Source organism: Carcharhinus amblyrhynchos, unplaced genomic scaffold (assembly GCF_965287045.1).
Source record: "Carcharhinus amblyrhynchos unplaced genomic scaffold, sCarAmb.v2.hapA scaffold_37, whole genome shotgun sequence".
NCBI classification, from domain to species: Eukaryota; Metazoa; Chordata; class Chondrichthyes; order Carcharhiniformes; family Carcharhinidae; genus Carcharhinus; species Carcharhinus amblyrhynchos.
Window position 1 is genome coordinate 2,905,307 of NW_027649778.1, and position 102,268 is coordinate 3,007,574.

The 102,268-nt window shown below is 49.7% G+C and overlaps 3 protein-coding genes and 1 pseudogene across 4 annotated transcripts; 2 read left to right on the forward strand and 2 right to left on the reverse strand.

Moving 5' to 3' along the window:
* Positions 1–2,536: 2,536 nt before the first annotated feature.
* LOC145362243 (uncharacterized) lies at positions 2,537–9,127 on the reverse strand. The gene has a single exon (XM_080218314.1). It carries the CDS (start codon positions 9,117–9,119, stop codon positions 7,095–7,097), a length of 2,025 nt encoding a protein of 674 aa, XP_080074440.1. The 5' UTR covers positions 9,120–9,127; the 3' UTR covers positions 2,537–7,094.
* Positions 9,128–10,028: 901 nt separating this feature from the next.
* nop53 (NOP53 ribosome biogenesis factor) lies at positions 10,029–35,952 on the forward strand. Its single transcript, XM_080218315.1, has 13 exons — positions 10,029–10,239; positions 12,904–12,968; positions 14,029–14,113; positions 16,512–16,699; positions 17,855–17,925; positions 21,018–21,113; positions 22,409–22,513; positions 23,635–23,811; positions 25,468–25,643; positions 29,001–29,067; positions 31,532–31,608; positions 32,463–32,519; positions 35,868–35,952. Exons 1-13 carry the CDS (start codon positions 10,046–10,048, stop codon positions 35,872–35,874), a joined length of 1,365 nt encoding a protein of 454 aa, XP_080074441.1. The 5' UTR covers positions 10,029–10,045; the 3' UTR covers positions 35,875–35,952.
* Positions 35,953–43,545: 7,593 nt separating this feature from the next.
* LOC145362108 (hypoxia-inducible factor 1-alpha-like) lies at positions 43,546–75,860 on the reverse strand. Of its 2 annotated transcripts, none has more exons than XM_080218148.1 (14): positions 75,572–75,860; positions 72,426–72,574; positions 72,122–72,206; positions 68,433–68,542; positions 67,524–67,726; positions 61,793–61,899; positions 57,561–57,708; positions 55,579–55,748; positions 54,726–54,982; positions 53,686–53,778; positions 50,255–50,889; positions 47,503–47,611; positions 46,787–46,910; positions 43,546–45,994 (listed from the first exon to the last, which is right to left on the reverse strand). In XM_080218148.1, the coding sequence occupies exons 1-14, from the start codon at positions 75,789–75,791 to the stop codon at positions 45,849–45,851; spliced, it is 2,556 nt and encodes an 851-aa protein (XP_080074274.1). In that variant the 5' UTR covers positions 75,792–75,860; the 3' UTR covers positions 43,546–45,848. The 2 variants fall into 2 exon arrangements, with proteins under 2 accessions (XP_080074274.1, XP_080074273.1); XM_080218147.1 differs by having other exon boundaries at positions 68,433–68,545.
* A 24,920-nt stretch (positions 75,861–100,780) lies between these two features.
* Positions 100,781–101,985, forward strand: LOC145362249 (homeobox protein six1a pseudogene; annotated as a pseudogene).
* Positions 101,986–102,268: the final 283 nt, after the last annotated feature.

Sequence of the window (102,268 nt, forward strand, 5' to 3'; positions counted from 1 at the left end):
AATGCAAGTCTTTACAGCTAATCAAGTCTTAAAGGTACAGACAATGTGAGTGGAGAGAACATTAAGCACAGGTTAGAGATGTATATTGTCTCCAGACAGGACAGTTAGTGAGGTTTTGCAAGTCTAGGCAAGTTGTGGGGATTAGAGGTAGTGTGACATGAGCCCAAGATCCCGGTTGAGGCCATTCTCATGTATGTGGAACTTGGCTATCAGTCTCTGCTCAGCGACTCTGCGCTGTTGTGTGTTGTGAAGGCCGCTTACCCGAAGATCAGAGGCCGAATGCCCGTGGCCGTGGTTCATGTCACACTATCTGCAACCCCCGCAACTTGCTTGGACTTGCAAAATCTCACTAGCTGTCCTGTCTGGAGACAATACACATCTCTTTAACCTGTGCTTAACCCTCTCTCCACTCACATTGTCTGTACCTTTAAGACTTGATTAGCTGTAAAGACTCGCATTCCAATCATTATTTTGGGAATTGAGTTTGTGTCTTTATATGCCCTGTTGGTGAACAGATCTCCCACTCACCTGACGAAGGAGCAGCGCTCCGAAAGCTAGTGGTGTTTGCTCCCAAATAAACATGTTGGACTTTAACCTGATGTTGTGAGGCTTCTTATCAGGAAAAGCAGAAAGCATAATCAAGAACCCCATGCTCTCTTTCACCTTCTTCCGCCTGGAAAAAGATACAAAAGTCTGAGGTCACGTACCAACCGACTCAAGAACAGCTTCTTCCCTGCTGCTGTCAGACTTTTGAATGGACCTACCTTGCATTAAGTTGATCTTTCTCTACACCCTAGCTATGACTGTAACACTACATTCTGCACCCTCTCTTTTCCTTCTCTACAAACGGTATGCTTTGTCTCTACAGCGTGCAATAAGCAATACTTTTCACTGTATGTTAGAAAATGTGACAATAATAAATCAGATCAAATCAAAGAAGGTGCAAAGATCATTTCTGATTTTAACACAATTCAGCATGGAACAAGGGGTTAACAAAAGGCAATTAAATCCAGGAGGGGAGGATTACAGAAATATTGAAAAAAACAGAGATATAAAAGCTACACGTCAGTGTGAGGAGGGGAGAGGTAGAGAGAGCAGAATCTGCACACGATGGCTATTCAAAGTTTCCTTAAATATTTTTGTTCCAACTCTCAAAATTTTGACAAAGCAAATAAAGGCCAGCTTCATCCACTCCCTTCCATTACACACATTTTCCAAAGTAACTTCCTGAGATTGGCACAGACAGTAATTTGGAATGGTCAGACGGTTTAACTGACTCACAGTCTGACTCACAGCAGCTAAACTCCGCAATAGCACCCCCCCACCCCCAACCCTCGTCAGAATCCGTAACTTTACAGAGAAAAACCACCCCCCACGCAGGCCCGTGCCTCCGAGGCCCGGATCGCTGTTCCAAATGCTGGCAGGCACTTGGTGTACACGTTGCATCAGTAAAGAGGAATTGTACTGTGGAACATAGACTGCAGCTACTGCTGCCCTCCATCGAGCACTGGGACAAGTCAATTGCTTCAGCTGAGACATGTCTTTGGAATTCCATCGCATTTGCAACGGGAAAACCACGGGGCAGAGAAACTCCAAATGTTGCAACACCAATCGTCGCCTCCAGTGGAAATAAGCTAATTTACCCCTCACCCTAACACTCTGATATACCCCACACCCCCTCACTGTAACACTCTGATATACCCCACACCCCTCACTGTAACACTCTGATATACCCCACACCCCCTCACTGTAACACTCTGATATACCCCACACCCCTCACTGTAACACTCTGATATACCCCACACCCCTCACTGTAACAATCTGATATATCCCACACCCCTCACTGTAACACTCTGATATACCCCACACCCCTCACTGTAACACTCTGATATATCCCACACCCCTCACAGTAACAATCTGATATACCCCACACCCATCACTGTAACACTCTGATATATCCGACACCCCTCACTGTAACACTCTGATATACCCCACACCCCTCACTGTAACACTCTGATATACCCCACACCTCTCACTGTAGCACTCTGATATACCCCACACCCCTCACTGTAGCACTCTGATATATCCCACACCCCTCACTGTAACACTCTGATATACCCCACACCCCTCACTGTAACACTCTGATATATCCGACACCCCTCACTGTAACACTCTGATATACCCCACACCCCTCACTGTAACACTCTGATATACCCCACACCCCTCACTGTAACACTCTGATCTTTTGCAAACCTGTCTTTGTTCTTAGGCAGTACTTTTGGATTGAGGATGATTTGCCTTGACCCCGGTCCATTGGGTTGTGAAATTGCCAATGCGGGGTCCGCAGTCTCTGTGACAGGGTGGGGAAGGGTTAAGTAGATGGGATGGTGGGTGGCATGTGTGCGTTCCCTCCTATGCAAGTTCCCGGCAAAGTCTCGTGATGTGTTCTGTGTCTCCTGGAATCCTTCTCCATTTTGGTGAGTTAGAATCCAGGCTCTCCCACCTGTGAGAGGGGACGCTTGACCTCTGTTGTCCTCCAATGTGCACACAGCAAGATTCCACAAACAACAATCTGATCAATGAGATTGGCAGCTTTTGCCTTCAGTGCGTTGATTGACACCAGGTCCGCAACAACCTGCATTTATACTTAACACAACAGAATATCCCCAAATGCCTTGCAGGAGTGACACCAAACACAATCTAACCTCCAATCACATAGCTGAAAGGGCAACTAAAGTCTCCACAAGATAGGATTGGAGAGGCGAGGTGGAGGCATTTACGGAGGAGATTTCAGAACTCGGGACCCAGGCTGCTGAGTGATGATGGAAGCATGACAGAATGAGATGAGTGCTGCTACTTCGGGGGATTGTGGGGCTGGGAGACATTACAGAGGTCGGGAGGGTTCTGGTCATGGTGAGATCTGAGAACAAGGGTGACGATTTTAAAATCGAGATGCTAACTTGACGGGGCGCCAGTGGAGGTCAACGAGCACAGGAGGAAAGTCGAATGTTTGAAACATAGAAGATCGGACCAGGAGGAGGCCATTCGGCCCTTCGAGCCTGCTCCATCATTCATCACCATTGTGGCTGATCATCCAACTCAATAGCCTCATCCTGCTTTCTCCCCATAACCTTTTATCCCATTCGCCCCAAGTGCTACATCCATCTGCCTCTTGAATACTTTCAATGTTTTGCCATCAACCACTTCCTGTGGTAATGAATTCCACAGGCTCACCACTCTCTGGATGAAGAAATGTCTCCTCATCTCCGTCCTGAATGGTCTACCCCGAATCATCAGACTGTGACCCCTGGTTTTGGACTCCCCCCAATATCGGGATCATCCTTCCTGCATCTACCCTGTCTAGTCCAGTTGAATCTTATAAGTCTCCATGAGATTCCCCCCCGCCTCATTTGTCTGGACTCCAGTGAAAACAATCCTAACCTAGTCAATCTCTCCTCATACATCAGTCCCGCCATCCCCGGAATCAGCCTGGTAAACCTTTGCTGCTCTCCCTCGGGAGCAAGAACATCCATCCTCAGAAAAGGAGACTAAAACTGCCCACAATATTCTAGGTGTAGTATAATTGCAACAACACATCCCTGCTCCTGTACTCGAAACCTCTCGCAATGAAGGCCAACATGCCATTGGTGTGAGTTCGGGCAGCAGCAGGAGAGCTTTCTAAGTCAGGGTTATGGAGGTCATAAACGGGATTGCGACCAGGAATGAGTTGGAATAGTTAAGTCTCGAGGTGGCAAAGGCAGGGATGAGGGTGGCTGTAGCAGATCAGAGGAAAGAAGGACAAAGTCGGCTATTGTTGTGGGGGTGGAACAAAGTGAGGTGCATATCCCTGCTCATCTTCACATAGATGGCCAATCTGCCTAACCTGCAAATCTTTGAAGACATCTTTCCAAAGATATGTCAAATGTATACGCATTTGGAGCGTTGCGACCGTGCTGTGTTGTTCTTTGTTCTTTGGGGTGGACTGGCAAAGCGAAATTGTCCCTTACTGCCCCAAGATCACAGTAGGATCTTCTGTGATCTTCTAAGATCACACTGCAGAGGAGTCCTTTCAGACAATCAAGTCTGCACCATCCACAATCCCTCCCAGGCCCTATCTTACAACATGCATTTACCCTAGCTAGTCCCCCTGACATTAAGGGGTAATCTAGCACAGCCAATCAACTTAACCCGCGTAACTTTTGAGTGTTTGTTTGTTTATTTATTAATGTCAGAAGTAAGGCTTACACTAACACCGCGATGAAGTTACTGTGAAAATCCCCGAGTCACCACACTCTGGCGCCTGTTTGGGTACACTGAGGGAGAATTTAACATGGCCAATCCACCCTAACCAGCACGTCTTTCGGCCTGTGGGAGGAAGCCAGAGCACTCGGAGGAAACCCACGCGGCACAGAGAGAACGTGCAGACTCCACACAATCAGTGACCCAAGCCGGGAATCGAACCCGGGTCCCTGGCACTGTGAGGCAGCAGCGCTAACCGCTGTGCCATCGTAGTTCTATGATTGTATGATAGCTCTGGACAGGAAGGAAGCAGTGCTGTCCACATGGATGGGAACTGGTGATTGGAGGGAAGAGGAACTGATTGGTTTTATTCTCTCTCGAGATCTTCAGCCTCCTATGACATTCCCTCTTCCACCTTCTTCCGTCGGGAAAAAGTCTGAGGTCACGTACCAACCAACTCAAAAACAGCTTCTTCCCTGTTGCCATCAGACTGTTGAATGGACCTACCTTGCATTAAGTTGATCTTTCTCCACACCCTAGCTATGACTGTAACACTACTTTCTGCACCTTCTCCTTTCCTTCTCCATGAACAGTATGCTTTGTCTGTATAGCGCACAAGAAACAATACTTTTCACTCTATGTTAATACATCTGACATTAATAAATCAAATCAAATCTATGAGGGAGTAATTAGCCACATTTCAGAGTGCTCAGCATCACATTCCTTGACTCCTTCACACCTCCCCTACCTCCTCTACCACGACAGCACAGGTATAAATGGCCTTAGGGGATTCCCTCTTGTGAATTAGCTTGGGGATCATCCTCAGTTTAATCTGGAATTTAATTCAGATAACTGCGAGGGCAGGACTTACTCTGTTAATGGAAGGGCGTTGGGCAGAGTTATAGAACAAAGAGATGTACAGGTTCATAACTCCTTGAGAGTAGAGTCACAGGTGGACAGAGCGGTGAAGAAGGCATTCAGCATGCTTGCTTTCATTGGCCAGAAAACTGAATACAGGAGTTGGGACGTCATGTTGAAGTTGTACAAGACATTGGTAAGGCCACACTTGGAATATTGTGTGCAGTTCTGGTCACCCTATTATCGAAAGGATATTATTAAACTAGAAAGAGTGCAGAAAAGATTTACTAGGATGTTACTGGGACTTGATGGATTGAGTTATAAGGAGAGGCTGGATAGACTGGTACTTTTTTCTCTGGAGCGTGGGAGGCTGAGGGGTGATCTTGTAGGGGTCTATAAAATAATGAGGGGCACAGATCAGCTAGATAGTCAATATCTTTTTGCAAAGATAGGGGAGTTTAAAACTAGAGGGCACAGGTTTATGGTGAGAGGGGGGAGATACAAAAAGTGTCCAGCGGGGCAATTTTTTCACACAGAGGGTGGTGAGTGTCCAGAACAAACTGCCAGAGGTAGTAGAGGTGGGTACAATTTTATCTTTTAAAAAGCATTTAGGCAGTTACATGGGTAAAATGGGTATAGAGGGATATGGGCCAAATGCAGGCAATTGGGATTTGCTTAGGGGTTTAAAAAAAGGGCGCCATGGACAAGGTGGGCTGAAGGGCCTGTTTCCATGCCGTAAATCTCTATGATTCTAGTGAGCTCTTCAATGAAATGTAGGCGTGGCTGACTAAAACAAAGACAGCTCAGAGTCACTGAGAGTCAGAGGGCTGGTGGAGCACAGGCCTGTGCTGCAGATGGTCACACATAGTTACCTGGAGTGGCACCAATGAGCAGGGGAGAATGTGGCAGAGTGCCCAAACCTTGAGCAGAGATTGAAGTTTAAAGTTTATTTATTAGTGTCACAAGTCGGCTTACATTAACACTGCGATGAAGTTACTGTGAAAGTCCCCTAGTCGCCACACTCTGGTGCCTGTTCAGGTACACTGAGGGAGAATTTAGCATGGCCAAAACATAACCAGCACATCTTTCAGACTGCGGGAGGGAACCGGAACACCCGGAGGAAACCCACGCAGGTACGGGGAGAACATGCAAACTCTGCACAGACAGTAGCCCAAGCCGGTAATCGAACCTGGGTCTCTCGTGCCGTGAGTGCTAACCACTGTGTCACCGTGCCGCCCGTCAACGATGGAGACCATCCAGATGAGGAGTTCAGTTGCTGCTGAGGCATACGCGAACATGGCTTCCTTCATGGAGAGGTTGGCGACCGTCACGGAGAGTTGGATCCAATCAGTGGATTCCAGGAATGAGCGGGGAATTTCACTGTGGCTGACTGAGAGGCGGCTGGTGTGCCTGTTCCTCCAGATGCCCCTCCGTCTGCAGTAGGCATGAACTGCACTCCAAGACACCTCTCAGGGCACTCCCAGGATGAACAGGAGCTCCCAAGCCCCTCTGATAGTGATCCGAATGCCCCCAGAGGAAGCAGCCACACAGCGGGCGTCTACAGCAGTGTAAAAGTCTCTCGGTTTACTCTGGCCTGTGATCCAGTGATCTCCAGAGAATGGCCACCACAGTCAATACAGGCCACCAGGCATTGAGATCAGCCACCAGGCTCCAACTCAGTCTCAGAGGCTGGGGACACACCTCGACACAGCAAGGAAATGCAATAAAGAGTGCACACCAGGATGGGATAGCTGAACAGAGACCAGATATTGTTGGTTTATGACTAAACTGCATCATCATTCCTCTGTCCTTTCTTCAATTGATGATTCTTCATGAATGGGCCTCAGATCCTCACACACAAGGTGCTGCTGGAATACAGTACGGCTCTGCCTGGGTAATGGAGCGGGGAAAACCCAGAGGGTGGGTTCTGAGGTCAGAATCGTTCCATGAGATGTGGCATTAGTGGGTAGCAAGGCACATTGGAGGACATTCTCCCATCACACGGGTGATGGATCCTGGAAGCAGCTGCGAATCAGGGCTTCACGGGCTTCCAGACCTCTGGCCTCTTCCGAGGATGGGTGTTCCTGCTCGCCCTCCCACTCTGCCTTCTCTCCTCCATTGTCCTCGTCCGAGGACATTTCCGCTTCTCCCTCGTCCGACGAGGAATTTGTTTCCTCGGCCCCCTCTGGGTGCAAGGTCTCGCCCCGCTGCTGCGCCAGGTTGTGTAAGGCGCAGCAGACCACGACAATCTGCGAGACCTTTGTCGGGTTGTACTTCAGAGCGCCCCTCGAGCGGTCCAGGCACCGGAATCGCCTCTTCAGCAAGCCTATCGTCTGCCTGACTGCTGTCCTTGTGGAGCTGTGACTCGAATTGTACCGTCGCTCTGCCTTAGTGCGAGGGTTCCTGATCGGCGTCAGCAGCCAAGTCCGGAGAGGGTAACTCCTGCCACCGAGGATCCAGCCTCCCAGCCGTGGCTGCAGCTGGAACAAGTTCGGTACCTGGGAATTCTGAAGGATAAAAGCATTGTTGGTGCTGCCTGAAAATCGGGCACAGACCTGTAGAATCTGCCTTCTGTGGTCACACACTAGTTGAACGCTGATAGAGTAAAATCCCTCCTTGTTGATGTACGCTGCAGGCTGTTCGGATGGAGCACGGATAGCCACGTGTGTGCAATCAATGACACCCTGAACTCGCGGGAAGCCGGCAATGGCACCAAATCCTGCTGACCTCTCAGCCTGGCTCTCGGGGTCCGTGTGGTACTGGATAAACTCGCCAGCCCTCTTGAACAGTGCGTTGGTCACCTCCTTTATGCAGCGGTGCGCTGCGGCCTGGGATATTCCGCACAGTTCGCCCGTGGACCCTTGGAAGGATCCGGAAGCGTAGAAGTTGAGGGTAGCAGTGAGTTTGAGCGCCACAGGCATGGGGTGGCCACTGAATCCCATCGGACGCAGGTCATCCTGCATCATGGCACACAGCTCGGTGACTGTCTCCCTGGAGAGACGGAGTCTCCTCTGGCACTGCCTCTCTGACATCTGCAGGTAGTTCAGGCGGGTTTTGAAGATCCTGGGTCGCCTCGGTGCCTTCTGTTTGCCTGTCCATTTCTCCTGCCGGTCCACTTGGTCTTGCGGTGGCTCTTGCTTTGTGCCGGCAGGGGCTGGGTCCTGTTGCAATGAGCAGCCTTGCAGTGTTACCTGGTCTTGCGGTGTCCCTTGACGTAGCGATGCTCTCTGGCCTCGTTGAGTCCCTTGACCTTGTGGTGCTCCTGGTGTCCCCTGACTTTGCGGTGCTCCCTGACTTTGCACTGTTCTCTGACCTTGTGGTGCCCCCTGACCTTGTGGCTTTGCATGGTCTTGCAGTGCCCCCTGACCTTGTGGTGTTGTCTGGTCTTGCTGTGCCCCCTGACCTAACGATGCTCTCAGACCTCGTGGTTCCCCCTGACCTAATGATGCTCTCTGACCTTGTGGTGCCCCCTGACCTAATGATGCTCTCTGACCTTGTGGTGCCCCCTGACCTAATGATGCTCTCTGACCTTGCGGCACCCCCTGACCTAACGATGCTCTCTGACCTTGCAGTGCCCCCTGACCTAATGATGCTCTCTGACCTCGCAGCGCCCCTTGACCTAACGATGCTCTCTGACCTCGCGGCGTCCTCTGACCTACTGATGCTCTCTGACCTTGCGGCACCCCCTGACCTAATGATGCTCTCTGGCCTTGCGGTGCTCCCTGACCTCGCAGCGCCCCCTGGCCTAATGATGCTCTCTGACCTCGCGGCACCCCCTGACCTAGCACTGCTCTCTGGCCTCGTGGTGTCCCCTGACCTTGCGGTGTCCTCTGACCCCGTGGTGCCCATGGGTCCTGTGCTGCCCTCCGGTTGGCATCGGCTGGCAGCCTTCCCTGCTGCGGTGGTGCCGCCAGCAGCAGCGGTCCAGCTCCCCGCTGTGGCCCTGCTCCCCGCTGCGGCCGTCCCGTGTACATTTCCTCCACCACCCGTGGGTGCAGCAGCATGGGGTGGATGATGCCCATCCTGGGCAGTGCCCAGCCCAGGACGTCGCAGAGCCCACGCTGCCCCCTCACACACACCCCCCTCCTCAACCAAACCTCCCTTCACCCCCTCAGGCCCGGCCTGCAATGGGATAAACATCAGAGTTTCCACTCCCAGCCGCCTGCTTTCACCGGGAGCCCCTCTGTCAGACAACACAACATCCCCCCATCCAGCGCCTCCCGCCCAATTGAAGCACCCGCCATCTTCCCCGCTCAACCCCGCCCCCGGGGGACGGCGCTGCTTTGGGAGGCTGGAGCCAGGAGGTGGCGCTGCTTTGGGAGGCTGGAGCCGGGGGGGGGGGGCGCTGATTCAGGAGGCTGGTGCCGGGAGGGGGCGCTAGTTTGGGAGACGGGCGGTGGCAGTGGTTTGGGAGGCTGGAGCCGGGTGGGGGCGCTGGTTTGGGAGGCCGGAGCCAGGAGGTGGAGCTGGTTTGGGAAGATGGAGCCGGGAGGTGGCAATGGTTTGGGAGGCTAGAGCCGGGTGGGGGCGTTGGTTTGGGAGGCCGGAGCCGGGAGCCGGCGCTGGTTTGGGAGGCCGGAGCAAGGAGGCGGCTCTGGTTTGGAAGACGGGAGGCGGCACTGCTTTGGGAGGCTGGAGGCCGAGAGATGGCGCTGTATTGGGAGGCTGCAGCCGGGAGGCGGCGCTAGTTTGGGAGGCTGCAGCCGGGAGGCGGCGCTAGTTTGGGAGGCTGCAGCCGGGAGGTGGAGCTGGTTTGGGAGACCCAGGCCGGAGCTGGAAAGTGTGGATCTTAATATTAAGACTCTCCATTGGGGAGTGGGTGGTGGGTTTGAGAAATATCGGGTGTATTTACTGAGTGCGGAGCCGGGGGGAGGGTGTCTGGGCCGTTGCGGGAGCTGCTAGCCGATGTGGTGAATCTGCGGCCCGGGGCCCACGCTGTCTCTCTGTCATGGCGGCCGCTTCGGGCCCGGCTCCGGCTTCGGGCTTTCTGCCGTTCCGAGCCGCCCCGCACCCCCGCCCCGGTCAGCAGCAGCGCCGCCGGCGCCTGAACAAGAACAAGAAGAAAAACTGGATCAAACACAGCGATATCAGTGAGGTGGAGGATTTTCTGGAGGATGTGAGGCTGCAGGAGCGCGCGGTGGGGTGAGTGACAAAGCAGACCCCCCCCCTTCCCACCGCCCCGCAAAACCATCCCCCAACCACCCCCCCCCGCAAAACCATCCCCCAACCACCCCCCCCCCGCAAAACCATCCCCCAACCACCCCCCCCCCGCAAAACCATCCCCCAACCACCCCCCCCCACAAAACCATCCCCCAACCACCCCCCCCGCAAAACCATCCCCCAACCACCCCCCCCCGCAAAACCATCCCCCAACCACCCCCCCCCGCAAAACCATCCCCCAACCACCCCCCCCCGCAAAACCATCCCCCAACCACCCCCCCCCCGCAAAACCATCCCCCAACCCCCCCCGCCGCAAAACCATCCCCCAACCACCCCCCCCCCGCAAAACCATCCCCCCCCGCTACCCCTACCCCCAGCCCCCCGAAAAAACACCCCCACATACCTGCCTCATACCACCCCCACACGCCCTCAAAACAACCCAATCCCCGCACTCCCCATATACCCCCCACACACTAACCCTAAAACAATCACCCATAACTCCAAATCTTTCCCCCATCCCCAATATAACACCACCCCCATATAGCCCCCACGTCCCCAAAATGGCCTCAACACATCCCCAAAATAGCCTCAACACCCCCACTCAATATAACCCTCACACAAACACTAGAATCATAGAATCCCTACAGTGCAGAAAGAGGCCATTCGGCCCATCGAATCTGCACCAACCATGATCCCACCCAGGCCCTACCCCCATATCCTGACTTATTTTAGCCATTAATTCGTCTAACCTACACGTCTCAGAACGCTAAGGGTCAATTTTAGCATGGTTGATCAACCTAACCCACACATCTTTGGTCTGTGGGAGGAAACCAGAGCACCCAGAGGTCCACAGACATGTGGAGAATATGCAGACTCCACAGAAACAGTGACCTGAGCCGGAAATCAAACCCAGTTCTCTGGAGTTGTGAAGCAGCAGTGCTAACCATTGTGCTACCGTGCTGCCCCCCCCCCCCCCCCCAATATAGCACCAACCCCCCCCATACACCCCTTCCCAATATAACTCACTCATACCCCCAAAGCGATCACCCTCCCAAATAAAACACACCTATACCCACTCTCAATCCTCCAGACTATTCCCTTACATCCTAACCCCCAATATAACACCAACCACACACCCTCATATACCTCCACACCCCAATATAACCGCCGCCACACTAACCCTCCTGAAACAATCACCCACACCCTCAAATATACCCCTACCCCAAATATAGCATGTACCTCACACCCCCCAATATAATGCCAACCCTTCCCCCCATATACCCTCCACAGCCCACACACAACCCCCCCAATATAACACCAACATCACCCCCATATCCTCCCTCCCAACCCCCCCACATACTAACCCTCATATACCCCCACATACTAACCCTCATATACCCCCTCCCAACCCCCCACATACGAACCCTCATATACCCCCTCCAAACCCCCCTCATATACCCCCTCCCAACTCCCCACATACTAACCCTCATATACCCCCTCCCAACCCCCCACATGCTAACCCCCACAAAACAATGTAACCCCCCATATAAAACTAACATCACCTCCAAACCCCACCAAAATAATCAACCGATGCCAAATATAACACAGCCCCCCCCCCAAAAAAACCCAACACCTCCAAATAAAACACACACGTATCTCCAACATCCCATATACCCCTCCACACACTAGCTTCCCCAAAACAATTATCCCAATATAACACACTAATACCCCCAAACCCCACAAAAGTAACACAAACCCTGCCACACACAACCCCCCCAAATATAACACACTAATACCCCCTTCTCCAACCCTTCCCAAAAAAAACTAACCCTCCCAAATAAAATGCACCCCCCACACACACACACACACACACACACACACACACACACGTACGTGATGTGGAGATGCTGGTGTTGGATTAGGGTGGGCATAGTAAGAAGTTTCACAATGCTAGGTTAGTACCAAATAAACCTGTAGGACTTTAACCTGCTGCTGTGAGACTTCTTACTATCAGACACACAATTTTTGCACACCACCTCCCCCCTACAGTGCAGAAAGAGGGGGGGAGGGGGGCGGAGGGAGGGGGGCGTGGCAGTGGCACGCTCTGGAGAGTGAATGTTAACGAGTTGATTGTGTGGAGTGTGCGGACTGTTTATTTAGCGTAGCGTCACACGCAGACTCTTTTACTCTGAATGATGGTGGAAGGATTTCCAAACTGATTATTAGCACCTTGATCGCTCCTTCTGTGGCCAACAAGTCCTGGTGTTGGACTTGAGGCAGAGATGCCGGTGTTGGACTGGGTAAACACAGTAAGAAGTCTCTCAACACCAGGTTAAAGGCCAACCAGTTTATTTGATAGTAATCCTACAAGCTTTACTATCAAATAAACTGGTTGGCCTTTAACCTGGTGTTGTGGGACTTCTTACTCTGTTGGACTTGAGCCCAGAGCTTCTGGTCCCGCTGTAGGTGCGCTACCCACTGTGCCACAAGGGCTCCTTGGGTCTATTGATTGGGATTGTCCACAGTAGGGTCTCAGTAACAGTGCGTGAAGTTAATTAAATGAAGAATCTTGCGGCTGTAATGTGGTAAGATTCTTCTGTAACAAACTGGTTGTGATTTGTCTCCTATTTTTGCATTTCTTTTCAGTGGCCTTGTGTCTGAAAAGCTGGATGAAAACCTGTTCTTTGTTGATACTGGCAATGATGAAAAAGGTGAGAAATGTCCACTGGCAGTTGGAAATACCCAGAAATTTTTGAGCTGTTACAGAACCATGTGGCCATGGGTTTTGCTCTGGTTCTTTGTGTAGTTACACTTGTCTCCTGTGCCAGAAAGTTAGGTGGCTTTATACTTTTACTTATTCATTAATTATTGTCATAAGTAGGCTGACATTAACACTGCAGTGAAGTTAATATGAAAATCCCCTAGGCGCCACACTCTGGTGCCTGTTCGGGTACACTGAGGGAGGATTTAGCGCCTACCCAGCACATCTTTCAGACTGTGGGAGGAAACCCACACAGACACGGAGAGAACGTGCGGACTCCACACAGTGACCCAAGCCGGGAATTGAACTCAGGTCCCTGGCGCTGTGAGACAGCAGTGCTAACCATTATGAAACTTTCATTTAATAACACCCTTTTGAAGCCTCTTGGGATGTTTAATTATAGTTTCTGTAATCTTCACTCAGAAACAGCTTTCCTGTCAGATTAGGTTTATTTATTAGTAGGCTTACATTAACACTGCAATGAGGTTACTGTGAGAATTTGCCGCACAGTTTGGTTACACTGAGGGAAATTTACTATGGTCAAAATGCCTAACCAGCATGTCTCTTGGATAGTGGGTGGAAAGCGGAGCAGCAGAAGGAAACCCACACAGACACGGGGAGAATGTGCACTCCACACAGACAGTGACCCGAGTCGGAAATCGAACCCAGATCCCTGGCGCTGTGAAGCAGCAGTTCTAGCCACTGACTTGAGCGTGCAATACAGGCGCAGGACTGAGAGTGAGCTGCCCCGCCAGAGCTATGTGCCCCATCCACCCTCGTGTAGGTGTAAGAAAAGATAGATGGTCACTAGTTAAGAAGAAGTGTGTGAGCGTTCTAGGCAAACTGCGCTGATGTTAGTCCCTCAACGAGCATCATGACAGGTGATGTGCACATGATCACGTGGTGTGTGTGTCGGACCTGGGGGAGGGGAGTGCGCGGTGAGTGCTTTATTGCTGGATTTTTAAATTCTTTACCTGTACAGGGAGATAATTGTTTGATTGCTTTTGTAGATCTGGTCCACAATAAAGGAAAATTGAAGCCATTGAGAATCGACCTGATTCTACAATCTGACTCCAAGGTTCCAGCTCCTATAGAGTAAGTACCAATCTGATATCAGCCTATATTGGATTTTACTAAAATACACGGAAATCTGTCTTTTATAAATAGTGATGTGATACACATAATTGTTACAGAACTGAGGATTTCAGTACGCGTATGGTTATAAATCATACTGGGCACAGAACTGCCAGGGTGCAGGTTGAAAGTTTGGTGGGGATGGGGGGAATGTTACAAAAATGTTACTGTATACCACTGGGGTATAGTACTGGTGGGGACGGGTCTGAGTCTATAATACTGGGGTACGGAATTGGTGGGGATGGATCTGTTGCTATATAACACTGGGATACAGTACTGGTGGGGATGGGTCTGTCACTGTACCACTGGGATACAGTACTGGTGGGGTTGGGTCTGTCACTGTATAACACTGGGGTACAGTACTGGTGGGGATGGATCTGTTGCTATATAACACTGGGATACAGTACTGGTGGGGATGGGTCTGTCACTGTACAACACTGGGGCACAGCACTGTGGGGATGGGTCTGTCACTATACCACTGGGATACAGTACTGGTGGGGTTGGGTCTGTCACTGTATAACACTGGGGTTCAGTACTGGTGGGGACGGGTCGGTTGCTGTATAACACTGGGGTTCAGTACTGGTGGGGACGGGTCTGTTGCTGTATAACACCAGGGTTCAGTACTGGTGGGGTTGGGTCTGTCGCTGTATAACACTGGGGTTCAGTACTGGTGGGGACGGGTCTGTCGCTGTATAACACTGGGGTTCAGTACTGGTGGGGACGGGTCTGTTGCTGTATAACACTGGGGTTCAGTACTGGTGGGGATGGGGTGCATCGTATTACTGATTGTGGCAATATTTGAGTTTGTTTATTAGCATTCCTAAGGAAGGTTTGTAAAGTTTTTTGTCTGTAGATTGTTGTTATCTGTGGATTACATATGTTTAGCACTAACTGCCATTGTACCAGGATACTGACATGTTTAGACCCAGGAAAAATCTGATCTGAGTTATTTTTGTCATATATTGAGATGCAGTGAAAATATTGTTTCTTGCTTGCTTTAGAAACATAGCATACTGTTCATAGAGTACACAGGGGAGAAGGAAAGGAGAGGGTGCAGAGTGCAGTGTTACAGTCATAGCTAGGGCGTAAAGAAAGATCAATTTAGTGGGAGTAGGTCCATTCAAAAGTCTTATGGGAACAGGGAAGAAGGTGTTCTTGAGTCAGTTGGTAAGCGACCTCAGACTTTCCTATCTTTTTCCCGATGGAAGACAGAATGTCCGGGGTGTATGGGTTCCTTAATTATGCTGGCTGCTTTTCTGGGGCAGCGGGAAGTGTAGACAGTGTCAGTGAATGGAAGGCTGGACTGGGCTTTGTTCATGACCTTCTGTAGTTTCTTGTGGTCTTGGGTAGAGCAGGAGCCCATACCAAGTGATTCCCCCGACTTCAGCGTGAGTAAGGCCAGATAAATAGAATTAGAACAAAGAAATGCAGGGGTGGCACAGTGGTTAGTGCTGCTGCTTCACAGCGCCAGGGACCTGGATTTGATTCCCAGCTTGGGTCACTGTCTGTATGGAGTTTGCACATTCTCCCCGTGTCTGCATGGGTTTCCTCCGGGTGCTCCGGTTTCCTCCCACGCCACAAAGATGTGCAGGTTAGGTGCTAAATTCTCCCTCAGTTACCCGACCAGGTGCCGGAATGTGGCGACGGGGGAATTTTCGCAGTAACTTCATTGCAGTGTTAACGTAAGCCTACTTGTGACAATAATAAATAAAGTTAAAAATGTAACACAGGAACAGGTCCTTTGGCCTACCTAGCATGTGTTGATATATGGTTTCTTTCCCCCTGTTTGCCTCTTTTTGATGTGTCTATGAAGATACGTCTTGACCATTCCTAACATGCCTGCTACCACCACCTCCACTGTCAGTGGGTTCCAGGCTCCCATCACCCGCTGATATTGGCCAAACTAAATTGCCCCTTTAACGCCAGGGATTAGCAGGGTGAATATATGGAGTTACGGGAATAGGTGGGATTGTGGTCAGTGCAGACTCGATGGGCTGAATGGCCTCCTTCTGCCATGTAGGGATTCTATTAAAACTTTCCCTGCATGCCTCCCCTAAATCCCTCCCTCACTTTGAACCAGTGCCCTCTTGTAGTTGATCCTTTTACCCTGGGGGAAAAGCTGCTGACTATCCACCCTGTCTACACCTCTCCTAATCTTGTAGACCTATATTGGTCTCCCCTCAACCTCTATCCTTCCAGTGAAAACAATCTCCTCATAGCTAATATGCCCTCCAGAACAGGCAATATCCTTTCAGTTGTTACGAGAATCTTTCCTCATGAGCTGGTATTTTGTTGTAATTGTTACCTAAGTTTCTTTTAAAAGTGAGTAATTTTTATATTTATAACTTGATCCCTCCAGTGTTTTAGCTCATCAAATTCCAAACAGTCGGAAGCTCAGAAGGAAAGCGGAAAGTGAGAAGCGTTTAGGAATTATCCCCCGGAAACAGCGACTGCTCAATGCCAGGCTCCTGAATCCTGTGGCAAAAACAAAACTCATCCCCAACAACAACCCCACCAGGAACTTCTATGACCTGTGGTCAACCGCAAGTAAGAGAGGAGCCTACCCTTTTTTATCCACCTGGAACGCCTACGTTCTGAATTCTCCGTCACCTGTACAGGTGTCCAGTTCCACCCCCACAGTCACTCTCCGAATTGTTCATTGATGTCAAATCTCTCACTGTCAAGAGGGAGTGATTTGTGGTGAGGTGCTGTTCCCACCTAGCCTCAATCTTCCCCAGCCTGTGTTGGTAGAATGAGATTGAGAAAAGGAAACTGCTGGGGAGTCAGTAATTATGGAGAGAAACAGAGTTAACATTTTGGGTCAGTGAACTTTCACCAGATTGATCTGAAACATTAACTGTTGTTTGTCTCACTGCAGACACAGGTGTCTTAGCATCATAAAATTTCTACAGTGCAGAAAGAGGCCATTTGGCCCATTAAGTCTACACCGACCACAATCCCACCCAGACCCTATTCCTGTAACCTCACATATTTACCCTGCTAATGCTCCTGACTAAGGAGCAATTTAGCATGGCCAATTGTAGGCGCGAGTTGGGTTGACTGGCCGTGAGAAATTGCCCCTTAATATTAGGGGGAAATTAGGAGGGTAAATATGTGGGATTATGGGGATAGGACAGGAACTGGGTGGGATTATTGACAGTGCAGGCTGGATGGGCCAAATGACCACCACCTGCGCTGTAGATTATATCAACCTAACCCGCACACCTTTGGAGTGTTGGGAGAAAACTGGAGCACCCAGAGGAAACCTCATGCAGACATGGGGGAGAATGTGCGGAGTTTGCACAGACAGTGATCTGAGACTGGAATTGAACTCGGCTCCCTGGCGCTGAGAGGCAGCTGTGCTAACTACCATGCCACCGTACCACCCCATGGTCTTGCTGAGTGTTTGCAGCAATTTCCGTTTTGATTTCCGATTTCCAGCATCTGCACTATTCTTATTGGGAATCGCTTGGTTCTCTGGTCAGAAGCTGCTGTGGCCCCCTGTATCAGCCCTTGTTCGACTGGCTGCAGAAAGATTAGAGCAGAGTGCATGTGGTCAGTCTGGTTCGCACCTACATTGGTTATTGCTCAGTGACCATTGGGATACCAAGTGAGGCTTAGTGCAAATTGCTATGTTATTGAGAAGTTTCGCTCTGTAATGTACATTTTCGACTCACTATGGTTGTCTGTTGCTATTTCGAGGTCCCCTAGACAAGGATCTGGAAGGCAAAGACCAGTGGTTCCTGGAACAGACGAAGAAGAAACGGCTGAAGGTAGGTGTCTGAGATTTATAAGACTGCTGTAATTGGGTGAGGATTTTATTCTGCGTCGACTGAGTGAGGTAATCTGCAGTAATGAGAGTAATTCAGTATAGCAATACATCATTCTCTCCCTCTGTCACTGCAGCACTCGGATGCTGTGTTACCAGGAGGAGACCATTTAGCATCTTGAACCTGTACCTCCACTCAGTTAGATCATGGCTGGTTTGTTTTCTATCCCCCTTACGGCTGCATAACAGGATAGTGTCATAATGCTATCCTGCACACACCCCTGTACAGAGCACCACTTCTGTTAGAAGTATTTTGTACCAGACCGCAATCATGGGATCATCTGCGGAACTCTATTTTCCAGAAGGTTCTTCTGTCACAGTGGCTTCCCCGGTGTTTCTGACTTGGCTGGAGGGAGTAAAAATATACTTTCTAAATCTGAATGGACAAAGAATTCATTCAGTCCATCACACAAGCCAGCCTCCCATCCATTGACTCTGTCTACACTTTCCACTGCCTCGGGAAAGCAGCCAGCATAATCAAAGACCCCACGCACCCCGGACATTCTCTCTTCCACCTCCTTCCATCGGGAAAAAGATACAAAAGTCTGAGGACACGTACCAGCCAACTCTCAAACAGTTTCTTGCTGCCATCAGATTTTTGAATGGACCTATCTTGCATTAAGTTGATCTTTCTCTACACCCTAGCTGTAACTGTAACACTACGTTCTGCACTCTCTCCTTTCCTTCTCTGTGGACAGTATGGTTTGTCCATATAGCATGTGCAAGAAACAATACTTTTCATTATGTTAATACATGTGACAATAATCAGATTTTAAAAAATGGCAGATGGAATATAATATGCAGAAATATGAACTTGTCTACTTTGACAGGAAGAAAAGAACATATGCAACTTAAATGGGGACTTAAACAGTTCCCACTCTGTGCCCTTAAATGGGATGGCATGGTGGTTAGCACTGCTGCCTCTCAACGCCAGGGACCCCAATTCGATTCCTGGCTTGGGTCACTGTCTGTGTGGAGTTTGCACATTCTCCCCCCCGTGTCTGTGTGGGTTTCCTCCGGGTGCTCTGGTTTCCTCCCGTAGTCCAAAGATGTGTACGTTAGGTGGATTGGCCATGCTAAATTTCCCTTAATGTCAGGGGGACTAGCTAGGATAAATGCATGGGGTTATGGGCATTGGGCCTGGGTAGGATTGTGGTTGGTGCAAACTTGGTGGGCCGAATGACAACCTTAGGGATTAGGAAGGCAAATGGGATGTTGGCCTAATAGCAAGGGGAATTGAATATCAAAGTGGGGAAGTCTTGCTACAACTGCACAGAACATTGGTGAGACCACAAGGAGATTACTGTGTGCAGTTTTGGTCTCCTTACTCGAGGGAGAATATACTTGTGTTGGAATCACTTCAGAGGAACCTGTTTCCTAGAATGAAAGGCTTGACTTATGAGGAATGCTTGGCAGGCTGAGCCTGTATCCAGTGACTGAGGTGCAGAATTAGGCCACTCAGCCCATCAAGTTTGCTTCGCCATTCAGTCATGGCTGATATTTTTCTCTTCCCTGTTCTTCTGCTTTTTTTGCGTAACCCCTGATCCCCTAATTAATCAAGAACCTACGCAGGCAGTCAATGACCTGGCCTTCACAGCCTTCTGCGGCAAAGAGTTCCACAGATTCACCACCGTCTGGCTGAAGAAATTCCTCTTCATCTCTGTTTTAAAGGATTGTCCCTTCACAATCCTTCAGCCTGAGGTGTGCCCTCTGGTTCTAGCTTTCCCTATACTGGAAACGTCCTTTCCACGTCCACTGTATCCAGGCCTCGCAGTATCCTGTAAGTTTCAATAAGATTCACCCTCATCCTTCTAAACTCCAACAAGTACAGATCCAGAGTCCTCAACCATTCTTCATACAACAAGCTCTTCATTTCAGGGATTATTCTTGTGAACCTCCTCTGGATCCTTTCTCAGGCCGATACGTCCTTCCTTAGATACGGGGCCCAAAACTGCTCACGATACTCCAAATGGGGTCTGACCAGAGCCTTATACAGCCTCAGAAGTGCATCCCTGCTCTTGTATTCTAGCCCTCTCGACATGAATGCTAACATTGCATTTGCCTTCCTAACTGCTGACTGAACCTGCACGTTAACCTTAAAAGAATCTTGAGCAAGGATTCCCAAGTCCCTTTGTGTTTCTGATTTCCTAAGCATTTCCCCATTTAGAAATAGTCTATGCCTCCATTCCTCCTCCTAAAGTGCATGACCTCTCACTTCTCCACATTGTATTCTGTCTGTCCCTTTTTTGCCCACTCTCCTAACTTGTCCAAGTCCTTATGCAGCCCCCCCGCTTCCTCAATCCTACTTGTCCCTCTACACATCTTTGTATCATCTGCAAACTTAGCAACAGTGCCTCAGCTCCTCCTTCCAAATCGTTAATGTGTATTGTGAAAAGTTGTGGTCCCAAGGGCACATCACAAGTCACTAGCTGCCATCCTGAAAAAGATCCCTTTATCCCCTCTCTGCCAGTCAGCCAATCCTCTATCCATGCCACGATCTTACACTTAACACCATGGGCTCTTAACTTCTCTAACAGTTTTCTATGCGGCACCTTGTCAAAGGCCTTCTGGAAATCTAAATAAATCAAGTCCACTTGTTCTCCTTTATCTAACTTCCTTGTCGAGGTGATCTTATAGAAACATATAAGATGCTGAGAGGATGTTTTCCCCTTGTGGGAGAGGCTGGAACTAGAGAACACCGTTTTAAAGAAAAGATTCCCCCATTTAAGGAGAAGATGAGTCATTGGTCCATTGAATTTTCTTCCCTGCAGAGCAGTGGAGGCTGGGTCACTGAGTACTGTTCGAGTTGGGTAAGTTCTCAATTAACGGGTGGGGGCGTGAGGGGCAGAGAGGGGAGATGGGAAAATGGAGGTGAGACTACAATTCGATCTTATCAAATGGTGCATCAGGTTCAAAGGGCCAAATGGCCTACTCCGAACTTGTGTGTTCTTCACTCAGGAAGTCAATGTCTGTCTGCACATGGGGACGAAGGATATTGTTGTCTTCAAACTGTTGTTTTTTTAAAATTTTCAACAGCGTCCGCTCAAGCTAAACGAAAAGCCATCCCAGGTAGCGGCGATAGAAGTGATTGCACCTGGCGGATCGTACAATCCCACCTTCGAATCTCATCAGGTACATGGGCTCTCAGAGTCGGCACTCCATTCCCTTCTCATTGCAAATGTATCATCACAGCCTGAGAGAGTGAGTGTCTGCAGAAATGGAACTAGAGAGAGCAGCTGTTGGAAATGAATCATGGGGAGCAGAGGAGGCTATTCAGCCCATCATGTTTATACTGGCTCTTTCAGACAAATGTTACCAGACTCTGTAGCAGTTTCTGCTTTGTGGCTAATAAACCTCAGTGAGAAGAGACTACTCAGCTGCCTTAAATCTTGTGTTAAGAGCCAGATCAGAAACTCCAAGGTATTTTGTAACATTAGCCTAGACCCTAACTTTTACATTTGATTTTGGCATTAGGGTAAGTGGAAGATGTTTCACTCCAGGTATGATTGAAGTGACCCACAAGGAAACTTTTACCAAAACAAACTTTATTTCAGAACATAGTTAGAATATAACCAATATAATATAACTTTTACCAATTAAAATACTTAAATGTGACAAAGTATAATTCTTAACAGCTAGCTATCTCTATTGTTCCAATTTAGCAGTACCCCCATAGATGTAAATCCCTTCTTTAGAACCAATTAGCACAGAAACCAAAGACGTTTACTTAGGTACCAGATTTCCAGCCTTCTGATGCTTGTGGAGAGTGATCCAGACACCTCTCCTCTATTGTTTATACAGCAATTTCTAGAGAAAGCTCCAACCCCAAACAGTAGAATGAATCTCTGAGCAAAAGGCTTATTTCTTGGCAGATTCCAGTCTCCACTTCAGGCAGAGCAAGAGGTACAGAGAAGGTGAGCTCTCTCTAAAAATCCCCAAAAGCAGACTACCCTTGAGTTCTCTGTGAAAGCCCAACTGTACCCAGTCATATGACCTTGCCTGCCAATCCACCCTACTCTGCAATATCCTGGGGGAAACGCAAAATAGCAGAGCACTGTATTAGTTCAGGTTAAAATAAACATTGCATCCTTTAAGATCAATTATGTTGCTGCATTAACAATACGGTGCTTCTGGATCCAGACAACGTGGCTCTGATAAATGGAAGGAACTAGTAAACACGTTTGGCGCAGAAACATGGTGAAACCACATTCCTTGAAGACACAGTATTGTGGGTATTCTGTCTCGAGTAGAGATGGGGTTTTTATTAAAAATCTTTCTCCTGTCAATGATGATTATTCCTTTAACACTTCAAATGAGTTATCAGATGCCAGTGTATTTGCATAATGTTTACTGTTGAACGTCCCATTACGGCTGATGGGAGTTGTATTATTGATGCACACTGACAGATGTTTTAACTCTTGACACAGGCCTTGTTACTGGAAGCTCATGAGGTGGAGGCGAAGAGGCTGAGAGTCGAGGAGAAGATTAATCGGCAAGTGGCCTATCCACCTGCAGAGGAACTGGCTACAAAGGTAGGAGCCATTCACTGCCCTCGCTGAGCGACTGCTGCACTGTCTAAAATGGTGTCTTTCAGATGGGGCGTGAAACCGGGGCCCTGTCTGCCTGCTGGGGAGGCTGTCAAAGATTCCACGTCCACTATTTCCAAGAAGAACCAGGGTGGAGTTCTGCCTGGTGTCCTGGGGCCAATATTTATCCTTCAGTCAACATCGCTGAAAGCACACCATGTGACATTAACCGCGTTGCAGGATCTTGCTGTGTGCTGGGGCAGCACCATAAGATATGGGAGCAGAAATAGGCCACTCAGCCCATCGAGTCTGCTCTGCCATTCAATCATGGCTGATATTTTTCTCACACCCGTTCTCCTGCTTTTTCCCATAACCCCTGATCCCCTTATTAATCAAGAACTTATCTATCTCTGTCTTAAAGACACTCAATGACCTGGCCTCCACAGCCTTCTGTGGCAAAGAGTTCCACAGATTCACCACTCTCTGGCTGAAGAAATTCCTCCTCTTTCTAAAAGATTGTCCCCTTAGCCTGACGTTGTGCCCTCTGGTTCTAGTGGTACAGTGGTTAGCACTGCTGCCTCACAGCACCAGGGACCCGGGTTCAATTCTCAACTTAGATCATTGTCTGTGTGGAGTTTGCATATTCTCCCCATGTCTGCATGGGTTTCCTCCAGGTGCTCCGGTTTCCTCCCACAGCCCAAAGATGCACCAGTTAGGTGCATTGGCCATGCTAAATTCTCCCTCAGTGTACCCGAACAGGTGCCACAGTGTGGCAACTGGGGAATTTTCACAGTAACTTCATTGCATTATTAATGTCAGCCTACTTGTGACTAATAATGAACTTTATTATTTATTAGAGTCGTTGCTGTGTTCCCTACATTGCAACAATTGATGACACTTTGAAAGTGCTTCAATGATTGTAAAGTGTTAGAGGTGTCTAAGTGTTTGGGAACTGTGTTACGCAAATGCACTTTTTGGTATCATTTCCCTCTCTTCCTGGGACACGGTTCCCACGGGCATTGGTTTTTAACTCCCCTGAAACCTGTGACAGATCTGGCTGCTTGCTCCTGGTGCATTCCTGATGCAAGAATCCCCTCCCAGTTCTGACCAGCTGCTTCTCTTTGCAGGAATCGGTGCTCGGGGAACTGTGCGAGGGTCTGCTGGTGGATTCGGAGGATGAAGAGCGAGCGGAACCTGCCAAAGCGGATGGTGAAGTGGCTGAAGATGGCCCCGTCCGGAATGCCGTTCGTCGTAACAAGAAAACAGAAAGGGAACGGAAAAGGCAGAAACTAATTAAAAAGCAGGTGGGTGTGGAACTCTGGAAAAGGCCATTCAGCCGTTTGAGCTTGATTCACTATTTGTTGAACTAAATTAACTCTGTTTATCTGTTGTAGTTCAGGCTGGTGTCCTGGGGCTAATATTTATCCTTCCGTCAACATCACTGAAAGCACACCATCTGATGTTAACTGCGTTGCAGGATCTTGCTCTGTGCTGGGGCAGCACCATAAGATATGGGAGCGGAATTAGGCCACTCAGCCCATTGAGTCTGCTCTGCCATTCAATCATGGCTGATATTTTTCTCACACTCGTTCTCCTGCTTTTTCCCATAACCCCTGATCCCCTTGTTAATCAAGAACCCCCTTGCCTAACAAAAATATGTATTGAAACATCTGTCCTTCAAAGCACAGTTTTCATCCAAAACCTACGCTGCATCTTTTCCTCCCATCATGGTACAGAAAATTCCTCTGCATCCTCCCTATCGCATTGTCTATGAGAGAAACCTCGGGTGATTCCATACATCCTGCAGTTGCAAATCCAAGGTAAGGTGTGACCATTGGAACGTAGCAGCAGGATTAGCCCGTTCAGCCCCTCGAGCCTGCTCCACCATCCAGCAAGGTCATCGGATTGTGTCTTCAACTCCACATTCCCACTTAGCCTGCGATTTCTTTAAACTCCATCGTTAATCTTTATATGTAATGATCCTACCTCCATTACTTTCTGGGGAAGGGAGTTCCAAAGATTCTCAACCCTCTGAGAGAAAGAACATCTTCTCATCACCATCTTATTTGGGAGACCGCCTTGTGTTTAAACTGTGTCCTTTAATTGTAGTCTTTCCCACAAAGGGAAACATCTTCTCTCCCATCCACCTTGTCAAGTTCCTGTACAGGATCTGGTATGTTTCAATAAGATCATCTCTCGTTCTTCTTGGATGGCACAGTGGTTGGCACTGTTGTCTCAGCGCCACAGACCTGGGTTTGATTCCTAGCTTAGGTGACTGTCTGTCTGTCTGTGCGGAGTCTGCACGTCTCCCCCGTGTCTGTGTGGGTTTCCTCCGGATACTCTGGTTTCCTCCCACAGTCTGAAAGACTTTCTGGTTAGGTGCATTGGCCATGCTAAATTTTCCCTCAGTGTACCTGAACAGGTGCCGGAGTGTGGCAGCTAGGGGATTTTCACAGTAACATCATTGCATAGTGTTAATATGAGCCGACGTGTGACACTAAAAAACTAAACCAAACTCCAATGGATACAGGCCCAACCTATTCATCCTTTCCTCAATATAACACACCCATGTCAGTCGAGTGACTCTTTTGTGAAATACTTCTAATACATATATATTCTTTCTTAAATAAGGGGATGATAATAGTACGCACCACTCCAGATGTGGTCTCACCGATGCCCTGTACAACTGCAGCAGTGTATCACTACTTTTATATTCCATTCTGCTTGCAATAAAGGTCACCTTTCCATTTGCCACCCAATGGTTCAGGTGAAGGCAGTTCTCACGGTACAGCTCCGTCTTTCCCCTCCGTTCCGGTGTCATTGCCGTGTGAATAGAAAGCCATTTCTCCCATGCTGATCTTTGAACCTCTGTGCATTTAACTCTTTTATTTACCCGGCTGTGGCTGAGATAGTAATCTGTATGAGACCCATTCTCTCAACGTGCATTCTGTTCCTTTTAGGAGCAAAGGTTGAAGGAACAGAAGGAGGCCCGGCGGAAACAGCAGGATCTGTTCCGGCTTCGATCCATCAAGGGTGAAGTGAAGCAGTTTGAGCTTAAGCTGGCCAAGAGGAAAGCCAAGCGCGTAGAGAAACAGAAAGCAGAGGTCAACAAGACTCGACGCCTGGGCCGGTTGAAGTAAGTCGTCTCAGTGTTGCTTGGGATGGGAAGGAGTCTGGTTAACATGTGACAGGCTGGAGACGGCTATGTGGATGGGGGAGCAGGGCAAAGGGCTGTGGTGCTTTTTGGTCCATTGTTAGGGACCAGGTCAGAAACCCCAAGATACGTTATGAAGCCCGACTAGCTGCTTCACAACGCCAGGGACCCGGGTTCGCTTCCTGGCTTGGGTCACTGTCTGTGCAGAATCTACATGTTCTTCCAGTGTCTGCGTGGGTTTCCTCCGGCTGCTCCAGTTTCCTCCCACAGTCTGAAAGACAATGCTGGTTATGTGCATTGGCCATGCTAAATTCTCCCTCAGTGTACCTGAACGCTGCTGGTGTGTGAGGACCAGGGGATTTTTACAGTAACTTCATTGCAATGTTAATGTTAGCCTACTGTGACTAATAAATGACTTTTAGACCCCGAGAATTTTTAAAATTTTGGCATTAGTGTGAGGATAAGGTATTTAACTCCAAGCAAAATTCTGTGGACACTAGGAAGCTTTAACCAAAACAAACTTTAGTTTAACAATACAGTTTAAATACAACCAATGAATTAGCTGAACTTTTAACAATTGAAAAAGTTAAACATGACCAGATACAATTCCTGACAGAAGTCTACAAAATTGAGAGGCATCGACAGGGTGGATAGTCAGAGGCTTTTCCTCATCGTGGAAGTGTCAGTTACATGGGGGAAGCAAGGTTCAAGATGAAAGGAGGAAATTAGTGGTGGATGCTTAGAACATGCTACCAGAGGAGGTGGTGGAAGCAGGCACATTGACAACATTTAAGAGGCATCTGGATGGGTACATGAATAGGGAGGGAATCGAGGGATATGGACCGAGTAAGGGCAGAAGGTTTTTTTTTAAGTTTAGTTAGGGCAAGCATGATCAGCACAAGCTTAGAGGGCCAAAGGGCCTGTTGCTATGCTGTACTTTTTTTTTAATTGGTAATCTGTCTCTATTTCCAGTTTAAGCAATATTCCTCATAGACTCAAACTCCCTTTCAAACTCTGTTAGCAAAACAACACAGGATTATGTGTGTGTACTTGTTCCTAGTCCTAAAGCCTTTGAACATCTGTTCAAAGAGAGACATCTGTCTTCGGACTCCCAACCAGCAGCCTCCAGAGAGAGAGAAAAGCACTTGCTTCTTGCAGACTCAAACAGAATCTGCCTGCTTGTCTCTGTAAACTTAGCTTCTCCCATTCACATGACTCTCTTGGCAATCAACCTAATTAAATTCTATTCTGAAAACCCAAGAGAAAACAAAAAATAAACAAAAAATATATTAGCTCAGATTAAAACAAGCAGTTCGTTGTCTAGGATTAATTGTACTTCTGAATTCTCAGTATGTGGGCTTTCTGGAGCAGACAAAGCAGCACTGATTAAACATAGCTGAATTTTAAACAAAAAACATGACATAAATATATTTCTTGAAGAAACAGGGTCTTTTGGCAACCAGTGATTGGCACCCATGTTGGTGATCCCCTCTGCGTGGATGTAGGCGTGGATGGGGTGGTTGGTCAAGCAGTGTGCCTGGTGCAGGGAGAGGGTGTTGTGAGCCAGCAGGAGAGGGTCATGTGATTTTGAGCTGGAAATAAATTGGGGAAATAGGTACCATATAACAAATGAGTGCAGAAATAGTAATGCAGATGTAGCGGGAGTGAGGGATAGGCGACTCTATGCCCTGCCCTGTTTCTGTCAGATTTGATACTATCTCATTTGACAGTCATGAGAGCAAGTGTCAGTAATGTTCAGTGTTATTGGTGGCCTCAGCTCATTAAGGGATGGGGAGGGGGCCAGGGCCAGTTGGTAGGTGAGTCCCTGTACACTGGTCGATTCTGTAGCATATTGACAGTTTTGAAGGTACTTAACGACCAATGTAGAAAATTAGAAATGTGGTTAAAGACGTTTCGTCAAAGTTTTTTGTCTTGCACTTATCAGGACAATCGCAAGAATACGAGTGTTGGGAGAGAACAGCAACTTTATACTGTATGAGAAGAGAGTGCTGATTGGTTGGCAAGTGCAGTTGTTACCGTGGAGAATGCACCACTTGATGGTGACTGACAGTTAACTGCCGAGCATTGTTTGAAATTTAAACCAGGCAGCTTTTTTCTGGTCAAGGCATTGCCCTGAGGAACAAACCAGCAAATGGTTGTCACTAATTTTGTTTAGCTGAAACAGGCGCAACGTGTGTACCTGTTCTTTCTGTCTACAAAGTACAAGGCCATGTGTACAAATGTATGTAGCTTCCAGTACACCCATGTGCCACACTGCAAGCCCAAGTGATCATCTTAAATAGTTTGTCAGTGTAATTTTTAGCACACCAAGGATTATTTGTCCAATCATGGAATCACATCTAATGTTGGACATTACAAGGTGGAGAAGGTAATCAAGAAGGCATACACATGTTTGTGTTCATCAGCCAGGGCATTGAGTTTAAAAATTGGCAAGTCATGTTGCAGCTTTATAGAATCTTGGGCCATACTTGGAATAGAGTGTTCAATTCTAGTTGCCATGCTACCAGAAGGATGTGGAGGATTTAAAGAGGGTGCAGAAAAGATTTACCAGGATATTGCCTGGTATGGAGGGCATTAGCTACGAGGAGAGGTTAGAGAAACTTGATTTGTTCTTATCAGAACGACAGAGGTTGAGGGGTGACCTGATGGAAGTCTCCAGAGTTATGAGAGGCATGGACAGAATGGATAGTCAGAAGCTTTTTCCCAGGGTGGAAGAGTCAATTACTAGGGGGCACAGGTTTAAGATGCAAGGGACAAGGCAAGTTTTTTACACAGAGGCTTGGTGAGTGCCTGTAACTCACTGCTACGGAGGGGGTAGTGGCAACAGATACGATAGTGACTTCTAAGGGGTGTCTGGACAAATACATGAATAGGATGGGAATAGAGGGATACAGAGATTGGAAGGCTGGGGGCGGTTTTTGGTTCAGAGGGGCAACACAATCGGTGCAGGTTTGGAGGGCCGAAGAGCCTGTTCCTGTGCTATAATTCTCTTTGTCCTTATTATTGCTTTGCAAGCACGGGGTACAGTCTGTACCTTCCCATTGCAAACAGTGACTGTTTAACACATGCTGTTTAACACAATCCACTGGTTTTTGGGACGTACAGCTTATGCACTGAAATTCATATAACCTGTTACCCACTTGTGATGGGCAGAATGCCTTTTTGGCTGGCCGGTAGAGAGTGCCACTGCATAGCAGCAACAGGAAACAGCTCGCTTCACCTGTGGCAGCTTGTATCATTGTTCTTTCCCAGGACCCTTGTCTGGGTGCTGTTGACGGAGTAACGTGCTGACTGTTGTGTGTTTATTTCCCCCGTTAGGTACGAAGACCCTGACCTTGAGGTGCAGCTCAGTGACGAACTTGGTGGTACGCTCCGAGCTCTAAAGGTCAGTATTGCTGCGGTGTTTATCATACTCTGACTGGATGTTGGTGATTGGCATTATGACAAATCCTCCACCGGCGCGCGCGCACGCACACACACACACACACACACCCCCCCCCGCCTCCCTGTCGGTTTCTGAACATGGTGATGCTGCCCCATTTCTGGGTAATGCAGGTTGAGCGTGCGACGTACAGAATAGGAAGAGATTGTTGGGATCCACCTGATCATTATTCTATCACTTCCATAACTCTTTTCCCTGCCTAGCCCCTCTCCATTTCTCTGTCAGTTCTGCCTCCTCCTGAAGCTTGGAGCTAGCGGTTGTACGATGCCTACCCTGCCCGATGATGAGAGCCATCCTTGCGCACAAAGTATTCCCATCCCTGGATGGGAATGTGAAGATAGCTCAGGGTTTCCGGGGCACTGCCAAGTGGGCTTTGCTCTGGGATCTGAGGGCAGAGAGGGTGCAATTATCTGGAACGTCTTCAACCCACTGGCTGACCCGCCTGGATCTAAGACGATTGGTGGAGGCTCTCGGCCTGGGCTCAGTGTGATCTGTGCACTTCTGTCTCTGTTGTCTCACTCGCTCGTTAATCCTGAACAAATTGATGTTGTTTTGGAAGTGGGTTCAGGAATGGCTGGCTAGTGTTTCGGCATGGGGGGAGGGGGATAGTATTTGGACATGTCAGTGTTTTGAGGGAGTGACTGAGAGTGTACCAGTGTCTGGGGTGGTATGTCTGTGAGTGTGTTACTGTTTTGGGGGAATTAGATTGTGATTTTCCTGCGGGGAGGGGGGAGGAATGGAATTGTTGCTGGAAGCACGCCGGCACATTGGTTAGCACTGCTGCCTCACAGTGCCAGGGATCCAGGTTCAATTCCCGGCCTGGGATTACTGTCTTTGTAGAGTTCGCACATTAAAGTAAAAGGTTTATTTTTTAGTCACAAGTAAGGCTTATGTTAACACTGCAATGAAGTTACTGTGAAATTCCCCTAGTTGCCACACTCCGGCGCCTGTTTGGGTCAACACACCTAACCAGTACGTTTTTCAGACTGGGGGAGGAAACCCATGCAGACATGGGGAGAATGTGCAAACCCCACACAGACAGTGACCCAAGCGGAGAATCGAACCCTGGTGCTGTGAGGCAGCAGTGCTAACCACCATGCTACCATCTCTGTGTCTGCATGGATTTCCTCCGGGTGCTCCGGTTTCCTCCCACACGCCAGAGATGTGCAGGTTAGGTGAATTGGCCATGCTAAATTCCCTTTAGTGTCAGGAGGATTGGCAGGGTAAATATGTGGGGTTACGGAGATAGAACCTGGGTGGGATTGTGGTCAATCAGACTCGATGGGCTGAATGGCCTCCTTCTGCACTGTCAGGATTCTATAATGATAACTTTGATAGCATTCCGAGGTGAAGGGAGTGGTTGGTGGTGTGATTTCAATCCTAGAGGATTCCCAGAGGTTTTTAGTATTTGTTGGGAACATCGGGATAGTTACACAGCACAGGAACAGGCCCTTCAGCCCAACTCCCCCCTGCTGTCTGGATTTCCTAAACTGACCCATTCCCATTTGCCTGTATTTGGTCCATATCCCTCTAAACCTTTCCCATCCGTGTACCTGTTTAAATGTAGCTGAATCCCTCTCCACCACCACTTCATTTCATACATGCATCACCCTCTGTGTGAAAGAGCTGCCCTTCAGGTCCCTTATAAATCTTTCACCTCATCTCTAACCTCTGCCCTCAAGTTTTGGACTCTTCTACCCCAGGGCAAAGACCTTGTTTGTTCACGTTCTCAATGCCCCTGATGATTTTATAAATCTCTATAAGATCACCCCTCATCCTCCTACACTCCAGGGAAAAAAGTCCCAGCCTCTCCTTATAATTCAAACATTCCAGTCCTGGTAACATCCTTCTCAATCTTTCTTTGCCCCCTTTTCAGTTTAATAGCATCCTCCCTATAGCAGGGCGACCAGAGTTGTACACAGTGCTCCAGATGTGGCCATACCAATGTCTTGTACAGTTGTATCATAACGTCCCAATTCCTGTACTCAGTGCTGTGACTGATGAAGGAGAGTGTGCCAAATGCCTTCTTCACCACCCTGTCTACCTGTGATGATTGGGTAAATCACCCATCCTAAGTAAAGACTGAAAAGCAAGAGCTAACTAAGTCGGCAGCCAGGGCATTTTGCACATCATCCAGAATACTCTCCCTGGGTACCTCGGTCATATTTGATCCTATCTCTGATGCTCCCTGCCTCCCTCTCGCCAAAGCAGCTTGGCAGACACCTGACTGCGGAAAGATCTGTGTCATTCCCACCCAGAAGATTATTTTACCCAGGGTTGAATTTGAAACTGGTTTGAGGAGTTCTACTGCTTAAGACTGCGGGATTAATAATTGTTCCTTTTTGAGCTGTGTTGGGAGTGTGTCTCTGTGATTTCTATTTAACATCTTCTATACCGTTTGTTTTAGCCCGAGGGCAACATCCTGGCTGACCGATTTAAGAGCTTTCAGAAGAGAAATTTGATTGAACCCAGGATAAGAGCAAAGTAAGTGGAGTGTGACTTCTGCAGAACTGTTGGCATGAGAACATGTTTTGTTAAGCAGGGCAGAACCTGCTCTGAGCCTGACCTCCATTTAACTCACTTCAGGTGGGGCAGTAAACAGACTCTGACTGTTCGACTCGGACTGGGTAGAGGGATGAAGTCAGTCAGCCCCTCCCACAGCTCCTGATTGGCAGTCCAATGATTTAATTGGAAAGAGCTCATCACATTCGGATGGAATCAGACATGGCAGTGATGCCCTCCGTTGTTCAATAGCTCAGTAACACACATTACCTGGACCTCCTGTATGTTGCTGGGTGGCTGGTTCACGATGCAGAGCGATGCCGACAGGACGAGTTCAATTCCTGTACCAGCTAAGGTTATTCATGAAGGCTCCCCTCCTCAGCTTTGTCCCCTCATCTGAGGTGTGGTGACTCTTGGGTTAAATCACCACCAGTCCCCTTGGGACCATGGCAACTTTATTTTTTACTGTACACCACAAGAACTTGCATTTATATAGCACCGTTTGCTGCTTCAGATGCCCCAATGCACTGTATAGCCAATTGAACGCTTTGGAAGTGTTAACTCGGTTGTAGGGAGTGGGGCAGCTAATTGGTGCACAGAAAGATCCCACAGGCAACAGAGAGACTAATAACACGATGACCTGTTTTTGTAATGATGATGGTTGATGGATAAAATGGCCGTGAAACCAGGGAGAACCCTTCTCCTTTTCGCCTAGTACTACAGAGTGTTTCACATTCTGCGGGGGGAGGGGGGGTGCAGTCCCAGTTTTGCGAGAAGATTGAGTTTTTTTTTCAGTAAAATGTATTGGCCTCAATTTGCTATTTTTCTTCATTTAGATTCAAGAGGAAGCACAAGTTAAAATACGTTGAGAAGAGAGCGTTCAGAGAAGTGACGTAAGTCTCCAGCTTCTACAATCGCACTGCAAGCTAATCTGGTTATTAACTAACCCTGCAGCGGCTAACTGAGACTGCTGCCGCATTGCTGTTCAGTCTGAGATTTAAAGACCTGCGCTGGTCTAAGTGCACCTTCTGGCAATCTTGTCGCATTGGGGATAAGATGGGGAAATAGAGTTGAATCTCTACAGTGCAGAAAGAAGCCATTCGGCCCATTAAGGCTGCACTGACATTCCCACCCAGGCCGTATCCCCATAATCCCATGGATTTACCCTGCTAATCCTCCTGACACTAAGGGGCAATTTAGCACTGCCAATCCACCTAACCTGCAAAAGTGCGGCATGGTGGCGCAGTGGTGAGCACCGCTGCCTCTCAACGCCAGGGACCGGCGTTCGACCTTCGACGTGGGTGACTGCGCGGAGTCTGAACGTTCTCTCTGTGCCTGCAAGGGTTTCCTCCCACAGTCCAAAAGACGTGGAGGTTAGGTGGATTGGCTGTGCTAAATTCTCCCTCTGAGTACCCGAACAAGCGCTGAAGTGTGGTGACTAGGGGATCTTCACAGTAACTTAATTGCATTGAGAAGTTTGGATTCTGTGCTCACGGAGTGACTCTGGAGTGAGGGTGAGCTATAGCTAACGCAGACACACAGTCTCACTCAGAGGAGCAGCGCTTGTGCATAGTGTTGCTGCCTGTTCTTGGCTGGTGGTCACCGGTATCCAGCCCAGACCACAAACTGCATACACTTCCCCCAAACTTTGCAGAAATCTGCTGACATCCCCTTAAGTTGATTCCGATATTTCAGCTTGCGCTGATATTTTGTTTTAGATCAGTATAATCATTCTTTAAAACGTGATCGGCTGAGACACGGAATCTAGAGACAACTTTTTTAAAAAAAATTTGATACTGTAAACATGGGACGGAGGTTCAGGCCTGCATCGCAGACTCAGACTTGCTAGTAACACCAGACTATGAGGGGTATAGAGAGATGGGTAGGGAGCAGCTGGTTGAGGGTCAGTCACGAGGGGCAGAGCATTAGAATGAGGGGGCGGGGATTTGAGAAAAAACTTTTCCACGTAGAGCAGGGTCTCCCACAGGCCACAGCCGGATCGGAGTTTGGAGATTGCTGACCTAAAGGATGGTGGGAATCTGGAATGCGCTGCCTGGGAAGGTACTGGAGGCCGGAAACCTGACAATCGTCAAAGAATATTTGGATGAGCACTTGAAATATCTGAACATTCAAGGATATGGGACAAGTGAAGGAAGATGGGATTAACTCAGCTTTAGTGGTAGTTAGTGTCGGTGTGGACTCGATGGGCCTTTTCTATTATGTTTGACTCTTATTCAAACTTACGGCTTCCACTTTGTGCTGATTTAAGTGTGCCCTCTTTAATTTCTGAATTGAAGCAGGAGACCGAGTGCTGTCCCCTGTTCCGTTCCCCTGTTTATGTGTAGCAGAGTTTTAGCAACAACGTGGCAAACCCAGAACCTTCCCTCAGCGAGGCCCCAACGTCTGGAATAAGCACTGTGCGCATTCTGGAAATGGCTGCTTCACTACCTGGAGTTCCCTCGGCCGGCTCTTTCCCCTATTCCCTGTACTCATATCCTGATTCAGCCCCCACACCCTGAACGTATCCCAGAACTGCATTGCCCTTTGCCCTTGCCTCCCCCCTGCAATGACACTGCTCCCCCTTTTTCCCCCATCCTTTATTACTCTCTAATGCCCATTTGATGATAAGTTGTGCATTCCGCCCTGTCCTTCAGATTTCTGGCCCTCTCCTTGTTCACCCCTCCTCTCTCCCCCTCCCCGATCTCTCTGTCTCCCTCTCTCTCTCTGTCTCCCTCTCTCCCTCTCTCTCCTTCTCCCCGCCCCCACGCTCAATGTCTCCTTTTTAGTCTAGTCTTTGTAAACTATGTTTGGTGCTCCATACATCTTGTTTTAACTTGCAAACTTTTCCTTTCTCATCAATCTTGCAGTTCTGCTCCTTCACCACAGGCTCTGTCATTAAATAATTTGAGGGGGTGTTTGGCCAAATCTACTAATCTCAATATGATTCTGGTACTTCCCATGAAGGGGCGGTCAGATGTTGGAAATGAACACATGAGTCTTCAGTGGGATCCCGGGATTGATCTCAGTTTGGAAGTGAGTCAGATTTAGCTAAGCTACCATGGGCGGCTTTGTACTTCCCCAGATTTCAATGCTGCCTAATGCGGCAAGACGGTGTGGCTTCACACCCAAGATACAGGCTCCCAGGTCTTGAGACTCCAAGTTATTTATCTGCTGCTGTGCTAAGGGAAGGTTTGAGGTTGTGTCTCTGGAATTCAGAAGAATGAGCAGACCTGTACTGTGTACAGTTTTGGTCTCCTTACTTGAGAAAGGATATACTGGCACTGGAGGGGGTGCAGAGGAGATTCACTAGGTTGATTCCAGAGTTGAGAGGGCTGCCTTATGAGGAGAGACTGAGTAGACTGGAGCTATACTCATTGAAATTCAGAAGAATGAGGGGGGCCTTATAGAACCATGTAAGATTATGAAGGAAATGACAAGATAGAAGCAGTTTCCACTGGCAGATGATATTAGAACCAGGGGGCATGGCCTCAAAATAAGGGGGAGCAGATTTAGGACTGAGTTGCAGAGGAACTTCTTCACACAAAGGGTTGTGAATCTGTGGAATTCCCTGCCCAGTGAAGCAGTTGAGGCTATCTCACTGAATGTTATTTTTGAATGGTAAAGGAATTAAGGGTTATGATGAGGGGGCAGGTAAATGGAGCTGAGTCCACAAAAAGATCAGTCATGATTTTATTGAATGGCGGAGCAGGCTCGAGGGGCCAGATGGCCGACTTCTGCTCCTGCTTCTTATGTTGAAAAATGTGTCCAAACTGCAATTGTTAATCTGCCCTGGAGGGCAGGATCTGTCACAGGGTGATAGTATCTTCAGTATTGCCACTGGGCCCGTGAGTGCATTGTTGGGAATACTTCAGGATAACATACCATTTCGCCCACACACTTTTACATGCAATGCACTAATTCCACGATGCCCTTGAAGCCATCCCTCCCAGCTAAACCGTCACCAATACCGAGCCGTAGGGTAAAATATTGCAGATGCTGCAGAGCTGAAATAAAAAGAAAAACACAGCAGCTCTGGCCGTCTCTATGGAGAGAGAATCAGAGTTAATGGTTTGAGTTCGATGTGACACCTCTAAACTGAGCAGTGAGGCACTCACTCCATAATCACCGCAATTGTGCTGTGGGAAATGCTCTTTAAATTCCTGCTGTTGTTGCTTCTCTCTTAATGGAGTCTCCCAGACTATGATATTAAAATGTTATTTTTATGAAATTGTGTTTTTCAGGTTGTAGGAAGAGATTCGAGGGTGAAGTTGATGACTGAAATATTTTTCATGTCTGCCAGTAAAGTATCTGATGCGTTTACTAACACAGATGGTCTTTTCAATAACTGGCTGTATTCAACTTATGGCTGATTTTAAACTTCAGAATTTTATTTATTATTGTCATAAGTAAGTCTTACATTAACACTTCAATGAAGTTTACTGTGAAAATCCCCTAGTTGTCACACTCTGGCGCCTGTTCGTATACACTGAGGGAGAGTTTAGCACCTAACCAGCAAGTCTTTCGGACTGTAGGAGGAAACCCACGTAGACGTGGGGAGAACGTGCAGACTCTGCACAGACAGTGACCCAAGCTGGGAATTGAACCCGGGTCCCTGGTGCTGTGAGGCAGCAGTGCTAATCACTGTGCCACCCACATGGAATGATGCATGTTGTGGTTTTTCTTATTTCTGTTAGGGTGTGTGTCAAGCTGTCACTTCTGGAAATTTATCCAATGACATTATTTGTCAAACATGTCATTCTGTACTTTAACAGCAGCTCCCACCTTTCGCTGCCAGTGGGATCTTCCTGTCATAGAATCCTCCAGTGCAGAAGGAGGCCATTCGGCCCATTGAGTCTGCGCTGACCACAATCCCACCCAGGCCCTATCCACGTATTTACCCTGCTAAAACCCCCTGACACTAAGGGGCAATTCAGCATGGCCAATCTACCTAACTAACATGTCTTTCGGACTGTGGGAGGAAACCGGAGCATCCGGAGAAATCCCACGCGGGCACGGGGAGAACGTGCAGACTCCACACACAGTGATCCAAGCTGGGAATCGAACCCAGTCCCTGGTGCTGTGAGGCAGCCGTGCTAACCGCTGTGCCGCCCTGCAAATCCCACACCGTGTCTTTTTTAAGAGGCTCTTTAAAACCACCATTTGACCATCTATCCAAATGTCTCTGGGTACAACTCCATGTTAAATTCAGTCTGATAATGTTCACATCAATAGTGCTGGAATCTTCGGCTAAGTTAGGACCTATGGAAATGTGGGTTGCTGCAGTTGGTTTGCTTGATGCCACCGACTAAACCACCAGGAGGAGCTATCGAGCTGCTTTCACACTGCCCGAGATTGACCAGATTCCAGACAGATTGTGGGAACGACTCCAGTAAAATCCGTTCTTTAACATTGGACGGAATATATGCCTTAGGGATAGAAAGTTTCAACAGGACCCATTCCCATTGCTCTACTGTACCGCACAGTTCCACAGTGCTTCATCACCCACAGTATAACTCCTACTGCAACCTAACCCACGTCATATTCTATAAATATGTGAAAGGTAAAAGGATAAGAAGAGAAGGGATAGGACCTATAAAAGGTGAGGGGGGAAAGGTTTGTGTGGAACCAGAAGAAATGGCAGAGGTGCTTAACGAGTACTTCGCCTCAGTATTCACAGTGGAAGCTGATCCGGGAGATTTTGTTATGGATTTGCAGCAGATGGAAAAGATTGAATACGTGAATATTAAGGAGGAGGATGTGTTGGAACTTTTGAATTCTATCAAGGTAGATAAGTCGCCTGGACCAGATGGGATGTACCCCAGGATACTGTGGGAGGCGAGGGAAGAGATTGCAGAGCCCCTGGCGATGATCTTTGCGTCGTCAATGGAGACGGGAGAGGTTCCAGAGGATTGGAGGATTGCGGATGTAGTTCCTATTTTCAAGAAAGGGAACAGAGATAGCCCGGGAAATTACCGACCGGTGAGTCTGACCTCAGTGGTTGGTAAGCTGATGGAGAGGCTTCTGAGGGACAAGATTTACGAACATTTGGAGAGGTTTGACATGATCAGGAATAGTCAGCATGGATTTGTCAAGGGCAGGTCGTGCCTTACAAGCCTAGTTGAGTTCTTCGATAATGTGACTGAACACATTGACGAAGGAAGTGCCGTGGACGTAGTGTACATGGACTTCAGCAAGGCGTTTGATAAGGTCCCCCATGCAAGACTTCTTGAGAAGGTGAGAGGGCATGGGATCCAAGGGCCTTTGGCCTTGTGGATCCAGAACTGGCTTGCCTGCAGAAGGCAGAGAGTGGTTGTGGATGGGGCTTTTTCTGAATGGAGGTCAGTCACCAGCGGAGTGCCTCAAGGATCTGTTCTGGGACCCTTGTTTTGTCATTTTCATAAATGACCTGGATGAGGAAGTGGAGGGATGGGTAAGTAAGTTCGCTGATGACACTAAGGTCGGTGGTGTTGTGGATGGTCTGGAAGGATGGCAAAAGTTGCAGCAGGACATAGATAGGATGCAGGACTGGGCGGAGAAGTGGCAGATGGACTTCAACGCGGATAAATGCGTAGTCGTCCATTTTGGCAGAACCAACAGGATGAACGAGTACACTATCAAGGGCAGAAGTCTGAGTAGTGTTGAAGAGCAGAAGGATCTAGGGGTCCGGGTCCACAGGACTCTTAAATCGGCCTCGCAGGTGGAGGAGGTGGTCAAGAAGGCGTATGGTGTACTGGCCTTCATTAATTGAGGGATTGAGTTTAGGAGTCGGGAGGTAATGCTGCAACTTTATAAGACCCTTGTCAGGCCTCATTTAGAGTATTGTGCGCAGTTCTGGTCGCCTCACTATAGGAAAGATGTAGAAGCTATTGAGAGGGTACAGAGGAGATTTACAAGGATGTTGCCTGGACTGGGAGGCATGCCTTATGAAGTTAGGTTGAGGAAGCTGGGACTCTTTTCCCTGGAGAGACGAAGGTTGAGAGGCGACCTGATAGAAGTTTACAAAATGTTGAGAGGAATAGATAGGGTGGACTCTCAGAGGCTATTTCCCCGGGTTGAAATGGTTGCTACGAGAGGACACAGATTTAAGGTACAGGGAGGGAAGTTCAGAAGTGATGTTAGGGGTAAGTTTTTCACTCAGAGGGTGGTGAGTGAATGGAATCGGCTGCCGTCAGTGGTGGTGGAGGCGAACTCGCTGGGGTCTTTTAAAAGACTTCTGGATGAGTATATGGGGTTTAATGAGATTGAGGGTTATAGATAGGTCTGTAGGTTGGTAGGTGTTGATGTGATCGGCGCAACTCGTGGGCCGAAGGGCCTGTTTGTGCTGTAGTGTTCTATGTTCTATAATTCCTGTACCTTATTTCCTGGTCCCTTTCTGACATTCCCTGGGGTAGAATGATTCCGTTTGAGCAATGTCGCCTTCTGCACAGAATCATAGAATTCCTATTGCGCAGAATGAGGCTGTTCAGCCCATCCAGTCTGTACTGGCTCTCTGACAGAGCATCTATCACCCTAACCCTGCACATTGGCCAATCCACCTAAGTATTTACCCTAAAGGGCAGTTTGGCATGGTCAATGCACCTAACCCACACATCTTTGGAGTGTGGGAGGAAACCCACGCAGACATGGGGAGAATGTCTGTGCGGAGTTTGCACAGTGACCGGAGACAGGAATCGAACCTGTGTCCCTGGCATCGTGAGGCAGCAGTGCTGGCCCACAGGACACTGACCGTCTCACATTCTGCTCCCAGCTCCTATGTGTTTGCCTTTGATTACTATCCAGCAACCCCACACTGACAGGTGGGAGAAATCAGCCAGGGTTCTTGCTTCTGATCACTGTCCAGTGACCCCTGGGTTAGAGAGAGAGGGGAAATCAGCCAGGGTTCCTGATCATTGCTGTTTGTGGGAGCTTGCTGTGCATAAATGGGCTGCAGTGTCCCTGATGTTGTGATAATACTCGATTGTTAACTGTTTCAGGGTACCCTGAATTGCTGGAAAGTGAAAATCATAGAACCCTACAGTACAGAAAGAGGCCATTCGGTCCATCGAGTCTGCACCAACCACAATCCCACCCAAGCCCTACCCCCATATCCATACCTATTTTACCCACTAATCCTCTAAGCTATGCATCTGCGGTCAATTTAGCATAGCCAATCAACCTAATCCATACATCTTTGGACTGTGGGAGGAAACTGCAGGACCCAGAGGAAACCCATGCAGACACAAGGAGAATGTGCAAACTCCACATACACAGTGACCCAAGCCGGGAATTGAACCCAGGCCCCTGGAGCTGTGAAGCAGCAGTGCTAACCACTGTGCTACCGGGCCGTGTTTTAGAAGCATGATTTTTTTAATATCCATAGAATCCCTGTAGTGTAGAAGGAGGCCATTCAGCCCATCGAGCCTGCACCAACAATCCCACCCAGGCCCTACTCCTCTAACCCCTCGTTTTAACCCTTCACATCCCTCTGATGCTAAGGGGTAATTTAGCACAGCCAGTCCACCTAATCTTCACATCTTTTGGACTGTGGGAGGAAATTGGAGCACCCAGAGGAAACCCATGCAGACATGGGGAGAATGTGCAGACTCCGCACAGACAGTGACCCAAGCTGGGAATCAAACCCTGGCGCTGCGAGGCAGCAGTGTTGACCACTGTGCTACCATGCCACCTGTACACAAGGCCCCTCAATGATTTCAGTGCAAAATTCATTGTCGTTAAATGTCAAAAAGATGATAGAAAAATGAGCTACTCGAGTCAGTGACAAGACAAACCACTGGGGCGTTAGTAAAGATTCCTTTATTTCTCCCCGGTCCAGAAAATTCTGACGATTACAATTTCAAAAGATATACATTTATTCATAGATATTGTCACCAATCACAGTACAATCCAGGTTTGAACAGGTCTGGTGTCGGAGACATCATTCTCTGGGAATCAGGGAGTCAGGTACGAAATTCCCATTGGCCGGAACCAATGACAGGATGTCCCTGTGAGCAATTATTTCACCCCATGTTCACTCTGGGACAGGAGCTCTGGGCAAAGTTGGGTCATTTTCTGATGATATTTGTTGTATTCGATTGTGGGACACGGACGTCGCTGGCCAGCATTTATTGCCCATCCCTAGTTGCCCTTGTTCAGGGGGCTGTTGAGAGTCAGCCATATTGCTGTGGTTCTAGAATCAAATGGGCATTAGGGAACCAGATGGGGTTTTTCTGACAATCAACAATGGTTTCATGGTCATCAGTAGATTCTTAATTACACTTTTTTTTATTGAACTCAAATTCCACCATCTGCCGTGGCGGGATTCGAACCCGGGTCTCCCAGAACATCGGCTGAGTTTCTGGATTAATCGTCTAGCGATAATACCACGAGGACATCACCTCCCCCTGTGCTGGTTCCTTGGCCGTTGTGGTTCGTCACTGACCTTTGGGGTGAGCTGGTCCCAACTTTTATCGCGTGTCAACTCTGTCATCACTTGACCATTGCTGCCAGTCACCCCCCCCCCCCCCCCCCCCCCCCCGCCCCAACCCCGAGTGTCTCCCAATCATTTGACCGCCCAATGCCCCCCCCCGCCCCCGACGGCCTGGCCCAATTGTAGAGCGCGAGCGGACTGTCCCTTACCTGATTGGTTCATTCTTGGTTGACACCCATTTTCCCAACTTCTAAGTTCCTAAAACTAATGAACAAAAACCTTTGAAGTAAAAACGAGGGAGTAAAACATAACTTTTTTATTATTAATGCCACAGTGATTTATCTCACTAGCTTTGTACGTGCGGACTGTGAATTTGTGAAGAGGTCAGAGTAATCTTGGGAGCGTTGGCTGCCCAAGTCTAGCACCATCGCAGAATTGACAGAAATTGCACCAGTAATATTTCACGCTGCGGGGAGTGATTTTCTGCATTTCAGCATATAAAAATCTGCTGGGGTTTTTTTTTGCTTTTCTGTTCACCACTTGTCAGTGTTTGATGAACGAGTGAGCGGGATGGGGAGAACATGATCCAGGTCTGTCCTGAAGTGAGAGTGAGGATGTTCATCCAGTCAGTATAGAGCTAAGCACTGAGGAGCGTTGGAGCCAAGTAGAAACATAGAAGATAAGAGCAGGAGGAGGCTGTTCAGCCCTTCGAGCCTGCTCCGCCATTCATCACGATCATGGCTGATCGTCCAACTCAATAGCCTGATCCTTTCTCCCAATAACCTTTGATCGGTTCGCCCCAAGTGCTACATCCAGCCGCCTCTTGAATACATTCAATGTTTTGTGGCAAGTGGCACAACTTCCAATCAGTTCCCGTTATGGTAACTGGGATACTGCCATGTTTGTAAATTCTCTCTTCCCCACCCTCCTTGTCCATCTTGGCTGCCGTGTGACGTTCTCTGATTAGACGTCGCTCACCGGGAGGTGAACAAAGTCAAGACTTGTCTCGTTTCCTCATCCTCTCCCACACACAAAATTGCATTTTTTCCCACTGGGTTCTAGCCTCCCCACACCACGCTGGGGATTTGCAACAGCGAATTTCATTTGTAAGTAACACCTTAGAGTAAAAACATCCGCAGTCACTTCACATAAGCGTTTTCACGATTAAAATCTGCCACTGACTCACGTAACGTGAGATTAGCACAAGCGACCAAAAGCCTGGTCGGAGGGGTAAGTTTTTGGGAAAGATCTGAGAGAAGGAGAGAGAGGTTGAGAGAAGGAGAGAGAGGTGGAGAGAAACAGAAAAATAGGAACAGGAGGGGGCCATTCGGCCCTTTGAACCTTCTCCCCCATTCATTTTGATCATGATTGATCATCCAACACAATAGCCTGATTCCACATTCCCCCCCCCCCCCCCCATTAGAATCCTACAGGAGATAAGGAGGCCATTTGGCCCTTCGAGCCTGCTCCCCTCATTCATTCTGATCATGGCTGATCATCCAACTCAATAACTTGATCCTGCATTTTCCCCTCCCGTAGAATCAGAATCCCTACAGGACAGAAGGAGGCCATTGAGCCTGCACTGACAACAAGTCCACCCTGTCCGCCTAACCCCATATATTTACCCTGGCTCATCGTCCCTAAAACTGGGGGCAATTTAGCACGGCCAGTGCACCTAGCCAGCACATCTTTGGAGTGTGGGAGGAAATTGGAGCACCCGGAGGAAACCCACACAGAAACGGGGAGAATGTGCAAACTGCACGCAGGCAGTGACCCAAGCCGGGAATTGAACTTGGCTCCCTGGTGCTGTGAGGTAGCAATGCTAACCACTGTGGACCCCAATCCCCTTCATCCCAAGAGCTATGTCTTAACTGCTTCTTGAAAATGTTCTGTTTTGGCCTCAACTACTTCCTGTGATAACGAATTCCACAGGCTCACTGCTCTCTGGGTGAAGAAATTTCTCTGTCTCAGGCTGTGACCCCCGGTTCTAGACATCCCCACACGAGGAATATCCTTCCTGCATCTACCCTGTCTTATCCTTTATGCTTCTATGAGAAACCTCCTCATTCTTCTGAACTCCAGTGAATACAATCCTAACCAACTCAATCTCTCCACATACATCAGTCCCACCGTCCCAGGAATCAGCCTGGTAAACCTTTGCTGTCCTCCCTCAATGGCAAGACCATTCCTCCTCAGATAAGGAGACCAAAACTGCACACACTACTCCAGGTATGGCATCACCAAGGCCCTGTATAATTGCAGCAATGTGTCCTTGCCCTGTACTCAAATTCTTTCACTGTGAAGGTCAACATACTATTTGCCACCTTTACCACCTGAACGCTTACCTTCAGCGACTGAGATTTTAAGGAGGCAATTCAAGAGTTTAGTGTGTGTGCAGCTGAAGATGCAGTCCCCAGGAGGGACTGGGAGATGGTGTCAGAATGGGAGGCAGCTCCTTACCAACTTGCTTTCCCTCCTTTCAGTCCTGATCTCCCTTCCCCCCCCACCCCCCACTCCGTACACACACTCGAAATGGAGCTATGGAGTTCCTGCCTCTTTGCTCAGACACACAGGGGCAGTCACTGTGACGGCAGGATTCTCTGGACAAAAGGGCTTCTCAGAAAGTGCCACGATCGTAGTCCAGAAGAAAACATTCCCAATGGAAGGGGTACAGGGGATTGTGTACATGAATACAAGCATACCCTATGTCACAATAGCAAGTAAATGCAGTTCTGTTCCACAAGAACCAATGACTCGATTCCACCCTATCAAACTGGTTAGATTCCCCCACACAATCAAAGAGTGGAGTGGGCCATTCGGCCCCTCGAGCCTGGCCTACCTTTTGACAAGATCAGGATGGCAACTCAGATCTGCAGCTTGGATGAAGAATGCAATCTATTCGGTATGAAAACCTCCCGTCTTCAACCGATTATTTAGAGATGGGACTCTCTCTCTCGGTGAACTGTCGGCACAGCTGGGCTCACCTGCAACGTAACGAGGCTTTTCCGCAGAATTGCTTCATGTTCGTGTCTGTTACGACCCTGCAGTGAGGCGCTAAAACTATGCTGGTGTGTACTCCCAGTACAGATCATAAAAATAGCAAGGGGAAAGAGGGAGGGAGGGTGCGAGAGAGGCGCACACACACAGATGGCCAAGCCACAGAGAGGCAGACATTGACAGAGACTGACAAACTGAGCAGCGAGAAAAAGAGACGGAGGCAGAAACCGAGACACAAATATTGACGGAGCAAAACTGACAGAGATTGACAAAGACACCAGAGAGAGAAAGAAAGAAACGGAGGTAGATAGAGGTGGAGAAACAGATAGAGCTATGAGAATGAGATAAAAATTTCCGCAGAGGGCAGTCACTCAGTAATTTACAGATTAAACAGTCACCGTAGAGATTGGCCAGGGGTAGAGGGTGGAAGAGTTGATGAGGTTGCTGAATGTAGAGTCTGGGAATTAAACTCCAGCGCAAATCCTCAATCCAACACTCTTTCTCTTGGTTCGGATGTGCTGAGGAACACGGTGAGTGAAGGAAGATGGAAGCTGATCAGTTGGGTAATATTTTGTTGAATTTCAAAGGTATAAATGTTGGCTTTCAGTGAGTGATAGAAAGCTTCCAGCTCGGGCTGCTTCCCAAACTCAGGATCTCTGGTTTCCTTCCCCCCCAAAAGCAAGATCGGAGGGGGTCAGAGCTAACATTTCGAGTTTGGATGACCCTTTGTCAGAGCCACCCAGGACAACTTTTGCACAACACCTTCCCATCGCTTGCCATTTCAACCCACCTCCCCCTCTCCTGTCCACATGACTGTCCTTGACCTTTTGCAATGTTCTAGAGAACCCCAACACACATTGGAAGAACAGCCTTCTGGACTCAACTTTGAGTTCAACAACTCCAGACTGTGAACTGTCATGGGCGGTGTGGTGGCACAGTGGTTAGCGTTGCTGCCTCACAGCCCCAGAGACCTAGGTTCGATTCTGGCCTCGGGTCACTTGACTGTGAACTCCTTGGTGTCCAAAGATGTGCAGGTTAGATGGATCGGCCATGCTACATTGCCCCTTAGTATCCAAAGATGTGTAGGTTAGGGGTATTAACGGGGTAAATACATGGGGTTTAAGGGGATAGTGCCTGGGTCAGATGCTCTTTTGGAGAGTCGGTGCAGACTTGATGGGCCGAATGGCCCTCCTTCTGCACTGTGGGGAGTCTATGGATTCTTTGTCAGAATGAGTGACAAAGCATGAGGAAAGTGCTCAGTAAGCCAGTGTTCACCAGAATACTGCCCAGGATTACCCTGGAGAACCCCACTCTGTTCGTGACATCTCTTACATTTCCCAGGTTGTCCTTTGACCCACTGCCGACCTTTGCTCTGCCTTTGACACATTCTGATCTCTGCTATCAGCCCCCTTCATCACCATTCACCGTCCCGTTGTCTTCTTTAACTGTGACATCTTTGTCGATCTCTCCCTAGTCAATCGCCAGCCCTTCATCCAGTCCCTACTGCTCTGCTCCCCCTGCCACAGCCTGCAACAGTATAACCCTCATCCTATTTCCAGTTCTCCTGAGCTCTGACTAAGGGTCACCCAGACTCGAAACGTTGGCTCTGTTCCCTCCCCACAGATGCTGTCAGACCTGCTGAGGTTTTTCCAGCATTTTGTGGTTTCAGATTTCCAGTAATTTGCTTTAGTTTTTACTGGGGAGGTGGGGGGCAGGAACGGTGACTGTTTAATCGAGGCGACTGTGACTAGCCCCTGCCCTGGGGATCAGTGCAGAGTCTGTAAGCGTTTCTGACAGCGGTTTGTTCAGAGCAGAGGTCTCATGAGACCTGGTCAAGGGCTTTGAGTACATCGGTCCCCAGGAGCAGGTGATGCCTGTCGGGTAGAGGGGCGTTAACTTCACAGTCGTAACGGGTCAGTTCCGGAGGTCCAGACAGCTCCTTGCCAAGCAATTGCATAGTTAACACTACAGAGAGAGACAGGGCAGAACGTTAGGCACCATTGAACATTCTCAGTCTTTGTAATTCTTTTATTTTGCATTGTAGCAAAATCAGCTCAGAATCAAACTATTCTCACTTCAGGTTCCACCCTAATGGCTTAAGAACAAAATCCAGCCCGTTGAAGTGGTGGAGGCTGCCTCGCTAAATATTTTTAAGACGCGGGTTGATGGGTTTTTGATAGGAGAGGGGATTAAGGGTTATGGGGAGAGGGCGGGAAAGTGGAACTGAGCAGCGACAGATCAGCCATGATCTTATTGAATGGCGGGGCAGGCTCGAAGGGCTGGATGGCCTACTCCTGCTCCTATTTCTTATGTTCTTATGTTCACACGCCCAGTGCAATACTGAGGGAGTGCTGCACTGTCAGAGGGTCAGTGCTGAGGGAGTGCTGCACTGTCAGAGGGTCAGTGCTGAGGGAGCGCCGCGCTGTCAGAGGGTCAGTGCTGAGAGAGCACCGCGCTGTCAGAGGGTCAGTGCTGAGGGAGCGCCGCGCTGTCAGAGGGTCAGTGCTGAGGGAGCGCCGCGCTGTCAGAGGGTCAGTGCTGAGGGAGTGCTGCACTGTCAGAGGGTCAGTGCCGAGGGAGCGCCGCGCTGTCAGAGGGTCAGTGCTGAGGGAGTGCTGCGCTGTCAGAGGGTCAGTGCTGAGGGAGCGCTGCACTGTCAGAGGGTCAGTGCTAAACTACATTAAAAACAGCAAACTGGTAACGTCAGACTGACAATCAGCAAAACTGAAATGAAAGATAGATTGAAAATTAGCTTACTCATCGGTGTTGCTGGTGAAAGGGGATCTGTCTCTGGGCTGGTTTTGTTCTCCACAACCTTCCTCAGGCGTTTTGCTGTAACCTGAACAATTTCCGCTACACTTGAAACATCCAGAACAGAATCCTGTGTGTCCAAGCAAATCAAAGGGTTTAATAACCGATTCAAAATAAATGGCAGTCATTTTAGCAATTGCCCATTTAACCAGGTCCCCAATTAGTTAACTAACTAGCTGATTATCCAGTCAACGAGCCAGCCCACTAACCAAATCACCTCAACAATCAAAGAAGACAACTAAACAATCCAGTTCATTCACCAAACCAGTTCATTATCTAAACCAGTTAGTTAAGCAAACTAGCTAAACCAGTTCATTATCCAAACTTGCCCACTAACCAACCAGCCCATGAATCTCCGAGTAATATTGCCAAAAATCCATTCATTCTACTAATCTGATGGTCACCAGACAATTTGCCAATTTACCAACCCTGCCAACAGCCAATACCTGATCACCCTACTTGCCAATTAGCTAGCAACCAAACCAACCATCATTCGTACACCAAGTAACAAGTCAACCAGCCAACCGCATCTCCTAGCCGGGTGACTAGCTCAACAGTTAACCTGTCACCACCGGATTATGCAATTAGTTATCTAATTAACCAGTTAACGACCCCGTGTGCTGTCCCAGCCTTCAGGATAATTTAAATAATTCTGCTCATACCTGTACATTTTCATTCTGTAGAGAGTGTTTGCGCTTCGGGTTACGAAGGGTCCACAACTGGGGACTGAGTTCCTCCTGGCCTTTCCCAAACGGCCACACGTCCGGTGCCCTGCAGAGTACAAGACGATGAATATGGTTACACACCGGGCAGTAGTGACTTCACTAACCGTCCAGGCAGTGCCACGAGTCGCTTGACTGCTTTCCTCTCAAAGACATTGAGGAATTTTACAATACGTCCAATTTGGAGCAACTTCTGCAATCGTTGGTTTGTGACCAGGAGATTGAGCAGCCAATCAAAGATTCTGAAACATTGGAGACACTCGGTAACGAGGGGCTGTCACGAGGCAGGGAACGTAGGAATTCAGAGCAGGAGGAGGCCATTCAGCCCTTCGAGTCTGCTCCGCCATTCAATCAGATCATGGCTGATCTCTCCCTGGTCTCAAATCCACCTCCCCACCCATTCCCTATATCCCCTTATCCCTTTTTTAAAATCAGAAACATATCTATCCCTTTCTTGAAACCATTCAATGATTCAGACTCCAACACGCTCTGAGGCAGCGAGTTCCACAAATTCACCCCCTCTCTGTGAGAAATAGCTCCTCCTCAGCTCAGTTTTAAATCTCCCGCTTCTCAACCTCTGCCTGTGACCTCTTGTTCCAGATTGCCCCACAAGGGGAAACACTTGGTCTACATTTACTTTATCAATCTTCTTCAGGATTTTATATCCCTCGATCAGATTCCCTCCCCCTCATCCTCCTAAGCTCCAGCGCGTACAAACCCCAAACTGTTCAATCTCTCCCCATACGCCTCCTAGTTACCACAGCCTCTTTGTATATCTTCCAATGAGATCTGCTCTTCAATAACACTGATCCTTCCTGCCTTGCAGGCACTGACCTCCTCTGGGATTCAGTTCCATAGACACTGACCTGTGTGTGGATACTGTTCGTAGAAACATCAAAACATAGAAACTAGAAGCAGGGGGAGGCCATTTGGTCCTTCGAACCTGTTCCAGCATTCATTATGATCATGACTGATCATCAAATTCAAATCCTTATCCCCTCTTCCTTCCATACTCTTGATCCCTTTAGCCCCAAGAGCTATATCCTATTTCTTCTTGAAATCACACAACGTTTTATCCTCAAAAATACATTCTTGGTAGTGAATTCCACACATTCGTCACCCTCTGGTGAAGAAATGTCTTCTCACCTCAGTCACAGAGCAACACAGCACGCAAACAAGCCCTTCAGCCCAACCAGTCCATGCCGACCATGGTGCCCTCCCAGCAAGTCCTAATTGCCCGCATTTGGCCCATATCTCTCTAATCCTTTCCCATCCACTACTTGTCCAAATGCGTTGTAAACATTGCTATTGGACCTGCCTCAACGACTTTCTCTGGCAGCTCGTTCCATACACACACCACCCTCTGTGTGAAGAAGTTGCCCTTCAGGTCCCTTTTAAACCTTTCCCCGCTCACCTTAAGCCTCTGCCCTCTAGTTTTCAATTCTCTTCCCTGGGGAAAAGATGTGTGTTCATCTTATCTATGCCCCTCATGATTTTATACACCTCAGTAAGGTCACCCCTCATTCTTTTACATTCCAAGGAATAAAGTCCTGGCCTGGCCGACCTCTCCCTATAACTCGTCCTGGCAATATCCTCATTAATCTCTGCACTCTTTCCAGATTATCAAAGTCTTTCCTATAACAGGATGACCAAAACTGTACACAATATTCCAAGTGCGGCCTCCCCAATGCCTTATACAACTGTAATATAATATCCCAACTCTTATACTCAGTGCCCTGACTGATGAAGGCCTGTGTGCTAAACTCCTTCTCCACCACTCTGTCTACCTGTGACGCTGCTCTCAACAAACTTTCTACTTGTACTCCGAGGTCTCTCTGTTCCTCAACATTCCCAGGGCCCTACCATTCACTGTATAATTCTGACCCTGGTTTGACTTTCCAAAATGCAGAGTCCAAAGTCTTAAAAGGTTTACGCCTTATCCTCAAACTGTGACCCCTAGTTCTGGACTCCCCTAACATCAGGAACATTCTTCCTGTCTAACCCTGTTAGGGTAAGTTTCTAAGTTCCACAGACACCAACCAATGTTGGTATCCAGTTCCATGGCCACTGATCTGAGACATTTGTTGCCCATCTCTAATTGCCCCTTGAGAAGGTGGTGCTGAGTTACATTCTTGAATCACTGCAGTCCCTGAGGTATAGGTAGACCCAGAGCGCTGTTAGGGAGGGAATTCCAAGATTTTGACCCAGGCTTTGGGAAAAGACAGTTTAGCCCTTCCTGATCATTATTACCTCTCAGCTCTGATATCTCAATAAATATTTTCCTCGCCTGCTCCAGTCATAGAATCATCGAATCCCTACAGAACATAAGGAGGCCAATTGGCCTATTCAGCCTGCACCAACATCAATTCCACCCAGGCCCTAGCTGTGTAACCCTATGTATTTACCCTGCTAATCCCTCTTACACTAAGGGACAATTTAGCATGGCCAATTCACTTATCCTGCATATCTTTGGATACTAAGGGTCAATTTAGCACGGCCAATCCATCTAACCTCCACATCTTCCGTACATCTTTTGGACTGTGGGAGGAAACCAGAACACCCGGAGAAAACCCACGCAGACACAGGGGGAACATGCAAACTCCGCACAGACAGTGACCCAAGCCGTGAATCAAACCCGGGTCTGAACCTGACACTGTTTCTAAGGTGATGTGAAACAAAATGAGAAAGGTACTTTTGTTTGGATGGTGATTGCTGGATGGGTTCCGCTGGCGTCACACTCGCAGTTCCAACCACATCCAGTTGGTCACTCGGTTTGAGCCCGACTCCAGCCTTTAAAGATTCTGCGTCCTGACCGCTGGCTAACTGGTTGGTGTGACTCGCAGTTTCGGAGCCATTGACTGTGCTCTGGGGTTGGAATAATGCCAGCAGCACATTCTCCACCGCCACGGTGAATGCTGGCCCTCCAAAGACCATCTGCCTGTTGCCAGGGCGCAGATCCGGGGTCTCGCTGAGATCGGTCGTGCTGCTGGAACGTTGCATGGTGGCCGGACCCCCGGCCGGCTGGAGGGATTCTCTTGGACCGCCGTCTTGTGGCCACCTCGGAGCGCCGGCAGCCTTGCCGGGCAGGGCGGAGTGCAGACTGCTGGAACGAGGGCGGAGAGGGGCTGTGCCCACTTTCTCCTGGGCAATCGGTGCCCCAGGAGAGATGTCGCTCATGACGGGCTTGTTGCTGGGATCTGTGTCCGGGGGCTCCTTTCCACAGGCCTGGCCATCCTTCTCCTCGGGAGATTCAAAGCTGCTGAGTTGGAAGTCTTCATCCATGGAGATATACGGTGCCAACATCTCCAGGTCCAGCTCTGTAGAAACCTGTCAGCACCAAACCATTAGTCAACCTCCTCCTTAATGAATAATAGATATCCAATCCCCCCTCTTCCCCCACCAATAACCCACCCTCCAGCAACTTCCTCCCCTTCCTCTTTGACTTTCCATATCACACCTGAACCCCAGCAAGCTGCTACGCCACATCTTTAAGTTTGTTTATTAGCGTCACAAGTAAGGTTTACATTAACACTGCAGTGAAGTTACTGTGAAAATCCCCTGGTTGCCACAGTCCGGCACCTGTTCGGGTACACTGAGGGAGAATTTAGTACGGCCAATGCGCCTGAACTAGCATGTCTTTCAGACTGTGGGAGGAAACCGGAGGAAACCCAGGCTGACATGGAGAGAATGTGCAGAGTCCACACAGTGACCCAAGCTGAGAATTGAACCCAGGTCCCTGGTGCTGTGAGGCAGCAGCGCTAACCACTGTGCTATCCTCAACCCCATTTAACATCTCAGATCCAAAAGACAAATAGCATGTCCACTTGTAGGTGAAAGGTCATCCAGGAAATGCATCCAATTAGAGTTGTGATAAAGGGTCATTCAGACTCTGTTCTCTCTCTACAGAAGCTTATTTATTAGTGTCACGAGTAGGCTTACACTAACACTGCAATGAAGTTACTGTAAAAAATCCCCTATCGCCACACCCCTGTTTGGGTACACTGAGGGAGAATTTAGCACGGACAATGCACCCTAACCAGCGTGTCTTTTGGTCTGTGGGAGGAAACCAGAGCACCCAGAGGAAATCCACGCAGACACAGAGAGAACATGCAGACTCTGCACAGACAGTATACCATTGTCAAAGTGCTTACAGCCACCTCCGTAACACCACTCCACCTCCCCCCCACCCCCTGTCTCAGCCCTTCTGCTGCTGAAACCTTCATCCATGCCTTTATTCACTCCAGACGTGATAATTCTGCTCCCCGACCTCTAACCTTTCACTCTCAGCAAACCCAAGCTCATCCAAAGCTCTATTGACCATGTTTTAAGACTCCTCCCTTCTGTCCCCTTCCCTCCCACATCTTCGCTGATCCTCACTGGCTCCGGGTTAAGTAAACACTCCCCCTTGAAGGTATTCAAATTTGTTTTTTAAAAGCTGCCTCGTTCCCCCTCCCCCTTCAACCCTCCTAGATCTCTGCACTCCTAGAGTTCCGACCTCTTGTGCATGTCCCGATTCCCGTCGCTCCACCATTAGCAGCCGTGCCTTCAAGTGCCTGCGGGGGGGCCCCCAAGTTCTGGAATCCTCCCCCACCCTCCTTTCGCCTGCTTTAAGTCATTCCTTAAAATTTACTCTTTGATTAAGGGATGCACGGTGGCATAGTGGATAGCACTGCTGCTTCACACTGCCAGGACAATTTAGCATGGCCAATCCCCCTAACCTGCACATCTTTGGACACTAAGGGGCAATTTAGCATGGCCAATCCACCTAACCCACACATCTTTGGACACTAAGGGGCAATTTACCATGGCCATTCCACCTTACCTACACATCTATGGTCACTAAGGGACAATCTAGCATGGCTAATCCACCTAACCAGCACGTCTTTCAGACTGTGGGAGGAAACTGGAGCACCCGGAGGAAACACACGTAAACACTGGGAGAACATGCAGACTCTGCACAGACAGTGACCCAAGCCAGGAATTGAACCTGGGTCCCTGGCGCTGTGAGGCAGCAGTGCTAACCCACTGTGCCACCAGGTGGTGCTAAAGCATGGGTGTCTGTCATTGAATGGCAGTGGAACAGGCCAGAAGGGCTGAATGGTCTCCTCCTGTCCCTTTTATCCGGATAGTTGAGGACGATGGAATCACAGCATGCTCCAATCCTATCCATGGATCAGAGGATACTGGAAAACTTAGCAAGTTTGGCAGCATCTGTAAGGAGGGAGAAAGCATTTGGAGTGGACTCGAAACATCAACTCTGTTTCTCTCCTTACAGATGCTGCCAAACCGGCTGAGATTTTCCAGCATCCTTTGATCCTGTTTCGGATTCCAGCACCCGCAATATTTTGCTTTTTTTTATTATTCATTCCTGGGAAATGGGTGTTGCTGGCTGGACCAGCATTTATTGTCTATCCCTAATTGCCCTTGGAGTCAACCACATTGCTGTGGCTCTGGATTTCCTTCCCTAAAGGACACTAGTGAACCAGATAGGTTTTTCCGAAAATGGTTTCACGGTCATCAGTAGGTTCTTAAGTCCAGATTTTTTTTATTGAATTCAAATTCCACCATTTGCCTTGGCGGGATTCGAACCCGGGTCCCCAGAACATTAGCTGAGTTTCTGGATTAATAGTCCAGTGATAATACTGCTGGGCCATCGTCTCCCATTGAACGGGCACAGTAGCATAGTGGTTAGCACTGCTGCCTCACAGCGCCAGGGACCCGGGTTCGATTCCCGTCTTGGATCACTGTGGAGTTTGCATGTTCTCCCCGTGTCTGCATGGGTTTCCTCTGGGTTCTCCGGTTTCCTCCCACAGTCTGAAGGATGTGCCGGTTAGGTGCCTTGACCCGAAAAGGCGCTGACTGTGGTGACTAGGAGAATTTCACAGTAACTTCATTGCAGTGTTACTTTTGACACTAATAAATTAACTTTAACTTAGCCTATTCTGATCTGGTCCTGGCCTAGTGTTTAATAACGGGAGCAGGAGTGTTGGCTGGTGTTCCTGTTCTCCCTAATTCAGAAGCTGTTAGTATTTCTCTGCACCATCACCAAATCCTGACATCTTGACTGCTCAGAGTTACGAGGGGGGGAATCGGAGAGGTGAACATTACAGGGGAGAGACTTACCTGGCTTGTCTGGGTCTGCAGAGATTTGCTATTGACAGTAATCAGATTCTGCACAGGCTCCGTGTCAAGGCAGTAATCTTTGATGTCACATTTCTGTAAAAATGGAGAAAGAAACACACCTCAAACCAAAAACACAGCAACACATTTCCCAGAGCTCCCATCCACCCTTCCCACCAATCCCACAGCAACCCCAGTAAGAGTCAGCACCCTCAGGAACTGTATCCCAGTGAGAGTCAGCACCTTCAGGAACTGTATCCCAGTGAGAGTCAGCACCTTCAGGAACTGTATCCCAGTGATAGTCAGCACCTTCGGGAACTGTATCCCAGTGAGAGTGAGCACCTTCAGGAACTGTATCCCAGTGAGAGTCAGCACCTTCAGGAACTGTATCCCAGTGAGAGTCAGCACCTTCAGGAACTGTATCCCAGTGAGAGTCAGCACCTTCAGGAACTGTATCCCAGTGAGAGTCAGCACCTTCAGGAACTGTATCCCAGTGAGAGTCAGCACCTTCAGGAACTGTATCCCAGTGAGAGTGAGCACCTTCAGGAACTGGATCCCAGTGAGAGTCAGCACCTTCAGGAACTGTATCCCAGTGAGAGTCAGCACCTTCAGGAACTGTATCCCAGTGAGAGTCAGCACCTTCAGGAACTGTACCCCAGTGAGAGTCAGCACCTTCAGGAACTGTATCCCAGTGAGAGTCAGCACCTTCAGGAACTGTATCCCAGTGAGAGTCAGCACCTTCAGGAACTGTATCCCAGTGAGAGTGAGCACCTTCAGGAACTGGATCCCAGTGAGAGTCAGCACCTTCAGGAACTGTATCCCAGTGAGAGTCAGCACCTTCAGGAACTGTATCCCAGTGAGAGTCAGCACCTTCAGGAACTGTATCCCAGTGAGAGTCAGCACCTTCAGGAACTGTATCCCAGTGAGAGTCAGCACCTTCAGGAACTGTATCCCAGTGAGAGTCAGCACCTTCAGGAACTGTATCCCAGTGACAGCCAGCAAGGTGACTCCTGCCCCTCAGACCTGCAGAGTCCCACAATCACCTTATCGGAAAGTTCGCTGCTGTCCAGCTTGGGGTCCATAGCCCCTGGTGTCTTGGCATTTTCCTTCTCGCTTTCGAGTGTCTTGTTTGGTGGTTCCTGCTGTCTGTCGCTGTTCAATCTCACCCCTTCCGGTTGGCCAAAGATGGGGGACAGAAGTTTGCAGAGTTCGGGTGTACAGAACTCCTCAGGTGACAAGTCCACATCGCTGTCCGCAGGCAACTTCCTAGTAAAGTGGAAAGCTTTCGAATCCAATGGATCTAAACGAGGAAAGGAAGCAAAATTGGTGATCGAGATTTGGAATGCAGCACTGAGGGAGTGCCGCACTGTCAGAGGGTCAGTGCTGAGGGAGCGCCGCACCGTCAGAGGGTCAGTGCTGAGGGAGTGCCGCACTGTCAGAGGGTCAGTGCTGAGGGAGCGCCGCACCGTCAGAGGGTCAGTGCTGAGGGAGTGCCGCACTGTCAGAGGGTCAGTGCTGAGGGAGCGCTGCACTGTCAGAGGGTCAGTGCTGAGGGAGTGCCGCACCGTCAGAGGGTCAGTGTTGAGGGAGTGCCGCACTGTCAGAGGGTCAGTGCTGAGGGAGCGCCGCACTGTCAGAGGGTCAGTGCTGAGGGAGTGCCGCACTGTCAGAGGGTCAGTGCTGAGGGAGTGCCGCACTGTCAGAGGGTCAGTGCTGAGGGAGTGCCGCACTGTCAGAGGGTCAGTGCTGAGGGAGTGCCGCACTGTCAGAGGATCTCTCTTCCGCATTTGCTGTTCAATTGATCCCTCACCCCTCTCTGAGAGAATTAAAGTCATTGTGGACCCCCAGAAAATAACCACCAGTGAGCTAACCCGCAGCCCCCAGCCCAGCAGGTACCTGTCAACTCCAGAGCCACGATGATATCCCCGGCATTCGGTGCCAACCAATCCAGTTTCTCGGGATTCTCCTTCCACAGGCTGAAGAGATCCTGGTTTTCCCCGGGGTTGTTGCTGGGTTCCCGGCGTGTCTGGTCCAAGGAGAAGACCACCGTGTCGTCGATCACCGCACTGCAGCGGGCAAGAGCAGAGAGATGGTCAAACATTGGGCATACAACTGGCATCAGCTAACACACAGCCCGCGATTCTCCCCCCAACTGGCCCCGTGGGGTTTTTTCCCCAGGGGCAGAAATGTTGGTGCTATCCTCCAGTCCTGTCAAGGTTTCCAGCATTTATTAGGACTCACCGCTATGTAAACCGCCACATGGACAGGTGGTGTAAGACTTCCTGCAAGACTGGACAACTCTACTGTCGGAGCAACTGGAAAATCCTGCCCAGGGTGTGAAGGAAAGGCATTGCTGCTGATTCGAATCTCGCCAGAGCGAGATTGGAGGGAGTGAAGACATCTTTGCCTGTCTCGTACGGAGTTATTTACCAATTTGCCCTCCATCGGTTTCCCCCAAATCTCCCGCCCTACCAACTCTCACAACTTACTCTGGAATGTTGCAGGAACGAAGGGGCAATCTCCTGAAGGTGAGTTTGATTGACCAGTTTTGCCATCTCTCGTCTTTCGAAAACTCAGGGGTGAAGAGTGAGAAAGGATTCGGAAGGGTTGACGGAGAGGAACTATTTCCTCTGTTCGGGGGGGGCGGAGGTGTATTCCTACACTGCAGAAAGAGGCCATTTGGCCCATCAAGACTGCACCGTAGTTACCCGGGCTAGTTCCCCGAGACTAAGGGGCAATTTAACATGGCCCATCCCCCTAACCTGCACATCTTTTGATACTAATAGACAACTTAGCATGGCCAATTCACCTAACCTGCACATCTTGGAACACTAAAGGGCAATTTAGCATGGCCAGTCCACCTAACCAGCACATGTTTGGAATGTGGGGGAAACCGGAGCACCTGGAGGAAATCCATGCAGACATTGGGAGAATGTACAGACTCCTCACAGTCAGACAGTCACCTGACTGTCATTAACAAAATGTAATGGTTAGTGTCATAATTGGGGACCCTCTGCCAGAGACCTCCTCAACTCTTCCTGAAGGAGACCATTTGCCCCATTGAGTTTGGACTGACTCTATGAAAGTGAGGCCCAGAGGAGGGCCTCAACACTGAGCAGTACAGGACTCGAGGTGGCTACAGAGATAGGGTGGGTTGGAGGACATTACAGAAATAGGGAGGGTTGTAGTGGCTGCAGCAGGTTACAGAGATAAGGAGGGGTGTAGGGACTGGAGATGTTTATGGAGATAGGGAGGGGGTGTAGTGGCTGGAGAAGGTTACAGAGATAGGGAGGAGTTATAGGGGCTAGAGAAGGTTACAGAGATAGGGAGGGGTATAGAGGCTGGAGGAGATAGAGAGATAGGGAGGGGTGTAGGGGCTGGAGGAGATTACAGAGATAGGGAGGGTATAGGGGCTGGAGGAGGTTATAGAGATAGGGAGGGGTATAGAGGCTGGAGGAGACAGATAGGGAGGGGTGTAGAGGCTGGAGGAGATTACAGAGATAGGGAGGGGTATAGGGGCTGGAGGAGGTTACAGAGATAGGGAGGGGGTGTAGGGACTGGAGAAGATTATAGAGATAGGGGTGTTGGGGCTGGAGAAGATTACAGAGATAGGGAGGGGTGTAGGAGCTGCGGCAGGTTACAGAGATAGGGAGGGGTGTCGGGGCTGGAGGTGGTTACGGAGGTACAGAGCGATACGACTATAGAGAGATGGAAGATGAGGATGAGGATTTTGAAATCGATGTATTCTGTGCATTGTGGAGAGAGTTTACACTCTGTCCACAAGGCTTATCCTTGCTGTCACTCACCAAGCATTCTCTGCCCACTCTCCTGCCCCCACACTGGCATCTTGCCCATGTGAACAGTTGGTGATAACTTGCCTGAGGACAAAGTTGATACAGACGATGCATTCAGGCCGAGCGTTCCTGCTGTTGTAGATGGTGGTGGCTTGCGTCTTCAGCCAAACATAACCTCCATTCTTAGCCAGAAAGCGATAATGATCTGAGATGACCTGCCCCTTACTCAGCACTGGAAATGAAATGGAGAGGATAGGGTTAATCTGCGGAAACAACCCAGGCTGCTGGTGGGGGGGTGGTATCTGAGAGCATGACCATCGCAGTGGGAGCCAAGCTGGTGAGGCGGGGGCAGGGAGGGAACCACGGAATGAAGACAGCAATGCCAGGGGTGGATGAAAAGGGAGATGTGGAGTCAGAAGGACCAAGAGGGAGTTACAGAGGCAAAGAGAGGTGATACCATGCAGTGATACTAATCCAAGGTGTTGTAACAACAGAGAAAAGGCACCGAATTACAGCCGGAAATACTGAACTAGAAATAAGATCCAGGAGTTGTTTAAAATGGACACACAGGGCTAGTTTGGCCTATGGATAAAGTCAGTCATTAGCTGCATTGCCGGTGCGTGACACTCAGAGACAATGGAATCACACCCCTTTTCCAGACAAAGATACTTCTAAAGCAGGTCAACACTAATTGCCACCTCTGGTGGAGTCAATGGGAAATAAGTATTTCTGAAAGAAATATCCTGCATGTTTCTGATGGATTTCTACATTTCACCTTTGTGAGTTTGTGAGTGTATGTGAGTGAGTTTGCATGTGTTTGTGTGCATGTGCGTGCGTGCGTGTGTGCGCGCGTGCATGTGTGACTGCATGTGTGTGTGTGTGTATGTGCCTGTGTGTGTGTGTGAGCGTGTGTGTGTTTGTGTGTGAGAGTGTGTGTGTGTGTGTGAGAGTGTGTGTGTGTGTGAGAGTGTGTGTGTGTGTGTGAGAGTGTGTCCGTGCGTGTGTTGTATCTCTCTCTGGTTGAGTTATGCAGGGTCAGCATTAGGGAAAGGTCAGCAATGACCAAAACAAAAGTAGAGAAAGTTCTTTGGCAAACTGTGTGCCACAACGATCTCGAAACTCAAAATCCACTGGCTGAAGTCAGCGCTACTGCAATCACTAATTGCAACAACCACAATCTTCCTGTTGCACTGTTTCTGTGCAAGCATTGTTTCAGCTACACTATCTGGCCTACGTTCTTTGGGTTCAATTCTCATTTCCAATCCGGATGGCTGGTTTCTGCGTGTGTTAGATCATTCTCTTGCTTTTGACAGTAAATAAATTCATTCTTTCTTTAATCTTGGTCAAATTGCCTCCTTTTGAAAGATAAATATCGGGATTGGGAACCTGTGGAAGAGGGGATCTTTTCAGATTGACGTTGTTGCGAATGGCAGAGGAGGAGTGAATAATGAAAGAGGACCAAGTTTATCCTTCCTCACCCGGGACAGAACAATTTGTGGGGGGGGGAGGGGAGGGTTGGACGTTAATAAATTGTGCTGCTTGCTCAGGATTTTTACCAGTTGTGTGCCCATGCCGAGGTAGTTCTCATTGAGGAGACGGAGGGTCACACATTGAGTGATCCAGTCCAGGTTAACCTCACCTGGAGACAGCAGGTGGAAACACAGGGCCCTGAGGATTAGTGAGCATTTAGCCTCTGCGGTCACCTACTCATCCAATGAGCCCAGTCCGATTCTACAATCCTTCCACGCCCTCACTTCTTTCCCATTTCTGCAATCTTCTCCAATCCTATAACCACCCCCAGATAAGAACTATAGAATCCCTACAGTGCAGAAGGAGGCCATTCAGCCCATTGAATCTCCATCAGTTATCCGGCAGAGCATCTTATCCATCCAGGGACTCGCCCCCGCCCAATCTCTGTAACCCCATGCATTTAGCTTGGCCAATCCACCCAACCTGCACATCTTTGGACACTAAGGGGCAATTTAACATGCCCAATTTACCTAACCTGCACATCCTGACGAAACTCGCCATTAACAGGTCCAGGCAGTGGGTGATGTACAGGGTCATCCATCCTGACTGCCCCTCTACCACAGCTACGTTTGCTGCCAGGTGTCCCTGGAGAGGGAGCATGCAGCGTCCATGGGTGTGGTTGACGCCTTCCGCATCCATTGGGCACCGCAGGGTTTGGGGTGTATTATAGACCCCGATAGTCACATTATGATTTGATGTTTTAAGTTTCCTTTGTACTTCTGTTCTGTTCGGGCTGTTCCCCCCCTGTGTTTTGGGGAGCTGCCCCTTTTTACTTTATCCCTGAGTTAATTTGAGTTGGTTTATTTGGTTTGCCTTAAAAGAGGCCTAACCTACACATCTTTGGACACTAAGGGGCAATTTAGCACGGCCAATCCCCTAACTGATACATCTTTGGGAGGAAACTGGAGCACCCGGAGAAAACCCATGCAGACACAGGGAGAACGTGCAGACTGGAATCGAAATTGGGTCCCTGGTGCCGTGAAGCAGGAGTGCTAATCATTGCGCCACTGGCCTCCAATTCCACCCTCTTGTGTTTGCCCAATTTCCATTGCCCCACCATTGGCAGCCATACTATGGGGGCCCTGAGCTCCGGACTTCCCTTCCTAAACCTCTCTAACTCTCTGTCTCTCTCTGCGTCCTCTCAGCTGCCTCCCAAAACTGGTCTCTTTGACCGAGCTTTTGATCATCGATTCTTATTTCTCTTTGTGCAGTTGAAAATGTATCTAACGATGCTGTGGAGAAAACCCTGGAAGGTGAAAGGCGCTATATAAATGCAGCTTGTTTTTGGCTGTGTCCATGGAAGCTCTCAAGTTACGCACAACTCAGGGCCTCAGCTGAGGTCTCCAGCTATCTGCCTGGGTAAACAGCAGGATCCAATGACAGCGACAGATTTATCCGTCTGAACCCGTTCCAAATAAAAACCTATTGCTATGGTGGCATCAGGTGAACAACAACAGGCTCTAGGGGAGGGCGAGAGGCCCAGTGAGTCTCCAGCCTCTCCCAGCAGCCACAGCCTCAGAGGCAAGGCCCAGAGTGAGGTGGGAGGGCTAGAAAAGAGTCGGAGAGAAAGGGGTGGGTCACGGAGATGCCAAGTTCAGTTTTGAGAAAGGGATGGAGAGAGGGAGGGAGGAGGAAGTGACTGAGGGAGTGCACACAGAGGGGGGGAGGTGAGATTGAGGGAGGTGCAACTGAAGGAGGGAGAATTGATTTGATTTGATTCGATTTATTTTTGTCACATGTATTAACAGTGTAAAGTATTGTTTCTTACACGCTATACGGACAAAGCATAGTGTTCACAGAGAAGGAAAGGAGAGAGTGCAGAATGTGATGTTACAGTCATAGCTAGGGTGTAGAGAAAGATCAACTTAATGCAAGGTAGGTCCATTCAAAAATCTGACAGCAGCGAGATGGCAGAGTGTATTCTGGGATCCCTTCACTATTAACCTAGTGAGATATCTTACTGTGTTTGCCCCAGTCCAATGCCGGCATCTCCACATCATCCCTTCACTATTACAAGGTTAGATACAGAGTAAAGCTCCCTCTACACTGTCCCCCATCAAACACTCCCAGGACAGGTACAGCATGGGGTTAGATACAGAGTAAAGCTCCCTCTACACTGTCCCCATCAAACATTCCCAGGACAGGTGCAGCACGGGGTTAGATACAGAGTAAAGCTCCCTCTACACTGTCCCCATCAAACACTCCCAGGGCAGGTACAACACGGGGTTAGATACAGAGTAAAGATCCTTCTACACCTTTCCCCATCAAACACTCCCAGGGCAGGTACAGCACGGGGTTAGATACAGAGTAAAGCTCCCTCTACACTGTCCCCATCAAACACTCCCAGGGCAGGTACAGCACGGGGTTAGATACAGAGTAAAGCTCCCTCTACACTGTCCCCATCAAACACTCCCAGGGCAGGTACAACACGGGGTTAGATACAGAGTAAAGATCCCTCTACACCTTTCCCCATCAAACACTCCCAGGGCAGGTACAACACGGGGTTAGATACAGAGTAAAGCTCCCTCTACACTGTCCCCATCAAACACTCCCAGGGCAGGTACAGCACGGGGTTAGATACAGAGTAAAGCTCCCTCTACACTGTCCCCCATCAAACACTCCCAGGGCAGGTACAGCACGGGGTCAGGTACAGAGTAAAGCTCCTGGGACTGGGCTAATTTGCTGGCCTGTCTGGGGTCTGCTTTCGCAGGCTGGATTGATATTTGGGTCACTGCCTTGTCCAATGAGGTGGACTGCCTTCTGAACAGTTACACAAGAGGACTTACAGATACGGTGTGTCTTGGTCATGTGATCGGAGTCCAGCGAATGGTAGAACTCGTAGGAAGTGTGTCCAAGCATTGCCTTTGGGTGGTAACCAATCAGATCAGTGATTCTGCAGGGAGAGAGGGAGAGTGAACAGAAGCTCAGCATCATCCACACTCACATCACAATGGTGGCTTCCATCACAGCTTGGTCTGGGCTCCTGCTCTGCCCAAGACCGCAAGGAACTACAAAAGGTTGTGAATAAAGCCCAATCCAACACACAAACCAGCCTCCCATCCATTGACTCTGTCTACACTTCCCGCTGCTACGGCAAAGCACCCAGCATAATTAAAGATCCCACGCACCCCGGACATTCTCTCTTCCACCTTCTTCCATCAGGAAAAAGTTACAAAAGTCTGAGGTCATGCACCGACTGACTCAATAACAGCTTCTTCCCTGCTGCTGTCAGACTTTTGAATGGACTTACCTTGCGTGACGGTAACACTACAGCTATGACTGTAACACTACATTCTGCACTCTCCTCCTCTATGCGGTATGCTTTGTCTGTACAGCGCGCAAGAAACAATACTTTTTATTGTTTTCCAATACATGTGACAATAATAAATCTAATCAAATCAAATCCATTACTGACCACCCACAGTGCGCCACCAAGTCTCACCCAGCCTGGCCTACTGCTGGGTGCTCGCAGTGAGGGAGGGCAATACATTTCTCAATTATTTTCCCCTTTTACCATCCCCTTCCCTCTGTATATTGGCATTTACCCTGACGTAGAGCATGTTCACACAGTGTTTCGTTTGTTCTGGCATGGTGCGTGTTGGCGCGGTGTTAGGTGTGTTCTTTTGGTGCGTGTTGGAATGGTGTTTAGCGTACTGTTCTGGCGTGGTGTGTGTTGGCATGGTGTTTTGGATGTTGTCCTGGCATGGCACGTGTTGGCATGGTATTTTGTTTGTTCTTCTGGCGTGGTGCTTGTTGGCATGGCATTTAGTGTGTTGTTCTGCAATGGTGCGTGTTGGTACAGTGTTTAGTATGTTGTTCTGGTACAGAGCATATTGGCATGGTGTTTTGTATTTTGTCCTGGCACATTGCATATTGGCATGGTGTTTACTGTGTTATTCTGGCATGATGTGTGTTGGCACAGTGTAAACACACAGTGTTTAGTGTGTTGTTCTGGCGTGATGTGTGTTGGCATGGTGTTTTGTGTACTGTTCTGGTGTGGTCCGTGTTGGCACGGTGTTTAGTGTGTTGTCCTGGTGTAGTGTATGTTGGCACAGTGTTTTGTATGTTCTAGAGTGGTGCGTGTTGGAACGGTGTTTTGTGTGTTGTTCTGATGCCGTATGTGTTGTCCTGACGTGGTGCGTGTGACACGATGTTTATTGTGTTGTCCTGGCATGAAGCATGTGGCACGGTGTTTAGTGTGTTCTGGTGTGGTCTGTGTCGGCATGGTGTTTAGTGTGTTGTTCTGGTGTGGTCCATGTTGGCACGGTGTTTAGTGTGTTGTTCTGGTGTGGTCTGTGTTGGCGCGGTGTTTAGTGTGTTGTTCTGGTGTGGTCCATGTTGGCACGGTGTTTAGTGTGTTGTTCTGGTGTGGCCCGTGTTGGTACAGTGTTTAGTGTGTTGTTCTGGTGTGGTCCGTGTTGGCACAGTGTTTAGTGTACTGTTCTGATGTGGTCCATGTTGGCATGGTGTTTAGTGTGTTGTTCTGGTGTGGTCCGTGTTGGCACAGTGTTTAGTGTGTTGTTCTGGTGCTGTGTGTGTTGGCACAGTGTTTAGTGTACTGTTCTGATGTGGTCCATGTTGGCACGGTGTTTAGTGTGTTGTTCTGGTGTGGTCCGTGTTGGCACAGTGTTTAGTGTGTTGTTCTGGTGTGGTCCGTGTTGGCACAGTGTTTAGTGTGTTGTTCTGGTGTGGTCCGTGTTGGCACAGTGTTTAGTGTGTTGTTCTGGCGCTGTGTGTGTTGGCACAGTGTTTAGTGTACTGTTCTGATGTGGTCCATGTTGGCACGGTGTTTAGTGTGTTGTTCTGGTGTGGTCCGTGTTGGCACAGTGTTTAGTGTGTTGTTCTGGTGTGGTCCGTGTTGGCACAGTGTTTAGTGTGTTGTTCTGGTGTGGTCCGTGTTGGCATGGTGTTTAGTGTGTTGTTCTGGTGTGGTCCGTGTTGGCACAGTGTTTAGTGTGTTGTTCTGGCGCTGTGTGTGTTGGCACAGTGTTTAGTGTACTGTTCTGATGTGGTCCATGTTGGCACGGTGTTTAGTGTGTTGTTCTGGTGTGGTCCGTGTTGGCACAGTGTTTAGTGTGTTGTTCTGGTGTGGTCCGTGTTGGCACAGTGTTTAGTGTGTTGTTCTGGTGTGGTCCGTGTTGGCATGGTGTTTAGTGTGTTGTTCTGGTGTGGTCCGTGTTGGCACAGTGTTTAGTGTGTTGTTCTGGCGCTGTGTGTGTTGGCACAGTGTTTAGTGTACTGTTCTGATGTGGTCCATGTTGGCACGGTGTTTAGTGTGTTGTTCTGGTGTGGTCCGTGTTGGCACAGTGTTTAGTGTGTTGTTCTGGTGTGGTCCGTGTTGGCACGGTGTTTAGTGTGTTGTCTGGCGCTGTGTGTGTTGGCACATGTGTCTTGTTTTGATCCTGGTTTATTACGTGCTTCAGCCCTGTTCCTATGAGTCTGAATGTCCGTGACAGTTAAGGAGAATTAAGTGGAAGCTAATGTTCTTCCCTTGTTCAGTTCAAGGGCTGGAACACTGCCAGTGACGGATAGTTCAGATGGTAATGATGTGGGATAGAATGTAACCCCTACAGCGCAGCTCCACATCATGCTGTTATTGTTAAGATTAAACCAAAGATTGCGGAAGTTACCAGAGTAATGCGATCACCACCATTTACAGAAAAGAACGTGGGAGAAACTACATTCTACACATCCCATCTCAGCATGGGCTGTCCCTGAGTCAGAAACCTGGAACTGCTCAGAGAACCCCAATGCCCTGATAATACACCATCAGCTCTGTCTTAGTGATTGGCATCTTGCCATAAGGTTCTGGGTTCAAATCCCACCCCTGTGAGACAGAGGCCTTTTGGTCAGTTGAGCCCAAGTTGCCTTGGCTGCAGGGAAGGAGGGGGGTGGCGTAGTGGTATTGTCACTGGACTAGTAATCCAGAGACCCAGGGTAATTGCTCGGGGGACCTGGGTTCGAATCCCACCACGGCAAATGGTGGAAATTGAATTCTACAAAAATACCTGGAAATAAGAACCTACTTTCTCATTGGATCCTGCACTGCAGAAGGAGGCCATTCGAGTCTGCACCGACCACAATCCCACCCAGGCCCTATCCCCATAACCCCACTTATTTACCCAAGCTAATTCCCCTGACACTAAGGGGCAATTTATGCATGGCCAATCCACCTAACCCGCATGTCTTTGGACACTAAGGGGCAATTTAGCATGGCCAATCCACCTAACCCGCATGTCTTTGGACACTAAGGGGCAATTTAGCATGGCCAATCCACCTAACCCGCATGTCTTTGGACACTAAGGGGCAATTTAGCACGGCCAATCCACCTAACCCACACACTTAGCACACTAAGGGGCAATTTAGCATGGCCAATACACCTAACCCGCACGTCTTTGGAGAGTGGTAGGAAACCAGAGCACCCGGAGACACAGGGAGAATGTATGAATTCCGCACAGACAGTGACCCGAGGCCAGAATTGAACCCGGGTCCCTGGTGCTGTGAGGCAACAGTGCTACTGATGGCCATGAAACCATTGTTAATTGTTGGAAAAACCCATCTGGTTCACTAGTATCCCTTTAGGGATGGAAATCTGCCGTCCTTACCCAGTCTGGCCTACGTGTGACTCCAGAACCACAGAAATGTAGTTAAATGCCCTCAGGAATGGGTAATAAATTCTGGCTCAGTCAGCGACGCCCACATCCCATGAACAAATAAATATAATTGAAGCTAGCCCACCTCCCGACCCTTCCCTCCCATTGCTCTGTGAATGGTTTTTTTTCTCTTCTGATAATGATCCAATTTCCTTTTGAAAATCTCGATTGAATCCTGCCTCCGCTGCGCTCTCCAGATCTGAACCACTCGACGTTGTTGTTACTCTGTTTGTCAATCACTTGAAATCAGTGTCCTCCGGTTCCCCATCCTTCCACCGATAAGAACTCAGAGCAGGAGTAGGCCATTCGGCCCCTCGAGCCTGCTCCGCCATTCAATAAGATCATGGCTGATCTTTTTGTGGACTCAGCTCCACTTACCCGCCCGCTCACCATAACCCTTAATTCCTTTACTGTTCAAAAATTTATCTATCCTTGCCTTAAAAACATTCAATGAGGGAGCCTCAACTGGGCAGAGAATTCCACAGATTCACAACCCTTTGGGTGAAGAAGTTCTCCTCAACTCAGTCCTAAATCTGCTCCCCCTTATTTTGAGGCCATGCCCCCTAGTTCTAGTTTCACCCGCCAGTGGAAACAACTTCTCTGCTTCTATCTTATCTATTCCCTTCATAATCTTATATGTTTCTATAAGATCCCCACTCATTTTTCTGAATTCCACTGAGTATAGCCCCAGTCTAGTCAGTCTCTCCTCATAAGCCAACCCTCTCAACTCCGGAATCAACCTAGTGAATCTCCTCTGCACCCCCTCCAGTGCCAGTATATCCTTTCTCAAGTAAGGAGACCAAAACTGTACACAGTGCTCCAGATGTAGGAATAATGGTAGAAAGGACTATTTCTTACGTGGCGAAAAACTGCAGCAGGTGCAGAGGGACCTCGGGGTCCTTGTGCATGAGTCGCAAAAACCCAGCCTGCAGGTGCAGCAGGTGGTCAGGAAGGCGAATGGGATGCTGGCCTTCATAGCGAAGGGGATTGAATATAAAAGTAGGGAGGTCTTGCTGCGGCTGTATAGGGCATTGGTGAGGCCGCAGCTGGAGTACTGTGTGCAGTTTTGGTCGCCGTACTTACGCAAGGATATTTTGGCCTTGGAGGGAGTGCAGAGGAGGTTTACTAGGCTGATCCCGGAGTTGAGGGGGTTGAGCTATGAGAGGCTGAATAAACTAGGCTTGTACTCGTTAGAGTTTAGAAGAATGAGGGGAGATCTCATTGAGACGTATAAGATGATGAATGGGATGGATAGGATAGAGGTGGAGAGACTCTTCCCGCTCAAAAAGGACAGTAGGACTAGGGGGCACAGCCTCAAGATAAAGGGGGGGCGGTTTAGAACGGAGTTGAGGAAGAACTTCTTCACTCAAAGGGTGGTGAATCTCTGGAATTCTCTGCCCGTTGAAGTGGTGGAGGCTGCCTCGCTAAATATTTTTAAGACGCGGGTTGATGGGTTTTTGATAAGAGAGGGGATTAAGGGTTATGGGGAGAGGGCGGGAATGTGGAACTGAGCCACGACAGATCAGCCATGATCTTATTGAATGGCGGGGCAGGCTCGAAGGGCTAGATGGCCTACTCCTGCTCCTATTTCTTATGTTCTTATGTGGCCTCACCAGCACGTTATACAGCGGCAGCATAACCTCACTGTTTTTAATTTGCCACTTTCATTACCTGCTGCACCTGCAAACCAACTTTTTAGGCCTCCTGCTCCTATCCTCTATGATTCTATGTAACTGAAATCCCTCAGCCCTGCAACCATTCTCGTCATCTTTCCTCACAACGCCTCCACATCCTTCCCAAAGTACGGTGCCCACAGCTGGATACAACTCACTGGCTCTTTCCCGGGTTTGATCTATCTCCTTACTTCTGGTCACAGTGAGTGAACTTCATGTCCAGACTGTGGTGACTCAGGAATGTCTTGCTGTCCAAGGTCAGCTCCATGTTAGCCGGGTGCGGAATCGGTTCACAGATCATCACCAGGAAGGACATTGGGAATTCCGGGAAATCGCAGTTGCCATTCTTGCTGCTCACCTCACACCTCTTCATGCGACCCGTGCAGTGCAGAACCTGTCAGAGGCATCGAGTGAAACGCTTCAGTTAAAACTATCTGCTCAATGTACAACCCTGAATTAACCCTTCCCCGGCTCTCACCTGGAACTAAACACCGAACCGCAAACTTGAAACAGATACTCACCGTCTGCTAATGCAACGGTCACCTGAACCCCAACGGGGTCAGTGCCCTTTGAACTCTACCCCAGCGCAGGGTCAGTGCCCTTTGAACTCTACCGCAGCACAGGGTCAGTGCCCTTTGAACTCTACCCCAGCTCAGGGTCAGTGCCCTTTGAACTCTACCCCAGCTCAGGGTCAGTGCCCTTTGAACTCTGCCCCAGCACAGGGTCAGTGCCCTTTGAACTCTACCCCAGCTCAGGGTCAGTGCCCTTTGAACTCTACCCCAGCTCAGGGTCAGTGCCCTTTGAACTCTACCCCAGCATAGGGTCAGTGCCCTTTGAACTCTACCCCAGCACAGGGTCAGTGCCCTTTGAACTCTACCTCAGCACAGGGTCAGTGCCCTTTGAACTCTACCCCAGCTCAGGGTCTGTGCCCTTTGAACTCTACCCCAGCACAGGGTCAGTGCCCTTTGAACTTTACCCCAGCACAGGGTCAGTGCCCTTTGAACTCTACCCCAGCATGCTGTGGGAGGTAGACTGGAACCTGAGGCCTTGGTTAGGGCGGTTGTCATGGTGATTGGTTTGCTATCCGTTACGTTACTCACTTTCCAGGTTGCTGATTTGATGGCGACCGTTCGTCCGCGATTGGTCAGAGTGGATTTCATCCTCATGAAGAAATCTCTCTCCGAGTGAACGTCATGTTTCATTGGTAAACCTACCGTCAGAAAGACCCAATCAGAGCGCGGCTTCATTACCAAACTGGAAATGTCACTTGGTCAGCAAGCGGCTGGTCAGCGAGTGGGCTGGTCAGTGAGGGGCTGGTCAGCGAGCGGGCTGGTCAGCAAGTGGGCTGGTCAGCGAGTGGGCTGGTCAGTGAGGGGCTGGTCAGCGAGCGGGCTGGTCAGCGAGTGGGCTGGTCAGCGAGCGGGCTGGTCAGCGAGCGGCTGGTCAGCAAGCGGCTGGTCAGCGAGCGGGCTGGTCAGTGAGGGGCTGGTCAGCGACTGGGCTGGTCAGCGAGCGGGCTGGTTAGCGAGTGGCTGGTCAGCGAGTGGGCTGGTCAGCGAGTGGGCTGGTCAGCGACTGGGCTGGTCAGTGAGGGGCTGGTCAGCGAGTGGGCTGGTCAGCGAGTGGCTGGTCAGCGAGTGGGCTGGTCAGCGAGTGGGCTGGTCAGCGAGTGTCTGGTTAGTGAGTGGGCTGGTCAGCGAGTGGGCTGGTCAGCGAGTGTCTGGTTAGTGAGTGGGCTGGTCAGCGAGTGGGCTGGTCAGCGAGTGGCTGGTTAGTGAGTGGGCTGGTCAGCGAGTGGGCTGGTCAGCAAGTGGCTGGTCAGCGAGTGGGCTGGTCAGCGAGTGGCTGGTCAGCGAGTGGGCTGGTCAGCGAGTGGGCTGGTCAGCGAGTGGCTGGTCAACGAGTGGGCTGGTCAGCGAGTGGCTGGTCAGCGAGTGGGATGGTCAGCAAGTGGCTGGTCAGCGAGTGGGCTGGTCAGCGAGTGGCTGGTCAGCGAGTGGCTGGTTAGTGAGTGGGCTGGTCAGCGAGTGGCTGGTCAGCAAGTGGGCTGGTCAGCGAGTGGGCTGGTCAGTGAGTGGGCTGGTCAGCGAGTGGCTGGCTGGTCAGCGAGTGGCTGGTCAGCGAGTGGGCTGGTCAGCGAGTGGGCTGGTCAGCGAGTGAGCTGGTCAGCGAGTGGGCTGGTCAGCGAGTGAGCTGGTCAGCGAGTGGGCTGGTCAGTGAGTGGGCTGGTCAGCGAGTGGCTGGTCAGCGAGTGGGCTGGTCAGCGAGTGGGCTGGTCAGCGAGTGAGCTGGTCAGCGAGTGGGCTGGTCAGCGAGTGGGCTGGTCAGCGAGTGGGCTGGTCAGCGAGTGGCTGGTTAGTGAGTGGCTGGTCAGCGAGTGGGCTGGTCAGCGAGTGGGCTGGTCAGCGAGTGGGCTGGTCAGCGAGTGGCTGGTTAGCGAGTGGGCTGGTCAGCGAGTGGGCTGGTCAGCGAGTGGGCTGGTCAGCGAGTGGCTGGTCAGGGAGTGGGCTGGTCAGCGAGTGGGCTGGTCAGCGAGTGGCTGGTTAGTGAGTGGGCTGGTCAGCGAGTGGGCTGGTCAGCGAGTGGCTGGTTAGTGAGTGGGCTGGTCAGCGAGTGGGCTGGTCAGCGAGTGGGCTGGTCAGCGAGTGGGCTGGTCAGCGAGTGGCTGGTCAGGGAGTGGGCTGGTCAGCGAGTGGGCTGGTCAGCGAGTGGGCTGGTCAGCGAGTGGGTTGGTCAGGGAGTGGGCTGGTCAGTGAGTGGGCTGGTCAGCGAGTGGCTGGTCAGCGAGTGGCTGGTCAGGGAGTGGGCTGGTCAGCGAGTGGGCTGGTCAGCGAGTGGGCTGGTCAGTGAGTGAGCTGGTCAGCGAGTGGGCTGGTCAGCGAGTGGCTGGTTAGTGTCAGTGCCTGGTTAATTGAGTTATTATTCCACTCTGATAGCTCCCTCCCGTGACGTCTCTCCTCACTCCCAGTTTTGGGAATGTTGGGAAATGATGGGAGTTTCACCATCTCCAGTTCCTCCCTCCCTGTCTTAGGGTCTGGCAAAGCTGGAGAACCCGTTACAGGGTCACCAGACGCAACCTCACCATCGCTTCAGAGAAATGTATTTCCTGCAGTCCCACTGGCACTCTCATCACTCAGTATCCCCACCCTCCCACTCCTCATTCCCCACTCCCCCACTCTCCAATCGCCTCCCCACTCCCCCACCACCCCCCACTCCTCCACTCACTCCCCCACTTTTACAGATGCACCATAGAAAGCATTCTTTCTGGTTGTATCGCAGCTCGGTCTGGGCTCCTGCTCTGACCAAGACCGCAAGAAACTACAAAAAGGTTGTGAACGTAGCCCAATCCATCACACAAACCCGCCTCCCATCCACTGACTCTGTCTACACCTTCCACTGCCTCGGAAAAGCAGCCAGCATAATTAAGGACCCCACGCACCCCGGACATTCTCTCTTCCACCTTCTTCCTTCGGGAAAAAGATTCAAAAGTCTGAGGTCCCGTACCAACCGACTCAAGAACAGCTTCTTCCCTGCTGCTGTCAGACTTTTGAATGGACCTACCTCGCATTAAGTTGATCTTTCTCTACACCCTAGCTATGACTGTAACACTACATTCTACACTCTCTCCTTTCCTTCTCTATGAACGGTATGCTTGGTCTGTATAGCACGCAAGAAGCAATACTTTTCACCGTACACTAATACATATGACAATAAATCAAATCAAATCCATAGAATCCCTACAGCAGGAGGCCATTCAGCCCATCAAGTCTGCACTGACCACAATCCCACCCAGACCCTATCCCTACAACCCCATGCATTTACCCTGACTAGTCCCCCTGACACTAAGGGGCAATTTAGCATGGCCAATCCACCTGATCTGCACATCTTTGGAATATGGGAGGAAACCGGGGCATCTGGAAATTGAATCACTCCCCACTCCCCTGTATCCTCAATTTCCAATACCCTCCACTCTCTTTCACCCCCCACTGTCCCCTGTCTCCCTCTCCCCGCCACCCCCTCCCCCCTCCCACTGCCCCCTGGCACCCTCCCATTGTAAAAAGTCTGACAACACCAGGTTTTAGTCCAACCTATTTATTTGATAATATACTCAAGCTTTCGAGGGGACTGCCTCTTCGTCAGGTGAATGGAGAGTTCTGGCCTCAGACAGAGCATATAAAGCACAGACAGTTTAGAGATTACTGATTAAAATGCGAATCCTTACACCTAACCTGCTGTTCAAGACCTGAAGTGGCTGATAATGTGAGTGGTAGGAGCACTGATCACAGTTTAAAGAGATGTGTATTGTCTCCAGACAGTACAGTAAGTGAGGTTTTGCAAACCCAGGCAAGTCACGGGGGTTACAGATAGTGCGACATGAACCCAAGATTATCTGTAACCCCCGTGACTTGCCTGGGTTTGCAAAACCTCACTTACTGTACTGTCTGGAGACAATACACATCTCTTTAAACTGTGATCAGTGCTCCTTCCACTCACATTATCAGCCACTTCAGGTCTTGAACAGCAGGTTAGGTGTAAGGATTCGCATTTTAATCAGTAATCTCTAAACTGTCTGTGCTTTATATGCTCTGTCTGAGGCCAGAACTCTCCATTCACCTGACGAAGAGGCAGTCCCCTCGAAAGCTTGAGTATATTATCAAATAAATAGGTTGGACTAAAACCTGGTGTTGTCAGACTTTTTACTGTGTTTACGCCAGTCCAACGCCGGCATACCCACATCATGACCCTCCCATTGGGCAGGAATGGCTGGGGGGGTGGGGATGATTGTTACCTGGTTGGGGGGCCACCAGATCCTTCAGCTCCTCCTCATCACAGGGGTGGACAAACTCAAAGACGCTGTGTCCAACCAGATCCAACTGCTCAAACACAGAGACAGGGGTTAGCTAAACCCAGACATTTACACCCCCAAAACCCCCAATATATTCCCAATATTGCTCTGTATTATACCCCAGACATCCCGCAATGTTACATTCCAACATTGGAATCCAGAGACACAGGGAGACCGGCCATCCCAGGAAGCCGAGGCTCTGGACCTCCGTGAGGTTGTTAACTCTTCAGTCACCACTTGCCATTACCTGGGTCAATCCGAGATATCTGTTGACATTTTCAGACAGATAAACAATGTCTCCTTCCTCTGTTAGGACCATGACAAAACCATCAAGGGCTCGGAGATAAAACCCATCGAACTGCCGGTCCGAGTCAGCACAGGCTGGGCGCGCAGTCCCTGGAAATAGAGAGAGACCCAGTTAGTGCCCTTACCCTGGAGGAGAGAGAGAGAGAGAGACTCAGATAGTGCCTCTGAACCTGAATAGAGAGACCCAATTAGTGCCCCTTACCCTGGATAGAGAAACCCAGTTAGTGCCCCTTACCCTGGAGGAGAGAGAGAGAGAGACTCAGATAGTGCCCCTGAACCTGAATAGAGCGACCCAGTTAGTGCCCCTTACCCTGGATAGAGAAACCCAGTTAGTGCCCCTTACTCAGGATAGAGCGACCCAGTTAGTGCCCCTTACCCTGGATAGCGAGACACAGTTAGTGCCCCTTACCCTGGATAGAGAAACCCAGTTAGTGCCCCTTACCCTGGAGGAGAGAGAGAGAGAGACTCAGATAGTGCCCCTGAACCTGAATAGAGCGACCCAGTTAGTGCCCCTTACCCTGGATAGAGAAACCCAGTTAGTGCCCCTTACTCAGGATAGAGCGACCCAGTTAGTGCCCCTTACCCTGGATAGCGAGACACAGTTAGTGCCCCTTACCCTGGATAGAGCGACCCAGTTAGTGCCCCTTACCCTGGATAGCGAGACACAGTTAGTGCCCCTTACCCTGGATAGGGAGACCCAGTTAGTGCCCCTTACCCTGGATAGAGCAACCCAGTTAGTGCCCCTTACCCTGGATAGGGAGACCCAGTTAGTGCCCCTTACCCTGGATAGAGAGACACAGTTAGTGCCCCTCACCCTGGATAGAGAAACCCAGTTAGTGCCCCTTACCCTGGATAGAGAAACCCAGTTAGTGCCCCTTACCCTGGATAGAGCGACCCAGTTAGTGCCCCTTACCCTGGATAGAGAGACACAGTTAGTGCCCCTTACTCTGGATAGATCAACCCACTTAGTGCCCCTTACCCTGGATAGGGAGACCCAGTTAGTGCCCCTTACCCTGGATAGAGAGACACAGTTAGTGCCCCTCACCCTGGATAGAGAAACCCAGTTAGTGCCCCTTATCCTGGATAGAGAGACCCAGCTAGTGTCCCTTACCCTGGATAGAGCGACCCAGTTAGTGCCCCTTACCCTGGATAGAGCAACCCAGTTAGTGCCCCTTACCCTGGATAGAGAGACACAGTTAGTGCCCCTTACCCTGGATAGAGCGACCCAGTTAGTGCCCCTTACCCTGGATACGGAGACTCAGTTAGTGCCCCTTACCCTGGATATGGAGACCCAGTTAGTGCCCCTCACCCTGGATAGAGAGACCCAGTTAGTGCCCCTTACTCTGGATAGAGCAACCCAGTTAGTGCCCCTTACCCTGGATAGAGAAACCCAGTTAGTGCCCCTTACAGTTAATGTCCAAGACCACAAGGAACTACAAAGGGTCATGAATGTAGCCCAGTCCATCAGGCAAACCAGCCTCCCATCCATTGACTCTGTCTACACTTCCCACTGCCTCGGCAAAGCAGCCAGCGTAATTACGGACCCCACACACCCCGGACATTCTCCCACCTTCTTCCATCGGGAAAAAGATGCAAAAAGTCTGAGGTCACGTACCGACCGACTCAAGAACAGCTTCTTCCCTGCTGCTGTCAGACTTTTGAATGGACCGACCTCACATTAAGTTGATCTTTCTCTACACCCTAACTATGACTGTAACACTACATTCTGCACTCTCTCTTTCTCACGAACGATATGCTTTGTATAGTGCGCAAAAAACAATACTTTTCACTGTATACTAATATATGTGACATTAATAAATCAAATCAAATTATTCAGAATAGAGAGACCCAGTTAATATCCCTTACCCTGGAGGATACAGTGACCCAGTTAGTGCCTCTTTCCCTGGGGGTTAGAGAGACCCAGTTAGTGCCCCTTACCCTGGATGGAGAGACTCCAGTTAGTGGCCCTTACTGACAGTGCGGCACTCCCTCAGCACTGACCCTCTGACAGTGCGGCACTCCCTCAGCACTGACCCTCTGACAGTGCGGCGCTCCCTCAGCACTGACCCTCTGACAGTGCGGCACTCCCTCAGCACTGACCCTCTGACAGTGCGGCACTCCCTCAGCACTGACCCTCTGACAGTGCGGCACTCCCTCAGTACTGACCCTCTGACAGTGCGGCACTCCCTCAGCACTGACCCTCTGACAGTGCGGCACTCCCTCAGCACTGACCCTCTGACAGTGCGGCACTCCCTCAGCACTGACCCTCTGACAGTGCGGCACTCCCTCAGCACTGACCCTCTGACAGTGCGGCACTCCCTCAGTACTGACCCTCTGACAGTGCGGCACTCCCTCAGCACTGACCCTCTGACAGTGCGGCACTCCCTCAGCACTGACCCTCCGACAGTGCGGCACTCCCTCAGCACTGACTGCTAAGGATATTAAGGGTCATGCAGCAGTGAAGGGTGGGGGGGGGTGAGGGGGAGGGTGGGGCTGGTGAGGGGGAGGGTGGGGCTGGTGAGGGGTGGGAGTGAGGGCTGGGAGAGAAGTTAAGGGTCAGCCGTGACCTTACAGTCACTGGAGTTTGGAAGAGTGAGAGGGGATCTCATAGAAACTTATCAAATTCTAACAGGGTTAGACAGGGTAGATTCAGAAAGAATGTTCCTGATGGTGCGGGAGCCCAGAACTAGGGTCAGAGTTTGAGAATAAGGGGGAAACCTTTTAGAACTGAGGTGAGGAGAAATTTCTTCACCCAGAGGGTGGGGAATGTGTGGAATTCACTCCCACAGAAAGTAGTTGAGGCCAAAATGTTGTGGGATTTCAAGAAGGAATTAGATATCGTTCTTGGGGCTGAAGGGATTGAGGGATATGGGGGGGTTGGGGGGGGATCAGGATATTGAATTCGATGATCAGCCATGATGATAATGCATGGCGGAGTGGGCTCGAAGGGCCAAATGGCCTCCTCCTGCTTCTAGTTTCCATGTTTCTAAGTGGGAGGAGGGTTACACCCCCCCCTCCCCTTAGCATTCCCTCCCCCCTCCACAGCACCCACACAGAGCCCATGCCCTTCCCCCCCCCGCCCCTTACCTGCCTCCAGGAGCCTCCTCAGCCTCAGGTAACCAATGGTGACCCTCATGATGGACGCCTTGTCCAGGTGGGAGATGACGGTGCGGGGCAGGGGCAGCTGCCGGCCCAGTTCGTACAGGACCTCCGTCTCTCTGCCCCGCCGGCTCCTGGCCGCGTCCCTCGACTTCTCCTTCCTCTGCTCGGCCACTCGGATGGGGGCTGCTCGGACCTCAGCGGCCATGACCCTCCAGTCCTGCCAGCTCCCTCGACCCGAGGAGGTGGGGAGCGGCGGTAAGAAAAAGCAACCTCCCCCTGCCCCCTCCCTCCCTCCACGCCCCCACCGCCCTGTTTGAAACTCACTGGAGGGTGGCGGGTTGGAAGGTCACTCGATGAACCTTGACCTGACCCTTGACCAGTGTTGGCAAAGCACAGGTTCTGTCAGCCTAATAAACTAGGCCTCCTCAGGAGGCTCCGTGTAGCCTGTTCCAATTCGGAAACCTCTTCCTTTTGGTTTCCTGGATTTTTCTCAGAAGACCCTCAAGCAGCGAGTCGACCCTCCCCTTCGGACGGGGTCTCCAACTGAAAAATCCAGTCACAAATTACCCACGCTTGCAGGCTTCAGTTATCTCCCCCCACCCCCACAACCCCCTTCAAGATTAAGTTAACGAGAGATCAAAAGAGGCAACAAGATGAGCTTGGCTTCTGCTGTAACTCAATCTCTTGTCGCAACTAAAGAGCAGTCGGTTCTCTCTCTCTCTCTTGTCTTTCTCTGGTGTGTGTGTTCGTGTGGTGAGGCCCCACCTCCTGTTTGTTTAGCAGGCCTCCCTCGGGGCTGGGGGGGGACTTGGCTTCTTGCTTGGCTTCTTGCCACGCACCTAATAAACAATCCTGAGAACATTAAGTTCGCAACTCCACCGACTGTCATTCATTATCTCCCAGCCAATGGCCAGTGCGGCCTTACAAACCACGTGCCTGCCTCAATTAGCCCGTGACAGCAAGTTTAACCCTTTGCTAGGCCGAGACGGGGGTGCCCACCCTCCCTTGACTGCCAATCTGGCCCCCCCCTTTAGTCACACTCAACCCGATGGTTGGTTTTGTTTTGTTTTGGGCGATTCCCTTCTCTTTTATTTTTGGGTGGAGGCGGGGGTGGCCCCTTTTAATCCGTCCCTCAGTTAATTTTTATTTAGTTTGAGTGTTTAGTCCAAGAGATCGACCGTCAATCCGGCCACCCTTCGATTCTACAATTCCCAAGCTTTTGTTTTCAAATCTCAGAGTGGCCCCACAGAACCCCGCAGCCTCCCCTCCCTCCCTCCACCTCACCTCCCCACCCCACCCTCCCCAACTCTCCCACCCCGGGGTCTCCTCCAACTCCATCCAGACCCGCCCGCGAGGGGTTAAGTCCCACTCTCTCCTCAGTTGCCTTCAGTGGCTTGAACCCGTTCACCCCTTCCCCTGCTCCGCCCCGCCGCATCCCTCCCCCCCCCCACCCCCCCCCCCCACCCCCCCTCTGCCAGCCCTCTGTTTCAGAAGCGGATGGGGTCATCGAAACCAGCTGGAACTGGCTTGCGTACAGCCGGAGACTGGAATGATAATCGGCTGGTGAAATCGGCACAAACAGTGCCGGCCCTTAGTTACCCTACAGGCAACTCAGCCTTTACACGAACACACATTACATCACCCCCACCCCCTCACCACCACCATCCCCCCCCCCAGCCCCCATCCCGCACCCCAAATCCCTTGTGGGGGTGTTGGGGGGGGAGGCAGCACATCGCTCACACGGAGGAGGTTCATACACACACTTCTCCAATCCTCAACAGTGACAACCTGTACCTATATTCCGCCTTTGACACGATGGGCCAACCCAGACACAATGGGCTGAAGGGCCCCCCCTTGCACACTGTGGGGTTCTCCCCGACTCCATCATTAAATATTCCGAGAGGCTTCACCAGGGTCTAATGAAGCAAAGTACGAGACATCCGGACAGGTATCAGGGACAGGCGACCGAAAGCTGCGTCAAAGAGAGAGCTTTTAGAAACTAGAAGCAGGAGGAGGCCACTCGGCCCCTCGAGCCTGCTCTGCCATTCATTTTGATCACGGCCAATCATTGAATTCGAAATTGGAAATTTATTTATTAGTGTCACAAGTAGGCTTACGTTAACACTGCAATGAAAATCCCATGGTCATCACATTCCGGAACTGATCAAGATCCTGATTCCCACTTCACCCCCGCCCCCCCCCCGCCAATATCCCTTTACCCAAGAGCTATTAATTTCTCTTTGAACTAATTTCTCTTTGAAATCACACAATGTTTTGGCCTCAACTACTTTCTGTGGCAGTGAATTCTACACATTCAAAGTTTATTTATTAGTGTCACAAGTCAGGCTTGCATTAACACCGCAATGAAGTTACTGTGAAAATCCCCTGGTCGCCACACTCCTCCCCCTGTTCGAGTACACTGAGGGAGAATTTAGTACGGCCAATGCACTCTAACCAGCACGTCTTTCAGACTGTGGGAGGAAATCGGAGCACCTGGAGGAAACCCATGTACAAAGAACAAAGAACAACACAGCACGGGAAACAGGCCCTTCGCCCCAACGAGCCCGCACCACCATCTTAACAATATAAGAACATAAGAACATAAGAAATAGGAGCAGGAGTAGGCCATCCAGCCCTTCGAGCCTGCCTTTTCCTCCTCCACCCTTGACCCATGTCTATGCTTATGGTACCCCCATTGGAAACCAGATTAAGGGGAGAATAATTTAGGGACAATTTGTTACACCAATCAGCCTAAGAGCACATCTTTGGGGTGTGGGAGGAAACCGGAGTGCCCAGAGGAAATCCATGCAACCACAGGGAGAATGCGCAAACTCCCACAGATACTGGCCCAAATCCATGTATCTGCACAGCAAACAGTGATAGTCACTGAGCTGTCATGGTGCCCATCTGCTGGTCCAGTTTTAAGCGTACACAAACGATGCGAGGTACTAGGCTACTCTCGAAACATCCAAGAGCAGCCCACGCATGACCCACCGTGTGTATGCCCCTCGTTAGACAACAAGGTGGACCGACGCACCTGCGGAGTAAAAGAGAAAAACATCAACACATGTAACAGTTGATTTCCAGGAACGTCCCGAGGCTCTGATCCTTATTTAAAACAGTATCCTATAACCCTCCATCCCTATTTCGCTCATGTGTCTGTCTAAGTAAACCTTAAACAAGTCCAACGTGCCTGCCTCCACCACCTTACTTGGCAGTGCATTCCATACCCCCATGACCCTCTGTGTGAAAACCCTCCCTCTAGCATCCAAATTATACCTCTCCCCCCTCACCTTAAGCCCATGGCCCCTCGTGATATTTGTCTCCAATCTAGGAAAAAGCCTGCCACTGTTTACTCTATCTATACCCTTCATTATCTTATACACCTCTATTAGATCTCCCCTCAATCTCCGTCTTTCTAAGGAAAACAGCCCCAATTTACCCAACCTTTCCTCATAACCCAGTCCTTCCATACCAGGCAGCATCCTAGTAAACCTCCTCTGCACTCTCTCCAGGGTCTCCACGTCCTTCTGGTAGTAAGGTGACCAGAACTAGACGCAGTACTCCAAATGCGGTCTAACCAACGTCCTATACAACTGCAGCGTTAGACGCCAGCTCTTATACTCTATACCCCTTCCTATAAAGGCTAGCATACCGTAAGCTTTCTTCGCAACCTTCTCCACCTGTGTTGCCACCTTCAAAGACTTGTGCACTTGCACCCCCAGGTCCCTCTGCATTTCTATACTCTTAATAGGTCTACCCTCTATCATGTAACTCCCCTCTACATTATTCCTTCCAAAATGCATCACCTCGCATTTATCAGAATTAAATTCCATCTGCCATCTATCTGCCCAATATACCAGCCTATCTATACCCTGCTGTGTTGCCTGACAGTACTCCTCACTGTCCGCCAATCCTGCCAACTTTGTGTCATCTGCAAACTTGCTGATCACACCACGTACACCCTCTTCCAAGTCATTTATATATATTATGAATAGAAGAGGTCCCAGTACTGAGCCCTGCGGCACACCACTGGTGACAGACCTCCAGCAAGAAAAGGACCCTTCCACTATTACTGTGTCTCCTGTTACCTAGCCAGTTTTCAATCCATCTAGATACCTGTCCCTGTATCCCATGAGCCTTAACCTTTTCAACCAACCTACCATGAGGGACTTTGTCAAACGCCTTACTGAAATCCATATAGACGACATCAACAGCTCGTCCTTTGTCAACCATTCTTGTCACCTCCTCAAAAAATTCTACCAGATTCGTAAGGCAAGACCTCCCCAACAAAGCCATGCTGCGTATCCCTAATCAGATCGCAACACTCCAAATGTGTATACATTCTATCCCTAAGAATTTTTTCCAACAACTTTCCTACCACTGACGTCAAACTCACTGGCCTATAATTACCAGGGTTATCCCTACTACCCTTTTTAAACAGCGGTACCACGTTCGCTATCCTCCAGTCCTCTGGGGCCTCACCTGTGTCCAAAGAAGAGACAAAGATTTGCGTCAGAGGCCCAGCAATTTCATCTCTCACCTCCCTAAGCAGCCTGGGATAAATGCCATCAGGCCCCGGAGCTTTATCAGTTTTTATGCTACCTAAAAACCCGAACACTTCCTCCCCCGTAATGGATATTTCTTTCAACTGGTCTACAGCTCCCTCCAAGACAGTACAAGACACCAAGCCCCTCTCCTTCGTGAATACTGACGCAAAGTATTCATTCAGGATCTCCCCCATTCCCTCAGACTCTGTGCACGGGGACACGGGGAGAACATGCAGACTCCGCATAGTGACCAAATTGGGGAATCAAACCCAGGTCTCTGATGCTGTGAGGCAGCAGTGCTAACCGCTGTGCCAACTTAACACCCCAACGATTATAGTGTCACATGTAGGCTTACATTAACACTGCAATGGAAATCCCATGATCACCACACTCCAGTGTCTGTTCAGTATCCTGATCCCTCCTTCCCCCTCCCATGTCCCTTGATTCCTTTAGCCTGAAGAGCTATAGCTTATTTCTTCCTGAAATCATACAATGTTTTGGACTCAACTACTTTCTGTGGAAGTGAATTCCACACATTCAAAGTTTATTTATTAGTGTCACAAGTCAGGCTTACATTAACACTGCAATGAAGTTGCTGTGAAAATCCCCTAGTCGTCACACTCCAGCACCTGTTCGGCTACACTGAGGGAGAATTTAGAACGGCCAATGCACCCTAACCAGCACGTCTTTCAGACTGTGGGAGGAAATCGGAGCACCCGGAGGAAACCCACGTAGACACAGGGAGAACATGCAGACTCTGCACAGACAGTGACCCGAGCCGGGAATTGAACCTGGGTCCCTGGCGCTGTGAGGTAGCAGTGCTAACCCACTGTGTCAACATACCGCCCACCACCCTCTGGGTGAAGAAATTTTTCTTCACCTCAGTCCTAAAAGGTTTACCCCTTATCCTCAAACTCTGACCCCTAGTTCTGGACCCTCCCCGCCATCGGGAACATTCTTTCTGAATCTACCCTGTCTAACCCTGTTAGGATTTTATAAGTTTCCTCACTCTTCTAAACTCCAGTGAATATAATCCTAACCGACTTAGCCTTTTAAGGAGCGTCTCAGGTTATTGAGTTGGATGATCAGCCATGATCATAATGAATGGTGACCAGACTTGAAGGGCCGAATGGCCTCCTCCTGTCCCTATTTTCTATGTAAAAGGAGGAAACAGAGGTTCAGGGAGGGAATTCCAGAGCTCAGGCCCCAGGCAGCTGAAGGCACGGCCGCCAACGGTGGAGTGATTATAATCAGGGACTCTCAAAGGGCAGAATTGGAGGAATGCAGAAATCTTGGAGAGTTGTAGGGATCTGGCAGAGGTTACAGAGATAGGGAGGGGGCGTAGGAGCTGGAGGAGGTTACAGAGATAGGGAGGACTATCGGGGCTGGAGCACGTTACAGAGATAGGGAGGGGCTGGAGGAGGTTACAGAGATAGGGAGGGCTATCAGGGCTGGAGGAGGTTACAGAGATAGGGAGGGCTATCAGGGCTGGAGCACGTTACAGAGATAGGGAGGGGCTGGAGGAGGTTACAGAGATAGGGAGGGCTATCAGGTCTGGAGCACGTTACAGAGATAGGGAGGGGCTGGAGGAGGTTACAGAGATAGGGAGGGCTATCAGGGCTGGAGCACGTTACAGAGATAGGGAGGGGGCGTAGGAGCTGGAGGAGGTTACAGAGATAGGGAGGGGGCGTAGGAGCTGGAGGAGGTTACAGAGATAGGGAGGGGGTGGAGGAGGTTACAGAGATAGAGAGGATTGTAGGGGCTGGCCAAAGTTACAGAGATAGGGAGGGGTGTAGGAGGCTGGAGGAGGTTACAGAGATAGGGAGGGGTGTAGGGGCTAGAGGAGGTTACAGAGATAGGGAGGGGTGTAGGAGGCTGGAGGAGGTTACAGAGATAGGGAGGGGGGTAGGGGCTGGAGGAGGTTACAGAGATAGGGAGGGGTGTAGGAGGCTGGAGGAGGTTACAGAGATAGGGAGGGGTGTAGGGGCTAGAGGAGGTTACAGAGATAGGGACGAGATTTGGGGCTACAGGAGGTTAACATAGTGAAGAGACAAGGACACAGAGGGGTAGAAGAGTCTTGAATATACGGATAGTGAAATGTGGGAAATCAGCCAGGAGTGTTCTGGAATGGCCAAGTCTCGTAATAGCAAAGGACGATGGTAAATATAATCTTAACTGACTCAGTCTCTCCTCATATGACAGACCTGCCAACCCAGGAATCAGCCTGGAAAACCTTCTCTGTACTCCCTCTATAGCAAGGACATCCTTCCTCAGATAAGGAGACCAAAACTGCACCCAATACTCCAGGTGTGGCCTCACCAACACCCTGTACAATTGCAGCAAAACATCCCTTTTCAGAGATTTGATCTGGACTGAAAACAATAAAAATAAAGGTAAAGTTTATTTATTAGTCACAAGTAAGGCTTATATTAACGCTGCAATGAAGTTACTGTGAAATTCCCCTAGTCGCCACACTCCAACAACTGTTTGGGTCAATGCACCCTAACCAGCACATCTTTCGGACTGTGGGAGGAAACCGGATCACCCAGAGGAAACCCACACAGACATGGGGAGAATGTGCAAACTCCACACAGACAGTGATCCCAAGCTGGGAATTGAACCCGGGTCCCTGGCGCTGTGAGGCAGCAGTGCTGTGCCACTGTGCCGCCCCTACTGAACCAGACGGGTTTTTCCGACAATGGTTTCATGGTCATCAGTAGATTCTTAATTCCAAATATTTTATATTGAACTCAAATTCCACCATCTGCCGTGGTGGGATTCGAACCCGGGTCCCCCAGAGCATTGGCTGAGTTTCTGGATTAATAGAGTAGCGATAATCCCACTTGACCATTGCCTCCTGGGAGGATATAGACGAGCGCTGAAAGAATGCCAGGTTTGATCTGGGATTGGGGTTTGGGAAACAGTGATGCTGAGATGCTGAGCTGTGATCTGACTGTTACCTCCGTCACTCGCACTGTTGTTCGGTCAGCTTTTGCCCTTATTTACTTACTCTCTTATTTTGTGGTCTGTCTCCAGCGAGCAGAGGCAGCAAACAATCTTTGGGGGGGTTGATGTTATTGGTAAATGTTATAAAAAGATGTTTAGCTTTGTACGGAATGCACAGAATGTGAAAGGAAGATTTAAAATAATATTTTTACAACTTTGCCATGGCAACTAATTCCAGTAAAATACTGTGTTCATTTACAACGAGGTGGATGTTAGTGTCTAGAATAAACTGCGGCTGAAGTCTGTTTGGATTTTGCGATATCTTTTAAACAGTTTTTAGGAGTCTTCCTGATGTTCCTTGTCTAACTCGGCAAGTTCAAATGCTTCATGAAAGTCTATCCGTTAAAATGGCAAATGCAAATCTCTTTTAAGCTGCTGGAAACTATCTCTCCCTCCCCTCCCCTCCCCTTGCCACCCCCCCCCTCCACTCCCCTCTCCCTCTCCCCATCTCCCCTCCCCCCCAACTCCCCCTCCCCTTCATCCTCCCCCTTTCCCCTCCCCCTCTTCTTCCCCTTCCCTTCCTCCTCTCCCCTTCACCCTTCCCCCTCTCCTCTTCTCCTCCTCTCCCTCTCCCCAACCCCTCCCTTTTCACCTTCCCCCTCCCCCTTTCCTCCCCCTCCCTTCCCCTCCCCTCCTCCTCTCCCCTCGCCCCAACCCACTCCCCTCCCCCTCATCCCTAACCCCATTCCCTTTCCTCCTCCCCTCCCCCTCTCCCCTTCCCCTCTCTCCCCTCTCCTCTCCCCCTTTACCCACCCCCCCCTCCCCTCCCTCCTCTCACCTCCCCCTCTCCCCTTTCCCCCTCCCTTTCCTCCACTCCCATATCTGTCTGCGTGGGTTTCCTCTGGGTGCTCCGGTTTCCTCCCACAGTCCGAAAGACGTGCTGGTTAGGGTGCATTGACCCGAACAGGCGCTGGAATGTGGCGACTAGGGGATTTTCACAGTAACTTCATTGCAGTGTTAATGTAAGGCTATCTGTGACACTAATAAATAAACTTAAACTTTTTCCCTCCTTACACCTTCTAATATCCCTCCCTCACCTCTTTGTACAGAAACAACAGAACTGTTGTGCCAATGCATAAAAATATTGATTGTTGTTGGAGAAAAATTATATTTTGTAGGAAATCTGAAAAGGATGGGGCATTGAAACGGTGCAGCTCGAAAGTAAAACGTTTAGTTAAATGTTAACATGGTGTGAAAGTTTCAAACAACATTTGTGTTAATGTTTTTCATTAAACTGCAAAATGCTACCAACAAAACTAAACATTTAAATAGGAATATATCTAAATGCTTTATTGAAACACATAGAATGGTTAAATATGAGAATTATAAATGAAATCAGCAAGGTAGCAGAATATTAACAATAAACATAATTACATTCCCCATGGCCCAAAATCTGATCTCTCCTTTGCTCAGTCTCATGCTGGTTTAAGTTTAAAGTTTATTTATTACTGTCACAAGTAAACTTACATTAACACTGCAATGAAATTACTGTGAAAATCCTCTAGTCGCCACACTCCGGCGCCTGTTCGGGTACACTGAGGGAGAATTTAGCACCGCCAATGCACCCTAACTAGCACGTCTTTCGGAAGAAACCTGGGCGCTGGGAGGAAACCCATGCAGACACGGGGTAAACATGCAAACTCCACACAGACAGTGACCCGAGCCAGGAATCGTATCTGGGTCCCTGGCGCTGTGAGGCAGCAGCGCTAAAAAAAAAGTTAAAAAGCTTCAACTTACCTTTTCCTAACAGCAGGGAAATCATTCTCTGTTTTCGATGTAAAACTGCCATTTCCAAGCTGGACCTCGGTGGGTGTTCCCAGTCTGGCTGCATCACAAGGGGCTGTGGTTCGGGAAATCCTGCGGTGCACTTGGGCCTGTGGAGATGGTTCTGCTAAAGGTCGATGGCTGCTACTCCCATCGGGAGTTCCGGTGCAATTTTTCAGAGCAGGCATGGGAGGGAATGAACAAACTGAGTCTTCAGAGATTATGTAGAACTTTACGGCTTTGTTCAACATATGTGAGGGAGAGCAGAACCTGTGGCTGTAACTACAGCTTCCTTCCGAGCTACTCTACTGATCATCGGTTCTGACATATTACACTTTTTCGCATTACAAAATGCATTTTGGTTAGGTCATCAGATTGTCAATTTAAATTTGATGAAGTTCTGTTTCGATCACATTATGCTGATCCATTATCCTGTGTGCTTTAGCTTTAATCATTTTCTGGACATATCCTGTCTACCTGTTTACAATATCAGAGTGTGGTATGAACAGTATGTTTTATCTGTATAGTGCACAAGAAGCAATGTTTTTCGCTGAAGACTAACACATGTGAGAATAATAAAGCAAATCAAAATCAAACTGATTTTGATGGTGCGTGTTAATTGTCCCCATCTCCCTGGTACTGGATTAGTTTTCCAGAGGCGCAATGGCTCCTTCAGACTTGGTAAGTGATACCAATTTTTTAGTTGTTGCTGTAACCTTGGAACGATCTCACCTAGGGTGTGACTATGTTTGTGTTGTCTGACATGCGGTAATCTGTCATATCTCTCTGCAGTGAGTGTGAATAATATAGTCTGCTTAACCCTTCCCTTTCCTTCCTCCACTGCTGCAGCCCACACGCTCCCTGGGTTTGCCCGACTGCAGCAGGTAAGTGTGGAAATATTTCTTCTATTTCTGGTGACCTGCAGCTTTCCGCCAGCGATCGGAAGCTACAGGCTGATGTTGTGACGTGTCTAACTGGTGCTGCTCCTACAGTTTTGCTATACAGACAAAGCATACCATTCATAAAACGCTTTGATCCTGTAAACAGGTAGACAAGATTTGTCCAGAAAGCGATTAAAGCTAAATCACACAGGACAATGGATTAGCATAATGTGATCGAAACAGAACTTGTAACAAATTTAAAGTAGCAATCTGATGACCTCATGGAAATGTATAAGAATATGTCAGAACCAATAATGAGTAGAATAGCTCGGAATCAAGCTATAGTTACAGCCACGAGTTCTGCTCTCCCTTATGTGTATTGAATAAAGCCATTTTTGTTGAAGCTTCACTCGAACATCGCAGCAGGCCAAGGACAGATATATGGGTGTGAGAGGAAGGTACAGAGTTAAAATGACAGTGACAGGAATGTTGACATTGTGCTTGTGGATTGAGCGAAGGTGTTCCACACAGCGGGTGACCCAGTCTGCATTTGACCTCCCTGATCCTGTGTATTCTTAGCCTTGTTTGCTTCAACAATGCAAAGACTTAATTTTAAGATATTTCTCTTACTATCTTTGTTATTAACTCTGTTAAGCTGAACAATTGTAACTGGCTTGACGACATGTAGAATCAGAAGGCGTGATGGGTTAGCTAAAAACTGACTGCATTCCTGATGGGTACACAACACAGGCAAACAGCAGCAGCTGTTTGTTAGATACAGAGTAAAGCTCCCTCTATACTGATCCCATCAAACACTCCCAGGGCAGGTACAGCACGGGGTTAGATACAGAGTAAAGCTCCCTCTACACTGTCCCCCATCAAACACTCCCAGGACAGATATAGCACGGGGTTAGATACAGAGTAAAGCTCCCTCTACACTGTCCCCCATCAAACACTCCCAGGACAGGTACAGCACGGGGTTAGATACAGAGTAAAGCTCCCTCTACACTGTCCCCCCATCAAACACTCCCAGGACAGGTACAGCACGGGGTTAGATACAGAGTAAAGCTCCCTCTACACTGTCCCCCATCAAACATTCCCAGGACAGGTACAGCACGGGGTCAGATACAGAGTAAAGCTCCCTCTACACTGTCCCCATCAAACACTCCCAGGACAGGTACAGCACGGGGTTAGATACAGAGTAAAGCTCCCTCGGTGTGGGCGCTGAGGGTTTGGGTGGATTGTTGATTGCTACAATTGTGGCTGCAGACAGGCGCATTGCTTAAACTCTCTTGAACCCAGATCTAGTTCACAGTGACAGACTCGAATACTGGCTGCCACTAACAGTCTGAACTAGCTGGCCTCCCTCCCGCAGCCAGGTCCCCGGTTACCAAACACCAGCCAGATCAGTATGAACCGAACCCTGGAGGCTCCAAGACATGACCTCTCACCCAGTTTCCCTCCCTCCCCCACGTGTGACTGCTCTGTCTCTCAGCGGCTAGGCTGGAATGTTAAACTCAGTGATCTCTCCAGTTAGAGAATCAGACACTCCCCTTCCTGTCCCTGCACATTATCACTGATCAGACAGTCACAGAATCATACACAGCAGGAAAGGCCTTTCGGCCCATTGAGTCTGCACCGACAATAACTACCACTAAAGTCGCACTCCTCCCATTTTCCTGCGTTGGTGTCCCTCAGTTATCTATCCTTGTCCCTCTCCTATTTCTCACGTACTCCCTGCCTCTGAACCAGCCGAGTGTTAGCGTTTACACCTACGCTGAGTCCTCGGAGGCAGAAGCCCCTTCACCAAGATTCCTTTATTTACAATTCCAACAGCGGTGCACAGAGTGCTCGCAGTCAGCAGTCTACCTCCAGGCATGCCAGAAGGACAGACACGCCCGGTTAAATACAAGGAAAAGATTTCTTGATTGGCAAATAAATTGACTCCTTAATCAGGGAGTTCATGTTCCAATCAGCCAACCCCATGGACTGATTGAAGTCATTACACTGAGGTCACACACCATCCTGCCTCTGCCAACTTCACTGGTACAGAATTGCCCGATTGCTTATCCAGAATCTTGGCTCGTGAACGCAGCCCAATCCATCACGCAAACCAGCCTCCCATCCATTGACTCTGTCTACACTTCCCACTGCCTCGGAAAAGCAGCCGGCATAATTAAGGACCCCACACACCCCGGACATTCTCTCTTCCACCTTCTTCTGTTGGGAAAAAGATACAAAAGTCTGAGGTCACGTACCAACCGACTCAAGAACAGCTTCTTCCCTGCTGCTGTCAGACTTTTGAATGGACCCACCTCGCATTAAGTTGATCTTTCTCTACACCCTATGCTGTGACTGTAATACCACACTCTGCACCCTCTCCTTTCCTTCTCTATGTACAGTATGCTTTATCTGTATAGCGCGCAAGAAACACTTTATACTAATACATGTGACAATAATAAATCAAATCAAATGAGAAAATTAACTTCACCCATTAAATATTGATGTGGAGATGCCAGTGTTAGAACATAGAACATAGAACATTACAGCGCAGAACAGGCCCTTCGGCCCACGATGTTGCGCCGACCAGCTTTTAAAAAAAAAACAACACTAACCCACTAATCTAAACCAATCCCATTTCGTCCATAAACCTCCATAAACACTCCCAGGACAGATATAGCACGGGGTTAGATACAGAGTAAAGCTCCATAAACCTGTTGGGACTGGGGTGGGCGCAGTAGGAAGTCTCTCAACACCAGGTTAATGTCCAACAGGTTTATTTGGAATCACGAGCTTTCGGAGCACCGCTCCTTCATCAGGTGCCTAAGCTGATCTTTCTCTACACCCTAGCTGTGGCTGTAACACTGCATTCTGCACTCTCTCCTCTCCTTCTCCCGTATGTACTCTGTGAACGGTATGCTTTGTCTGTTTAGCACGCAAGAAACAATACTTTTCGCTTATCCCAATACAGGTGACAATAATAAATCAAATCAATTTTTTTCAGTAGTTTTTTTACTTATGTTACTAGATTATTTACAACTTCTTGGGGGCACTAACTAAGAATAACAACCTTTCTTTTACTTATTTTCCTGCTTTTAGCATCTGGCGTGAGTTAGTTTCATATTTTCCCTTTGAATCTAAAACTGTCGCCTGTGGGGTAATTCCAAAGATGTGCTGGTTAGGTGGATTGGCTGTGCTAAGAAATTGCCACTTAGTGTCCGGGGCTGAGTACGTTAGAGGGATTAGTGGGTATAATATGTAGGGGTATGGGGGTAGGGCCTGGGTGGGATTGTGTTTGGTGCAGACTCGATGGGCCGAAGGGCCTCTTTCTGCACTGTGGGGTTCTATGGTTCTATGAATTGAAAGTTCCTCCATTCCATGAATAGTGAGCTGTGACTGCCACCTGGTGGAGGACACAGTCTGCTTCAGGCAACCTTGGAACGGAATGGTGGCACATTAGCACTGCTGCCTCACAGCGCCAGGGAACCAGGTTCAATTCCGGCCTCGGCTCACTCTCTGTGTGTGCGGTTTGCACCTTCTCCCCATGCCTGCGTGGGTTTGCTCCGGGTGTTCCGGTTTTCTCCCACTGCCCAAAGATGCGCAGGTTAGGTGGATTGGCCGGGCTAAATTGCCCCTCAGCGTCAGGAGGATTAGCAGGGTGAATATGTGGGGTTACGGGGATAGGCCCTGGGTGGGATTGTAGACTCGATGGGCCAAATGGCCACCTTCTGCACTGCAAGGATTCTGTGATTCACTCAATTCCTGCGGTAACAGCTCGAGACGAAGCTCTCTTTGCGGATGGACCTCTCCCTGCTGCCAGGCCGGTTACAGCTGGTGAGGAAACTCACCGGGGAATGATAAACGACAGGCCAAAGTTCAAACTGAAATCCAGGGTCAGTTGGCAGTAGCTGCCGGCTTCACCCCTGGCCACAGGGAGGCGCACCTGTTCCAGAGGGGAGTGGGTAAGGGAGCCATTCACTGAAAACCAGCATTAGAAAACCTGGGCAAGGTTGCAAGCTTTGAAATAAACTTGTGAGATCCGCAAATTGCCGGCAGCGAAATTAATATCTTGATTGCTGTTAAATTTCTTTCAAACTCCATCCATTGCTCCATTATCCAATTCCCCATCCTGTTCTGCATTCCCTTCTCCCCCACACTGTTCACAATTCTCCCCCCACCCCTCCCCAGTATAATATGATTGGATTTGATTTATTATTGTCACATGTATCGGGATACAGTGAAAAGTATTGTTTCTTGTGCGCTGTACAGACAAAGCATACCATTCATAAAGAAGGAAAGGAGAGGGTGCAGAATGTAGTGTTACAGTCATAGCGAGGGTGTAGAGAAAGATCAACTTAGTGCGAGGTAGGTCCATTCAAAAGTCTGACAGCAGCAGGGAAGAAGCTGTTCTTGAGTCAGCGGGTACGTGACCTCAGACTTTTGTATCTTTTTCCCAACGGAAGAAGGTGGAAGAGAGAATGTCCGGGGTGTGTGGGGTCCTTAATTATACTAGCTGCATTTCTGAGGCAGCGGGAAGTGTAGACGGAGTCAATGGATGGGAGGCTGGTTTGTGTGATGGATTGGGCTACGTTCATGACCCTTTGTAGTTCCTTGCGGTCTTGGGCAGAGCAGGAGCCCAGACCGAGCTGCGATACAACCAGAGAGAATGCTTTCTATGGTGCATCTGTAAGAGTTGGTGAGAGTTGTAGCTGACATGCCAAATTTCCTTAGTCTTCTGAGAAAGTGGAAGCATTGATGGGCTTTCTTAACTATAGTGTCGGTATGGCAGAACCAGGGCAGGTTGTTGCTTATCTGGATACCTAAAAACTTGAAGAATTCTCTCTATAACAGTAATGCCCCCCACCAACTATCCCTCCCACACCCACACCCTGCTCCACAAGCCCTCCAGGGTAACTCTGTCATTGGTCTCGCCTCAATACCTTCTCAAAATTTATTTCTTCACTGACACCCAACCCCAACCCACCCCGGCTCCCCCCAGTCTGGCACGGACCTGCACCCATCTCAGACTCTCCGTGCCAACTCAGGCCTGCCGCCTATGAAATATTTTGTCCAGACGCTGTCACCGGTCCAGCACCTGAAACCCGTTCACCGGGTGCTCTGACCTTATGAGACTGACATAGTGCTGCGATTCAAACTTAGTTTTATTAAAACATTTGCAAGTTACAGAAACAACTCTTAATAAATCTTACACAATACACCAAGTTAGAAACACAGAAGCTAGAAGCAAGAGGAGGCCATTTGGCCCTTCCAGCCCCTGCTCCCCCACTCATCTTGATCATGGTTGATCATCAAATTCAATATCCTGATTCCCCCTTTCCCCCTATATCCCATGACCCCTTTAGCCCCAAGAGCGATATCTAATTTCTTCCTGAAATCACACAACATTTTGGCCTCAACTACTTTCTGTGGGAGTGAATTCCACACATTCCCCACCCTCTGGGTGAAGAAATTTCTCCTCACCTCAGTTCTAAAAGGTTCACCCCTTATCCTCAAACCCTGACCCCTAGTTCTGGGCTCCCCCCACCATCGGGAACATTCTTTCTGAATCTACCCTGTCTAACCCTGTTAGAATTTGATAAGTTTCTATGAGATCCCCTCTCACTAGCAAGGTAAATGCGGGGTGCTACGTGGATAGGGATGGGGTGGGATTGTGGTTGGTGCAGACTCAATGGGGCCAAATGGCCTCCTTCTGCACTGTGGGGATTCTATGATTCTAACTGGCCTAGTCTCTCCTCATGTGACAGAGCTGTCATCCCGGGAATCAGCCTGGAAATCCTTCGCTGTAATCCCTCTATAGCAAGGACATCCTTCCTCAGGCTTCTTCTCCAAACCTGTCTGGAAATACCAGTATCACCGGTGACACTGACCAGGCTGTTGGATTCAAAGTCACTGAGTTTCCTTGGGGTGAAGATGGAGATCGTCAGGGGTCACAGGTTGGGTCCTCAGAGAGGGGAGGAGGATGGGAAGCTCTTCTGGAATATTCCCAGACTTTCAGACAATGGGGAAGGGGTCACAAAGCGGTGCGGGGGGTGGGGGAAGGGTCACGGCACCCAGTAGGGCGAGTCCAGGCTATCCTAGGTGCCCATTTCTTAGGTGTCTCCGAGATCCGGGGAGTCTGGCCGAAACGGGAACACACAAAGATAACGGGCCGGATTTGCTGACCACGCTCGTTCCGACAGTGCGAATTCCTGACCTCTGGGTGGTTTGCCTCCACACCCACCCCCACGTCCCCCACCCCCACCTCCACCCCTACCCCCACCCCCCATCCCCCCACCCCTCCACCCCCACCCCCACCTCCACACCCCCACCTCCACCCCTACCCCCACCCCCCCATCCCCCCACCCCCAGACCCCCACCCTGTTTGCCTCCACCCCCATGACCCCCACCCCCACCTCCCTACCCCCACCCTCACCCCCCCACCCTCCCAATCCCCTAGCCGCCACTCTCCGGCGCCTGTTTGGATACAACGAGGGAGAATTTAGCACGGTCAATGCACCCTAATCAACACGTCTTTTGGAATGTGGGAAGAAACTGGAGCACCCGGAGGAAACCCACGCAGACACGGGGAGAACGTGCAAACTCTGCACAGACAGTGACCTGAGCTGGGAATCGAACCCAGGTCCCTGGTGCTGTGAGGCAGCAGTTTTTAAAGTTTTAAAATTTATTTGCCAGTGTCACAAGTAGACCTACATTAACACTGCAGTGAAATTATTGTGAAAATCCCCTAGTCACCATTCTCCAGCGCCTGCTCGGTTACACTGAAGGAGAACTTAGCACAGCCAATGCACCATCTTTCAGACTGTGGGAGGAAACTGGAGCATTCGGAGGAAGCCCACGGGGAGAACATACAGACTCCACACAGACTAGTACTAACCACTGTACCACTGTGACAATGTGTATGCATATTTGTGTGTGTGTGTGTGTGTGTGTGTGTATGTGTCCGTGTGTGTGTGTGCGTGTGTATGTGTATGTGTCCGTGTGTGTGTGTGTGTGTGTGTATGTGTATGTGTCCGTGTGTGTGTGTGTGTGTGTCCACATGTGTGTCGATGTGTGTGTTTGTGTGAGTCCATGTTTGTGTGTGCCTGTGTGCCTGTGTGTCCGTGTGTGTGTGTCCATGTGTGTGTGTGTGTGTGTGTGCGTGTGTGTGTCCATGTTTGTGTGTGTGTGTGTGTGTCCGTGTGTGTGTGTGTGTCCATGTTTGTGTGTGTGAGTGTGTCCGTGTGTGAGTGAGTGTTGTGTGTGTGCGTGTGTATGTGTCCGTGTATGTGTTTGTGTGTGTCGATGTGTGTGTGTGTGTGTCCATGTGTGTGTGTGCGTGTCCGTGTGTCCGTGTGTCTGTGTGTGTGTGTCTCCATGTGTGTGTCCGTGTGTGTGTGTGTGTGTGTGTGTGTGTCCATGTGTGTGTGTGCGTGTCCGTGTGTCCGTGTGTCTGTGTGTCTGTGTGTGTGTGTCTCCATGTGTGTGTCCGTGTGTGTGTGTGTGTGTGTGTGTGTGCATGAGTGTGTGTGTGTGAGTGTGTCCATGTGTGTGTGTGTGTGTGGGGCTGGAGTGGGGGGTGTTGGGGGAGGGTGTGGGGATAGTGTTTCGTTTGACAGTAAATTCTCTGCTGGTGGATCTGACGGCCTGTGAAAGGGAATCTCCAGTTTCATCCAGCCCTTTATTCTCGGAAAGGTAGTGAGACGGAGTACCCCCACCCACCCCCACCCCCCTCCCCTCACCCGGGATCCGGTTTCACACTCTCACCTTCCCAGGTAATCTCGATCAAATGTTCCGTGGGCTGCAGCTGGGAGAGAGGGAGGTGGGGAGGGTGGGGGGGTTGGCCGGGGGGAGGTGGGGAGAGCCGGTGGGGGGTGGGGGGGGGGGTGGAGGGGGCAACGATTTCAGGGAAAGATAATCTGCAAAGCTGTGAGGCTTTGTCACAGGGTAACTGGACACCGAGGCTGGGGAGCAGCTGCAAACGGTTCCGGTTACACTTTGCCGTCGCCTTTTAACTCGGTTGCTATGGCACGGTGAAGACTGAGACCTCACCTGGGAGCCAGGCTCGGAGCACGGGGACGGAGACACGGAGCTCCAGCGAAGGATGGGCGCAGGTCACAGGCTCAGAGACACTGGAGGAGAGAGGATTCATAATCATCGCAGGATCTCACAGCACTGAAGGAGGCCATTCATCCCATCGCGTCTGTCCTAGCTCTTTGAACAAACTCCCCACTCCTCCTTGCTCTCTCTCCCCCAGATCTCTGCAAATTAGCCCCCTTTTCCGATATTTATCCAACTTCCTTCGGAAAGTTCCTGTTGAATCTGTTTCCACCGCCCTTTCAGGCAGCACCTTCCAGATCCCAACAAGCACATAAGTCAAAATTCTCATTTATTTTACCGATTACACAAAATCATAGAAACTAGGAGGCCATTCAGCCCTTCGAGCCTGCTCCGCCATTCATTCTGATCATGGCTGATCATCAAATTCAATATCCTGATCCCCCCCTTCCCCCCATATCCCTCGATCCCTTTAGCCCCAAGAGCGATATCTAATTTCTTCTTGAAATCTCACAATGTTTTGTCCTCAACTACTTTCTGTGGGAGTGAATTCCACACATTCCCCACCCTCTGGGTGAGGAAATCTCTCCTCATCTCAGTCCTAAAAGGTTTCCCCCTTATCCTCAAACTCTGACCCCCGAGTTCTGGACTCCCCCACCATGGGGAACATTCTTTCTGAATCTACCCTGTCTAACCCTGTGTGAATTTTATAAGTTTCTATCAGATCCCCTCTCGCTCTTCTAAACTCCAGTGAATATAATCCTAACCCACTCAGTCTCTCCTCATATGACAGACCTGCCATCCCAGGAATCAGCCTGGTAAACCTTCACTGTGCTCCCTCTATAGCAAGGAACATCCTTCCTCAGATAAGGAGACCAAAACTGCTCACAATACTCCAGGTGTGGCCTCAACAACGTCTTGTACAATTACAGCGAAACATCCCTATCTCTGTACTCAAATCCTCTCACCAGGAAGGCCAACATACCATTTGCCTTCTTTATTTCCTGCTGTACCTGCACGCTTACTCTCAGCGACTGATGAACGAGGACACCAAGGTCTCACTGAATATCCGCCTCTCTCAATTTATATCCATTCAAATAATAATCTGTCTTCCTGTTATTGCTACCAAAGTGGATAACCTCACATTATACAACAGATAGATTCTCTTCAGTCTGCATCCCTCTGTTTACCAATATTAGTTGCCTCTCTATTTGCTCCGTCCAAACCACCTTCCCCGTCTGCCCCCCCCCCGATGATGTTAAAGGTCCTGACTTGGAAAAATATTGGTCGTTCGTTCACTGCCGCTGGGTCAAAATCCTGGAACTCCATCCCTACACTGTGTGGACTGCAGCGGTTCGAGACGGCAGCTCACCCACCACCTTCTCACAAGCAACCTATCCTTTTTTCAAATCTAGTCATTCATGGGCCAACACTTATTGCCCATCCCTGAGAGCATTTTAAGAGTCAAACCACATTGCTGTGGCTCTGGAGTCACATGTAGGCCAGACCGGGTAAGGACGGCAGATTTCCCTTCCTTATTAGTGAACCAGATGGGTTTTTCTGGCAATCGACAATGGTTCCATGGTCATCAGTAAATTCTTAATTCCAGATTTCTTTCATTGAGTTCAAATTTCACCATCTGCCGTGGTGGGATTCGAACCCGGGTCCCTGGAACGTTAGCTGACTTTCCTGGATTAATAGTCCGATGACAATACCGCTACGCTACTGCCTCCCCTGGGATGGGGAGGGATGGGGATGGGGCATCAAATGCTGGACCCAGCCAGCGACCCCCACATCCCTTGACTAGATAAAAAGATCATTTAAGAGGGGATTGGGACACCTTTGTGTAAGGGGGGAGCAGGAAGATATCCAGAGAAATGTGGCTTGGGTGGAACAGAACCAGCTGAAATATCAGATTGCAAAAATTCGGATCAGGAGGAGGACATTCAGCCCCTCTAGCCCTTTCTGCACCATTCAATTCTTCTTCTTCACTCATTCAGAGTTGAGGGTGATTTTCTTCCTCACTGGGGTGACACAGTGGTTAGCACGGCTGCCTCACAGTGCCGGGGACCTGGGTTCGATTCCTGGCTTGGGTCATTGTTTGTGTGGAGGCTGCACATTCTCCCCGTGTCTGCATGGGTTTCCTCCGGGTGCTCTGGTTTCCTCCCACAGTCCGAAAGACGTGCTGGTTAGGGTGCATTGGCTGTGCTAAATTCTCCCTCAGTGTAACCCAAACAGGCGCCGGCGTGTGGCGACTAGGGGATTTTCATAGTAACTTCATTGCAGTGTTAATGTAAGTCTACTTTAGAGTGGACGTTCTGAGACTATTTCCTCGGGTGGATGTAGCTGTTACTAGGGGGCATAACTATAAGGTTCATGGTGGGAGATATAGGAGGGATGTCCGAGGTAGATTCTTCATTCCGAGAGTGTTTGGGGTGTAGAATGGGCTGCCTGCTGTGATAGTGGAGTCGGACACTTTAGGAACTTTCAAGCGGTTATTGGATAGACACATGGAGCACACCAGAATGATAGGGAGAGGGATAGCTTGATCTTGTGTTTGGACATAGCCAAGGGTCGAAGGGCCTGTACTGTGCTGTACTGTTCTATGTTCTATGTACTTGTGACACTAATAAATAAACATTAAAACTTTAAAAATGATTTTTTCGGGGACTGTGGTCATAGAATCACAACAGTGCAGAAGGAGGCCATTCGATCCATCGAATGGCCACCCAACAATCCCACCCAAGACCTATCCGTGTAACCCCACACATTTACACTGCTAATGCCCCTGACACTAAGTGTCAATTTAGCATGGCCAACCAACCTCGTGGCTACCATTTTATCATCTTGTATACCTCAATTTGACCTTCCCTCATTCTTCTAAATTCCAGAGAGTACAGACCCGCAGTCCAATGACAGAGGATGGGATGATCTCGGATCTGACCTGCAGGCGGAGGAGTTTGGACGGATTCTGGATTGTTCTGTAGTTTTGCTTCACTCCAGAGGGGAGTTTGCTGAAGGTGAGATGAAACGTTGCAGCACAGAGGATCGAGGAGAGCGTTGGGGTGATGACACTGCCTCGTGTGACACTGAAATCGGTGGGATTGTAAAAGGTGCAATGACGAAATAAGGAGTTTACAGATGGATATGGATAGGCTCGGTGAGTCAACATGTGGCAGATGGAGTTTAATGTAGATAAGTTTGCAGTTATCCACTTTGGTTGTTAGAATGGAAAGGCAACTTATTATCTAAATGGAGAGAGACTATTTGTGCAGCAGTGCAGAGGGATCTGGGTGTCCTTGTGTATGAGTCAGAGGAAACTGGTACAGCAGGTAATAAGAAAGGAAAATGGGATTTTGTGTTTATTGCTAAAGGAATAGAATATAAAAGTTGAGGGGGGGTGGTTTACAAGATCATGAGAGGCATGGACAGAGTGGATAGTCAGAAGCTTTTTCCCCAGGGTGGAAGAGTCAATTATTAGGGGGCACAGGTTTAAGGTGCGAGGGGCAAGGTTTAAAGGAGATGTATGAGGCAAGTTTTTTTCCATTGTGGGATGGTGGGTGTCTGGAACTCGCTGCAGGGAGAGACTTTTGAGGGGCGTCTGGACAAATACGTGAATAGGATGGGAATAGAGGGATAGGGTCCCTAGAAGGGTAGGGTGTTTTAGTTCAGTTGGGGCAGCATGGTCAGTGCAGGAGTGGAGGGCCGAAGGGCCTGTCCCAGTGCTGTAATTTTCTTTGTTCTTTGTTCTTTATCACACCCAAGTGGCCCAACTTTGAAATTAAGGTTCTGCCCCCTCATTCTGGAGCACCCCCTCCCCGCACCCACCCCGCACACATCCACCAGAGCAAATCCTTTGTCCCTACTCCACACACCCCCCCAATCCTTTAATTTTCTTAAACACCTCAATCGAATCACCTCGAGTCTTCTTCCACTGAGAGAAGAGCAATCTAACCCTGTCAGCCCAAGGTTCTGGTGAATCCCACCCGCACCGCCCCCCCCCGCCACACACACACACACACACACACACACACACACACACACACACACACACACACCACACACACACACACACACACACACACACACACGGCTGACGGGTGGATGATACGGAATTGAAAACTCTTGTTCCAAGCGGGAACCGACCAAAGCTTTGGAACTGAGGTGTGCCTTCCCAGAGGGTGTTGAGTGTGTGGACTTCACCACCACAGAGAGTAGTTGAGTTGTGAGATTTCAAGAAGAATTTAGATGTAGCTCTTGGGGCTAAAGGGATCAAGAGATATGGGAGAGAAGTGGGGGGGGGCGGAAATCAGGTTATTGGATTAGATGATCATCCATCATTAAGATGAATGGCGGTGCAGGCTAGGAGGGCTGAATGGCCTCCTCCTGCTTCTAGTTTCCGTGTTTGAAAAGGAGAAGTTGGGGGAAAATTGGCTTTGAGCGCGTGCAAACACGGACAGGTCACGTGTAGGCCCAGGCTCCGGTCGCCGTGGCAACACCTTGCTGCTTACACCCATCTAATTGCGCCGTACAAAGGTAATTTTATCCAAATAATTTCAACGTGCTCTCTGGAAATCTGAGCAAGCTGTTTGCATTCTCCTCACCACCCGAGGTGTCCATTAGCCTGCTCCTGACGACACTGTGATCCGTCCCCGCTAGCAACTAAATTATAACCCAATCCCTATGATTAACATCCCTCCTAGGTTCCAGCAAACAATCTGAAGCTACAACAACAACCCACAGAGCTGGAACAGCATTTACGTAGCGCCTTCAACAGAATAAAACATTTCACACAAAAGTCACCAGGTTAATGTGCAGGTTCAGTTGGCAGTTAGGAAGGCAAATGTAATGTTAGCATTCATGTTGAGAGGGCTAGAATACAAGAGCAGGGATGGACTTCTGAGGCTGTATAAGGCTCTGGTCAGACCCCATTTGGAATATTGTGAGCAGTTTTGGGCCCCGTATCTAAGGAAGGATGTGCTGGTCTTGGAAAGGGTCCAGAGGAGGTTCACAAGAATGATCCCTGGAATTTGATTTGATTTGAATCCATTGGTCCTCAATGCTTCTCCCTAACCCTAACCCCAACCCCGGGGACCCCAAACCGACCCCAAACCCGGGGACTCCAACCCTGGGGACCCCAACCCTGGTGATCCCCAACTGACCCCAACACCAGGGACCCCAACACCACGGACCCCCAACCTACCCCAACCCCCCCCAACCTCAGGGACCCCAACCCCGGGGACCCCAACCCCGGGGACCCCAAACCCGGGGACCCCAACCCCGGGGACCAACATTTCGTTCTTCAGTTTTTCAGTTTGTGCACTTTTTAAATTTGATTTATTATTGTCACATGTATTAACATAGTGAAAAGTATTGTTTCTTGTGCCCTATACAGACAAAGCATACCATTCATAGAGAAGAAAAGGAGAGGGTGCAGAATGTAGTGTTACAGTCATAGCGAGGGTGTAGAGAAAGATCAACTTAATGTGAGGTAGGTCCATTCAAGAGTCTGACAGCAGCAGGGAAGAAGCTGGTCTTGAGTCGGTTGGTACGTGACCTCAGACTTTTGTAACTTTTTCCCGATGGAAGAAGGTGGAAGAGAGAATGTCCGGGGTGTGTGGGGTCCTTGATTATGCTGACTACTTTTCTGAGGCAGTGGGAAGTGTAGACAGAGTCAATGGTTGGGAGGCTGGTTTGTGTGATGGATTGGGCTACATTCACAACCCTTTGTAGTTCCTTGTGGTCTTGGGCAGAAACTGTGATACAACCAGAAAGAATGCTTTCTATGGGGCATCTGTAAAAGTTGGTGAGAGTCGTAGCGGACATGCCAAATTTCCTTAGCCTTCTGAGAAAGTAGAGGCGTTGGTGGGGCTTTCTTATCTATAGTGTCGGTGTGGTGGGGGGGACCAGGACAGGTTGTTGGTGATCTGGACACCGAGAAACCTGAAGCTCTCGACTATTTTCACTTCATCCCTGTTGATGTAGACAGGGGCAGGTTCTCCACTACACTTCCTGCAGTCGATGACCATCTCCTTCATTTTACTGATATTGCCAGCTCACCAGCTCACCAGATTCTCTATCTCGATCTCTGTCTAAATACAAAAAAAATTGAATAAAGTCTTAACCATCCCGAAATTATGGAGAAAATAACAGAGTTTAAATTGGCCCAAATCCCTCGAGCACTCAGCCACTCAGTGGTGAGTTCCTCAATATAACTGACCAATCATATAACATTCCAAGATCACTGCAGCCTCCTCCAGCCCCCTACACCCCCTCCCTATCTCTGTAACCTCCTCCAGCCCCCTACACCCCCTCCCTATCTCTGAAACCTCCTCCAGTCCCCTACACCCCCTCCCTATCTCTGAAACCTCCTCCAGCCCCCTACACCCCCTCCCTATCTCTGTAACCTCCTCCAGCCCCTACACCCCCTCCCTATCTCTGAAACCTCCTCCAGCCCCCTACACCCCCTCCCTATCTCTGTAACCTCCTCCAGCCCCTACACCCCCTCCCTATCTCTGTAACCTCCTCCAGCCCCTACACCCGCTCCCTATCTCTGTAACCTCCTCCAGCCCCTACACCCCCTCCCTATCTCTGTAACCTCCTCCAGCCCCCTACACCCCCTCCCTATCTCTGTAACCTCCTCCAGCCCCCTACACCCCCCTCCCTATCTCTGTAACCTCCTCCAGCCCCTACACCCCCTCCCTATCTCTGTAACCTCCTCCAGCCCCCTACACCCCCTCCCTATCTCTGTAACCTCCTCCAGCCCCCTACACCCCCTCCCTATCTCTGTAACCTTCTCCAGCCCCCTACACCCCCTCCCTATCTCTGTAACCTCCTCCAGCCCCCTACACCCCCTCCCTATCTCTGTAACCTCCTCCAGCCCCCTACACCCCCTCCCTATCTCTGTAACCTCCTCCAGCCCCCTACACCTCTTCCTATCTCTGTGATCTCTCCTAGACCATACAATCCTCTCTATCTGTAACCTCCTTCAATCCCTACACCCCTCCTTATCTCTCCAGCCTTCTACACCCCTCTGAGGTTTCCCGTGCTACAATTCTGGCCTCTCGAGCGTCCCAGATGACGATGGCTCCGTCATTGGTGGCCGTGACTTCAGCAGTGTTGCTGGGGAGGGGGGGGGTCAAAACTCTGGAATTCCTTCCCTATACCCCTCCCTCTCTCCACCTCTCTCTTGCTAGAAGACGTTTGCTTAAGATCGATGTCTGCGCCCGAGGTTTTGGCTGCATGTCCCCTAATATCTGTCTCTGCGGGACTCAGTGGGATTGTTTGTGGGAGCGTATCTGGGAATGTTCGAGCCAGGGGTGATATATAAATGCAGGTTGCTGCTCGGTCCACGTGCAGTTGCCACCGCGCAGCCTGAGATTCTGCTCAGGCTGCCGTGCGTTTGGCCTGATTGGCGGAGATCGAGTTTCCGTCTCAGTCTCTGTGCTGAATTATTAAGAAAACATGATCCTCTGTCTCTCTCTCTCTCTCTCTTCCCCCGCCCCCGGGGGGTGGTCCTGGGGACCAATAAGCCGTTCTGGAGCTTGGTGCCGAGGTGGGGTTTGGACGAGGGATTGTCAGACTGGCCGCCGAGTTGGGAGGTGGTCCCGTTCTCCCTCGGAGCGCCGGCCAGCCGTTGTGTGTAGTGGGGGGTCGGAAAGAGAGACCCTTTCCCCCGCCGGACGCCATGTCCATCCTGAGCTCCTTTGGCTTCACGGAGGAGCAGGTGGCCTGCGTGTGTGAGGTTCTGCAGCAGGGCGGGAGCGTGGACAGGCTGGGCCGCTTCCTGTGGTCACTGCCAGCCTGCGAGCAGCTTCACAAGAACGAGAGCGTCCTCAAAGCCAAGGCGGCTGTGGCCTTCCACCGCGGAAACTTCCGCGAGCTTTACAAGATCCTGGAGAGCTGCCAGTTCTCGGTGCAGAGCCACCCCAAGCTCCAGCAGTTCTGGCTCAAGGCCCACTACACGGAGGCCGAGAAGCTGAGGGGGAGGCCCCTGGGGGCGGTGGGCAAATACAGGGTCCGCAGGAAATTCCCCCTGCCTCGCACCATCTGGGACGGAGAGGAGACCAGTTACTGCTTCAAGGTCAGTTTCTTGGGCTGGGGACGGAGTGACTGTATGTGTGTGTGAGTGTGAGTCTGTGTGTGTGTGTGTGTGTGTCTGTGTGTGTGTGAGTGAGTGTGTCTGTGTGTGTGTGAGTGTGAGTCTGTGTGTGCGTGAGTGTGTGTGTGTCTGTGTGTGCGTGAGTGTGAGTCTGTGTGTGTGTGTCTGTGTGTGTGTGAGTGTGAGTGTGAGTCTGTGTGTGCGTGAGTGTGAGTGTGTGTCTGTGTGCGTGAGTGTCTGTGTGTGCGTGTGTCTGTGTGTGCGTGAGTGTGAGTGTGTGTCTGTGTGCGTGAGTGTGAGTGTGAGTCTGTGTGTGCGTGAGTGT

Excerpts from the sequence above, each read along its gene's own strand:
- LOC145362243 (XM_080218314.1), bottom strand. The coding sequence starts at position 9,119 with ATGGGCATCATCCACCCCATGCTGCTGCACCCACGGGTGGTGGAGGAA.
- nop53 (XM_080218315.1), top strand. The coding sequence starts at position 10,046 with ATGGCGGCCGCTTCGGGCCCGGCTCCGGCTTCGGGCTTTCTGCCGTTC. Across the intron at positions 10,240-12,903 it reads CTGCAGGAGCGCGCGGTGGG|TGGCCTTGTGTCTGAAAAGC; the intron begins GTGAGTGACAAA and ends ATTTCTTTTCAG. Across the intron at positions 29,068-31,531 it reads GTACGCTCCGAGCTCTAAAG|CCCGAGGGCAACATCCTGGC; the intron begins GTCAGTATTGCT and ends CGTTTGTTTTAG.
- LOC145362108 (XM_080218147.1), bottom strand. The coding sequence starts at position 75,791 with ATGGCCGCTGAGGTCCGAGCAGCCCCCATCCGAGTGGCCGAGCAGAGG. Across the intron at positions 54,983-55,578 it reads CGTGGCTCTGGAGTTGACAG|ATCCATTGGATTCGAAAGCT; the intron begins GTACCTGCTGGG and ends TTCCTCGTTTAG. Across the intron at positions 50,890-53,685 it reads TGCAGACCCAGACAAGCCAG|GTTTCTACAGAGCTGGACCT; the intron begins GTAAGTCTCTCC and ends TGGTGCTGACAG.